The sequence below is a fragment of the Typopeltis vanoorti genome, chromosome 26 (genome assembly GCF_054136105.1).
Source record: "Typopeltis vanoorti isolate ZY-2024b chromosome 26, IOZ_Tvanoo_1.0, whole genome shotgun sequence".
Lineage (NCBI taxonomy): Eukaryota > Metazoa > Arthropoda > Arachnida > Uropygi > Thelyphonidae > Typopeltis > Typopeltis vanoorti.
The window spans coordinates 27806757-27950935 of NC_143574.1; the positions used below are offsets into that span (position 1 = coordinate 27806757).

The 144179-nt window shown below is 35.4% G+C and overlaps 2 protein-coding genes and 1 non-coding gene across 3 annotated transcripts; 1 reads left to right on the plus strand and 2 right to left on the minus strand.

Annotated features, from left to right (window-relative positions):
* Positions 1–27661: 27661 nt before the first annotated feature.
* On the minus strand, positions 27662–27734 carry TRNAK-UUU (transfer RNA lysine (anticodon UUU)). Its single transcript has one exon. It is a non-coding gene; the product is annotated as a tRNA-Lys (tRNA).
* Positions 27735–36091: 8357 nt separating this feature from the next.
* On the plus strand, positions 36092–59801 carry LOC150092436 (uncharacterized). The gene is made up of 3 exons (XM_090415097.1): positions 36092–36163; positions 56551–56773; positions 57662–59801. Exons 1-3 carry the CDS (start codon positions 36109–36111, stop codon positions 59214–59216), a joined length of 1833 nt encoding a protein of 610 aa, XP_090271223.1. The 5' UTR covers positions 36092–36108; the 3' UTR covers positions 59217–59801.
* A 5784-nt stretch (positions 59802–65585) lies between these two features.
* LOC150092437 (homeobox protein Nkx-6.2-like) lies at positions 65586–94448 on the minus strand. The gene is made up of 5 exons (XM_090414864.1): positions 93977–94448; positions 82458–82627; positions 73520–73715; positions 73158–73317; positions 65586–65712 (listed from the first exon to the last, which is right to left on the minus strand). The coding sequence occupies exons 1-5, from the start codon at positions 94446–94448 to the stop codon at positions 65586–65588; spliced, it is 1125 nt and encodes a 374-aa protein (XP_090270990.1).
* Positions 94449–144179: the final 49731 nt, after the last annotated feature.

Genomic DNA, 144179 nt, shown 5'->3' on the forward strand with positions numbered 1-144179 from the left:
AACAGCACAAAGTCTGAACCTTTCATAGTCTCCGTTGGCCTCCGCCAAGGGTGAATTCTGTCACCTCTCCTTTTCATAATATTTATGGACTGGATTGATAGGCACAGCCGAGGCAGTGAGTGTGTCAGAATTGGAAGATGTAGGATTGAATGTCTGCTTTTTGCAGATGATCCAGTCCTGCTTAGCTCTTCCACAGATAACCTCCAGTGGACCCTGGATAGGTTTGTAGCTGTTTGTGCAGAAGCCTGTATGAAGATCAGTGTGGCCAAAACCGAAACATTTGTGGTCTCAAGACAACCATTCCAGTGCACTCTACATGTGAGTGGAGCCCCATTGAGGCATGTGGAGAAGTTTCAATACCATAGGTCCATATTCACGAGTGATGGAAAGTGGGACGTGGAGTTAGATACTCGAATTGGCTTAGCTAGCTCAATATTGCGGGAGCTTGGACGTTCGGTAGTATTGAAGTGGGAGTTAAGCCAGAAGGCAAAGCTGGCTGTCTTCAATACAGTCTATGTCCCCATCCTCACTTCTGGTCATCAGCGTTGGGTAATGACCGAAAAAAATGCGGACACGAATCCAAGCGGCTGAAATGAGGTTCTTTCGAGGGTTTGCGGGGGCTGACAAGACTTGACAGAGTCAGAAACTTTGCAATTCGGGAAACCTTCGATACCCAACCACTGCTTCTCCGTGTTGAGAGATCACAGTTACGATGGTACGAGCACCTGGTCAGAATGCCACAAGAGAGGCTCCCTCAGCAGGCCCTCTTCGCCAAGCCAGAGGGTTGGAGGCCACGTGGAAGGCCAAGGACTCACTGGATAGATTATATCCAAAACTTGGGGGGACACGTTTGGGAGTCCCATTAGAACACCTGCGTTTGGTGGCGGAGGATCGTGACTATTGGAAGTTCCTCTTGAGCTGCTGTCCCCACAACCCAATTAGGAAATGTGGGCCTTGAAGATAAATGAATGATATAAATAAATTAATAAATATATTTATATATCGAGAAAAAGTGGGGGTGCTGCAGTGCCCATGCACGCGCCGTTCCTGGCTACGGAGACACTAATATGTTGCATACAATTAAATATGAATTAAGTTGCATAAACTGGAGCTAAGAAAGGATACTGAGCATTTCTTTTGTAGCCATTTCACTAAAATTAACCAAATACACACTTGCTATAATGATAAAAATTTGTAACTGTAAACGCTAATTTACAGATGATGAAATAGAAACGGCTGAATAGTAGATTGTGAAAGACACCCTACCTCACGTTGTGCACGCCATCAGCGCTCAATAATAACTGCTGATTGTTATAATAATTGAGGTTCGAGGTGTCAAGGATCTAATTAATGATTTTCAAACCTCATGCAATATCAATGCCCAGTTCCTGTTAGCGAATGACTTCACCGAATTCCTGGAAACTACGTACGAACTTTTTATCAGAAAGGGTATAGAAAACACATACTGGTCATCATTATCTTGAGGTTAAATCTTTTTACCACTTAACCAAATATATTTTACTGTCAAGACTTCAAAAACACGACACTATGTATTCCACGAGAAGAGAGCAAAGGAACTTGAATTTCTAATTAATGAATTTATTCATAATGACCACCCTAAAAAGTTTTCCAATTTATTATATAAAGATAATATATACAATATATTATATAATATAGAAAATATATATAATATTATATATAATAAAGAAAAAAAATTTTTTTTTCAATTTTATTCACCAAAAAATTGATTAAATTCAAAATAAGAGGGGGGGGGGGGAACGAGGAAATGCTAAAATAGAAATCTATAATATTCATGCTAAAAGTTTAAATACGATATTAACAGGGGCGGCTCATGCATAGGTACTTCGGAACTGCAGCGCCCCCAATTTTTCTCGATAAATAAATATATTTATTAATTTATTTATATTTGCTTGTAATATTTAATTTTATCACCAACAATCGTATACAATTCTCTTATTTTGTATAAAAAATAATAAAAATCCATCTTGTAGCACTTTGCTAGTATTTGCTATACGCGCAAGCATGTGCACGTCATAGTGAGATGCGAGCTATTAGCGTAATGCGACACTGTCCGTCGCGCAGGTCCACTGTTGTTTATATGCAGTTTGCGCCAGTAGTAGAGAGTTGGTAGTGCTTATCGTGTTTACTCCGTCTCTTTAAATATTTGGACATTACAATTAAAGACATAACATTTATTATAGTTTGTATTTTAGAACATTATTGGGGTTATGATAATGGATTTTATTTTTAAGTAATTTTGAATTATACTAAACTGTATAATTTTATCGATAATAAACAATATTTTTCATGAAACAAAACAAGAAGAATATATTTTATTGTTAAGTAATTTTGAATTATACCAAACTGTATAATTTTATCGAGTATATAATCGAGTATTCCCAGGAGTATACCCAATTATTTGTAGTTGTGGTAAACCTTACTACGGACAAATTGATAAATCAATCTTTCTCTGTGTTGAAGAGCACAAAAGAGACATCTTTTATAATAGAATCCGAGTCAGTGCCCTCCCCAGCCACGTCTTGTTCTCTATAAACTCTGATGAAGGCCGCCAACACCAAATTGACTGGAATCAAACATCTAATATTCACAAATGTTACGATGAATTTGAAAGACGTATCCTGGAGTCAAAAGAAATCACCTTCGATTTTACCCACGTGAATAACAACCTTAGCTACAATTTGCCAGATTCGTATAGCTCTGTTGTTCAGGGCTGGCGTTCTCGCGCGGATCACACGCACGCGTATAAATGTAGCTAGAACTGAAGCGCGGACTCCAATTTGAACTGTGTGTGTGTGTGTGTGTGTGTGTGTGTGTGTGTGTGTGTGTGTGTGTTCCATCGAGTCAGTGCCGGATTTACGTATAAGCTAAAAAGCTGCGGCTTGGGGCCTCGCAATCTGCCTCAAATAAAAAAATATAAAAATTGATAAAAAAAAATATTCGTAGAAAAATCACTCAAATAAAGTCAGACACGATGATAATTTCTAAATAATTTTAAATATACAAAATATAACAAAAGGAGTTTTTTCCCCTCTCAAAAAGGTATTAATTAAAATTTTTATATTTAATACCTAAATAATTTTTAATTAATTTTTAAAATATACATCGGGAATGGCTTGTGTACAACCAATAACAGGTTGTATTTATTGCTTTGTCTGCAAACTGTTTTCAACATCAACTGTAGCACTAGCTCCTGATGGATTTTTCTGACTGGCGAAATCCCATTGCAATTCAAAGTCAATATATATATATATATATATATATATATATATATATATATATATATATATATATATATATATATATATATATATATATATGTATTATTTGGAATTTTGGGTACCCAATTTTACGTGATGTCTACTGTCAAATTTTCACCTGAATAAAATATTAATTTTTTATATACTACTAATTATGTTGTTATATTAATTTAATTTTTACTTTTTATTTTCCTATTTTAATTTAAAACTTTCTGTTCTATGAGCCTTATTTGTCGTTTTTAAAACCCTTTAATTATATAATTATTTCTGTGATTTTGTAAACGCATACTTTATTATTTTTTTAATAAAAATTAAAAGACAATATATTTTCATATATTAAAAAGGCGTATATATTTTAAATTATTCTGAGACCAGCTGATGTAATTTAAAACAGTAGGGGGGGCCTCTGGGTTTTGTATAGCTTAGGGCCTCAGCAAGTCTAAATCCGGCCCTGCATCGAGTCGTTTTCGACTCCTGATGATTCTCCATACATTCTCCATTCAGATCTGTCCATGGTCATATCTTTCAGAATTTCCAAGCACATTCCAGTTGCTTCTTTAACTCCATCCACCCATCTAATTGTTGGTCTTCCTCTTCTCCTGCTTCCATCAACTTTAGCAAGCATCATCATCATCTTCTCCAGACTGTCATTGGCTCGCATATGTCCGAAGTATGAACATTTTTGCTTGATGATCATAGCTCCGAGGGAGCAATCTGGCTTTATTCTTTCTCTCACTGATTTATTGGTTTGCTTTGCAGTCCATGGTATTCTTAGTAAACGTCTCCAAACCCATAATTCAAATGCATCTATCTTCCTTCTTTCACTCTTTCTCAGGTTCCAACTTTCACATCCATACAGCACTACAGGGAAAGTATTGCTTTCACGATTCTGATTTTTATTGCGAGGCTAATATCTTTATCTTTAAAGATCTTGCTTAAATTTGTCATTACTTTCTTTCTGAGTAATAATCTTCTTCTAACTTCTTCAGTACAATAACCATATTTATCAATTCGGGTTCCTAGGATCACAAAATTATTAACTGCTTCCATTTTCTCCCATCTACTTCAAACTCATTAAGTTGCCATGTTGCCATAACTTTTGTCTTTTTGAGGTTAAGTTAAAGACCATATTTATCACTTTCTTCTTTAACTTTCATAATAAGTTCCTTCAAATCTTCTTTGCATTCTGCCAGCAGGGGGGTATCATCTGCATACCTCAAATTATTAATATTTTTTCCACCAATTTTAATTCCAACTGGAGACTCCTCCAGCCCTGCCATTCTTAAAATGTATTCGCTGTACAAGTTAAACAGGTACCGAGATGATAACATCCTTGTCTCGCCCCTTTACCTATTGTGAAATACTCAGTTTCTCCAAGATCTGTTCGGACTTATTATTCATAATAAAGATTCCTCAGAAGGATAATGAAATGCTCTGGGACTCCCATTGTACTTAACACATTCTACAGTTTCACATGATCTACAGAGTCAAAAGCCTTGCTATAGTCAAGGAAACAAAGGTAGACATTCTTTTGATATTCCTGTGCTCTTTCTATTATCTATCTCACATTGGTGATTTGATCTCTTGTTCCTCTGCCTTTTCGAAATCCTGCCTGTTCATCTGTCATTTCTCTCTTCATGAACGATTCCAGTCTTTTCTGAATGATCTTAAGTAAGACTTTACCTGCATGAGAAATCAGTGGTATAGTTCTGTGATTTTCGCCCTCTCTTGCATCGCCTTTCTTCAATAAAGGTATATAAACTGATTTTTTTCTATTCCCTAGGCCATGTAGTTGTGATCCAAATTCGCTGACATAGAGCTGTTAAAATGTTAACTACATCTTATCCCCAGGGCTTCGAGCAGCTCAGTGGGTATTCCATCTCCTCCTGGTGCTTTCTTACTGGATAGCTGTTGCAGTGCCCACCTCACTTCACTCTCCAGTGATACTGGCTCCTGTGTATAATCCTGCTCTTCAAATTTCTTAGTAATTTTGGAGTCCTTTCTATAAAGGGCTTCTGTATACTCTTTCCATCTTTCTTTGATCTCTGCATCCACCTTTTAAATATTTTTTGTTTTTAATTTTCAATATTGTCACCTTGGCACTAAACTTTCCTGTTAGTTCTCTGATCTTTTTGAAAAGATCGTTTTTCCTTTCTTGTTCTATTTGTTGGCATTCCTGGTTAAAGTATTTTCCCTTGTCCTTTTTGCTTGTTTGAAACTCTGCATTTAAATGCCCTACTTCCTGCAGATTTCCTGTGGAAATTTGGACTTAACTGTAGTTTTTTTGATAGCTCTATTGTTGTTAGTGTGTAATGTTTCTGTCGATCTTTTTTGTGTATAACTTTGTACTTTGATACCTGACGAAGTTGGCTTACTAACGAAACTACAATAGTTGTGTCCGTATTAAACTTTTATTCTTAATTATCTCGGTGGTTTAATTAAAATTATTGAGCATATATATACTGTATATATACAGGTTTGTAATGTAAATAGAATCTGAGGTAAAGTTCTCTAGATCTAGATCTAGATGACTAATAACTTGTTGTGAGATCCAAAATATTCTAGTTACGCACACTGAGCAAGATGTCCTTATTTCCCAGTGAGAGATGAGGAAAAATATCCAGTAAAAGACCCTCGTCACAAGTGTAATTCTAAAACAAGTTACTCCACCTATCACCGTCGACCTTGATACAGAAATTGGCACACTTTTATGTCATTCTTTTTGTTATTTATGATCCTTCTATAAATATTAAATATTTATCGAATTATCGTAAATTTATCCTGAGCGTTCATACTACCCCCATTGTATATCAAGAATTTTTTTTGCGTTAGTAACTCTCCTAAATCATGTTATGCCGGTGATTGATTTTAACCTGGTTTAAAATTATTTAAGTTAAATGAAATTTGTGATATCGGAAACATTAAAAACAAAAGAAAAATGATGGCAGTGTAACACAGAGGTGTCACGCGCTTTACGTGTAAAATAGAGATTGACTGTTCAGCAACTTAAAACATGTTTCTTCATGGCATGAAGAAATGAACAGTGTAGAAACATTCCCACATTCATTTTCAACCCACCTCCAAATTTATAACCAACTTCTCCACTGTTTCAATCCATCTACCTCGGTTTTTTGGAACAGCCCTCTTCATTTAAATATAAAGAGCCAACAGGCTTCATTTCGGTGATATAAACATTATTTAAATTAAGGAGATATTAAATCCCACATTGTTTTAAAACCGAACAAGAAACTCAAAGATTGGAATCAGAGAGTTTCATGCCGAATATAGTATAAAAAACTATAAAAGTATCGGCGAATACTAGCGTGAGCCAATGCAAGTAGTCCTAGTACGTAGTACAATCTCGGGCAACTCGCAGCAAAGGTGGTAAAGTTCTGATCGCTATTCTTGGTATTTTCCATAATGTAAAACCACATTTCCTAGGAAATGTATGCTGTTATTACATTAAGGTGGGAGGTGACTATCCAGACCGGTTTCATTTAAATAATGTTTATATCTCCGAAATATTTAATGAAATATTTTATCATATGTAGAGACAACTATGTAATAGAAAAATCGAAAATGGTTAGATTTCGGTTCTAATTCTGCGATGATGAATACGTGTTATATAAAAATGCTGTTGAGAAACGCACCTCTTTTGTGTTGTCTGTAGTCGGTTATTTCCACACTTGCTTATGTTGAGAAAAGCCCTCGTCTTTGCTATTCTACGTATGCAATGTAATGTAGAACACGTTTTCTGGGAAGTCGTGAGGTTTTTATTTTATTTTATTTTTATTTTTATTTTATTTTTTAATGCTAGAGCAAAATATGAGTGAAAGCAAGAATTCTTGCCAAGAAGTACCGATTTAGAAAAAAAAAAAAAAAAAAACGTATTAAATGAATAAATAAAACTATTGCAAATACCGTAAACAATAAAAAAATAATATCAATAAAAAAAAAATGTTGAAGAGTTGAAGTTTTCTTTCTCAAAATTAATTCACGTGGTTTCATGCATGGCGCTATTATAGCCATTATCAGAAGAAAAGCCTGAACTGAACAATGTATCGCTTTATTTGTCAAAGGGCTTTATTCTAAAATGGCAGCTGCATCTACAAGTTCCGACATTCTGCGCATGCGCGTAAAGAAGCCGTATAGATGGGTTACCTAGGTAACTATCTTGTCGCTGCAGCTTACTTACACATGTCATGTGTCTTTCGAAATGTCTGTATGCGTATTTTTTGTAAACTCTTAATTGCTCTATATGTTATTTAATAGTTTTTATTCAAATTCAATGCAAAAAATTTATTGAAGCTGGATAGCATTCAGAACTTAGAACAATGGAAGCGGCTTTTAGGCTAATATGCTTTTATGCTTCGTTTTTATTTTTTAAATAAGTCAGAAAAAAATTTGAAATGGAGGGCGCCACGATCTGCATTCTTGCAACCAACCGATATTTGTAGTTAACTCAGTAATTTATGTATAGCTAAAGTATTATTTTCGTTGTGAAGTTTGCAGGAACTCATATTCTGATATTAAATATGAATCTTAAAAAGTCGATCGCATGTTTGCATATTGTACATTGAACACAAATATCGAGTACGAATTTGATTCCGGATTTGGTGCGTGAATCAGAGTACCAGAAGAATATCGACGCCATCGATACAGTCCCAGTAGTAGCAATGCGAGGCCTAATTTTGATCCTTTTGTTTGTCCCCCTTATTTAGGATAATTAAGTATTGAGAATATATACTATAAACAATATTAAAAATTAAATAATATATTGATTGATTATACTTCTACAATAATAATAATATTAATTAATTAATTAATTTTTTCTTGCCTTCTGTTCAGCAAAATCTTCCGAAATTTTTATCAAGTTTTAAATTTCTTGTTGCGGGCTTGACAGAGAAAAAGCATATCCATTCTGTTACAAACAAACTAAGATATATAAATTATATATAGATTTCACACCAGTAAACTTTTACAGATACTATTATGTAATGATGTATTCAAGAATTCAATATAGATTCTGCAGTTGGGGAGGTATAAAAAAATATCCTGGGCAAATTACAATTTACATAACAAAATCGTAACGAAATTTTTAATATTATAATCATAATAGAGTTTGTAACTCTACTTGAATTTATTTTCATTCCTATATTTTGTATATTTCGCATCTGAGTTCTGCAAAGAAAACAAATGTAGATTTAGAAGTATAATACAAGTACATAGATATTTTCAAAACATAAAAAAATAAAGAAAAAAGATCTTTGTTAAATTAATTAACCAAAAAGAAAAGATCTTTCTCGCCCATACGTCCATAATTGAAACAGCACGTTTTTCCGCTAAACTAACTGAATGATTTCTTTTTTAAAACAAAAAAGTGAAGTGGAAGATTAATTGACTGGTTCAGAAGGCTCTTTTTAGCGTTCGTTTGTAGTGTTTTCTTGTTAGACGATGTCAAAGGACATAAAATCGTCTTTTCTTTGCTTGTACCACGAAGATGTCATAAATGGCTTCAACGATGCTATGATATCAACTAAATAAATGAAATAGTGTGAGAAGTACTAGTAATTGCTTAATGCTACGGCTGGCAATTTACGAGACTCAATTTTTCTAATAAACTGCTTTTGGAATTGTGTTTTGCAACAGTGTAGCCATTCTTTATCACTACAATTAAATCAAGAACTCTTCACGAACATATAGAACATTATTAGTCTATATGTTCGTAAAGTGTGCTGGTTTTCAGACACTTCCTTCTCCAAATAATTAATCGAGATAATGTTCCCTCTCATCGTAACCTCTAACTTAATGATTCTAAGAACTGGCTGGGAATGTAAGCCAATTCATTTTTAAGAAACGAACCTCTACATGTTTTCCATCATTTATTTGTAATGTTTACCAGCTGCACTACTCAACGGGGTCTATTTTTGCCAAGGTCTTGAGCGATCATAAGATGTGTGACGTACGTAATATTAGGGAAAGACGTGTGCAAGAAATGAGACGAAAAAGTGAAAGAATGAGACAAGCTAAAGTGGTTTAAACGGGCGGAGGAGTTCATCGCCTCCGCACAATTCTTGAGATAAACATCCGCCCACGTGTAAAAGAGGGAGAAACTAGAATAAACGGACCTCTTTACATGTACGAATGCCGACGAACTGTCTGTGTGTACTCAAACAAGTTAGTCATAACACGTATGAGTGGAAATTCTAGTGACTACAAATGCGAATGAGTAAAACCAGGTTTTCAGACACCTCATTCAAGACTGACTGAAGAGGGCGCTACGTGCTAGCAAAGAAAGAGAAGAAATAGCTGGAAGACACTTGAAAAAAAAAAAAGAAATTGTAGCGCACTTGCTATTATATGTTACTTTGAAGCTTTTAGTCTTGCCATTGATAGATAAAAAATACTTAAAATTACTAACCAACAGACACCATTACGATATCATCTGTTTATTAGTAAGGCTGATTGTATAATCAATTTGAATTTTAAGATGACAGCACATGCATGTGGATGCAGATAATTCCAAATCATTAATAGTATGTTTGTTTAATGTACAGCTAGCAAGAGGGGTGAAAAGTAACCATGTCTCCAAATGTTTGAAAAACACATACACGTCACTCCTCATAATGACGTCAGTCATGACGTGTGACCAATGGCGCTCGTGGCTTGCAATCGTGGACTGCTGCAACTTTCGAAAAATACATACACATTGTAAGTACAGGGTATACGTGTTTGGATAAAATATTAAAAATTATGGTAAAAATTAAAAAAAATTAAACGTGAAAAAATATTGTTTATTATCGATAAAATTATACAGTTTAGTATAATTCAAAATCCATTCCTTTAATTGTAATTAAAGGAATGGATGTACTATTTTTGGACATTACAATTATAATTGATATATTTATATTGATATTGATATTGATACCAGTTTTGAAATTGGTATCAATTTCAAAACTGCAAATGAATTATTTGCAGTTCTTCGAATGGAGATTCCATCTTCAGCGGACAATCTAGATGCACTTTTACTTAATTTTATTCTTTCATAAAAAAGTTTAAAATTGACTGATGTGCATTTTATTCTCTCTGAGGTACTGGAAAGCTTCGCATTTCTGTCAGTACTTCTTTTAAAATGTGATTGGTGCATACGTTCGAATACTTCATCAGTGTACTAGTGTCAGATCCCATATATGAAATTTGCTTTGGACAATAATTGCACTCAGTATCTTCTTCAATTTTGTATTTCTCAAAGTCTTTTTAAACTTTGGATTGATATTTTTATATTATTCCCCACACGAAAGGTAGAACGGTCTAGAGCAAACAAATGTCGTGTGTGGGCAGGGGTCAGGAGTAGAGTAATCTGTTGATAATCCTCTTGAAGTGTTTGAGAGTAGCTCGATGAATTTGCATTTCGACTGTAAACGGACGTCGAGCAGCTGCTGCTTGAGTTCCTGTAGATCTGGCAGAAATGGGAGACATAATGGATCCTAGTTCTGCTGAACATTAGCCATGGAAATATCTGTAGAAGAGACACAATACAGAAACTGATCTTTTATGGGAAAGTGGTAGAAGAGAGTTTGTAAGAGAAGTCAATCAACTGAACTGTCCATTTCTGAACAGCATCGAGAATTTTTAGGGAGAGAGAGAGAGAGCGATCTTAGGTACATCACCCCAAACATGAAAGCAGTACTCCAAGGTTGATTGCATTTGGGAATTATATAGAGTAAGTAACTGTTAGAAGAGAAAAGTCTTCAGTGGAAAAAGATGCCAAGTTTTTGGAAGTTGACGACGCTATAGAAGCGATATGATTATAGGAGATAAGGTTTGGAGTAAGAGTCCATCCGAGAAGACTGTTGAGTTGAGCATTATCAAAAGTAAGTGGAGATGATCGATCTGAGGTCTGTTTTGCGAGCAAGACTGTGTTTTGAAAGCATTGAAGTTGACCAGGTGTTTTCACTCCATCCAGGATACTGTGAAGATCAGTACTCTTGAAGCTTGTTGAGCACTGCAAGGCTTGTCATATGAGTAGAACGATTTGAGGATACTATCATCAGCAAAACTATGAATAGGATTTGCAGTCAATAAGAGGGTCGTTTAATAAATCAGGAAGAGAGTGGGTGAAATGACAGGGCCTCCTGAGGAACACGGACATTAACAAGAAAGTTACGGTATTATATTGATAATTGCACGATTTAAATGATCAGTCTTGTACATTGATATTAAATCCATTGGTATATACAGCATTCCAGTTCAAATGAATAAAGACTGATTCACCAATCCTGAAAACCTTTTAGATGTAGATAAATATGATTGGGGGAGGGAAGAAGAGAAAAACAGAAAGTCAAAGAAAAGAGTGAAAAATGAAGTAAACATATAAAACAAAAAAAAAATAGGGATAAAATATTTCTTATGTCTTTATAACGAAATTTCTAAAGTATGGTTTATTATTATTATTATTGTTGTTGTTAAAAATTAAGATAATTAAAAATCATTTATTTTATAAGTAATAGTCAAATAATGTTTCAAAACTAATCGTGAGAATATAAAAGTGGAAATTTCGGTATGAGTTGCCTTGGTATTAGCATTTCTTAAAATTATAGTGGATACAAGGTTCAACCTTTTAGTGTGTTTTCTTCATTAATTATTATTATTTGGAAATTTAAATAAAAATAGGCACATTTTTTTTAAAAAAATTTATAAAATAACTATTGATTCGCATGTGAAGGAACTATTAGCATTTGTTCGAGTTGACATTCTGTCTTCGGCGGTCATTTGCATCGTCGATACCCACTGAACTAGGATGCTAGGAAGATTTGTAAGGACTTTTCAAGTGAAGGTGAGTTAATCTGTTTCATATAAAAAAAGCAGTGCTTTTTCCTCCCTGAAAAATTAACTTATCACGCTTGCAAAACAAACTTCCTAACAAGAAAACAACAAACCAAAACAAGAAAAACTATTAGCAAACATCATCAACTAGCATACACGGCATATAAGTGGTGTCGCATAATTACAACAAAACCAACACCTTTCCACGATGATGCAACTAGAATATTCGAGAAAAAAAATAAAATAAAATTGAAGTGGAAGAGGAGACAGTCAACATTTGAAGGAAAGATCTATTTGAGGGTTAACGCACACTAATTTTTTTTTTTATGTTTTATTTATAATATATGAGAATTTAAATTGGTGACATAACTGGTAGTATAAGTGAAATATATCAAAGAAATATCACTTCGAAGGTTGAAATAATCCAACTGTTTCATCTTCATGTGCTATCGTCTTCATTTTTCTGCATATAAACTGAGAAACACTAATTTTCATTACAAATATCTAAAATCGTTACCTAAAATATTTTAACTAGTACGTAAAACGAGAAAGTAATTCTAAAAATAAAAAAAAAAGTCTCAAATAACATTACCGCAGTCTCAACCTTTGACCTCCCTTATGTTAACACGGTCATTTATGTCTTCTCACTGAGAATGATAACAGTATATATCGCTACAAATAGTTATTTTTATCGTGCAAACATACAATTTATTTATGAATTGAAGTATTTACTGTATACTCTTTATGCCTGCCTGGGAAGACAGAATCAAGAGAAGTGGCAGCTAAACTGGATAGTTGGAGGAAAGTACTGGAAAAGAGAGGTATGAGACCGAGCAGAAGTAAGATAGAGTATATATGTTGCAAAGTGGATGGCAGCCATGAGACAGATCTGGAGCTGGAAGGAAGTGTCACCAGGAAGGTCATTGACTTTAGATACTTAGGTTCAACAATGAAAGAGGATGGTGAGGCTGAGAAGGAAGTGGGATGCAGGATACAAGCGGGTTGGAGGAACTGGAGAGAAAGATAGGTGGAGTGCTATGCGATAAAGGGTGCCGATCAATCTACAGGACAGTAGCGAGACCAGCTATGGCGTATGCTATGGAAACTGTGGCCCTGAGGAAAAATAACATCAGCAGGATGGAGGTAGCGGGGATGAGAATGCTTAGGTGGATGTGCAGTGTGACCAGAAAGGATCGTCTAAGAAATGACTACGTAAGGGGAACGGTGAAAGTTACGAACTTAGGAGCGAAGATACAGGAGGCAAGGTTGAGATGGTTTGGTCATGTGATGAGGAGGGAGGACCAATATGTGAGAAGAAAGGTCATGCAGATGGATGTGCAGGGGAGGAGGAAGCGCGGGCTGCCAAAGAGAGATGGAGGGAGCTGGTGGAGGAGGACTTGAGGATGAAGAACTTGGATGTGGCTACAGTCTAAGACAGGAGGTTGAGGAGTAGACTCACTACAGACAGCGACCCTACTTAAGTGGGAAGCTGCAGAAGAAGACTCTGTTTTCATGCGTTTTATTTATAAATTGTTTAATATAAAACTGTATTTATGTGCATAATTCAAAATAAAATCTCAGTATAATCAGTAATATCCTAGATTTAAAAGTGACCTTTATTGACCATTAAACTGGAACAATGCTTGATTTAATGATATTTTATTTCATTTTTTTTCCAAGCGTATAGCTAGCCCGTTGTCTTGAAAAAATTTATTCTACGTTCTATATTAGAAAGAGGTTTGTGATATTTTTGCGTATATTGCTATATAAATCAAATAAACCTTTTTTTTTTTTTTTTTTAAAGAATTATTTAGGGTTAATTTGAGGGGAATGTAACTTAATGGTTGCAATATTTTGGTCATAAATATTATAAATGCAGCTAATGCAAGAAGTTTCTCCAATTAAAAATGCGAGCAAAAAATTAAAAAAAAAAAAAAAAAAATCAGTCTGTTGCCGGTTTATTGCTCGACTGCCTCAAGCAGACAGCCAGACGCCCACGTTATACACTTCAGAAGAAAGAATTCTTTTGTACAGTTATATTAAAAATAAAGAAATGTGTGTTCACTCAGACCGCATCTGTCTTATGTTTCCAACAGGCTTGTGTACTATATTTCACAGAGACAGGAAAGACCAGTTGCTGTTACCATAGCAATGTATGGTATGCATAATTTACTAGGGAATAAATATTTAATAACTCAGCAGCATAAATAAAAGTCACATAAAATTATGAAAGCTTGAAAACCTATATAATTCATGTCGATAAACGTGATGTAATTACTGCATGATTCATTTAGGAATTGCCGAGGAAAGTATGCTGATAAAATTATAAATGGTTGCATACTAATATGCACGCTCTAAATGCCTGGAATTTTTTTTTTTAAGAGGAAAAGTTAGGTGGCGTTGTTTTGATTGTTTGGAATTATTCCCTAAAGTAACCGAGGCAATTTTATTTTCGCGTAATCTAAACAAGCAGCTCTTCAATATTTAGTGTTTTTTCTATATCCATAAAGGGTTGTAAGCATACTGCCGAGTTCTGGTCTTCTCCTAGCCCCACGCTTCCTTTTTAACTGTTGAATAATATGTTATGGCTTTTCATTTCTTTTAGATTTACCATAATATACACTGGTACTCGTTAGGGTTAACTTTAATGTTGGTAATGGCGAAATCGTGAACAGCACAAGAACATGTTTGCCAATCATGCTTTCACTGTTTTCCCATTGTGATCAATATCCACCCACAAAAGGTTGTAAACTTATGCTACATTAGTACAATAAGGATTATTTTTCTATTTTTTATTAATTGAATGCATATTTTTGTATTTTTTTTTATTATTTTAAATTTTACTTTGTAATTTTTTATTTTTAATTATTTTTATAAATTAATTAATTTTATTAATAATATTTTATTAATATGTTTATAATATAATATTTTGTAATTATAATTTTTATATTTTATTAATAATTATTTTATAATTTAGCTTCGAGACGTATTCAACTGCATTCTTTTACATGTCTTTTCAACATTATTCTTTTTAATTTCTTTAACTAATTCAATTTCTTTTTCGTTCATAATTCTGTATTTCATGTGTCCAAATTCGTTTTCCGCTCCAGTTCGTTGAGCAAAATCTCTCGTCCGTTGATCTTTGTTGGTATTAATAGGTCTTTTCTTGTTCTTCTCTTTTTCATGTTTTATTTTCTGTTAAAAAAACGTTGTAAAAAACTAAGAAAGAGCAAATATAAATTTTGATAAACAAAAATGTGTATTAAAATGCAGAAAAATCAAATCAAAAATATCAAAAGCTGCTCTGAGATTAACTGTGAGTCAGAAAATCTTTGAATAAATATATCGTATACAGTCCAAATATTCCTGCCTAACAAGAATTTATTTTATGTGTACAGAGATGGAATCTCATTTATTTAGAAAATAATAAATAAAAAAAATGACTGACGTTCTGGAAAACTTGGCTTTTGCAATCCCGATAGAAAGTCTCAAGGTCGAATATTCGATTAAGTCAGTATATCACGTACAGTTGGTTGTGTGCGTGTTTATCCATTGCCAAACTCATACTGACATTTAGCAGAACGTGATCCTCCAACGCTGATCGCTTAGAGATTAAAGTAATGCATTGCCCGTGAAATTTTTAAATTTCAACTATCTATTATACAGAAATATTTGTTTACGAAGTTTTGTATATAAACAGCTCAGGAGAAGTTCAAATATTTCATTAGCAGGGACGATTCGTGCATAGGCACTGCGGAACTGCAGCACCCCTAATTTTTCTCGATATATAAATATATTTATTAATTTATTTATATTTGCTTATAATATTTAATTTTATCATCAACAATCCTATACAATTCTCTTATTTCGAAAAAAAAAACAATAAAAATCCACCTTGTAGCACTTAGGAGGGCGTTAGCAGCACTGTGTTTACCACAGTGTCATATTGCTACACGCGCAAACATATGCACGTCATAGTGAGATGCGGGCTATTAGCGTAATGCGGCACTGTCTGTCACGCAGTTCCACTGTTGTTTATATGCAGTTTGCGCCAGTAGTAGAGTGTTCGTAGTGCTTATCGTGTTTATTCCGTCTCTTTAAATATTTGGACATTACAATTAAAGACATAACATTTGTTATTGTTTTTATTTTAGAACATTATTGGGGTTATGATAATAGATTTTATTTTTAAGTAAATTTTGAATTATACTGAACTGTATAATTTTATCGATAATAAACAATATTTTTTCATGAAACAAAACAAGAAGAATATATTTTATTTTTAAGTAATTTTGAATTATACCAAACTGTATAATTTTATCGATAATAAACAATATTGTTTCATGTTTAATTTTTTTTTAATTTTTACCATAATTTTGATATTTTATCCAATCACGTATACACTGTGCTTACAGTGTGTATGTATATTTCGAAAGTTGCAGTACCTCCCCCCCCCCACGATTTCAAGCCACGAGCCACCACTGATTATACCTATCATTTTAATATTTGTTTTATTTATTATTTTTTGTAGTAATTACTGAAACTGGCTACTACTGCCTCTGATTAAGTATATTAGTCTACGTTGTATGTTTTTCAGTACCGCAAACGCTGATATAATTACAATTTCCCTTAGCCCTCCTTTGCAACAAGCTTTCAAGGATCCCTCGAGAACTTTCGTTAGTTCCCTTAGAGTCTTTGTTGGACCCACCCAAACTCTTGGAGTTCTGCCACATTGCAGGTTTCTTAGTATGGTAGTTACGCCTTTGAATACAATCGTTAACATAAAAAAAAGTTGCTTAAAGAATTTTTTTTTTCTTAATCTTTATATCTGGCAACGGACGTGCAAATGCAAACTGTGGTCCGTTGGCTCAATACTGAAGCTATCGGCTCCGTGTGATTAGTTCGATATTTAATATTCATATGTATTTTTATATGCGGGACAATGAAGAAGAAAGGCATGTATATTCATTCACTAGGATGGATAGGACTACAAAATAGGATATTTAAAAAGAATCGAACCTTAACAATAATCAGTTTTTTTTTTTCGATTCTGTCCATCGCTAATTTTTAGTATTATATTTGTCAGTATCATTACGATAGTTGTGCATGCTCATTATTTGTTGTGAAGTAGTTTAGGAGTTTGGGGCAGAGTCGTTCTATTTGTGGGTTGTTTGTTGCTGCACATGGGTGTAGGCGCCGTATAGATTAGTCAGAAAGGGGCAGAGAACCACAAAACATCCTACGCAGAGCTGAAAGAACCTGGGTGTAACTGTGATGTTCAGATTTCTTTTGTTAGCCTTGTATTATAAGAGAACCTCTTAGCTCCACACATGAACTTGTTGAAATAATGCATTTTCTCTTATTGTTTTATTATTTCCGTACACTGTTTCCTTCATCTGTTTTACAGCTTTCCAAACCACGGGCAGACGCAAATTTAACGAAGATAAAATTTGATTTTTATGTTTGATATATTTTTTTTATAATTATTTAAATTCATTTCATGAATACATTTTATGTTAGGTTTTAAAAAATAAAAGAAATTTCCATTTGATAAATATTTTACAGGTGGTGAAGAGTTTGAAAATGATCAGTGCATAATTCAATTAATATTAATTATATATGCATACCAAAAAGTGCCTTTTTGGATTCAGTCACGATTATTCATCATTGCCTTAAACTATCAATGTAGATTAAATCTCGATTTAAGAAAAAAATCTTATTTCTGCTGAGAAATAGCAAAATGATATTCAAGATCGCTTTTATTCATTGTCTTATCTCAGCAGTCATCTTTTAACGATGCCCTATATAATAAGTATTGTCACCAACAGTTAACTTCGATCGTTCGCGGAGCACTAACTTCCAAAAGAATTTGATCCAGAGCCGGTCTCTAATTCTGCATCATATTTTGTATTATTATACGTTTTCGAAATGTTTCTAATTACATGAATTCTGAATTATATATAGCTTTTGCTAAGATTTTCAGGCTAAAATGTGCCGTCCTTTGGTTTCGCTAAGAATCTTTTACCAAAAAAAAAAAAAAATGCATAAAAAACAAACAAAAGATAGGATTGATATGATGTTAGTTTCATAACAATTTAGATAAACTCTTTCAACGCAGTGTCAAAATTATAAATGATTATTATGAATTTTTTTCAAAGGTGTAGGAAGTATTTTTAGAGTTTTAAAGTAATTTTAAAAGTCTTCATTTCTTCCTTAATATATTAGAAGTAAAATATATTATACTATTATTTTTTACATAAAAAAATCTTACAAACCGTCTAAAAGTCTTGTCACTTTTTAAATGTCTTTTCGCCAAAGCAATTCAAGACATGAAGAGAGCGTTTTGCCTGTGAATTTTGTATGCTGTGATTGGAAACAGCTAATTCATATTCACTCTAGCACCGCGAGGAATTATAGGATTTTCAGTTAAAAGTGAATTACTGCGTACAGTCCCATCCAGGGAACTCAACCTTTTCATTCCCCACTAAAAAACTGATGTTGGGTTCTTTTCGTCAAAGCAACTATGAGGCTAATGTATCGTTAACTGATGTGTTCTCTGGTCTGCTGTTTTCTGCGAAAAAAATCGAGTTTCCAGTCAGAGAACAAATTAGAGCTAAGTGTATTGGCTTCTGAATTAGTTGCTTCAGCCGTAATTCCAATATAAATCCCTTTCTGGTTTTTGAGAAATATAGAAATCAGTAATATACTGATTTTTATATGAACTGCTTTGGAGTAATCTAAGCAGTGATGCCACTTTTCACAGTTTATTAGAAATTTTTCTATTATTTTTCTACGAATAATAATGTAATTTATATTTTAATTTAAAAATGAATAGAAGAATTTAAATATTTTAAACTGTTTCTTAATCAAAAATAAAAAAAGATCCCTCCCCCCTATAATCTCAAACCAGGGCCTAGTCCACACAGATGCAGATAAGGCAGAAGCCATACTTAAAAATCTTGAGGATCAGTGCAAACCTTCTTATAACAACATTGATTTCAATCATCTGTACAAAATCCACAGACAGGTTAGGCATGCACTAAACCTCCCGGATACCAGTGCTGATCATATTGCACCCGCATCACCTGTTGAATTATATGATATTATTAAAAAACTTAAGAACAATAAAGCTCCTGGACCAGACAGCATCTCAAACAGGGTGATCAAGCTGCTGCCTCGAAAAGCTATAGTGCATCTGACCAGTATAATAAATGCATTCTTAAGACTTCACTATTTTCCTTCCACCTGGAAAATGGCTGATGTGATTCCTATACATAAGCCAGGCAAAGACCCACACTTACCGCAGAATTATCGTCCAATCAGTCTCATCTCCAATCTGGGTAAGGTTGCAGAGAAGGTCATCCTCTCACGACTCCAAACCTCAGTAAATGACCTAAACATCCTCCCTAAAGAACAGTTTGGTTTTCGACAACACCATAGTACTACCCAGCAAATCCACAGAATTGTGGAATATATCACCACCAGCTACAACTGGCGCCAGTGCACAGGAGCTGTATTCCTAGACCTATCTAAAGCATTTGACAAAATCTGGCATTTTGGACTCCTGCACAAACTTATCTCAGCCGGTATCTCACTAAAAATGGTTCATCTAATCCGTTCATATCTTCAGAATAGACCAATGCAAGTTAAAATTAACGGTTCTACATCGTCCCAGCGCCATATCTTTGCTGGAGTGCCGCAGGGATCTCTACTGGCTCCATTGCTGTTTTCTGTATACATGTCAGACATCCCACACAATCCGATGACTTCCATTTTAGCACTATATGCGGATGATACGGCAATACTAACCAGATCTCTCAGACCCCACTTCGTTACCAGAAAGCTTCAAGAAAATCTTCTAAAGCTGGAGGGTTGGTTCTCCTAGTGGAGATTGAAAGTCAACCCCCTGAAAAGCTCAGCGGTTCTTTTCTCAAAAAGGCCAATGTCTCCTGCAGGAGATGTGTTACTATTCAATACTAAAATTCCCTGGCAGAAAGAAACAAATTACCTGGGTGTGATTCTCGACAAAAAGCTATCTTTCAACCAACATATCAAGTCTGCATGTGCAAAAGCATCTAAAGCCATAGCTCAGATCTATCCGCTAATTAATAGAAATAGCCAACTCAGCAACAGAATCAAATTGCACATTATTAAGATACAGCGAGTGCAGAACAAGTGCTTGAGAATGATTTTGAACGCCCCGTGGTATGTTAGAAACAGCCAACTCCACAGAGACACAAATATTCCCTATATTCTCTCTTATCTACAATCCTTAGCTTCCAAATTTTTTCTAAAGACGTCCACACATCCCAACTATTTGGTTCAACAAGCTGCAGCATACGAGCCAACGGACATATTCAAATTTAGAAGACCAAAAACTATATTAGCCTCCTATAGCGATACATAATCTCCATGCCCATTCAGGGCGAGCAAACTGCTCGTAAATTTTACCCTCACTGTAACCACGACAGATAGCGGGGAATATGAAAAGCATTTTGCTTCACCCTTAAAGAATAAATGTCAATTGTCCATTGTCAACCAAATGAAAACTGATACTAACTCTTTTTTTTGTATGGCAATTATTTATATATATATATATATATATATATATCATCCTGAGATTTTATTTATAAGGTTAAAACACCTTGTGGCAACTTGTTTTGTTAAAATTCATAATGAGCTCTGCATTACTTCAACCTTAGCATTGTCTGGTCTGGCTCCCACTGACGAGACCTCAACAAAGGTCGAAACCGGTATGGGTAGTGACCATTGCCTTTAATGTTTAGCATCATACATGTCCGCAAAGGGATGTGCTTTACATTAGAGGAAAAATACTAAGAATAGTGATCAGACCTTTATCCACCTTTACCACGAGTTGCCTCGACTGGCACTACCTTAGGGATCAGTTGCCTTAGACTTGCAGTACTTACAGGCGCAAACTTGACTTTCTTGTCTGTTTGCTTTCTTGGGAAATAGGATTAAAAACCAAGTTCATATAAAATTACTTGGTATCTTGAATATATATTACTAAGTACCAACTTTGTATTGCCAAACTTAGCAAAACAATTTATTTTCACGAGATCAATATAGGTTAACTGTTGCAATTTTTGTAGTTTCAGAAGCCGTTAAATGCATTGAATGCTATTTTAATTTAAACAAAAGCCATAGTGGTTTCTTTCAGTTAAATTATCGTGCTGGACAATAATGTAGTCGACTTTTCCCACTTTTTCTAAATAATAAAAATCCTGTTCATAACAATAGTAATAACACGTATGTAAAATATTAATAATAAAGTATCTGTTGTTAACCTGCGTTATTGGCGGTGTACACCGATTATTTGTATTACTGATATATAAATGCGCAGTATCAACTGTGTAGGTGGCGTTGCTGGGTAATCAAAAATCCCGATGTCGCTTTCATCGTTGATAAACTGTTTCAATTAGAGAAGCGGAAATATCTTAAATACTGCTGACGTAGTTATAGCAAAAATACGGGAGCATGGAATGACAAGATAAATATTCTATCTCGCTATGGCAGACGCCTACTTTCCACATCCGCTTGCTTTAAATAATATGTGACAGCTAAAGACATTTTTCAAAACGGCTTCCACTACTCCGGCAAACAGGATATGGTTTATTTTTTCTATTTGTAATAATAGCATTTTTTTCTCCTCTTAAAAACGCAATTTGAAAAATGAATATAGAACAGGTACTTTTTCGGGGAGAGAGATAAATATTACTATATTATTGTTTGAAAAATATTCTTCGCAGTATAATCAATCAAATACGTTATTGAAAACGATTCTAACTAAGTCTGTGTCTTTATACAGCCAAACAGAAGTTATAATGCCAAGAGTGACAGTGTGTTTTTGACGAAAGGTCGGAAAATGAGTTTCAAACAGAGCTGCGATTGACTTTTGTGTTAAACTTCGTAAAGGTTTTACCGAAACGCATCAAATGCCTCAAAAAGCATACGGTGATGAATGATTATCCCGTACTCAAGTTTACGAGTGGTTTAAGCGATTTCAATGGGGTCGTGAGACGCTTGAGGACGACGAAAAGCCAGGCCGTCCAAAAACAGGACTGAGCGAAGTTAATATCCAAAAAGTGCGTGATTTCATCAAAGAAAACCCGAAATCGTCCGTGAGATTGATTGAAGATGAATTGGGGATTCAAAATCAACTGTGCATAACATTTTGACCGAGAATTTTGGCCTTCTTAAATTGAATTCGCGATTTGTTCCCCATAACTTGACCGACGACCAAAAAATGTATCGAATTGAACACTGCAAGCCTCATTAAAATCGCTCTTAAGGACTCAAACTTCCTTGAAACGATCGTTACTGGTGACGAAACGTGGTGTTTTGAGTATGAGTCCGAAACAAAGCGCCAGAGTGCTGAGTGGAGACCACCAGAAGAGGGGCATCCGAAAAAAAGTCGCTTGGAGAAGTCAAAAGTAAAGTCAATGCTGATTTGTTTCTACGATTCCAAGGGCATTATTCACAATGAATTCGTTCCGCCTGCCCAAACGGTCAATGGTGAGTTTTATCTCGAAGTTTTGAAGCGATTGATAGCGCGACTTCGTCGCGTACGGCATGAATATCGTGACGACCGACCGTTCGTCAAAACACTGTCACCCTTGGCACTATAACTCGGCTTCTAATGAAACAAATGTCATAAACAGTTGACACGACACTAATGAAGGTTGCAGGCTTTCGACAACAAAAAGATACAACAGGTGGCGCCACTAGTCTTTTCTATTTTGAAAAGTTCGGTTTCTTTTTGGACAGGGGATGTATACATGGTCAGCTTTTTTTTTTTTTTTTTTTTTTAAGTGATAGCAATAACAACATTCTGTTTGTAATCTTTGAAAATTATTCCTACATTTCAGTTGATGCATCAAAATTTTCCTAATTTTACCTGTGTGGCTGTCTTTAGCCACAGGTTTGCCGTTGGTGTGTTTCTCTCAATTAGCATTACTGGTGTATTAGATACGGTTGTGCTTGAACACCTCCACGAAGGCATTAGTTTAGTTATATTTGCTTCATTTGATATACTAGTCACTAAATTCATATGACACATTATCGCGTGGACTTTTTTTCCCAAAAAATCTGTACACTATAGCTTGATTATCGGCTTTATGTATAACCAAGGAATATGATATTTTATTTAGAAGAAGCGGTAGATTTATTCTTATGGTTTATCGGGATGTATCTAATAAGCTATAAACTCGTGTACGTATTACTTTGACTTTATTATTTTTCCACAAATAATAATGTAATTTATATTTTAATTTAAAAATAATTAGAAAAATTTAAAAATTTTAAACTAATTTTTAAGAATTTTAAAAATATTTATACACCTTAAAATGTTTCATATCTTGATATATATAATTTAAATCTGAAAACAAACTAGCAGTTGTGCAGTTTCTTATTCACGTAAATTCTCGCAGAACAGCTGCGCAATTTAACTGTTTAGAAAACTTTTTATCCTTAATTCGAATACTCTTTTACATCGAAAAGGAATGGGTTAAAATTTTTGACTGACGTGTGCCTTTGATGCAAAAAAAAAAAAATTCTGGCGCCAAAGAAGTACGCAGTATATTAAAAGTTTTTCAAGGGAAATGCAAAACAAAAACACTATTTATTCACTTATTTTCACTTACCATATTTATTTTTTTCGGTATTAATATTATTAGTATTAAATTTGATGCTTTATAAGTATTCAAATGTGTGTAAGATGATGCTCAGTCGATGTTACTGATTCTTCAAGAGTAAAACGTCCTTGATGGTCTCATAAGATCATCAAGGACGTAATAATTACATTAAGTACAATCACAAAGGACGCTAGTTGCATTAAAATAATGTAACTGATATACAGCAATCCCTCGATTAGTGCGCCTAATGCGTTCTTAAAAACAGGCGCACTAATCGAATATAACAACCTATGGAAAAAAAGCATAATTCGTTCCTCAGATTTCTTTTTTGGTCCTTACTTTTTTTTTTTTTTATATAAAAGAATTAGGGTATGTCTCAGGGCCTAGTTAAAGGATATTTGTTAATCACAATAGTCTCCTTCTTACACAAATTCTTTTACTCATGATTAAAGGTTAGGTTAGATGCAATATCACTTGCACGTGATATGATCAGCAAAAAGCAGACGATATAAATTTTGGCGGTAAATTTGGAACATAGCGTACATGGAAGTAGTGTAGTATGCCATTAAAAAATAACTTCGTAAAATGTTTCAAATCGGTAACTAAATTATTTCATCCTGGTAATAATTGCTTGAATGCAATCATTTCTTAAAAAATAAACTCTGTTCCTTATTCGCACCATCTAATACAACCGGATGCGAATATTGTGAGTCAGATTTGTGTGACAATAAAAAGGAAACCGTATTGCTAACTACATAAAAAGCGATGTATTATTCAGCATCCATTGCGTCATCGTAGAGGGGAAAAAAAAACAGCTTGTTGTTTAAGTATTCTCTACGTATCTTTCAACGTGCCGTTGGAAAAATAAATAAATAAATACTTCACAATTATATGAGTTTACACAACCACTGCAGTCATGAATTTTAATATAACTTTCCATGCTCATATAATTAAAATGAATAATGTTTTGAAATGGTTCATTAGTGCATGTAGATCCTAAATACGAGAAGTCACACACTCTTTGCTTTTGTAACAGCCATTAGCATATAAAGTGCGTGTTTTATTACTGGGGGGGGGGGGGTATTGTTCATGTAAACTTTTTATACACGAACATACGAAGGATTTTTCTTAGTATACTACTTAACAAAAGTGCGTAACGAATTTGAACACAGCTATGACAAAATTACCAACTGCAAACTCGGGTTTCCCATCCCACTGGTCTCGTCAGTGGGAGTTAGACCCAGAAGTGGCGATACTAAGGTCCTAAAAAGGACTGGCTAGATGAGCGAAGCAAGAATGCTTTTCATCTGCCCCGTTATCTGTAGAGGATAGTGTAGGGATAAGGTGTTATTGAGCTATTAATAACTCAATAGCATGATCAGGGCTATTAAAGCTCTGATCATGGCAGGAGGGTAACAGCAATAGCCGAGCCTCAGTTAGAACTTCATTGGCTTACAGCATTGCCATCCATTATTACCCTCCAAGGGTATTGGATTGAATGAATCAATCACCGCATGTTTAAGTAAAGGTGATATCTCAAAAATATCGGACGATCTCTAGGCCACTCCATAGTGGGCGAAAGACCGTCCCTATCTCAGCGTTGGTTCCCCTCAGTGACGGGCTCCCCGACCACTGAGCAGAACCGCTCAAATTCCGAGGAAAATAATTCACCGGCAAGTACCCCTCAGCGGGCCGTGCCGGAGAACACTTTCCCCGGAGACTCAAAGTGCTCCCTTAGGGCAAAACCTAAGAGAGCGAACTCATTTACCCAGGATAACAGCAACAGCCGAACCTCAGTTAAACTTCATTGGTTCAGCATTGCCATCCGTTACCCTACATGGGCATCTCATATAAAATCAATCACCGCATCTCACGGTCGATTGATTCTATGCAATCATCCTACTAATACTAATAATAATACATAACATCATTAGCCAGAAGGGTGAAGCAAGATGCTTTTATTCCCCGTTGTCTGATAAGGAGGATGAATTGAAGGAAAGATTTATGAGCTGAGAGCTCGCCCTGGGGGAACGGAGATTAGTCATTGTTGCAAGTATTTAGGATGGCTTTTGGCCTCTTGTATTTGAAGAGGTCAGTCTCTTCATAGTTTGCTGCTTGTTTAACTAGATCGTTGGGGTGTGTAGAGATCTTTGAGAAAAAATTTTCTGCTGTAGTTAATAGGAAGGAGTAGATGTAAGGGATGTTCGTATCTCTATGCAGTTGCACGTTCCTTACGAACCACGGTGCGTCCAATATCATGCGTAAACACCTATTTTGCACTCTCTGCAGTCTGAGGATGTTGGAGTTGGATGTGTGGCTCCAGGCTGGAGAGGCATATGTCAACATTGGGCGGATCGTCAACAGGTAGAGGAGCACTTTGATTCTGGTATTCAGTCTACTTTTTCTATTTATTAGAGGGTAAAGTTGTGCAATAGTTTTAGATGCTTTCGTACATAAGGCTTTGGTGTGTGGGTTGAACGTTAATCTTTTGTCCAGAATTACTCCAAGATATTTTGTTTCTGTTTGCCAGGGGATTTTGGTGTTGAAAAGATAAAGGTCCCCCATGGGAGTTGCCATTCTTCTGGTGAAAAGTATTGCTACACTCTTCTGGGGGTTGGTTCACTTGTAATCTCCATTTGGAGAACCAATGTTCTAGTTGTAGCAGGTTTTCTTGCAACTTTTTAGTGACAAGATGAGGTCGTAGAGATCTGGCAAGAACTGCTGTGTCGTCCGCATAAAGTGCTAAGATGGATGACATTGGGTTGTGCGGGATGTCTGCCATATATATTGAGAATAAGATTGGAGCCAATAGGGAACCTTGAGGAACTCCCGCAGAGATCCGTCGCTGACTTGAAACTGTACCATTTATTTTGACTTGTATGTGTCTGTCCTGGAGGTAAGATTTAATTAGGTGGACGATACTTAATGGTATACCTGCTGAAATGAGTTTGTGTAGTAATCCCAAGTGCCATATTTTGTCAAATAATAATAATAGCGTTATATTATGCTTTATTTATAACGTTAAGATTAGAAATATTTAAAAAGGTATATGAAATATTTTTAATTTTTTAAAAAACTTTTATCTTATAAATTTCTTAATTTTAAATTTTAAGTGAAATATAAGTTACACTACTATTTCTAAAGTAATTGTAAGAAATAATGCAGGCAGACTATGTAAAAATAGTTTCGCTTGATCTTAAACGAAGCATGAAACAAAACAGCATTTTTTCTTTAATTTGTAAGAAAACTAGAACGAACTTTCCTTTACAGTTCCACCAGCAGAGGGCAGCAATGTACAGATAAAAGAAATGGAAACCACCAATCGACCTGTTACCAGAACACATACTTAAAACTCCATTTATTCGCTTATCTACTTCGTTTTACTTAATGTAGTTGGAAGTATAACTATGACATAATACGAATGTAATACCGTTAAAAGCGACCTTGTTTGATAAGGCAATCTTAACTAAATATATTTGTGGAAACACCACTAGTTTATATCAGGGTCAACCAAAATCGATTACGCTCAACCGTAGAATGAATTTTGGTAATTCTGTAGAATTCGTTAGTTTGAAGTAGCTGATAGTAATTATTATTTTTAAGTTTTTCCTTTGAAGATGAGTCAACTAGTCTTATACGAGGTGGGATTAACCATCAAGAAAGCGAGTATTTAAGGAATGTTGTAACATTCTAAAATGTGCTTATTACCTTTAAGCTTATGACCTGAATGTTTCCCAATTATATTAAAAATCACCTTTTCAGAAAACTTTTTTTAAATAAGGCAAAATTAATTAAGGTTTAAAAAAAAAAATAAAAAATAAACGTTCGTTTTCGTTTATGGAATGTTAAATAATAATCAAGAGAAGAGAAAAAAAATTGTGCCGCCCGAACAGGGACTCGAACCCTGGACCGTTAGGTTAAAAGCCTAACGCTCTACCGACTGAGCTATCCGGGCGTATGCTAAATTTTCACTAAATCGCCTTTTAATAATACAAAATATTCACTTTTACTGTTTTAAAAATGTTTTTCTATATTATTAATAGTTATGCTAACTACAGAAACGCACCATGAAAAATAGACTTTAGGAACTTGACTAACACAGGAAAAGCATACTTCATAAATCCAAACCAGTGTTTACTAACCTGGTTAATACAATTCCCATCTTAATGAATTAATACGTAAATCGTGTCTTACTAAAATTCTCAACCTTCTCTTATCTCCATGAAAAGGTAAGAATGATTGAAATGAATCAAATTTAAGAAAGTTTTATATATAAATAAACATTAATATTGATTAATAATATGAATAATGCATGGTTTGTTTTGTTTTACTTTGAGCATACGCAAGAAAATAGTAGCCGTGCTTACGAACCATTGTTTTCGTAAATAAATAAAAAAAATAAACACAAGCTATAAATATCTATATTTAGAAATTTATGTTATCTATAATAAATTAAATATAAACATGAAATAAATAACTAATTAATTACAAATATGAGTCTTGCTGATATGTCATTCCCAACTTAGTAATACTTTTGAATATAACTCAATCTTTAAAATAATAGAAAATCTATGTTTTATTTGATTTAAACATCAAATTTCATTTCGTTTTTTTTTTTTTTTAAATTTATTCCTTGGATGCAAAAACAGAGCACTTAAGGTCTCCAGTATTCCAAAACTGAGTGACCGATAGATTGAAAGTAGAATGTAAATAACTGCCCTTCAAAGAAGCTAAAAGTATTATTCTTGCATTCTGTCTTACATTATATATTAATACTGCGTGTGCATATTATACACTGGCTGTTGCAAGAGTCAAGTATCAACATGACCTCAACAGATGTTACCAATTTACATTTAAGGAAGCGACTCCAGTTGTTTTTTTCGTGAACAATAACGCAATGGACAGACCTAGTATTACTGGAAATGAACTACGACTTAAATAAAAATAAAATAAATAATTATTTTATTTTTATACAGACCGTTCTCAACAGTATTCTGTCTACTATTGAGAACGCCCCCCCCCCCCAGCTACGCCTCTGCGTTCAAGAGCAAACAACCCAATTAAATCAAAAAATAATACGCTGCTTTTTTTTTTTAATGTGTTACATGTCATACTCGTCAGAAAGCAAAAATAAAGTACGAGTATCTTTTTATGCGTTGAATAAATAATATGAAGATATAGAAAGATATAGTTCATGAAAGCTGGTAGAGATGGCAGCACTAAACGTAGATATCAATAAATAAAGTGAGAATAGTTTGTGGTTTTCTCAATGTCACGTTCATCTTGTTATAGAAGGTTTTATATAAATATGGTTTAGGTTTAGGATTAAATTATTATTATTATTATTATTATTATTATTATTATTATTATTATAATTACAGTTCAGGTAGTTTTTTCAAAGTGATGATACAAATACTGTTGGCCGCCTTGCACTTGGCAGTGTTTAGAATCTTTTTTTTTTTATTATTATAACGTCAAAGTAAATAAATATCTTTTAATAAAAACCTGACTAGCATATAAATTAGATACTGTGTGTACAAAAGTTAGAAAAATGATAAATAAACAATGGAGTTCCTCTTTTATAGTAAAATCTTAAGTAACTGCTAAGTAAAAATCTTAACTACATATAAATTAATTAAATTCACAAATGTAATATTTAAATTGTACATAACATTAAACCAATCATTGCAATTTTTTCAAGAGTTTATGAATGACCATAGCAATACAATTAGAGTATAATACATTTGCAATCAAACAACTTACAAGTTTGGAGCAATATATAAACTTTTGAAATCAATAGTGGAATCTGCATAACTCGATTCTTTCCAACAGCATTTAGCGAACTTCAATGACCACGATTGTATGCCTCTGTATGATATCGTTGTTTGCTTGCTATCATTTTCATTTTTATTAAACACGCTTCCTAAAATCCGTAAGCCAATCTTACATTTCTGGATAGGCAAAATTGTCCTGTAACTCGTGAGGGATGACACTCTGAACAAGATCAAGATCAAGATAAGATAAGGATTCGTGTCTTGATGGGTCGAACGCTCTGAACAAGTTCAATATCAAGATAAGATAAAGGTTCGTGACGTCATTGTATGTTAACATCAGTGCCGTCATGAGCATGGAATGTTTAGACTTTCGTTGGGGGAAAACATCTGTCAATGACGTCACGTTTTGTGTTTTAGTTTACGAATGGAATTCTGGGTAACTGTTTGCGTATGGAATCCTTGGAATTTCCCTCGAGGACACACGCGTCAATGACATAACTTTGTGTCTTTGGTTCGAGTGTGGACTTATGGGTAATGGTCAGAGCATGGAATTCTGGGATGTGGCTGTATTTGTCATTGACATGTGATGAGTTTTATGTTTGCATGGGTAATGATTAGAAATTGGAATTCTGGGAGGATATTTGGTGAAGTGATAGGGTCTTTGGCTCGATTCTAGAACTGTGGGAAAATACAACAGTAGATATTTTCAAAAATAATTAGTTACTAGATATCACTGGTGTCCTCCTCATCCCCCTCAAACACACAAACTTTATTATACAATATACAAAGGTAATTTGCACTCGTAAATTTTTTTGCATTCAAATGTCTGAAAGTAGGGGTACCATATTTCTTGAAAATAATATGCAACATCGATGTCGACCATCAAAAAAAATTGTAAAAAAAAATAAAATATTTACCTTCAAATAAATATTTATGATCATGGCAAACAAGAAATTCATCAGCTTTCCAAAGTTTTAACATTCACACCATACTGTTTTCATCATTTGGAATACTGGAACCTGAAAGTTCGCATCACTCGATGCGGGCTTCTGACATTCTTCAATATATATATATATATATATATATATATATATATATATGTATAACTGAGTAAAACTTTCACTGTGGAAAAACACCAGCAACACAAATCTTTATTCACTTAAGTTTAGAAATGCATAGTTTATTTTGCTGAATTCACAGAGAAAAATTCTAACACGTAATTACCTAGAAATATTTCTCAAGATTTAGTTTACACTCAACATTTTCCTATGAGTTCAATAAAGAAAATGTTCGTTACTCACTGTTTCATGATTACATTGGATCAAAATAGCTGGTCACACAAACGAGTCTTAAGATAATTAAACAGAATTGCATTAAGGTATAAAGTTATGGACGCCATAGGAAGTACAGCCGCGAACATCTCATAAGGTGTTAGCCTGGATATGACACCATGCCTCCCTAAACGTTCCATGTATTCTTTTGTCACCAGATATACGCAAGCAGTCTTCATATAATGTTCATAAATGTCCCAAAATAAAGAATCTTAATCGAATTGATGAAAGTCTTGAAGGTCTGATTTAATCATCGATGAATTTAAATGGGTTGTGATAATTCTTCCTATGATACAAATAGCTGGTAACTCAGTTTACAAAAATAATAAATGATTATCATTGTCGTACATTTTTGGTGAAAGTTTCTCAGCTTCTTCAGAACTAATAGAGAAACTTTACTGCCACCATTTCCTGTATCATCGACCATTAGTTCCCATCTTGGTATTTGAAAATATAACAGTCTCTGTGGTCCAATTCATAGTCAACTCTTCTTTGAAAGTAGGCGAGGATGTCAGACCACTTCCTGCATAACTTTGCCCAAGTGGTCCTGGATAAATACATCACAATGCATGTATCATGCATCTTCTGAAATAATAATCAGTTTCCACTCTTTTAGAGCTATGTGAAGAGTTTTGTCTCATGCTATTTTCCCGAAGAAAGAAAATTTCAAAGACTTTTGTGGCTCACCCATTATTTTACTTTACCTGACACAAAACACCACAACACAACACAATACAATAGCAGCACTGAATGAATGATTGCAGTAACTGAAAAGGCACTCGACTCGATTGTTATTCTTTATAGTACTGTTTACTCTGACGTTTCTTGAAAAATGTAACATCGTGCAGATAACTCATGGACATGTTTTCGCATGCTGGTGGATATGACGTTGATGTGATTTTATCTTACTTTGTGACATCATAGGGCACAGTTATCTCTGTAGGTATATTGGTTTTCTATATTATTTATCCTTATTATGTTAAGTATTTCTTCCAACACAAATAAAGTAATTATTTATTATTGTTTCAACTGAATTAGGTCTGGTACTATACTTTTCATGTTAAATCTTCTCCACCAAAAATTCTGGCTATTAATTAAATCCGATTACTTGTGCTTCCATACTACTTCTGTAGCTGATTTTTCCCCCCAAAAAATTGATGCAGTTTCTTGAAATATTTGAAGGTTGGTATGAACAAATAAGACTAATAATTCACTGAATGGATTTTCAAAAAAAGTCTGATTAGTTTGTGACAAGAAATTTCACAAGATTTGTCTGCAAACTCGCAAATTTCTTTTGTTTTTTTCTATTCTAATCTGTTGTATACATCTAATATAGTAACAAAATTGTCACTCTTTTATTCATTTTGTACTTTATTCATTAAAGAACCCATAATTACGTTATTTGCCAGCTCTGTCGTTTTTGTTCTGCCTGTAGAATAGTAGGGTCTTAAAGTTTTGAAATAAGTTTTGGCTGTCAACCACATGATTTTAAACTTTTATCATGTACAACTGTGTGAAAAGAAAAGAAAACGTACCTTCTCTTTATTTTTGAAAACGCCATCGATAGTTACTAATATTACTTGCTCAAACAGCATGTTTGATGTAAGAGCATGTGACTTGTTCTATCACTCATATGTCCAAAATTGTTGGGAGGGGAAAACTGATAACCAAGGAAGTTATCAGTTTGAGATAAGTGGCATCACTAACAGATATCTGCAAATGGAGAGGACACTCATCTCCCTGGACTGAGCAGATATCTTCTGGAGGAGAGGGTGGTGAGGGGGGTCATTGTAGGGAAACCTGCCATCACCCTCTTGACTACCCTGTCACCCTCCACCACCCAATGCTATATTTTTTCCCACAAAAAATATGTGTGTGTGTGTGTGTTTGAGGTGGGGTGAGGGGGGGACACTACTGATATCCAGTAATTAATTATTAGAAAATGTAAAGAAGAAAGAAAAAAGTGTTTGTGTGTTTGAGGGGGGTGAGGAGGACACCAGTGATATCCAGTAACTAATTATTTTAGAACATGTTTACTGGTATATTGACAAATATTTTCCCATAGTTCCACAATCGAGCCAAAGACCCCAAAACTTGACCAAATATCCTCCTAGAATTCCAATCTCTAATCATTACCCATAATGACAAACACAACCACATCCCAGAATTCAATGCTCTGACCATTACCCACAAGTCCACACTCAGACTAAACACACAATGTGATGACGTCACTTATCTAATTCTTATCTTATCTACATTTCAATCTTGTCAGAATTCCATACTCGAACCTTTACCCACAATTCCCCACTCGAACCAAAGACACAAAGTTACGTCATTGACGGAAGTGTCACCCAGGAAAATTCCAAGGATTCCATGCACGATCTTATCTCTAACCATCACCCACAATTCTGGGATGTGGCTGTCACTGACAGATGGGTCTCTCAGCAAAATTCCAAACATTCCATACTCACGACGTCGCTGATTTTAGCAAACAATGACGTCATGAAGCCTTATCTTGATCCTGTTCAGAGTGCCACCCATAATACTCTTGTGCTTGCCTGTCAAATCAACAACAGCAGTAGGGTCTAATTTAGTCGATCACTGTAAACACTTTCCTGTGTGAAGATTTCAGAGGACTTCTTACTTCAATACTATGTAGTAGCTGCTCAAGAGTTAAGTCGTGTATGAAAGGTCTATAACAGCAACATAACTTTTCTGATCTAGTTAGCATCTCCATGCAATAGTAATATGGACTCACAGCTCTTTCAGCCTGAAGCAGTCAATGACAAACAAGAGTGCAATTTTCTTCTCACTCATTCCCATTTTAAGAGCAAACAAATATTAACGAAAGGCACTACAACCCTAATTGCAATCATGCATGACGAAAACACTGTGATTACCAACATTATTCTCATTGAAAACCGCTTCAAGCCTTCCTGTGTTTGATTTGTGTAATGCATGTGTTGTACACAACTGTCAAATGTAGTGATTTGTTTTTTGATGAAAAAAATAATAGCAGACACTTATAACAGTCGAATATTCCTGTTTTTTTAGTGGTCACAGTACGGTTATAATTCCTTTTCTATTCTATATTCATATATCTTAATGAGTCAGTTACCTCGAAAATTTTTTGCTATAACTACTATTAACAACAAAACCAAACCAAAATGATTAATTTAAGCTCACTCATCTCTGGAGAATAAACGATCTTTTTTCGCTGAATATTATAATTGCATTGTTAATTCGTACTTGTTAATTAACTCTATTTTCCCCCTCGAGTTGTGCTGCATTGATTGTAATAACTACACTATTATTATTACTAATAAATAAATAAAAATATAACGTCTAGAATAGTAATCATAATTTATATTCTATTGTATTGAGTCCCCCTGATGACTACTGAAATGTTAGAAAAAATTAATCATATAAATTATTGCTAAATATAATGTGAAATTCTGTACATTTCACATACTGAGTTTTTTATTTTTTATTTATTTATTCTTTTTTTTATGTAATGAACATTATTTCTGCAGATGGCGCACAAAAAATAAATAGCGCACAGCATGTCACGAGAACGCCTACGTCTGATAATTATTATTTAACATAAAATAAATCAGACAACGACTGTTTATTCATTAGGTTAAGTTATATAAAGAACGTGGCATTCAGTTAATTGTCATGGACTCATAATTTTAATTTACAGTATCGCGGAAAGCAGCTAAATATTTTATTTGACAGTACTGAGGTGACGCCATCTATGGAGTAACTTCTCAACTAAAATATTATACAAAATAGTAATTAATTATTTGAATAAGTAAATAATCAAACATCGCTTAACATTATTATTATGAATATTAAAAAAAATGAAATGAAAAGAAAAAGATGTGCAAATATGATTAATCGCTCTATTATAGTTTTGAGAAAAATTCAACCACTTGGGTTTTTCAAAATCCAATTGAGGCAAGTTTTTATGGGATTCTTGACTACACCAGTTATTTTGAAATTCAATATTTCGAATCGTTATAATATTTCTTTTCAATTTATTTTTATTGATTTATTTTTGTATTTATTTATTTACTTTTTATCATGATTTGTCGACTAAATATTGCGAATAATGAATAATTCGAAATGCTTGAATAATTTCGAATTTTTTTTTTTGTTCAAAATTTGCCAAATTTTAAATAGTCTATTGAAAGCTAAATTCAGATTACAAGCCAGTTGTAATTACACACACACAAAATTGAATTAAATAAATTAAATTTAAAAAAAATGAAAGAAAGAAGAAATTTTTCTGTAGTTTTTTAGATCAATTTTTCTTCTTTTTTTACAGCAAAATATTAAATACATTCAAGCTATTTGCCTAAATGCTTATCCTGTCCTATCCTTCTTATCCGTCCCTCAGGATGGGTTGAGGGATGAGGGACAGCCGGCTCGTCACTCCCCTGCTGCATCCCCTAAGGGCAAGTATTCATGACTGTAGATCCGCGTGTGTGTTTGTCTGTTTTGAGGGACGAAAAAACCGAGTTTTCGGGTGAAAAAAATCTTCTACCACCATGTGGGACCGGCTAACTCATCGTTAGTCAAAAGATACAAGATAAAGCAGCGTAACTGACGAGCATCGAACCTAGGTCTTTCCACCCAAAGGGCTTTGTCCATACCGACCGAGCTACGCAGTCTCCTGAATATTAGACACTTATAGTGAAATTCTACTTTTTGAGTCGAAATAAATTTTAAATATTACTTGGACACTAACTTTTTTGCATGCATATATATATATATATATATATATATATATTTTTTTTTTTTTTTATTTATTTTTTTTTTTATTTATTTATTTTTTTTTTTTGTTGCCTTGCAAAGTATATATATATACTTTGTTGCCTTGACTTTCTTCATCAGTACTCCTTTTGCGTGGTATGATCAACATTTGAAATATTGTCTTCACAAAAGATACGAACTTAAAGAAAGAATTATATCGAGTGTAATAGGTTTTATAATTATCTCTGGGTTGTTTGTCGCTCAAGGGAGTGGTGGTAGCTTCAGGAGAAAAGCAGGGGGGGTGGAGAGTGCGCGAAAGAGAGAGGCAGTACAGACGGCCAGTTACCTCTGGTCCGACAGGTTCTTACGCAGGACCTACTTAAGTAAGCGAGTGCCTGAAAGCTAGACCTATTTATGTGGAGACGGCAGCCCTAACTGGGGCACACAACTTTGTCCTCCGTCTATTATGGATTTTGTGGTGATTTTTACTCTCTGTCTTCTACTCTTAGTTCTGCTAGTAGGTAAGTAAAAGTTTCTTTACCGGATTCATATTAAAGTTACGTCAAGCGTTAACATTTGTCTACCGAGAAAAATACTTTCCTTTGTCCGTTTATGCAAGGTGGAATATCGATGACCTACTTAAGTGGTTTAAAACCTTCCAGGAAGTCTTACAAACTCCGTTTTCCAAGTGTCAGTGAATTGCACATCCTATGTACATCTACTTTCGATAATACAAAAAAACGAACAAAAAGAAAAACATCCCGGAGTTAGGGTTAACTCATTTTCTACTTGGAAAAATTAACTGGAATTCTTTATCAGTAATGCTTGAGAGAGAGAGATGTTTGATTTTAGCGAAAATTCTTCATCTTACTGTACTAAAAAACATAACATAATAATATATATTGTATTTGTAATAATTTGTAAAGTTATTGAAATTTGTACATTCCCGTTATCTGTAGAAGATGTATGGATGAGGTTTATTGAGCTATAAGCTCTGGTCGTGTCGGGGAAACGACAATAGCCGAGCCTCAGTTAAAACTTCATTGGCCACAGAATAAGTAAAGCCATCTCTAAAAATTAGGCGATCCCCCGGACCACTCCCTACGAGTGGCCGAAGGACCGTGCAATTCAGCGTTGGTTCCACTCAATGACGGGCACCCCGCCACTGAGCAGAACTGCTCATATTCCAGGAAAAAAGCATCCACCGACAGGGCCCCGCCGGAGAACTTCCTCACTAGAGACTCAAAATGCTCTCTCAGGGAAAACCCCCCGAAATCTACCTGAGCACCCCCCTCACCGGGAGCAAAATTTCGGACGATCCCTGGGCCACTCAATCGTGGGCGAAAGACCGTCCATCTTAGCAGTGTCCTTCCACCTACCACGCCCCCCCCCCAGCAGAACCGCTCAAATTCCGAAGAAAAGCATTCACCATTCACCGACAAAGCCCCTCAGCGGGCCGCGCCGGAGAACACATTTTCCCGGAGACTCAAATTATTCCCTTAAGGCAAAAACCTTAAGAGGAATTTGGAATACTGCATTATTTATAATAATCAATTAAGTATATGTAAAAGGTGTAAGAATGTTACGTTTAATTTATTATTTAAATTTTAAAATAATTCAGTAACCTTTCAAGAATATTTTGTAATATATCAATTAAATTATAATATTATATATATTTTCTAAATATTTACATAATTATGCTAAACTTTGTAATAAGACACTATCATAATAAAATAATAACGATGATGACATTATACAACGCAGCTGATGCTAAAATTTAATTGGCCAGCATATATGCTGGCCAATTAAATTCGTTCTCTTAAATAAGCAACCTTTTAGATGTTTTTGAATTATACCATTACGTAAGCAGGCTTTGAGCAATATCTCTTCACGTCTGCTTATGTCAAATATATTTAAGGTTACGTTTTATTCAGGTTACAAATAAGCCAGATTAATATCAAGATAATATTTATGTGAATATCGTGATCTGAATAAAAGGTTACATTAATATATTTTATAGATGTAATGTTACATTATAGGTGTCACTAGAAAAATATTTTGTTGTAAATTCTGAATTAAATATTAACGTTATGTTATCCAATGGATGTGCAGCTCAGGTAAGCCTAAAATCAATTTTTAGAAGAATACTGACACAGGATATTTCGAGGATAAATAAATATTACGTAAATGCATAACATATTTCGTTATATATATTATTATTATTTAAAATCTTTTTTAATTGTTTAAATTCTAGAAGCAGCAATGAAAATAATGCAATTTTGTTACATTCAATAAAGTTAGCGTAAAATTGGGTGCTAACTTAGCTGATTCTGGTAACAAGCCGATAAAAAAAATAATAATAATAAAAATAAATAAATGTTGGTCGGGGTAATTACTCGACTTCTCCGGTTACTCCCTTTATTTTTCAAGATTCGAAATGAGAATTATTGATGATTCAGTATCCAGGCATTTGTGTTCGTGCAAATCCAGAATCCTTTTGCTTGTACTGAAATTCCCAGATCTGATCGAAGCGTATTAGCTTGTCAGAAGTGAAGTTTAAATTCAGCAGTTCGTAAAACAGGATTTTTTTTTTTTTCGTTTATTTCCGTATGACCTGTCTAACACTGAAGATTGAATATGAGGGTTGGAACAAGGAAAAACTGCTTAAACGTTTCAAGGAAGGTGGCACGTAACATTAGTTATATCACCAGTTTATTGTTTTCAACAGTCGATGGACTTACTTCGTTTTAGCATTATTTCATTGATTTTATTCATTGATTTTGTCAATTTGGAATAGAGAAACTGGCGTAACTTGCTGGTAACTTAAACAAATATGGGTCAGTAGCTCCCATAATAAAATCAGTTCACGAAAACCTTATATGACATAAATATCAGATATTTACTGAAACCCCATAATTATTCCAGTAATATCATAACATTAAAAATCCATTTTCGACAGTCTACAAGTAAAAAAAATTCCTGAGATAAATTGTCACTATTTAAAAAATAATTTTTTGAATTTTGATAAATGGCCCGTCTTGAAAAATATTTAACTTAAAAATATTAAGGGACATGCTATACCTTTACAAGGTTTAAACTCATTACTTAGGAGTTTAGATTAATTAAATGGAAAATCATTAACTTTAAAAGTTTCCATTAACGAAAATTTTTTTTTAATTTTTCAGGAAATGGATGGTAAGACGCCATATGTGACTTTTTCTTTTACTATCTGTACATTTCACGTTGATTCTTCGTTTATTTACATGTAAATGTGAGTTCACTTGATCAAGTTATGTGTGTATGTTACTTTTATGAAATGGGTATATAATGTGCTAAAAATTGCGATAAAAGACAACTTTTGGGTTAATGTAACACTCGTCAAAATATTACACCACACGCCTAGCCAACTACACTGCATGGTTGGCGGTGGAGGTGTCTTGGTATAGTTTAGTCTCAATTTTAGTCTCAAAAGGCAAAAACTATTTACTGATTTAGCCATAAAATAATAAATATTAACACAATATGAATCATTGGTTACAATTAATTTATCAGGAAGTTGAATTGGATATTGTACGTATATTATCCACAGAAATAAGAAAATTGAGGGTGAAATCCTTTACTCTATCCTTATATATATATAACATATATATAGAATATGTTAGAAAATAAATAACATTAAAAATATGATAGTATTTTTATTTTGGACTTTATTTTCTATCCAAAGTATTTTATTCACTGATACGACAGCCACCTTGAAGCGGCCTCTCCTTGCCTGCAGCACATTCATTGGGATCGTAATATATATATTTACAGGTATTCCAATTGCCGATGCGAGTGCTACCTATCAAGCAGTAAATTGGGCTATAGTACGTCTTATGAAACAACTTACGTTTAGAGTTTATTCGTTTACCTGCCTTTACATTCTTGACCTATATTTTTTGACTCGGAGGTTAGTGCCCGGATACCTGGAGCAATAAAAAAAAAAATATAAAAAAAATAAGAAAACGTTGTTTGTGTTCATGATAGCGTTACACTCTACCAGGATTTCTCCAACTTAAAAGGTCAAGATAAAATACACTCCGCTAAAAATCCAAATACATTTTTAAAAAGAGTTTACTGATTCTTCTTTCCAATAATTATTTTTTTATTTTATATTTTTTTGTTATTTTTTTACACTAATCAGAAAGTATTTTGGATATTTTAAGTTTCTGTTGGCAAAAATAAATAGCGTTTGGCAAAGAAGAAAGTGTAGGTTGCAGAAAATAACAGGAAATTTGCAAGAAAATTATTTACGAACTGTATTTAGTAAAATGAAAGGGAAAAAAATATTAAAATTTACATAATACATTAATTAAAAAATAATTATATTTAAATTAATTCTACCAGCATTAATTTAACTTAGTAATTTATATTAATTTGATAAATTTATTATTATTCAATAAAAATTAAATCATAATACCAGTTAAATTTAACTTAAAACGATCGAAGTAAAATAATTTTATTATTTGTTGAATAGCCTAACTTAACAATGATATAAAAAAGTGAATTTCACGAGCGCCCTCTAGAATTATGTTGCTCTGATGGTTATTCGCCAAAATTTGTTAAAAATAACAAGAAATTAATAACAAAAAATAACCTGTTAATTTAATTATAAGCAAATCTTGATTAAAAGCATTTTAAAATTAACAGAGTGTTCATTGAATATACTATAACGCTTTATATAATTTTTTATCATAAAAAAAAAATTAATTAATTAAGGATCTAAAATTTCATATTCATATTTTATTTGTAATATGGATTACATACCGAAGAATTTTAAAAAAAATATTGTTTGAGGGTAATACTTACTTTGAACTCATTTTCTCACAGGATTAGCTCTTTTTTCTAACAGAAAAATATTCGTAATCAATATATTCTTTTATTTTAGTCAGCTCTTTCAAAACAATAATGTGCTCATTATCGGCTTCTTTCAATCTCCAGTCCCTTAGCCATATTTTATCCACTCTATGTTTGTTTAAAACACATCTTTCACTTTGTCGGATGCAAAGCCATACGGAACCAGTCGACAACTTACAAAGCGTATTACTGAGTGACCTACTGGGTTTAATTACTTTCCATTTCAATTGCTTATTAACTTAAGAAAATTGATTAAATTTATTTTATCATATTAGAGTGTGAGACTGACCGGAAAGTTAAACTGTAATCAACTCTATTCTTCCAGTAAATCAGTACACTTGTTAGAGTGTCTTGTCCTATTGTGTCTAACTAGATTATTAAAATAGGTGAATACATGAATTTCCGCATAGAGTGAAAATCGGCCTTCCTCATTCTCCTGTCTTATCTTCGTTGTTTGAGTTCCTCATTATGTCACATGTTTGTTTTCTATGCTGTTTTTTTTTTCCCCTACAAACAAAGCCTTGCGGAAAGAACTGGGGAGGGGAAGAAGAAGATATAGAAAAGATTAAGAAACATTCTTTATATACTCCGACTACCCTCACTAGAGAGAGCTTATAACGTTAGGGTTAGAGATTGTATTGGTGACAATCCGACTTTTGTATTTCGTACTATTTATTTCATAGCTTCTTGTAATTCATCATCTTTAATCCATCATAATGGAAAGCAAATAGGGTATATCGATATCAGATGAATTATTTGCAGATAAACTTTTTTGTGTGTGTTTACAGTAACAATTACTAAATGTCACTCATGATCAAAATTTGCATCACAAGATAAAGTGAACGCATGCTCATTATAAACTGGTTTATGACATTTGTTTCATTAGAAGTCGAGTTATAGTGCCAAGAGTGACAGTGTGTTTTGACGAACGGTCGGTCGTCACGATATTCATGCCGTACGCGACGAATTCTCGCTATCAGTCGTTTCAAAACTTCGAGATAAAACTCACCATTGACCGTTTGGCCAGGCGGAACGAATTCTTTGTGGATAATACCCTTGGAATTGTGGAAACAAATCAGCATTGTCTTTACTTTTGACTTCTCCAAGCGACTTTTTTTTCGGATGCCCCTCTTCTGGTGGTCTCCACTCAGCACTCTGGCGCTTTGTTGAGGGCTCGTACTCAAAACACCACGTTTCGTCACCAGTAACGATCGTTTCAAGGAAGTTTGAGTCCTTACGAGCGATTTTAATGATATCCTTGCAATGTTCAATTCGATACATTTTTTGGTCGTCGGTCAACCTGTGGGGGACAAATTGATTCGATTTACGAAAGCCCAAACCCTCGGTCAAAATGTTGTGCACAGTTGATTTTGAATCCCCAATTCATCTTCAATCAATCTCACGGACGATTTCGGGTTTTCTTTGATGAAATCACGCACTTTTTGGATATTAACTTCGCTCAATCTAGTTTTTGGACAGCCCGGCATTTCGTCGTCCTCAAACGTCTCACGACCACTTTGAAATCGCTTAAACCACTCGTAAACTTGAGTACGGGATAAGCATTCATCACTGTATGCTTTTGGAAGCATTTGATGCGTTTCGGTAAACCTTTTACCAAGTTTAACACAAAAGTCAATCGCAGCTGTGTTTGAAACTCATTTTCCGACCGTTCGTCAAAGCACACTGTCACTCTTGGCACTATAACTCGGCTTCTAATGAAACAAATGTCGTAAACAGTTGACACAACACTAATGAAAGTTTCTGCTTTCGACAACAGGTGGCGCCACTAGTTTCTTCTATTTTCGAAAAGTTCGGTTTCTTTTTTGGACAGAGGATGTATAAAAATAAAAGCTTTTATTCACATTTTCCCCTGTATCATCTGTGTTATCAAGTGTTGAAGACTACGCTTTACTTTTTTTTTTTTTGTAATAATAGATGATAGATGGTTTCATCATCATATGTGAGACGAACTCAACAACCAGGCTTATTGGAAGTCCGAAGTGGTGTGAAAAAATTCCACGTTTAGTCTCAGAGTGGATTTCTAGATTAACTAACCCTTGCCTGCCTACCTACGCCCATATTGTGCTACAAGGATCCAATCTTCGATTGGTTGGAATGTCATAAAGACATTTTCATGGACACCAGTTCTTCAGCTGATGCTAATTGATATTTAGTTATACTAAGTATATAATACAATAATACTATTAATTAGTTTTTGAACTGGAGAGGGGGTCTGGAAAGTTCTGATAAACTCTTAGAACAACGTATTATAACTAATTCTTCCAGTCTATGGAAAATCACGATTTTATCTGGAAGCTGTACTCTTAAAAACTAAATGGTAAAGTAATTCTAATGTGTTAAAGATATGGCTTATTAATGGTTCATTATGATGTAATAAGTATAAAGAATGAAACCGATCACTAACGTTTATGGTTCTATAAAATCCGAATGTTTCACAACCCACTGAGTATTACAGTATTTTGTTTATCTGCGATCTATATAGACTTATTTGCTTTCTAGGCCAATTGTCAGTACTTTGGAATTCACTCTAATTTTTGAAGCGAAGTAAATGACATATTTGTATGTCACTTTCCATACGATGACTATGACGTTTTATTTTCCTCAGGGATGCGGTTGCTTTGTGCATACGTGTTTATCCATTTTACAGATATGGTGTAAAATATGTTGTTCGCTACAGACTCATGTATCACCAGATATTATGACTGGGACGTAGTTAAATAACCGTCTGCTAACATGATAAACAAAAAGAGAGAAAGTCTTAAAACTATAATTATTGTAACTAATCATCAGAGAGAGAGAGAAAGCATTGATTCAAAATAGTTGCAGCCGATTCGGAATTTGATCAATCAACAGTAGCCTTGGAGACTTGCAGATCTATGTGGGATTGTACCAATACCAAACAGTTAATATCCTTCCTACAACGAAACTCCCAAATCAATATATCAGAGTTCAAACTACCATCTATTGTTTAAACCTATCGAGAAAATGAAGCCATTTCGAAGCTTCTGTTAGGGGATTCAACAGTCGTGTGTATTATCCGGAAAGTACGATGGGAACAACTGTTAATAAATCCCAGCACTGGTAGAATTGCAGAAACACCATTGGCATATAATCACCTTTCATCTGAATGTTACCCTTGATTCTTCTTCGCTTTTCTTTCTTTTATTTATTTATTTATTTTTTGTCGATTCTATGTCAATATTGTTTTGACTTTCTTGCATTGTCCTCAAACACTTTTATCATGATATAAACAGGTTTTTCCATAGATAATATCACCTTTGGTGTGGGCATTTTTAAGTATTTACTTATACATACCGTTCCAGTGCTTTGAAGAGCATTTGGGTACATCTACGCATATAAATACATAAAATCAGAATCTGGGGGAGAGCGCTAGTTTTCTTAATAATAATTTCTTAGTGGAACTAAATATCAGACGATGACCTGAAGAAAACGGGGAGAAAGAGAAAGAACTATTGTTCTTTATGTTTTCATGCGGTGAGTGAATGAGTGGTTACTGGAAGTGGTACTTTATCTGTGCGCACGTGCGAGAAAGGACAGTTGCTATTTGGTGAGAACAGTGCCATGGAAGCGTCCTTGCTTAACTTGTAAACGCATAAAGGTAAATGGAGACAGGCTTCGTTGACTCTCATTCTTCGGGCATTTTCGAGAACACCACCGAAAATAATTTTGTATTTAGTCTGGTGAGTAGGATATAACACGACGCACAGTTGCATAATAATATGATCGAAGTCTATTTATTAATATTTGGAATGTCTTAATATTAATTCAAATAAAATATATAATGTTCGGTTTTCGATCTCGTATTTTTTCCAGTACACTCAGCCTCAGTTATATGGAATTGATCAGTGACTGATTTTCCTTTTTCAATCGTATCCGACCGTAGGTGACTTTGTGGGCATTGCTCACAAAATATTCCAGGTGAGATTTTGACAGGGTGGTTCACCATTGCTTTCCCCAACCCCCCAATTTTCTCAGGGCTCGGAACAGTCATAATGGCTTGGACGTATTCATGTAGTCCATGAGCTGGTTTGCCTCTTTAGCGAGGAAAAACCCTGGATAAACCCAGGAGAAAAACCCTGCTGTCCACTCCCAAGACCGGCTAACTTGGCTATGTCTGAGAAAGATCCTTAAGCTCCTCACGTCGGCAATGAGAATTGAACTCAGGATATGCTTTCCCAGACATATGGTTGCGAAGTGCATAGCCACTAGGCTAACCGCGCCAACAATCGATCCGTAGCAAGTAATAGAAGCGATTACTATGTCGTTATCTTTATAGACAATATTAAAATTGAAGATGAATCTATGATTACATTTTTACGACTCCCACTCGGACAGAATTCCAAGAGCTGTCAGTTCAGGCATTGAAATATAACTGAATATCACTTTGTTTTTGACGAAGAATTAAAAACAAATGTTACCAATCACTTCGGGGTGATTGGTAACAACGATTAGTGGGAAGGAAAAACGATTAAGGAAAAACGATTAGTGGGAAGAAGTTCCTTATTATCGAAGTTCCTTATTACCGTGGACGATATCTGCATTTCCAGAAGCATCCCGACATCACTGTTTTAATAGAAATCTGTCAAGAAATCAACCATGCAAAAGGGAAAATTGTTAATTGGATTAAAACAATTAATCGGATATTGGATTAAAATGAATTGTTTTCGGTTAATTTGATAGCAATTAATTTAACTACTTAACCCCAGTTTGTATCAGGTTGGTCGATTGGTAGAGCCTCTGCTACTAATTGCTCAGTTAAGTAAGTTTGAGCGCGGTTAGTAGTTGGAAGGGGACCAATCGTTCGATGCTGTTGGCACACTCTTTCTCGACGAGTCTTTGGACTCCCTGGAGGTGTCAAATAATAATAATAATAATGCCAATTTAATCAAGTTTAAAAAAGAATTGACTGATGTCAGTTCTTTTTTAAACTTTCAGTACTTGAACTGCAAGGTTGAGCACGCTGTGCAATGTTCCAGAAGTATTATAATAAACAGCGAAGCCCACGATGAGTTTGTTTGTTGTTTTTCATTAAATCAAAGTAGTTGTTTTGACACCTTTTTAACATAATATATCACGTGACTTGAGAATCATTTACGTTAGAATTGCAATATTTGTATGCATTAGCCAAAGCGTTCTTTTCTCATAAAACACTGTTCGTGACTCAACCAATTTTTATAATGTAAGGAGGGACATCCTGTACAAGGAGCTCAGCTAACATCCTGTACTGGTTGACCTACAAAAGTTTAAATACTTTGCTACTACTTAAACAAGTTTCTTTTACTTTCTTAACTGGAATACTAAAAACAAAGAAACGAGTATGAGTACAATAACAGGACATCCCAATTCACAGAAATATACTGATGGTATTTTATTTGTAATTTTTTAAGTCCAGCAAATGAATGCAGAAATTGTGAGCGTAGAATAAAACAGACAACCAGAACAAAAGTTTATTTATTACGGTCAAGTACGAATCATGGTGATAATTAGAAATAGGTCAATGTAGGCATTAGCCACGTATACATGAGTATTGGTCCCATGAAAATGAGTGTTGGTCCTACTGACTTATTGAGGCCTTTGACATCTAATTATTTGGCATGGCTTACCCACTTTCTAAGTAAAACGAACTGTCCCTCTCTCCCTTTCATCTATGAGTGTTCTCTCCCATTACACGTTAATTTAAAAAGAAAATGGCTTTTACAATACTCGCGGTTAACTGATTTTGAGAGGTTCACTAGCAAGGCAATTTATTGTAACCTTTTGGTCGCTTAGAAAAATAGATTTAATTAGCGATTTGTTTTAAAGAAATACAGAATTAAAATGAACATCATTAAATCCAATTTCATGATTAAGATGGATCATCCTTTATAATAATAATAATAATAATAATAATAATAATACATTTATAATTCTTTGTTCACTTGTCCAGAACTTAAACTCACATTATAACTTGTTAATTATTTTAAAAAATGTAAATCATCCCAGCCACTAAATAATAATGAGTTTCTTTTTGAGGCAGAACACACTCGTTCCAGTATTAATGCGAAGCAATGGTGAGTTTAAGAAACAAATTCCAGGAGACCGCTCTAAAAGCATATACGTCCAAACTGTTAGTCGTTGTAAGTTTGTATATTTAATGTCTATTTAGCGAGGACTGCAGAGGGCGCACCTAAATCTCTCTCGTTAAATATGGCGTACGTTTTACACGAATACATAGGAGTGATTTATTCTTGACGACGCAAACAATCGAGTGAGCTCAAAACGTACTGAATTCTTTCCAATAATAGTATTCATGGTAAGAAGCATATTTTCTTGTTCTTTTTAGTCATGTTGTACACAATATAAACACAAACACGTCCATCCCAGCTCGTTAATGAAGCATTGCCATGACATAGTCACTGTATGTTATTACTCAGGCATATTCTGTTCTTTGCTACTGCAATTTTCATATCCCATGTCCTAATACGGGGAAGTTATTTTTATTCCTTGTTCATCAACCTTTGATCCCAAACGGATTAAACTGGATTGATCTCCACCTGTAGCGGAGATCATTCTACATCCTTTTCTTGACATCATCATCAGAAAACTATGCAAAAAATTATCAAAAAAACATGGCAAAATATGGTTAACTGCATAGATCTGTTTCATCTTGAAGTCAGCAATATCGTGAGACTCATGCTTTTGATGAAATATTATTTGTAGTTTTAATGTAACAGTTTTTGAGATATTGTCACCAAATACAAGTCTTTCTACAGGAATTTACAATCCTTCAGATGATGGTACGAAAATAATAATACGATAAAAATGCGCAACATATATTTAGTGTTTGCATGAAGCCTTATACGTGAGGAAAAGATCCACGAGACTGGTATTACTTGTCTAAAAACACTTTGCCCTGAAAAAAAGATCCTCACTTTAAACAGTTTCCTGTGCCCTAATTTAAACGATCAACACAAATTCTTTCTACAGTTAAGAAAAGCCAAAGAATCCAGCAAAATATTTCAGCCTAGTATTTTGCTATTATATCATGTTCTTACATGACAAGCTGCTTGTGGAGTGCAGGGATGGTGGTGGGTAGCCATAGTGAAACAAAACCCATGAAAATAACAATTATAAAAGACATAACAGAAACAGAATGTGTATGAGAAGCTAATTAATAGGAACCTGTGAGAAAGGAGGTCATCTCAATACCAATAAATCTGTGAGAAGATTTATTGGTATCTAGATTGCTGGGGAGTTTTCTGATGTGTTACTAGCAAAGAATCAGAAGCGGTATGCTGTGAGCTGTTTATGGTATAGTAGGAGATTTGCTTTGGTCGTCTAAACAAAGGTTGGAGGAGAAGACTGACTAATGCTTAGAGATCAGCCTTATCTTTGATTGAATGATATTAGGTGAAGAATCTGGTGATGAACAATTATTAAACAAAAACTTTTTTCGTTTGTATTTTTGCCTGAGATTTAATTTAACTCATCATATAATAGCTTCGAAGCGGAATTTCGTGATTTTTTTTATCAATTCAGAATGTTTATTATTATAGGATCAAATTAACTTTAGTGGCATTGACGAAAATTGACAAAAAATTCAGTATTTATTTATTAATTTTTGTTAAGTTAGAAATAAATAACATTAAGAAATGTAAGGTAAAAAAAATGTAAATCATCCCCACCCCTAAATAAAAATGAAAGATTAAAAATTATTTTTATTTACATAGATTTCATTGTTGGTTGTTAATACGTGTGGTAGTGCTTATTTTAATGTCTGGAGGGATAATGTGGGCGGTAGATGGCGCTGATGTAGATGATTGTTAGTAGCGGCTCGGTAGTGGTGGAGACGGAGTGTTGTACAGTGAGTGTCCTCCCGCGATGAGTCTTTGGACTCCTTGGAGGTGTCACGAATAGTAATAGTAATAATAATAATATTAAAAAAAATTTTTTTTTAAAAATATATATATATATAATTCTAGATTCAGAGAGTATTGATTAGATAATACGAAATGAGGGGGGGGGTCTGACATATCCAGGAATTTCGGAGGTTTTTTTTTTAATATTTGTTTTTATTTAATGCATTCTGTCTGGAAGTCCCTTAACATTTATTGTGTCTGGAGAGAGTTTAATCTGCAGGGGCTTCAGTGTGTGCCATCATTTCTGCTGCCGATGCACGTGTCCAAGGTCAGCCAGTATGTAAGCAGGATAACCTGAAGCCGACACTGACTTCTAACCCTCGCTTTACAAGCTGAGAAATACTGAAATCCGGTTTATTATTAGTTTTTTTTTGTTTTTTTTTTCGCCCACGCTCTTATGACACAATGCTAATACCCTAGGGATGGTAAAATAAAAAAAAACTCACTTTTACACGTTTTTAACTGCTTACAGTGCTTGTTTCATTAAAGAATATGTTTTTAACATTTGCAGCAGAGATTGCAGGATAAGAAAAAAAAAATGCGGTTGGAAAAATGAGGAAACTTATTGGATGCCTTGGGCAATACTTCGGCTTGCTAGTCTTCTTGTCGGACAAGTGAGCCACTCATATTACTAAGGAAAGTATCTGGCTGGTTTATGTTATGGGAAATGGGGATAAAACTCTGAGAGTCCGAAATATGCTACCACCAATGAGGCATACAACTCATGTTCATTTGGAATGATATTCACCTACCATGCTTACTGCACGAGTCAGACCCACAGCCTGTTGGTTGAAGAACAGATACGCTAACCAGTCGGCCAATCAGACCTGTATTGACAGAATGAATCCTTACTATTGATAAATTTAATAATAAATATCTAATAGAATGATTAAGAACGTGTTCCTTAAACATACTTTGCATTACTGTCGTTCTCTGGCACCACAAATCACAAGATGAGTTTTTCTGGTAGTCTGTCTTAAGGCTTGCCACGTTCATCAGACAGTTTTGGATCTTTAGTTCTTGTGGAGCCCAAACGTTAAGAAATCTGGCTTCAATCCAATCCCTCACGCCCTCCCTGACCCACATCAGTGACGTCAACTTGATGGCACGCCCACCACGCCTTAGGACAGAAGCAAAAACTAACAAGAATGCAGACCTTCAAAGTACGGAGGTCATAACACCGTAAAATACAAATAAGTTTTCGCTCACTCCGTCATTTACCACTGGGTTAAGATGTTTAAATGCTCATTTATTTCGTTTATCACTTTCACAAATATTCACGGCACAGTGAAATTCGAATCCAAACCTGTTAGTTCGAGAGCAGAGTCATTATCCACTCGGCCTACCAGAATGGCATATTAAGCTATACAACAATAGATTTAATTGATTTAATATAGGATAATATATAAAATGGTTTTGCTTGCTTGTTTAAGAAGGGGATGTTATGTTTTTATGTTAATACTAAGTTCTATTTGTATGCCACATGAAAAAGAATCAGTGTATATTGATATCAGCAGATTAAAATAGACGTGAGGTACGCTAATAAGTTCCAGTTGCATATATCAAGTGGTAGAATGTGGATGGACAAGTTGACGTTGTTACTGGCTTGTTTGTGTGTGTGTGTGTGTGTGTGTGTGTAAACCCATTTCGTTTAGAACACCCAGTTTGAAATCGCGTCAAAGACATAAGTTTTTTCCTTTGTAGGCGAGATGAGTTAGCCAGTCTTAGATTGAGTTAACAGTTCCAATTTTACTTTGGGGCCGCTTCGATCGCTTTAATTCCTATCCAAGTGAATGATCTCATTAACTGCAATAAGATGGCTATTGATTCGAAATAAGTGTATTCTAATAATACATTTGCATTCGCGCGGGTGCGTTTGTATGTTTTGTAGAATCGTGGGCTTACTACACATCACCGACCTCATTCTCGTGACTCAGTTACGTACTTTTGCGAAGTGTTGATGAAGTTGAATAACTGGAAATAGAAGTCGGAGAGAAACGTGGAGGATATCTACATTGAATTGCAAGCAGCATTCATTGTGACTTATATCGTTGACCTTATTTCTTGACTGGACTGACTGTAATTAATATTCGCACTGTGTGAACCACGGATTCAGTTAATGAAAACACACACTCACACGCTTTCCTCTACGTGAAGTATTTATGTGCCTAGAAACATAGAAGTTAGGCATGATAGATGCTTAAATCTCTTTCCTTATGAAGCACTCTCCTAGGACCCCGAAATAAGATGATTATGCAGAAATTGACTTGGAAACAACCATCCTAAGCAACGTTTTTATTAATTTCAAGATTATTTTTTTTTATGTTGACTCATTCATGACAGGTTGGTAGATCAACCTGTAGTACATTAGTACAGTGTATGGGTAATAAAATCATATAAACACTCTCTGTCCAAAACGATACTGAACTTTTTGAAAATATAAGAAACTAGTGGCGCCACCTATAGTATCTTTTTGTTTTCGAAAGCGGCAACCTTCATTAGTGTTGCGTCAACTGTTTATGACATTTGTTTCATTAGAAGCCGAGTTATGGTGCCAAGAGTGACAGTGTGTTTTGACGAACGGTCGGAAAATGAGTTTCAAACAGAGCTGCGATTGACTTTTGTGTTAAACTCGGTAAACGTTTTACCAAAACGAATCAAATGCTTCAAAAAGCATACGGTGATGAATCCTTATCCCGTACTCAAGTTTACGAGTGGTTTAAGCGATTTCAATGGGGTCGTGAGACGCTTGAGGACGACGAAAAGCCGAGCCGTCCAAAAACTGTACTGAGCGAAGTTAACATCCAAAAAAGTGCGTGATTTCATCCAAGAAAACCCGAAATCGTCCGTGAGATTGATTGAAGATGAATTGAGGATTCCAAAATCAACTGTGCACAATATTTTGATCGAGAGTTTGGGCCTTAGTAAATTGAATTCACGATTTGTTCCCCACAAGTTGACCGACGACCAAAAAATCGAATTGAACACTACAAGGACCTCATTAAAACCGCTCGTAAGGACTCAAACTTCCTTGAAACGATCTCTACTGGTGACGAAACGTGTTTTGATGTTTTGAGTATGAGCCCGAAACAGAGTGCTGAGTGGAGACCACCAGAAGAGGGACATCCGAAAAAAAAGTCGCTTGGAGAAGTCAAAAGCAAAGACAATGCTGATTTGTTTCTAGATTCCAAGGGCATTATTCACAATGAATTCGTTCCGCCTGGCCAAAAACGGTTAATGGTGAGTTTTATCTCCAAGTTTTGAAGCAATTAATAGCGAAAATTCGTCGAGGACGGCATGAATATCGTGATCCCCGATCGTTCGCCAAAACACACTGTCACTCTTGGCAATATAACTCGGCTTCTAATGATACAAATGTCATAAACAGTTGATCCAACACTAACGAAGGTTGCCGCTTTCGACAAGAAAAAGATACAACAGGTGGCGCCACTAGTTTCTTCTATTTTCGAAAAGTTCGGTTTCTTTTTGGACATGGGGTGTATTTAGTGAATAATATAGTTTGCTCAAGGTACAGACAAATCATAGTATGCACTGAAGCCAATGAATAGCATCGATAATCATTGTTACTCTTTGTAGAAATTTCTGGTGGTAAAACTCGTTGATTTTTTACTATCGAAAAAATTTCTTTTCTTTACAATTTTCTCTACTTCGAGCACTGTAGCTGTCTTCTTCCTACTTTCAGGCAGTGTGCAAAAAATTCTCTCTCTACCACATAGGACAGTTCATATGTGTGCATCCACCTTGACTGAACTTTTGCTGATGTTGTAGCATGAGAACTTGTGCCATGAGCCAGTTTCTCAATCTATGCACTTGGTTAAATTACGAAACATGCGCTTCATGCCACTCATCAACATGCTGAGAAACTAAAGTCTGTCTCCTCTCTTACGAGTAATTACACAAAAGTTTTCTTATGAAGATCTTGATTTTGGTATGTGGGGATGGCTTTTATTTGAACAAATCTGACTTCCAATAGTTATTTTAAAAGTAATTTATATAATGATTAATGAAGATTTTATAATTACCTTAATCAGAATTGTGTTTTGACAAACAAACCAGTTTAGGTCTAAGAAGGTTCTCGTTCAACATAGAACTATGTAAAATATTTTTTATGGAATCGATTTTAAAAATATTTTCACGTATAAATATGTAAGAAAAGTCATCATCGTGTTTCTCATGTAATAAAAGTTGAAAATGATGTATTTTTTTAATTATTATAACAAAAATCAAGTGATTTATAATGTGAGTCATTTTGTTGCGATGACACTATCCAATCCGCGGCCTTCATGGAAAATGTGGGAATGCTTAAAAAATCGAACAGCGTCTAAACCTAAAAATGACTAAATTTTAAACTCAGTCAAGTTTAACAGTTTTTCTTTCAAAAAATTAATTTTTACAGTGCACTTTACGCATATTTGTTTATCTTCAAATTAATCGATATTCGTGTTATGTGTATCTACTGGTACCCACACATTCAAACATTTACTTGATCGTGTGCCAACATTTTAAAAAAAAAGCACCGGTTTTTTCCAAGCAGAAATAACAACCTTAGGATGCTAATTATTATTTTAACACCATCTGCAGTAGGTTAACCATAAAGTTCAGAATATTAAATATCCTTTGCCCACACGGTTTACACAGATTTTTCATCACTACCTTGGGCATTCGTTTGTGGTGCGTGTAAATCCTAATAGGATAACCTCTGATTCAAAATTAGGAGGGAAAAAAAAGAATAGATTTTACAATCGAGCTGAACCTCTTTCAACTCTTAACGGACCTACACCATATCCCTTCCCCTTTGTCTTACATGTAGCGGAGTGGTTTTGGCATCCATACATGGAAGCTATTTTATGTGTGTATAACTCAAAGTTGGTCAAGGTCTTCAATAACCGCCTCCTCGTTTCCTAGTAAAAAACAAGGAAATCCCTCGGCCAATATAGCAGTAATCGAGCTGCCCATGTTGTAACATGAACTGTCACCACTGTGTATTGTTCAGTTCTTTTTTTGTGCCCTTAAAACAAAACAATGTTACGATCAGTAATCTGCAATAGAATCTCAAACCGTTTTCCTCCCTTGTTTTTTTTTAGCGGATAACTACTTTACGAAATGGTTACTGGAGACTTTGGTCACTCCTTGATCAGCATTCATTGTAAGAACACCCCTTGCCGAGGTCACAGCACAGTCTTTATTTTGATGTCTAGTTTCTCGAGACAAATACGTAAAAAAAAAAAAAAAGTTATTGTAGTAAATCTCAATAAAGTTAGCAATCTGAAGTTGTTATGTTTTTTTTTGGAAAATAATATGAATAAATTATAACTATCGAAATTAAACAGTTCTATACATCCTCTGTCCAAAAAGAAACCGAACTTTTAGAAAATAAAAGAAACTAGTGGCGCCACCTGCTGTATCTTTTTATTGTCGAAAGCGGCAACCTTCATTAGTGTTGTGTCAACTGTTTATGACATTTGTTTCATTAGAAGTCGAGTTATAGTGCCCAAGAGTGACTGTGTTTTGACGAACGGTCGGAAAATGAGTTTCAAACAGAGCTGCGATTGACTTTTCTGTTAAACTTGGAAAACGTTTTACCTAAACGCATCAAATGCTTCAAAAAGCATACGATGATGAATGCTTATCCCGTACTCAAGTTTATGAGGGGTTTAAGCGATTTCAAAGTGGTCGTGAGACACTTGAGAACGACGAAAAACCGGACCGTCCAAAAACTGGACTGAGCAAAGTTAACATCCAAAAAGTGAGTGATTTAATCAAAGAAAACCCGAAATCGTCCGTGAGATTGATTGATTATGAATTGGGGATTCCAAAATCGACTGTGCACAACATTTTGAACGAGAGTTTCGGCCTTCGTAAATTGAATTCGCGATTTGTTCCCCACAAGTTGACCGACGACCAAAAAATGTATCGAATTGAACACTGCAAGGACCTCATTAAAACCGCTCGTAAGGACTCAAACTTCCTTGAAATGATCGTTACTGCTGACGAAACGTAGTATTTTGAGTATGAGTCCAAAACAAAGCGTCAGAGTGCTCAGTGGAGACCACCAGAAGAGAGGCATCCGAAAAAAAAGTCGCTTGGAGAAGTCAAAAGCAAAGACAATGCTGATTTGTTTCTATGATTCCAAAGGCATTATCCACAAAGAATTCGTTCCGCCTGGCCAAACGGTCAATGGTGAGTTTTATCTCCAAGTTTTGAAGCGATTGATAGCGAGAATTCGTCGCGTACGGCATGAATATCGTGACGACCGACCGTTCGTCCAAACACACTGTCACTCTTGACACTATAATTCGGCTTCTAATGAAACAAATGTCATAAACAGTTGACACAACACTAATGAAGGTTGCAGCTTTCGACAACGAAACATACAACAGGTGGCGCCACTAGTTTCTTCTATTTTCAAAAAGTTCGGTTTTTTTTGGACAGAGTGTGCACATGATTTCACTGCGGAAGAAGCTACGGACTACGACAGTTTTTCCAAGTAGAGACTTTTGTATTATTATTATTAATTAATTATTTTTAATGTTCTAGAAACACGCAAAAACATCTTATACTAATTACAGTGGTTAAATCCACATAAAGCAGCTACAAAATATACAGACTGATATTTAGTATAAATGTGTACTTCAATCAAGTTACTTAAATTAACTTACGTTAAACTTTACAATATAGGTCAAATTTTATCTCTCTCGGCGCCCTGCTGTTGTGTATGAACATAGTTTCTACCTACTTCAGTCCTGCGGTAATAGCTTACTACTGAAGTGCGCTAATAATATCATAATAGACCAAAAAAATCATTTACGATTTTCGATTAAAATGTCTTTTGGATTAAAAGGCACCTAAAAAATTGATTACTTTTTTTTTTTTACTTTTATATTTTATATCATCGTATTGTCGCATATAAGTACAGGTCTGTAATTAATTTTAATAAGTAAATATTTCGTTCTAAGTACCATAGGACGAATTTTTTTCATTCATATGAATGTTTTTTTTTAGTTATATTTTAATTTAATTCTATAACACGCTACTGCACGCAAGAGGGATTCCATTGTAAGCATGCGCAGTAACTGTATGTAATTCCTAGTATTGTTTGCATTAACACTAAAGAAGTCCGATGATGAAATATTTACTTATTAAAAATCTTCTTACTGTGGTTACGTGTGTATGTTTAGAAAGAGGAGATTGATAATTCTAAAGTGAAGAGTATTCGAATGTTGACCAGAAATTGATCGCGTTTTTATATGTTTTTAGAAGCAAGTCGAGGAATGGAGTTGGTAGCCATTGCAGTAGAACAGCGTGCTACAAATAAAGCAGAAGTATTATCACTCTGGTTGTATTCTTTTAGAACTTTATTTATGTAAAATTACATGTTACATAAACGTAACATGTAATTTACTTGTCAGCATAATACTACATAATTGCGTTAAGCATCAGCTGCTAATGAGTGTGTTTATAGTTCTTCGATTGTTGATTTAATTTTATATATGAAGTTGCAAAGTAATTGAATTTGAAATTATAAAAAATGATATATTATTAAGAAGATATATTAAGGACAAGAAAATATTTTCTTAATCATATTTATAAAATACAAATATAAAACGAGAACAAAGATTTATTCAAAATATGAAAGCAAAATTAAATTGAAAAAAAAAAAGCAAAAAAAAAAAAAAAACTGAGTTTTCAGTTGTCGTCATGACAACGAAGAGAATCTTTGTATGAAATTTTGCTGTAGAATGCGTGTAATGTGGATTATGTAGTATTAATTTGAAGTATGTTGGGTAGGTTTTAGATGGTGGATTAAATCGTGTAGACGAGGGAGTTGTGTGATGTAGAATATCCCCTATTGATTAGTTCGACTTCAATAAAGGTATTACATATAATAATAATAATAAGTGCGCAGATTAAAAAAAATTCTTTTTTTAAGGTGAAGTATTCAAAATTATTATTAAATTAATAAGAATTATTAATTCTTATTATTAAGAAAGTATATATATATATATATATATATATATTATCAGAATAAGTAAGTTCTGTGTGATATATAGGAGGTCAGCAGGTGACAACAAGCAGTGGATTGGTGGCCACGATAAACTCTGGAGGACTGTCGGGTACGGTGGAGTTTGTGCAAGATCCGTCTGGAAAGGGAACAAGTATCAGAGTTTTCTTACGAGGAGGAACATACGGGGAACAATTTCGATGGAAAGTTCACGAATTTCCAGCCATCCCCGGCACAGAGAAACCCTGCAGCGAAGATAAAGTAGGACGTCTGTAAGTATTCACCAAAACAAGCTTAGCTCATTTTTATTTTATGATTGTTATTATTTTTAGACAAGCTTAACACAAGTTTCGAGGGTGAAAGCTGATATATTACACATTGGGATCAATATAACGAGAAAAAACAATCCAAGAGAATAAATTATAATTATTTTTAAATTGCTGGTGCTGTAGGCGAAGAATTCATTTTTATGGATGATAACACCACACCACATTGTACGCATCTCGTTAACAGACAGTTCTTTTATATACGGAAGAAGCTTCCGTAGCTCACTTAGGTTTCCTTGGTTGGTAAGCCCTAGGTTCGAAAATCCCGTCTAGGGCGTAAAGAATGTTTTAAGTGATCAATAATAGTGACCTTTTCAAATTTGAGGGGCATGTTTGACTTGTATCGTATGTAGTGGCGGAATTTTTTTTTTTTTCTGTTGCTACTGTGAATTTGTTTGCGTCTTTTTTTTCTTTTTTTTTAGTGGTGGCATTTAATCTAGATAATGTTCAATAAGGCGTGATTTTATAGAACGAATGGTAGAACTAATATTGCATCATGAAGGACAGTCAAACTTATAAACAACATTATGTCAAAATAACTTGTCGGTCTGGCCTATTGTGGTTCTGCGTTTATGTAATATAGAAATATAGTGAAGATACAAATTTTAGAGAATACTTGCAACCTAAAAATACGCAATAAGTGTATTAGTATGAGACATTACAACCTGCACTTATACTACCGGTAATAATAATAATATGGTTTGATCCTATGAGCCATTTGTTCGCTCATAGCCTGAGAAATAAAATATGTATTCTGATATTTGTATTTTCCTCTCACTGACTGCTATCTCACTACCATAAAAATGCATAAATGTCTGTTGTTACCCTTTACAGGTTTGTGGACTTAACCTCTGCTCACGGCCATCTGACATCAGGACAAGATCTTGTGGTTACTTCCAGTTTGAAGATCACCGGCCCCCATTCGGTACTTGGCCGAACTCTAGTGTTAAGAAGCGCTGAAACTGGAAGATTAGCATGTGGTGTCATCCAACCCATCAGCCGAATCCGGACCTATCAGGCTCGACTCTTCACTCCCTTAGGAGGTGAAGTGGTGATTCGTCAAAGCAATTTCGGGCTTTCCATCTTATCCCAATTGTATTATTTGAATGGCACGCGCCGAGATTCCATCCATAGGTGGGCTATTGTGCAGACAGCTGAACCTGAAGAGTTGGATGTCACCTTCAACAATGTCATCAGTCGGTGCGAAAACCTTCAGTCGACTCCACTGATTCAACTCTCGGAAACGATCGGATACGTGGCCGTAGGCCGAGCTCCTCATGCAATCACCGGTCGCACCTATTACACTCTGTCCAATGCTGCATCGATGGAAAGCATCACGGGTACTCTCTATGTAGTTGTGTTTTCAGACATTGATCCAAGTCAGGTTCTGGCGTGTGGTCGCGTCTTCCCTATTGAACCTAAGCAGGCTGTGGCAAAATTTGAAACTGAAGTGTCGGGTGAGATTTCGTTCCGACAAGAGTCTCCCTATGATCCCACGCTTGTAACCATCAATCTGAGTGATATCAATAAGAAAGCGTACAGTTTTGGCGTGGATGAGCTGCCGTTGATATTCCGCGGAGACAAGTCGGAGGTTTGTCCAAATGTTCGGGGAATCATATACAATCCTCTGAAGATTGTTCCAGATGGAGTGCCTTCACCAGGGAAAGGAAGTGCCGATCAGTACGCTGTCGGAGATCTTAGTGGAAAGTACGGAACGCTTCACGAAAAAGAGAAGCACTTCGCTCAGATTTACGATCCTCAGTTAACCCTTTTTGGAGTTCACAGCGTCATGGGTAAAGCAGTTGTGATCTACTATCCAGATGGTCGGCCACTGTCTTGTGCGAATATCGAAATGAACGGCCACCGAATCATTACGGCTTTTGCAACCTTTGACCTTCCAGTGCAAGGTCAAATAATTCTGCGCCAGGATAGGGATAATGTGAACAGCGACACTTCTGTCTATATAGAACTTTCCTATCCTACCGACCCAGGTAATAAGAAAACTTACAACCATCCTTGGAGAGTACATGAACGAGCTGTGCCAACAGGACAACAGCTTAGTATTTCCAGTTGTGAGCAAGCTGGGGCCCCGTATAATCCATATAACGTAAGCGTTGATTCCGTGTATACGTGTCACTGTGCAGGAAAGGCAGCTACGAGATGTATGTTAGGAGACAACTCGGGCAAGCTAGGTTTCATTGACATTCCTCCATATGGCATCCAGAACAGCAAACAACAGATAGCACGATACTTCTTCACTGATCCTAATCTACCTTTGTTCGGACCCACTAGTGTGGTGGGAAGGTCGTTGATAGTCGACGGGGAAGACTATAGTACTGAACCCATGGTGTGCTCCAACATCGTGGAACATTACTCCTCTGGAAAGTGAAAAGCTCCAGTAATGCGTATTCAGGATGTGGACACACTCGTTTGGCTTATAGAGAATGGAACGAAAGTGCAGATAAACAATCTTAGAGTCCATATTTAGTTACAAAATTTAAACAACTCCTAAGATTCGGTCTAAGTAGTTCCTTTAGTATTCGTTTGTTGTTATATTAAGAAAGCTTCATATATCACGCATGAAATATGTTTTCCGAGTTTGTAAGAACGGTATTTGCTAGTTGGGCATGGACAGAAATGATATTTAACCAAAAGTGGATGACAACGAGAGATACCATACAAAGAAGAACCATTTAGAAGGTGAACGATCCCTGGAGTCGTAGGAGTTTCTTTTATACAGTTCGCTTAAATAAAAAGCCATTGTGTAATACATAGCCTCTATGTAACTGTGTATCCTTTGAAGATGTTTTGTGAATAAGCTGTAATGCTAATTTTAGAAATGTATGCTCTTATGAGATAAACGAAGATTTGTTGAAAGTATTGGGACAAAGATACATATGTTATGGATTGTCAAAAATGTACAGAGGAAAAAACTCTATTGAAATATTGACATTTTTTGTATTGGTTAGGTAATGTGGAACGTTAAACGTTTAAATATTAAAAATGGTTTTTTTAAGAAACGTAAGACAAAATATAAATCATCAAGTAAAAATTATAAAATGAATAATAAAGTAACTGTTTCATTTTAGATTGAAACCGTACTAAAAACAGCCTGAATGCCTTAAAAATAGAAAAGTTGGATTTTTGTTTACTAGCAAACAAATTCGCACAATATTGTTTTGTTCCATTTACATGAGTTAACAGTTCATGTCGTACACTACTATTACTACTACAAATACAACATAAAAGGTACTGAGGATATATGCGTTGGCAGACAGTTACCTAAGTTTGGAGGCCGGTCTTGAGGCGAGCTGTGCCAGATGCAACTGGGCGAGATGCAACTCATACCATGCAGAATTGTACTTTTTTATGTATTCCTTTTGAGTGGTTTTAAAACGATCGAAATCTGTGGTATCACTGGATGTTACAACCATTTTTGTTACTTCATCGGCAGTTTTATTTCCCTTTAAATTAAAGAAGAATATTTCGGAATCCTTGTGTAGTTTGTTTATATGTTTTTTGCTATGTCTCTAAGTATTTCTTGATGGGTGTAGCAGTTCTTAATAGCTTGAAGGGCTGCTAAGGAATCTGCGAAAAATATAAATTCCTTTGGGTTTTGTTTATCCAAATGTTGCAGTGCTGTGTTAATGGCTATTAATTCTTCATGGTATGAGTTGCATCTTATACTGTTAGTTGTTTTTAGTTCTGTATTTTGACGGCCATAGATGAATACGCCACTCCCAGAATTGCCATTTGGATTTTTGGAGCCATCTGTGTAGATCTTTATTGAGTCAGGTCCGTATTCCATTATTTTTGAAAGGGCTAATGATTTCAGGGTTTTCTAGGTTTTTTGTTTCTCATGTTACCCTATTTCCAAGTGTCTTGATTTGGAGGAAATGCTGGGTAGTTGGCTATTTTATTTCGACAATCCAAGGAAATTTTATTTTTCATGATATCATGCATTGTTGATTTTTTCTTTATTCAAAAATATATATATAGTAAAAACTTGAATAAAAAACTTAAACTTTATATTTTAATATATAAAAATATATATTAAAATAGACTATTGACTAAGGTGGTTTCTGGTCTCTGGAATGTTGAGTATGAAGACAGATTGACAAAATAAAATTTGCAGAAATTGGTGGGTAGGAGGAGAGGGGTATGATCGAGACATATAAGCTGTTAACAGATTAACCTCGGGAAGGTTTTGCACAGAATGGATGAAGATAGCAGGAGAACAAGAGGGCATCCCTAGAAGCTGTATAAGGAGGGTATGATCAAGGGAGTGAGAGCAGGTGTTTGCATGGTGAGTAGTAAGTGATTGGAATGCATTGCTCCGAGTGTTGTGAGTGCAGGGACAGTGAATATATTTAAGGCGCGGTATGATAAACGGTGTGTATAACAGTGGACCTTCCACGATGAGTCTTTGACTCCATGGAGGTTTTTATAATAATAATAATAAAAGATGTATTATATACAGTATATATGAAACTAACATGAACTGTTGCAAAATTTATAACCTCGAAGCTGTGTTTAGGCGGCAAAAACCAATGAGTGGTAGGGGTTTTCTACAGTGTATTTGGCACGTCCTTGAAGACTGTTATCAGCATCGAATGTGATAAGGAGGTGGGGGGTGGAAACCGAGGCTCTTACTCTGATGGCTAAACAAGATAACACATTCCTTCAGCCCTGCAACAAGTATGGTGATGTGTTGTTTCACCAGGTGATGAAAATCATCTAAAATCTAGAGATCTAGTTGGTATTTTCTCCGAGTAGGGAAGGGTATGCCTTTGCGAACCAGGTCATTCAGGATTCGTCGCACCCTTGTTTGGACTACTTTGTAAGTCCGTTTGACTGGGAGAGGCTGTATATTGCGCATGCCCACTCTAATACCCAACATATCTGTCATTTACAGTTTGACTTTTTGAGAGTAACAAAAAGAACGAAGTGACTGACTGCCGTAATTCCACATGTTTAATTAATTCAAGCTCCTTTTTAAAATAATATTGTATGTTATATACAATATTATTTTATGATTTTTGAAAATTGCCAAAAATCAAAAATGTTTCCTCGCAAAACACCATGTTTTGATTACGAAAGGATAGCTAATGTGTAATCCTGCAAATTAAGATAAAGTGGGGCAAAGTCTAACGAACCCATCATCTTGTTTTTGTAACCTGTTCTTCATCTAAACAAATTGAAATCGGAATTTTCAAGATTGAAAATCCTGATTCAAAATCCTAAACATTGATGTTGGTATGTATGAGATCAGAACATAAACATTTTGATATGTATATACTACTAAAAAAATAATATATCAGCTTCTCATTCTGCTCTAGGCATTTATGGACTTGCGTTCAGATGTTAGATATAAGTTAGAGGGCGAGCACATCTTTAATTACCGATTTATTTATCTATTTATTTATTTAATTACCGTTGAAGTAATATCAATACCCCATCCGTTAATTACATCTACGATTCAATGTTACTATACTGTCAATTATTAACAATTGTATTTACATAAATATATATACATTATTGGAAAAGAAGTTCAAGGTATTTTCCACGACGTCAAATTATTTTGTTCATGTTTGATGTAACCAATACGATAATCCATTTGCAGGGAAGATAATCAAATTACTATTCTTGGGGCAACATCGCTATTTCAAAGTCGCCATGGCGAATGGTTGCAGACACAAAAGAATCCAAGGACGTCCAGTGGGAAAGATAATAAACATTGATTAAGATAAGATACAGAAGAGGAGTTATGAATGTTTAATGATAATACACCAAAGGAAGGTAAAGCATAACCGGTTAGAAGATAGCATGGAAATTATTGCCAACAGGCATGGATTTGAATTCACGTCTTTTAAATCAGAGGAATTTTGCCTGCACTCGCTGAGCTATAGAGGCTTTCTCTGTTGTGTGTCTTTCTTTTTTTCCCAACTTAGTTGAATAAATATTTCAACCCTGATCTAATAAGATTATATTAAGAACAAAATCAATATTTCTAGATATCTAAAAAAAGAAAAAAGTTCAAGACGTTACTTCAGGTTAGTTTTAAAAAAATAAAGACCTAGAATCGAAATTGAAACCGGTTTAAAGCTTATCCCAGGTAACAAAATCCGGTTTTAATTTGTGTAAGCAAAGTCCCACTATAGTATCCGATAAACCGGAGTTCCTCCATTATTATGACGAAAACACTCGGAGATTAGTAGTCCCCCATACTTTCTTTGGGGTCGTGACAGTGCACAAATAATCCTCGACTGTCTTAATGACACACATCGAAACGGAATAAACGAACCTCGACGGACAAGTTTAGAACGGAAAGCGTTTTTCCCCTTTCATCATCAGTGTTTGTGTTCAGTGACCTTTGACATACATTCCCGTTAACCATCCAGAGGTTCTGGAAGCTGGAATAACCAGTAAAGTTGGAACCGAAGACTGGAATCTCTTGACATCCATTATGGAATACAAACGAAGGATTTTCTTTTATTTTTTTGTTTCAAATACAAGTTTATATGAAATGTAATCGATTATTTCAAATCCGGATTTAAAAAAATTTTTTTTTGAATACGCAGACGACAAAGCGAATACCATTTGAATTATAAAAATGAAGGTTGATTAAGCAAAGGAGTATCAGAGAGAAAGGGTAGTGTTTTATTTATTAAAATAGAGTTAAATGTTCTCATTTGCAATGCAACTATATGAAAAACATTTTCCCCTTTTTATGCACGAGACGAAATTTCAAAACTCCATAAGTGGGTTCCCCACAAAGCACACTTCAAGTGCTACAAAAGATGATTTTTAAATCCTCAAAAAAATCTTAAAATACTCCTGTATTTGTATCATAGAACATTTCAGAAATCTCACTGAAAAACATAAATCAAATATTTGCTGAAATTGACGTTTATGGCATTATAAATACCGGACATAAGAGAAAGATCAACGTGATTCACGTGACATAAAAATACATAAGGAAATTATAACAAAATAAAATATTTTCTATAGTTAATAATAATGTAAAATATTCTATATTAAATATTCTAAGAATAAACTATATAAATAAAAATAACCTTGAAAAAGAAAATAATGCAGAAACACCTTTTTATTCTGCAAATAAAAATATTTATATTGAATTGCAGATAACGAATTCAAGAATTCAACGTTGTGGGTAGGAGTAAGGAGTAGAATACCCTTGGAGGGTAATGGATGGCAATGCTGTGGCCAATGAAGTTCTAACTGAGGCTCGGCTGTAGCTGTTACCCTCCTGCCATGATCAGAGCTTTAATAGCTCAATAACACCTTATCCCTACACTGTCCTCTACAGATAACGGGGAAGATGAAAAGCATTCTTGCTTCGCCCCTTTAAGCCAGTCATTATAAGGAATTCAACGTTGTAGCGGACCCCTCTGAAACGTTGGACACCATTCACTGCATTGACACTGATGGCAAGATCTCTGAGCCAAAAACTGGCAACTAACAGACTCTAAATCAGCATACACATTTTAGAAAAGTTGATGGCAGACTTGTTTACTAGAAAGAAAATCCATACCATGGAGGATATTTATTTATTGGGACCAAAGATTCCATGGCAGACTGAAGTTAAATATCTTGGTATGATTCTTGATACTAAACTCCTATTCAGCAAACATATTAGTTACATTACCTCAAAGACATCGAATGTCTTAGCACAGTTCTACCCTATGATGAACAGACAAAGTAAACTGGACACGGAAACAAAATTAACAATTTACAAGATGGTGATTCGACAGGTCATCACTTACGCATCCCCAGCGTAGAGCCACACCGAGAATTCAAACATTCCAAAACTTCAGAGATTACGGAATAAGTGCCTGAGGATGATTCTTGATGCCCCTTGGTTTATAAGAAACACTCAGATCCATAGAGAAGTTAATATCTCTTCCTTTCTCATAAATCTAGCTGAGAAGTTCTTTACCAAGACAAGTAACCACCCATACCCGTTAATCAAGAACGCAGTTCAAGTCTAAAGTGCAACACCAAGGCAACTCATTGTAAAGGGATGTAAAGCTCTGATCACCATTCTTAGCATTTCCCATAATGCAAAGCACATCTCACTAAAAGATGTATACTGCAATACATTATTATGGGTGGGGTCAAAACCCAGACCGGTTTTAACCTTTTTTGAGGTCTCATCAGTTAGTAGCTAGACCCTAAACACCAATACCAACGTTTTAGAAATACAGAGCCTTATCAACTGTACCTATACAAGTTGCTACAAGGTGTTTTTATTTTTAATAAGAATCTCTGGAGGAATATAATGAAGCAGAAAATTACAAATATAAAAGACCAAAGTCTATCTTAAGTTCAGCTGAACACAGCTAAATTCACTGCCCTCAAAGGGCGAGCATACAGCTCACAAATACTCCATTCAAAGTTCTTTCATTACAAGACAAAGGGGAATATGAAAAGCAATTTTGCTTCACCCATCTAGCCAGAAATGTTAAATGTTGATGAATTTAAAGTACAAATTTTAAATAATATATGTACTAAGGTGTTGCTGATAACGTGCTAATTAATATTTGTATTATATTATATTATTTTTATACAAATCTCTACACAAAACCTTGTTTCTCTTATTAGAATAGAATATATATAGATATTTCGAAGTTTTTTTTTGTGTGTGTTACTCTATTCTTTTCGATTAAGCATTAGCTATTGAAAGCTATGGTTTCATGATCGTACAATTAATTTCCCTGAAGTTAGGAAAAGAAGTTCAACAATGCAGGTGGCGTCCTGTAACCAGCCAAACTTGTTGTACGGTACTAGTCTGACTAGTTAGAGGCATCTGCCGGCCTTCATCTGCAGACACGATGAGGATTTCGAAATTTATACTACGCTTCCTGAAAATAAAGTGAACGGACAACTTTGAAAATGCAAAAAGACTTTAAATAATTTATGCAAACCGGAAATTAAAAGCTTACGCTTCTGTAAGGATATGTACACGCTGGTAGTAAGCATATATTTCACTAGAATACTTTTTTCGTAGGAATAAATGCTAATCTTCATAGATAATAAGCTATTATTGTATATTCGTTTTGTGGAAAAAAGGAATATATCGGTGGGATTATAATAGGAGGATATATACCAACGTTTTTTTAGGGATAAGGTGTTATTGAGCTATTAAAGCTCTGATCACGGCAGGGGGGTAACAGCAATAGCCGAGCCTCAGTTAGAACTTCATTAGCTACAGTATTGCCATCCATTACCCTCCAAGGGTTATTGGATTCACAATCTATACCAACGTTTCAGTAATACAGAGCCTTATCAACTTTACCTATAAAAGTTGCTACAAGGTGTTTTTATTTTTAATAAGAATCTCTGGAGGAGATACAGATATAATTAATTTTTTAACTTGGGGATACTGTATATTAGGGTTACCAAGTAATTTTATAAGATTGGATATTTAACTCCTAATCCCAAGTAAGCAAACAGCCAAGTTTGCGCCTGAAAGCAGTTCAAGTCTAAAGGTGGTGGAACACCAGGGCAACTCATTGTAAAGAGGGGGTAAAACTCTGATCACCATTCTTAGCATTTCCCATAATGCAAAGCACATTTCACTAAAAGATGTATACTGCAATACATTATGAGTGGGGTCACTACCCAGACCGGTTTCAACCTTTTTTGAGGTCTCCTCAGTGAGTAGCTAGACCCTAAATACCAAGGTTTTAGTAATACAGAGCCTTAACAACTTTACCTATACAAGTATATATATATAATGATGCTAAGCAATTTTAAATAAAACTTGGTTTTAATCCTATTTCCCAAGTAAGCAAACAGACAAGTAAGTCAAGTTTGCACCTGCATAGTGCAAGTCCAGGCGACTCGTGGTAAAGGTGGAATAAGCTTTGATCACTATCCTTGGTATTTACCGTTAATGCAAATCACATCCTCTAGCAGAGATGTACGATGCTATACATTAAAGTCAAGGGCCACTACCCAGACCGGTTTCGACCTCTGTATAGGTGAAGCGGGCTCTTAAAATACAGACGATCCCCAAAGATCGCCCAACTCAGCGTTGTTCCACTCAGTGACAGGCTCACCCCATCACCGAGAACTTCTCAGCATTGGCTCTACCCAGTGGCAGGATCACCCCCACCACCAAGCAGAGCCATAATCTCAGAGACAGACACAAACCTACCCCCCAAGCAGAGCCTCTTAAATCAGAGCCAGAGTAGCACCGGTTTCGAGTTTTTGAGGTCCCATCAGTCCCAACTACAGCTAGCCAGTAATCACATTACGCGTTTACAACAAACACGCATGCGTGATAATAAATAGTCTATCAAGCGAACGTGTAACCTTTGCTAGATTGTTTACAACGTTTTTTATGTTCCTTTCAATTTGCATTTACTAGTATTTTTTATACTTTTCCGTCAACGCCTTGAAAAAGCTAGACAGTTTGCTAGCGAAACTGGTAGGCAAAGAATGTAAAATGTTTGTACGCATTACGTATGGTCAGGATTAAAACAATAAATTTGTATGTTTAATTTTCAATCGAACAAATATGTTTAATTTATTTTAATGCCGAGCTTATAAATTTTACCAAAACAAAAGTGATTCTTAAAAATGTAACCAATACAAAATATTACGTTTTGATCATGGATTTTCAAACAGTTTTTTTAAGTAACTAAGTAAAGCTGGATTATAATAGAACAAACAGCTATACATATCTGTCCATAAATAGCTTTGAATTATGGGAATTATTGTTGAACAGTTCTGAACTCTGGGAAAAAAAAATTAACAGATTGTGTGTGTTATCTTCTGCAAGTTTAAACCATGTTTACTGTTCTAATTTACAAATAATATTTACTGATAGTATAATATGACGTCCAATGACAGAAAAAAAAAAGTTATTTTAGTGTTATTTTAATGTTAATTAAAATAATTAATATTAAGTCTGAAATATTCGAACTGTAATGTCGATAGATCAAGAAAAAGTACAGCTCTTGTCAAAGCGTATGAAATGTCTGAATTTCTAGATCTGTTTATTAACGCTTTCTTATGTGGAGCTCCTTACAAGTTTATTTCAACAAGATCTAGAACGTAAACACATTTAATTAATCTGAATATGTGAACACAAGTAAAGTTTTGTTCATGCTATTCGCGATGTTTTGAATAATGCTTAAAACTGAGTATTTAAATGATTCTGCAAGTATTTAATAAACCATGATCTCAATGAAAAGCCATAGTTTATTCTTTAAGAACTTTAGCACTTGCACTATTTAGAAATTGTAAATAATACTCTTTAAATTCTAAAAATCATGATTCTCCTATATTTGCTATAAAAAAAGCTACTTTTGGTAATGGAGCGCCCCCTAATTTATTTATCCAACTAAAACAGAGATGCTAAATAAATGGGATTATATTAAATAAGGATTATTAATTTAACTTGGTGATTTTCAGAATTTAATTTCAAATAATGCTCACAGTTATGTCATATTAATAATCATTATTTAATATAATCCTATTCATTGAGTATCTCTGTAACCTTTTATAAATAAAAAAGGTGCTCTCCATTACCAAAAATAGCTTTACATTTTTTAAAATGCAAATTGGAGTTTTATAGTGAACTATATGTGGCGCCATCTAGGAGTCTATAGGAGAACTAACATCATGAAGCATAAGTCAACTAAAATATCCTTTAGGACTATTTTATTTAATTTTATTAATACTATATATTAAATGATATACAGTATTAATAAAGAATTAATTTATTGTATTTTAAATGACAAATCTATCCTAATAGTATAATTATAGTAATATTTGTAAAAATTTTGGACATAATACTTCTTTTGCATTCTTATGAATGCAGGTAAATTGATTATAGATATATAATAGTTGTAATTTAATAAATAAATGAATTTTAAGATATAAAGTAACGTATTATATATTTTAACAATATAAAATAATATTTAATTACTAAAATAATAAATATATTATTTTATTAATTTTTATTTCATATATTTATAAAAATATATCAAATAAAAAATGTGTTGAATGATAGCCCTAGTGGTTAGCGTACCCGCTCTCCAGTCAAAAGGTTGCTGGTTCGAATCTTGAAATGGATGTTTGTTATCGTCTGTCTGTGATTGATAGTGGACAAGAGATGGCGTTAGTGTAGAATGTAGGTTGGTGGATAATATTTTTGTAAAAATACAAAATTAAAAATAACCAAACCATAAAAATAAAGATGTACTGATACGTGTTTTCGATAAGCAGCGGTTCTTAGCAAGATTATTACCTGCTACAGTCTTGCATACGAGGTTTGTCCATGAACAAATGAGGCAAATGTAATTGAATGAATTAATATGCTGTGAGAGGGACAATGTCGAGACATGTTCAGACTTGCATTTAGTAACAGTCGTTTATTATTTAATTTTTAATTTTTCTGATTTTTAATTTTATGAATAGTCAGACGGCTACAACTGTATAGTATGAACTATTACTAATAATTTCTATTTTCTTTGTGTTTTCAACTTTAAGTTACCTTTTTACCCCTGAAGACGTAAGTCAAACGACTTACGAAACTTATCAGGTCTTTTATTAATTCATTGTGTTTTATATAGCGTATTAAAAAAATATGGTGCAATTTAAGGAATATGCCATGTGAGTCGTTTATTAATTGAGTCATCTGCTAGTCGAATAAAAAGCGAGTCTTAGAACATTATAAAGAAGTAAACGATAATAATTATTTAGCACAGGGATTGAAATACATTTTGGATGGTCATGTTGTTGTGGAATCAAGGCTTTGAGCCGGTATACTAGGTTTGTTAAATACGTGTGTTCTTTTGACGATTTGCGTGATAAATAACTCATCTTCAGCTGATGAAAAAACCTTTATAAGGATTCCTCATATCCATGAAGGAATTCGCACCATTAAAAAAAGTCCACGGAGTTAGATGAACAAGAGTTCGTGTAGCTACTTGATTGTTCACTGCATAGCTGCAATGCGAATGACTACAGGGTTAATAGTCGAAGTTATATTTAGGTAAAGAAGCAAGAGGTCATCATTTTTGACATCTGAACATCTTTGGGCAGCAATGAAAAAAAAAATGGTTTCATTGGAGAGAATATTTTGAAGGGAGAAAGTAATTTTATTAACAACAACAAAAAAAAGTTTAAAATAGAAATTCAACTGATTAAACACACGTTTAACTCGATTTTCAAGTAGTATTACTTATAATTACCGATTAAAAATTAACAAAAAACGCTTTTGTTAATTTTTAATCGGGCATATGGTCTCCATTAACAGCCAAAACAGCGGTACATCTTGATTGCGTGGACCGGATAAGCTGATCAAACACTTCTTGTGGGATATTCCCCTACTCTTCTGTGAGAACAATTTCGAGCTCTTGAAACGATCGTGGTGCCACCTGTCGAGCAGAAACGCGCCTACCTGAAGCATCCCAGACATGTTTGATTGGATTCAATCCGGTGAACATGCAGGCCAGTCCATTCGTTCAATATCTTCTTCCTCAAACCACTCTTGTACAAAATTTGCACGGTGTGAACGAGCATTGGCATCCATAAAAATGAATTCTTGGCCAATTGCAGCAGCATATGGACGAACTATAGGTTCCAAAATCTCATAGCGATACCTTTATGTTGTTAAGGAACCGTTTGTGATAAAATAGAGATCAATATCCCCACCTATACTTATTCAAGCCCATACCATCAAACTTCCACCTTGATGTCGGGGTCTTTCACGAACAAACTGTGGATTATTTCTTGTTCCACTTTCACGCCACATCAAGATACGTCGGTTATCTGGTTGCAGACTGAATCTTGTTGTTTGTCCAGCTTCTAATCGACCAATGGCCCTACAAGCCCTGGATTCCGGGACATCATGTTGCTCTGCCATTTTAAACAAAATAATGGTGATAGGTGACACAAGTTTAAGGCTTTTAAACCCAACACATGCTAATACTGCTAAGACACGCTTCGACAAATCTTAACATGATTTTGGACGCAGTTATTTTAATATGCGGCATTTCCTCGAAAATTTGTTATTGGATTTTGCACATTGAGTCATATAAAACAACATCAGCATTTCTATATATACATTCTTTTAGTCAATTCTATTGCTAAAAGAATGTATATTTTGCTCACAATTAAACAGATGATTTTGAAATACTTCACATTACAATCTGATAACATTTAACCCATAAATTCCATTAGCGCTACTAAGGAATGCAGTCAGTGCCAACAAACGAGTTTCCAGTGGTCCCCACTGGAAACTCAAAATGCATTTATCATAACTTCCTCACTGCTTTACAACGATATGCTTAGAACGTTAAATTTGCCCTTGGATAACTTATTTTTTAAATATTATACATATCGTACACATTTAAAATAACTCATTAAGAGTAATGAGCTGTTTTTGAGTTAACTGAATGTGTTCTGTGGTCTGTTTGTCTGCATTGTGAATTAAAAACTGTCACCACCATATCCGACTGGCTAACTCACCTTCATTTGAAAAGTCCAACAGTAAATTCCTCTCGTCCTAAACGATCGCACCCAGGGAAAACAAATATGTGCACCTTGTTGTTTACTGGTTCAAGTCCCCCCCTTCTCTCTCTCTCTCTCTCTCTCTCTCTCTCTCTCTTTCTCTCTCTCCTGTTCTCTACAATTTCATCGCAAAAATATTCAATACTTAAAATAATATATTAACAGATTTTTAACAAACATTTTAACGATAATTATTTATTAAAAAAATACACCGGCACAGTAACTTAGCATATCGGTACTAATCAGATATATTAACTAACTGTGCAGCTGTTGATCTGTAGCGGTAGGATTTGATAAGCACTATATAGTTATCTAATAGTAAATTGCTGGTTTCTTTCTTTTAAAAACTCAGCGAAGAAAGTAATGTATTTTGCTATTTTATGAATAAATTTGTTATAAATATGTAATGAATGTTGACTTGTAGAAGTAAAGATGTTATAAAGCTTTGATCAGGCCACCTATGGATTACTGTGCACAGATCTAGTCACCTGGTTTTCAAAAAGATGAAAATGGGTGGAAGAACTTCAAAGGCGATTGCCTAAGGTGGTTTCTGGTCTCTGGAATGTAGAGTATGAAGACAGATTGACAAAATGCAATTTGCAAAAATTGGTGGATAAAAGGAGGAGGGGGATATGATTGAGACAGATAAGCTGTTAATAGGTTATTACCAGATTAATGCCGGGGAGGTTTTGCACAGAATTGGTGAGGATAGTAGGAGAACAAGAGTTCATCCCTGGAAACTGTAAAAGGAGGGTTTGATCAAGGAAGTGAGAAGCAGGTTTTTTGCATGGAGAGTGGTGAGTGATTGGAATGCTTTGCCCGAGAGTGTGGTGAGTGCAGAGACACTGAATATATTTAAGGCGCGGTATGATAAACTGTGTGTATAACAGTGGACCTCCCACGATGAGTCTTGGACTCCATGGAGGTTTTATAATAATAATAATAATAATAATAATAATAATAATAATAATAATAATAATAATAATAATAATAATAAACTTGACCCAATCTCTTATTGAAATAATGCATTATATTTGTAATTAACAAAAAAGCTTATTTATTTTTCTTAATTTAATATTGATGAACTTGGGGTCCAAGCCAAGTATATACTCGTATGTGTGTGTGTGGGTCGAAGTACAGGGTGTCTATAAAATAACTTTCCCTCTTTGGAGGCATCTGTGGCTAAAACAATAAATGGAATGAGACTAAATTTTATGTTGAGATTTTGAAGGCATGGGGAAATGATTTCCGCAAAAAAAAAAAAAAAAAAAAAAAGATTTAGTACCAAAAGTCGCCGATAGGGGAAATTTTGCCGCTGGCGAAGCCGAAAACAAGCGGATAATTAACGGATTTCCAATACCCTTGACTGCTTTCGGCTCTGCCAGAGCCAAAATTTCCCCTATCGACAACTTTTGGTACTAAATCTTTTTTTCTCGGAATTCATCTCCCCACGCCTTCAAAAGTCTCAATATAAAATGTGGTCTCACTCCGTGTACTAGTTTTAGCTACAGATACCTCCAAAGAGGGAAAGTTATTTTATGGCCATTCTGTATATACTCGCGTGTGTGTGTGTGTGTAATGATGGATCATGGTACCAATGATAATTGTAGGATTTTGTAGAACAAGTGAAAAATGAATCCATGCAACTAACACAGAAATATTTAATAAACTACTGATGAAGTGTTGATGGTTTTCTTCTTTCTTCAATTTTTCTAGCAGATTTTCAACAAACGGTAAAAACACAACTTAAACACGTCACTTTTTTTTCTCTGTCACTCACCGTAGTCCTGGAACATTATTGTACAGGAACTTGTCCTGGACGTGGTGATGACGATCTAAGCTATCAGTAGGAGGAAGTCCTTGGTCTAGTAGATTGTGACGATCCACGTTTAAATGCTGGAAATGGCCACACTCTTCAGGAACCGGGGATTTGGCATCAGCTGTATAGAAGTCAATAATAGTTGTAAGAGACCTCAACCTACATCAACACCTTTTGGAAGGTGTGTTACGGTAAAACCTATTCGGAAAGGTCTCCGCCACGAGGTTGTCTTATTACCATTGTTTTGTTTTATTTTTTGAAACTTTTTTTTTTTTTTTTTTTTTTAGGAGTTAACTGTGCAACACTTTAGGTCGATGTCATACTTTGGGTACATTCATCTTGCCGACAAGAAGCCCCAGTGTTCATTTTAAAGTGTTTTTCCAAGCAGTCTATATCTTCGGGATCAGAAAGATCAACTTGCCTTAACTGTTCAGCCTCTGAGTCCTGTTTCTTCTTAGCTGAAGCCATTTCAGCGGCATGTTTTTTTCTCCATTTTGTTCTGCGATTTTGGAACCATACCTGGAAGATATAAGATCCTTTAAAATAAATAAATGAGAAATTTTTAAATATTAAATATTTTAAAATAATTCCTTTAAAAATTAAGTATATTAATAAAATATTTATGTAACTTATATTTTAGTTTAAAATTTATTAACCTGACTTAATAACTGACTTATTTAATAAAATTAATTATGTTCAGTAAACACACTTTTTTGTTTTTTCTATATTTTATGACCAAAAGATGTTCACACACATACATGTCAGATTTTATGAAATTAGTTGTTAGCACCGTCTAATTCTGGTCCACATCTGAAAGATTTTTTTTAAATTAAGGTGTTTCTTTAATTTTTTTTAAATAAATATTAAATATAAGATATTTCAAATAAATAAATAAGAAAAATCTCTTTATACTAATAATTTCTTATTTATTTATAAAGAGATTCACGCCATAGAGAGCTAGGGATTCAACGTGGAAGGCTACACAACACTTAAGCAAGATTTTTCAATATTAAATATTTTAAAATAATTCCATTGAAAATTAAGTATATTAATAAAATATTTATTAAATATATTGTGAATTTTAAATAATATTTTAAATTTATTAATTTGAAAATATATTATGTAACTTATAAAATATAAGTTACATAATATATTTATTATGTAACTTATATTTTAGTTTAATATTTATTAATCTGACTTAATAACTTACTTATTTAATAAAATTAATTATGTTCAGTAAACACACTTTTTTGTTTTTTCTATATTTTACGATCAAAAGATGTTCATACAAATTCATGCGAAATTTTGGATTTATTCATTCAATCCAAATCCCTTGGAGGGTAATGGATGGCAATGCTGTAGCCAATGAAGTTCTGAGGCTCGGCTATTGCTGTTACCCTCCTGCCATGATCAGAGCTTTAATTGCTCAATAACACCTTATCCGTACACTGCCCTCTACAGATAACGGGGAAGATGAAAAGCATTCTTGCTTCACCCCTTTAAGCCAGTCCTTATAAGGTATAAGGACATGCGAAATTTTATGAAAATAGTTGGTAGTACCGTCTAATTCTGTTCCTTATCTCGGAAAGATTTTATTTTAAAAAAAATTAAGGTATTTCTTTAATTTTTTTTTTTTAAAATATAAGATATTTCAAATAAATAAATAAGAAATTATTAGTATAAAGAGATTCACGCCATAGAGAATCAAGGACTCAACATGGAAGGCTATACAACACTCAAGCAAGATATTTCAATATTAAAAAATATTAAATATTTTAAAATAATATTTTCAAAATTAAGTATATTAATAAAATATTTATGCCACTTATATTTTAGTTTAAAAGTTATCAATTTGACTTAATAATTTACTTATTTAAGAAACTGTATTATGTTAAGTAAACACACTTTTTTGTTTTTTCTATATTTTAAATTCAAAAGATGTTCACACAAATGTTTGCGAGATTTTAAAACTTGAACAATCGACCGTGAGATGCGGTGATTGATTTTATCTGAGATGCCCATATAGGGTAACGGATGGCAATGCTGAACCAATGAAGTTTAACTGAGGTTCGGCTGTTGCTGTTATCCTGGGTTAATGAGTTCGCTCTCTTAGGTTTTGCCCTGAGGGAGCAATTGAGTTACCGGGGAAAGTGTTCTCCGGCACGGCCCGCTGAGGGGTACTTGCCGGTGAATTATTTTCTTCGGAATGAGCGGTTCTGCTCGGTACTCGAGTTTCACTGAGTAGAACCAACGCTGAGATTTGGACGGTCTTTCGCCTACGAATGAGTGGCCTAGAGATCGTCCGATATTTTTGAGATATCACCTTTACTTACACATTACGGTGATTGATTTTATCTGAGATGCCCATATATAGGGTAACGGATGGCAATGCAGAACCAATGAAGTTTAACTGAGGTTCGGCTGTTGCTGTTATCCTGGGTTAATGAGTTCGCTCTCTTAGGTTTTGCCCTAAGGGAGCACTTTGAGTCTCCGGGGAAGGTGTTCTCCGGCACGGCCCGCTGAGGGGCTTTGTCGGTGAATTATTTTCCTCGGAATTTGAGCGGTTCTGCTCAGTGGTCGGGGAGCCCGTCACTGAGTGGAACCAACGCTGAGATTAGGACGGTCTTTCGCCCACTATGGAGTGGCCTAGGGATCGTCCGTATTTTTGAGATTTCACCTTTACTTACATAGTCGGTGATTGATTCATTCAATCCAATACCCTTGGAGGGTAATGGATGGCAATGCTGTAGCTAATGAAGTTCTAACTGAGGCTCGGCTATTGCTGTTACCCTCCTGCCATGATCAGAGCTTTAATTGCTCAATAACACCTTATCCCTACACTGTCCTCTACAGATAACGGGGAATATGAAAAGCATTCTTGCTTCGCCCCTTTAAGCCAGTCCTTATAAGGACTATGCGATATTTTATGAAATTAGTTGGTAGCACTGTCTAATTCTGGTCCATATCTGGAAGATTTTTTTTTTTAAACTAAGGTGTTTCCTTAATTTTTTTTTTAAATATAAGATATTTCAAATAAAAAAATAAGAAAAATCTCTTTATACTAATAATTTTTTATTTATTTATAAAGAGATTCACGCCATAGAGAGTCAGGGACTCAACGTGGAAGGCTACACAACACTCAAGCAAGATTTTTCAATATTAAAAATATTAAATAATTTAAAATAATACCGTCAAAATTAAGTATATTAATAAAATATTTATGTAACTTATATTTTAGTTTAATAGTTATTAATTTGACTTAATAATTTAATTATTTAAGAAAATTTATTATGTTAAGTAAACACACTTTTTTGTTTTTTCTATATTTTATAATCAAAAGATGTTCACCCAAAACAATGCGAGATTTTATGTAATTAGTTGGTAGCACCATCTAGCGTCAGTCAGCTGCTACAATATAATATAATACGCTCCCCTCCCCCCCCCATCTCTCAATTTTTTTTTTTTTTTTAATCCTGCATTGTCAGCAATCGGTGTTATTAGCCAACGCAACGAATGCAGTCAGTTCCACCTTCTGGTATTAATAAACGTCGCATTGTCTAACAGCGCATGCAACTGTAGTTAATCCTCAGAAAACAGCTGTCGCCTACACGTGTGGCAGAGCTTGCATTTATTAGTCACTGGAGCCGAACTGTGAGTGCGGACGCATTTCTCTATAAATGACATTAAGCAGGGTGTAGATAGGTGGCGCAGCGTGCTGACAAGAGACTGTTAATTCCAACGTTATAAAGTGATAGCTTTATAGAAGAAAAATCTTGTAGAATACTTCTAATCAGAGAAAATTGAATAATTTCAAATGATCTCGCTAAATTTTATACTTTAAATCGACATTACTTTTGGGTGTTCGCCTACTAACGAAGGAGAATGTAAACTGGTTTTATTTTTCATGTTTTTACACGACATCTGCATGGAGGTAGTGGCGTAGCTACGGGGGGGGGGGGGCGGTCCTCCCCTGGTGGCACTTTTTTGGGGGGGTTTCAAGTGAGGTACAATTTTATTTGTCGACGATTCTTTAATTTATGTTCAATTATTAATTGTTATTACTTAATAATTAGTTTTTAACAATTATAGTTACAACTAAAATAAATAAAATATAAATATAACACAATTACATTTCCCTGTCAAACTATAATTCAAATTGTTAAAAATAAAACAATAAAACGCATGGTAAGGCCATTGCTTATAGCTGTAGCAGGCACGCCACAGTCAGCACATATTTGCGAAAACATATATTATATTTTCTTTCTAATTCTGCGTATAACTAAGGCCATCGACAGGGTTTTAAGGTCCCAGTAATAATATTTCTGCAGTTTCCTATTATATTAGGGTTTCTGCTTAACACTTTTGATGAGTGTATAAAAATTAATAAACAAGATTCCATTTTTACCCTAAAAATGCTAAAATTCCTAATACACCATTATTATTTTTTAATCTGTTACATATTTATATCATTTGGTTCGTTATCGAGACGATTGAACACATACATACATATATTTATTGTATTGTTTATTCTTTATCTATGGGATAAAGAATAAAGACACCACTACCATCAACACACAACACCATGTAGTATCCACTGATAATAGTAGTTTTTGTCTGTAAATTCCATGGGTTCTTGTGGCCGATTTGCTGTTGGGTGAAGAAGTTGAGTATATTGCATTTGGAATATACAGGGTGTCCCAAAATTCACGCAAGAAGTAATTTTGATAGAAAACACAGGTTTTTAATTAAAAATTGTAATTTCTTATTGATTCATAAAGTATACAGTATAGGGTTATGCATGGAATAGCATATCGGGTAAATGGCCTCCACGGCTTTGCTGGCACATACGCACTCTTTTGTCGAAATTTTCCATGACCGTTTTGCATAAATGTGGCTGAATTTCGTTGATACAGAAACTTCAAAAAACCCCAAAGAAAAAAGTCCAACGGCGTTAAGTCACATGATCTGGGCGGCCAATTCTGATCACCAAAATAACGGAAAATTACACGACCAGGAAATGGCTCATGCAGTAATTGAATTGTTACTCGGGCTGTATGGCATGTGGCACCGTCTTATTGAAACCACATGTCGTCCACATCCATATCTTGCAATTTAGGCACAAAAAACTGGATTATCATGTCGCGATAGCGAGCACCATTAACTGTTATTGACTTACCAGCCGCATTTTCGAAGAAGAATGGACCGATGATGCCTCCAGCCCAAAATCCGCACCAAACAGTGACACGTTGTGGATGCATTTGTTTCTCAACAATCACTCGTGGATTTTCTGAACCCCAAATGCGACAATTTTGTCGATTAACGAAGCCATCAAGATGAAAATGAGCCTCATCGCTGAAGATGATTTTGTTCGAAAAATAAGCCTCCACTTGTTGTTGTTCCATAATCCATTCAACGAACTCTCTTCGCTGTGTGTGGTCAGTAGGCTTCAGTTCTTGAGTCAAACTTTGTAAGCATAAAGATGCAAATCTTACGTGAGAATACGCTGTAGAGAACTTCTCGAAATGTCCAGTTCAAGACTAGTGCCGAATTGATGTTCCTGGACTCTCAGCAACACTCTCACGAGCTGCTTTGATGTTTTCTGTTGAAGGACGGCCAGAGTGTATAAGATCACTAATTGATCCAGTTTCCTTGAATTTTTTAATTAATCTTTTCACAGTTGATGAAGTTAAATCACTATTCCGACAATATTTTGTACGAAAATTGCGAACTGTAGCTACCAAACCATCATTATTTTTAAAATATTGAAATATTGACCACCTCAACAATGAAAATGCGTTGTTCTTTCGTGTAGCGCTCCATTTTTAATAACCCTGAACTGTCTGCTGTCACGCTGTCTTTTTTTTCTCGTTGGCAACACTTTACCGCACAAATGGCGCTAAATTTAAATCTTGGGTGAATTTTGGGACACCCTGTATAAAGGCATATTCCAAATGCAATGCCATATGTAAGACAGGTTGAGGTAAACACGAGCAATCAGAAGTAAATAAAAGATGATGATTTGAATTGGCGGCAACTATCTGCTAGCATCATCATTAGTTTGGTTGTTCCGATAGTACTTTTGTAGAAGTTTATCAAATGGATCCTACCCATATATATATATATATATATAAAGTAGTTATGAAAACAACAAAAAGACATGGACGCCTGCATATAGATGGCTTTTAAAGTTCCATTTAAATATCAGATATTAATCATTCAAACACGTGATACGGTTTTCTGTATCTATGGGTAAGTAGTATTATCACTATTTTTCCTCAGTCAATGTTAGATTACTTCATACTAAATGAAAAGACATCAAAATTTTCACTAGATGTTAGAGTTCACAGAGGATGAAATAAGCAGTGACCGCTTCCTTGTTAAAATAAAATTAAGATTACCACCTAAATGGCTACAAGTAACAAGTACAGAAAAAAAAATTGAAACATTTGTTTATAAAACTAGACTATTGAATGACACAAATGTACAATGGCTACATGAACAAAGAATTAACCAATATCTAGATAAAATAAAACAAAATGAAGAAATAGAATGGCTTAATATAAAAACGATACTAAATGCAGCAGCAAATGAAAGCTTAGGAAAGACCAAAAAATTCAATAAAAGGAAAAAACTGAAGATCTGGGATGATACAATCAAAGAAATAATCAAAAAGAAAAAAGAAGCCTATCACAAATGGTTAAGCAGTAAAAGATTAGAAGATGAAATAGAATATAAAAGAATAAGAGCCATAGCTAAAAGAGAAGTCAGAAAAAGACAGAGAATCATGGAACAAATTTGTTTCTAATTTAGAACATGATTTATATAAATTAAGACGAAATGTATATAAGATTTTGAAACACTTAAATGCAGATACCAAAGAAAACATAAAATTAAACACTGAATTGAGATTAGAAGAATTTCTAAATTACTACACAGAACTGTGGACAGACAAATATTTTAAAAAAGACAACTGGCAAACAATTAACGAAAATGAAAAGGAAATAACTAAAGAAGAATTAGAAATCAGCCTGAAAGAAACAAGAAACGGAAAATCACCTGGAGAAGTAAGCTAGGTTCAGAACTATATAAATATGCAGGAATAAGATTCAAAAAAAGACTCCAATTACTTAAAAATAAAATTAATACAACTGGTAACCCCCCCTCCCCAACAGAATGGACAAAAGCAATTGTGATTCCTATCTTTAAAAACGGTAATAGAGATGACCGTAAAAACTATAGAGGTATCAGTATACTAAATTCCTGTTACAAAATATATAGCAGAATCTTAAATAGCAAACTAATGAAATATTCCGAAAACTTTATTTTAGAAGTGCAGAATGGATTTAGAAAAGGACGATCATGTATAGACCTAGCCTTTTGCCTAAAATTAATAATAGAGAAAAGAAGAGAATACAATTTAGAAACACATATTGCATTTATTGACTTTGAAAAAGCATTTGACAAAGTTAAAAGAAACATATTATTTAACATATTAAGAGAAAGACAAATACCAAATAATATCCTAAAAGCTATCACAAGTATATATGAAAATAATCAAATACAAATAAGATTAAATCACGAGCTATCATATACGAGAGAGAGAGATAAACCAAGGGGTTCGACAGGGATGTCCCCTCTCAGCAACTCTTTTTAATATCTACTTAAATGAAATAATAATAAAATGGAATAAAAATTTACATCAAGGAATTAAACTTTCTCCTACAGTTAACTTAAACACTCTCCTCTTTGCCAATGACACCAACTAATAATTACAAATTCTGAAGATAACTTACAGAAAGCTATTTTAAATCTAAATGAGATATCCAAAGATTATGGTATGATAATATCAACGGAAAAATCAAAAACTATGGCCTTTAAAGGACAAGATCCAGCAAGAACTAAAATAGTAATAGATAACAAGATCTTAGAACAGGTGAATTCATTTAACTACCTAGGATGTATGATCACATATGAAAATGAAAAAGATATAAACGTAAAAATTGCAAACTATTTAAAAATAACAGGAGTAATTAACTCTATATTTAAACCAAACCTAATTCCAAAACAAACCAGACTAAAAGTATACAATACATTAGCCCTACCGGTCTTAATGTATGGAAGCGAAATCTGGACAATAAAACAAAAAGACAAACAAAGATTAACAGCAGAAATGAAGTTTATGAGAAAAACTGCAAAGTATACCCTATTTGATCACAAAAGAAACGAAGATATTATGAAAGAATTAAACCAAGAACCAGTAATAGAAAAAAAATAAAAATATAAACATAAATGGATGGAACACGTTCAAAGAATGAAAACAGAAAGATTACCAAACCAAGTCTTAAAATACAAGCCATTAAGAAAATGAAAACCAGGACGTCCTCTTAAAAAGATTCAACGATGACTTCTAAGGCCGGAACAGGCCACGCTAGGCCTAAATCCTTGATACGCATGATGATGATGATGATGATGATATTTGGACCAAAACTTTCAGAAAGAAAGTGAAAAAAATCAAAACCTAAAAATTTGAAAAAAGCGTTTCTAATAATAATAATAATAAATGGAATTAAAACAGCGAGAAATTCCGGATAATGTTGCCTAAGGCTTCTGAAGTTTGGATTCATGTCAAAGGATTGCCATTATTAACTACATGAAAACAATAACATATATTTAAAAAAAAAACGAAGTTTATTAACACCCTTATAGCACTCTTTCAGGATAAAGATAAAATTAAGGCTATCAAAAATCAGTGGAAAATTATAATTTCCACAAAATATGGAGTATTCCAAGATGTAAACCATCAATTAGTCCCAACATTATATACCCTTAATAATATCGCACGCGTGAGGTATTGTCGTGGAGAAATATAAATGTCTATCAAATCCTAGGTACAAATCTGACTAATGACGTCTTTTTGACTTATTTGATCTATCTTGCATCCAACACGTAAATGGATAAAACATAAATAAGGCAGCATTAAAATAAATGCAACTTCCACGCACTATACGCAAAGTCTCCATTCTTCGCGTTCTCCTAAACCACCACATCCCTTAAAAAACCTAATGTCCACAAAATATAACAAATAGAAACAATCTGTACTGTAGAACGTTTACAGTACTGACTGTAGACGTTAGTATCAAATGTACATTATGTACATTATACATCGCACAGCACATCCATACAATAGCATACTATATACCAATTATAGAATTCTCTCTCTATAAATAAATGAGCTAATGGGCAATTATAATATAATCTTACCTTGACTTGGCTTTCTGACATCCCCAAAGCATACGCCAACTTTGCTCTTTCGGGTCCTGCCAAATACTTGGTCTGTTCGAAAGTCTTCTCCAAAACGTAAATCTGGTGGCCTGAAAAGGTTGGCCTCGTGTGCTTTTTCTTACCGTCTTTGTCCAGACAGTTTTGTACTACTGAGAAATTAATAAATGTTTAAGATTAATTTCTCTTTCAATTTTTATTAATTCCTAAATTATTATTAGATTATTATACCCCCTCTGTCCAAAAAGAAACCGAACTTTTCGAAAATAGAAGAAACTAGTGGCGCCACCTGTTGTATCTTTTTGTTGTCGAAAGTGGCAACCTTCATTAGTGTTGTGTCAACTGTTTATGACATTTGTTTCATTAGAAGCCGAGTTCTAGTGCCAAGAGGGACAGTGTTTTGACGAACGGTCGGAAAATGAGTTTCAAACACAGAGCTGCGATTGACCTATGTATTAAACTTGGTACAAGTTTTACCGAAACGCATCAAATGCTTCAAAAAGCATACGGTGATGAATATTAACCCGTACTCAAGTTTACGAGTGGTTTAAGCGATTTCAAAGTGGTTGTGAGACACTTGAGGATGACGAAAAGCCGGGCCGTCCAAAAACTAAACTGAACGAAGTTAACATCCCAAAAGTGCGTGATTTCATCAAAGAAAACCCGAAATCGTTCGTGAGATTGACTGGGGATTCAAAATCAACTGTGCACAATATTTTGACCCCGAGTTTGGGCCTTCGTAAATTGAATTCGCGATTTGTTCCCCACAAGTTGACCGACGACCAAAAAATGTATCGAATGAACATTTCAAGGAGCTCATTAAAACCACTCGTAAGGACTCAAACTTCCTTGAAACGATCGTCACTGGTGACGAAACGTGGTGTTTTGAGTATGAGCCCGAAACAAAGCGCCAGAGTGCTGAGTGGACACCACCAGAAGAGGGGCATCCAAAAAAAAAAAAAAGTCGCTTGGGAAAGTCAAAAGTAAAGAAAATGCTGATGTTTCTACCATTCCAAGGGCATTATTCACGAAGAATTCGTTCCGCCTGGCCAAACGGTCAATGGTGAGTTTTATCTCGAAGTTTTGAAGCGATTGATAGCGCGACTTCGTCGCGTACGGCATGAATATCGTGACGACCGACCGTTCGTCCAAACACACTGTCACTCTTGGTACTATAACTCGGCTTCTAATGAAACAAATGTCATAAACAGTTGACACAACACTAATGAAGGTTGCCGCTTTCGACAACAAAAAGATACAACCGGAGGCGCCACTAGTTTCTTCTATTTCAGAAAAGTTCGGTTTCTTTTTGGACAGAGGGTGTATAATTATATAAATTATTACATAAGTTTTGATTTATTCGTGATAATGCATTTTGAGATTGAATTGAAAGAATTTATGACAGTTTGAAGGTTTTGTTTAGATCAGGAAAATCCTAGGCAACTAAGGCTATAAAGGTAACCTTAGTCGCTAAGCTCATAATATGTTATTCTGGACGATCTCTTTATTTTGAGGTATCAAAAACTGGATTTTACAGGAAGGAAAAACCCATCCCTACCTCCGTAAGAGTATCTAATTTGCCTTCATCAAACGAAAGCAAATTAGCCTTCATTCGATGAAGGCTAATTTGCCTTCATCAACAAAGGCCGTAAGTAGTATATAACATACTTCATTACTGAAGATGGTGTTTTATTACAATGTGCTGAAGATTTTTATGAAGATGTAGTTCTTCAGTTTCCATAAGATCGTGGGCTTCAAATATCCTTTTTTAGCTGTCAAGTGTGAAGACCCGGATGTCAGCGAAAGATCTGTAGCTGTAAAAATCATCAGTTGGAACACAATCGCCTGACACAAGCCACCAATTCCTTACACTATAACAGGTTGAATCGTTTGTTGCTTACCCCATTTGACAAGAATGTGGTAACCACGACTATAACAGCACCTCTGGTGGCTGAATTTAGAATGATGCGAAAACAACATGTTACTCTTGAACTAACAGTTTATGCTGCTTCTAAATTTGTGTCTTGAGCAGCGATGTTTTATTATATTTTACAGTTGACTTTCAAAATGTGTTGAAAGAATAAAAATGGAATTTCTTTTTAAAATTATATTTATACTATATTTTTACTGTGATAACTGAATAAAATATAACAAAGTACACGAATCAAAGTCCTCAACACCACTGGTGTGATATGGATGTCTGCTACGATCCAAAATTTTATAATTAAACTATTTTAGTTCGTTCTTTACTTTGCAATTGATAATTTATCTTTATTTGGATATTTATTACTGTTATTGGTTTGGTTGGATTAGTTGAAGTTATGGGCGAAGTAATTAAAGCCTACAAGATCACTAAATTGTCTGTTAACTGTGTGTTCTTTGGATAGTAAAGTCTGTGAAGAGACAGCCTTGCCACCTCTGTGTAAGATCGGCTAACTCAACTTCAGTGGAAAGAATAACTTCAGACAGTTTCTACGAGTCCTAAATAGGTTTCCCTAAGTTTTTCCAACCTAAATCAATTCTTAATATCGACCAAACTCCATAAGTCTATTGATTCAGTATTTTATACATCAGGAATTCGCTCGATGGACATTTGACTGCGCAATTTATATCTACGAGCCACAAATGCCTCCTTAGACATTTACCACTTCTCGAAACACAGCTTATTTCTGATGTAGTATTTTGTGGAACATTCACAGTATTTGCGAACTTCTCCTTAGTCCATAATCAGTAGTAGAGATATATTTAATATAGACATGATATTCTGTCCGTAACTCAGACACAAGAGCATTTATGGTGTGTTTTATTATTATTATTATACACACCTGCGCCATAGGTTGGCTATCCCTGCTCTAGAGAAAGGCTTCCAGGATTATATAGAAAATAAATAAAAAATACAAAAAAAATGTATCAAATTAATGGAAAAAAAAGAAATTAAAATCCTTACTTGACGGTACTAATATACTATTTGTTCCCAACCTTTCGTGTGTACGAGTTACGTAAAAAATATCCATGAATATAGTTGACGTCGAGGCAGTGATGATCTAAAGCATTTCCAAACAAGTCCATCACCGCTTGCCTAAGATTAATGTTATTAGCCACTGTGGAATATTTTTTTTTTAATTTTTTGCATAGCATCATTACGCTATTCGACAACTAATTGGCTTGAGTTGTGTAAAAACCTTTATAAATTTTCGTTGCGTCCTAGACGACATTTTTTATTTTAGCCTTAATGTTTTGATTTGTAACTATTCAAATTTCTTAAATTTATGCGTTCTGATAGGTTTGGTAAAATGAGGTCCTGGACTGTTGTTGAGAAGGCGTCTCTTGACCTCACCTGACGCTCCCGTTCATCCCATAGATGTTCAATAGAGTTGAGATCAGAAATCTGTGGTGGCCAGTCAAGTGTGATGACTTTCATGTCCACAAACCACGCAGTTACAGCAGCCGCATGACACTGTGCATTGTCTTACTGAAAAAGACAATGGTCAGTTCCGTAGAAAAGCACCACAAAGTAGAAAGCATTGCATCCAGAATGTTGGCAGGAGTTCAAGTTCGTGGTACCACAAACAAGAGTCCGAGGCCAAACCACCTTCGAATTTCATAGTTGGGGTTACGTACTCTGATAATAGACGTTCATCGGACATCTGTCAAACTCACATTTGTCCATCTGCTCGGTAGAGGGTAGCGTGATTCGATGCTCTATAAGACTTTCAAGCTTCCACGTCCTACTGTACACGCTCTTTGTACCACTGAAGACGACGCATGTTGTTCGGGAAATGTGGAGCTTGCATATTGTGGTCCTACCATGCAAAACAACGTTGAAAACTTAGGTTCTGAATATTTTGGTGCAGACTCATGTTTCAGTCGAAACCCGGAATTTCGCATTCAACGTTTCAGCCGAGGTATGGTGATTTTTACTTCGGTGACTCTGGTGGGTCGTCCACTGTGGATAGCACTTGCAGTTGATTCCCTGCGCTTTCATCTCAGTATGGCATCATTAACTGTTTACTTGAGATGGCCAATTTGTCAACAAATTGTCGAAAAGATATCCCAGCAACATGGCACCTATCACAAGGCCTCTTTCAAATTCCATCACCCCTCCTAGCACCATTTCATCTGGACACAATTGCACAGATTTAGCATCGTATTCCTCCAATATATACAGGGTACAAACAGGTGACTCATTACATGGTACGATGCACCTTGCCCGTGTGGGTGTCCGCTTACTTTTTTCCAAGCAGTATATTCTTCTAAGAATGTAAGCTCAGCTGCGGTTAGCATCCATATGAGTTCGTCTTTAAATTTATGGAACGAACAACTCATCTTTTGTATTCATTCCATCTACCTCTGTTCTTCGGAAAAGCTTTTCCCATATCGTTTTCTCCAATGAATACTATAGCTCTTTAAGAAACACATTAACATGCACTCATAATAATAAGTATTAGGCATCGTCAAACATATTTTTAAAATTGTTTCAAAATACAATAAACAAAAAAACTGATGAACCCGATAAATGTTTCTCAAATGTCTGAATCTGCTAACGTACCTAAATATCATAGCTAATTAGTCTTTATGGGCAATGTCTAGCGTTGAATCGAGTATTATTGCAAAATAAGCAGCTTCCTTAATTTCTGATATTAATATTTCTCTCGTTTTATTAGCTATTAACGCTATGAATTCATCACAAGTATGTTAAGAAAGATAACTTGATCTGCTAGAGCCACAGTTGGCGTATATTTTAACGTAATGTTTTAAAAATTCAGCAAATTCACTTACATAATGTGTATTATACTATCAAAAGCGAAATATTTATTAAATCCAAAATAAACATATAAATAAATACGTTAAAAGGTAAAAAAAAAAAAGTAGAAACAGTAGTATCTTGGTTTCGTTAAAATAAACGAGTAACAGTAAAATAAAAATAATAAATTCATTGAAAAAAATATTCTTACAGATTGCGATGATGGTTTAGTGTGTTATGCGTGTTGTCACCTTATTCTGTGGTGGTTACAGGTCGCGTGTGACGAGCTATTACTCTGTAATACGCTACTCGATCCGCCATACTAGAGAAACATTGCTTGACCTCGATGTTTTGGCACGCGCCATTAATAACTGTGGTCGGCTAGATGGCCTTCTGGTAAGTTGAACACGTAAAAGCCAAGAATACAAGAGGGAAGGAGAGAGGGGGTTTACACATTGATTTCTTAGAGTGGATACGTCTTAGGGTCACGAGTCCACTGAATTTCGGATCATTTATTTGTACTCTCTCCAACGAATCCTTATTACTTTCATGGTCTTTCATCTACTAGTATTTCACACCTTTCATATGCTACAAGAATAAATCTAGAATACAACAATCGTAGCTGCACACCTAACTTTTTTTACTAAAGACAAGAAGTATATTTTGAGGGCATTCATTTTATAAAAGAATATTAAACCATCATAAGATACTACCTATAAGCTATTATGGTTATTTATTAGTTGGTATTTGAGCAACCTTTTCAGACTCGCAGGCCTCGTTCAACTTTTATTTTTAATATAATTAAGTTATCAATTTTTATTAGGTCAATCTTGAAAAAACACTGAAATATTTAAAGTACGAGATATGAAACAATGAAAATGAAACTCGATGAAAAATTATCACATAAAAACAAAGTAATATAGTTTAGGCATCAAAATATGTGTGTCTCCTTGCTTATTGGGCCTTAGCCAAATTATCTAGATTCACTTTAGAGGTGCAAATTCGAATCGAAGCATGCAAAGTTCATCAGTCGGGGTTGAGAAGAAGATTGATGCTTTCTTCATGTGTGAAGTTCGCAAAATATTTTTATGCAGAGAATTGGGGGTATTAATAAAAAAGGCTTCTGTTTTCTGAATAATAATAATAATACACAAAATCCAAGAATGGATTTTGTGTATTATTATTATTATATGTGACCAGAATGGTAACGAAAAGATTACCATCTAAAGCCCTGACAACGATGGAAGGAAAAAGATCAAGAGGACCTGAGAACCAAATCACAATGAGAGACACTAAACTGGACAGAATTGTTCGCACTCTCCAGGGATGGACAGAAGTGGAAAGAGTTCATTCGTCCTCATCATCATCCACATAGACGATGGAAGAGAGAAGAAGAACCTTCTGTTTTCAATGGATCTTCAGCCTCTATTTTATGTGAATTCTACCCACGAAAAGCTATGAACCTTCTTTGATGTCTGAAGGTATTTTAGGATTTCAATTTTATGCATCGCGTAAGTGGGATGCATAAAATAGCAAATGAAATTGTTCCAACTGACCAAAATGGAAACTAGTGAAACATAAGAATCCTTTGAAATAAAAGTTCATCAAAAATCAGAAAAAAAATACGACGTACACTTGTGCAACATAGGAACGTGCTACTGTAAGGAGATGCTGCTGTTAGCTGCTCGTTCTAGAAAAAGCATGATGGCAGCGCTTTTCGAAAACACTTTTATTTCGCGAATGAAATCCAAACGCTAATTACCCGTATATGTCGGCGTATAAGACGACTCTCAAATACTACAGAAAACCCCTGGAAATCATGGGCCATCTTATACGGCGAGTAGGGAAGCTTAATTTCTTGGATGAACATTTAGGTAGTTACAATACGTTACATAAGATTAATTAAAACAGTAAAACTATGCATTGTTGAACAGAGCTATATCCATATCTCTGTTCAACATAGTTGGATTCATCCATAATTGGGCATCCACTCTCTGTTCGTGGAAGATGCTGTTACTCTCTCTCTCTCTCTCTCTGTCTCTCTCTTCAAATTTTTTAAATAAATTTTTTTAAGTAATTTGTCGAAGTTAATATAATATAGCTACCCCATTATAAATACCGAGTTAAGCGTGTATAAATTGGGTGTGTGTGTGGGGAGGGGGCTTTTATTAAAAGTACTCCCTTGAGAAGCAGAGAAAATCATTACAGTGCAATTTTTAATTCATTTCTTTTTTTCACTCATTCACAAACATCAAAATCTTCGTTTATTTATCAACATTTTATTGTTTTCGTTTATGTTTTCGGACAAGTGCTCCACGTAAACTTGAGAACACTTGGTGAGACTCAGAAATTTGTCTTATTCTTCCCCTTTCAAGTTTTTTTTATTACAAGTCTCATGTACTTTTAACTCATATACTTTTCCTTGTCAAAGTAGCACGCACATCACGAGCCAATTGAACGTATCAAAACCTAAACTAGAATACCTTTGTAAGATATTTTTAAATCGGCTACGTTAATTAAAAATCAACTTGTCATTAACAAAATTCCAGTGTTATTTCGGTCTTCAGAGTCAAACTGATATCTTTTGTACATCAAGAAAACAAGAACGAAACCTTGAAGTCCCAATGGCAAACTCTGAAGAAAAAAAAAACATTAATAATTCAGCTAGGGGGGCATGGTGAAGTTGCTTGTAAGGGTGAAACTTTCAAAACTTCATAGTGGACTCAAGAAGCTAAAAAACGCAAACATACTAAAGAAGAAGAAATTATATCGAAAATTCTTAGCGAATAAGTCAGCATTTGCTCTAAGAGAATACTAAGAAAAATGTAAGAAAGATATGCTGCGTATAAAAGTTGTTCAACCATGGGAAGACGTTTGTAAGAATATAGAAGATAAACATCACAAAGGGACAGAATGTTTGCTATTGAAAAAAAAAAGGCTATTGATATTATTAACATGCGTCTTTAACTCCATCTACCCATATAATTCTTGGTCTTCCTCTTCGCCTGCTTCCATCAACTTTAGCAAGCATCATCATCTTCTCCAGACTATCATTGCTCGCATATGTCCGAAGGATCTCAATTTTTGCTCGATGATCACTTCGAGGGAACAATCTGGCCCTATTCTCTCTATCACTGATTTATTGGTTTGCTTTGCAGTCCATGATATTCTTAGTAATCTTCTTCTAACTTCTTCAGTACAATAACCATCTTGATCAATTCGGGGAGATCCTAGGAGCACAAAATTGTAAATGCTTCCATTTTTCTCCCCATCTACTTCTAAATCATTAACGATGAATGTGAGAAGTTACAAAGAGATTTCTTGACTAAAATATTTTAAGTAAGATTAATGTTAAGCATACTTGAGAGGACGCTAAAAAAAGGGGAGAGAACAAACTGGGTTGAGGCCAAATAGGGATTTAGGATCACATTTGCAACTTTAAGAAATATATATGAGAATGAAGTTTTAAAAATTATTGATCTAAATCGAACAAGAATAACAAATACGTGAATATCAACAATGAAAGCCCTTAACTATGAAAATAGGTAGGAACAGAGAAAACATCACACGTATCCTCAATCGGCTACCTATACAAGTGAAGCCATTAGGACACGAAGACTCCAGTTAGCAAGATAAAACTCTCTCTAGTTACTGATAATACAAATCACAGTCTCCCCCAACTATGTTATGCTGATGTTACAACAGAAACATCATCTTAGCATAGTTAGGAGAGATGACGTGCTTTGGTTTGAACGACACGAGTTCAGATCCCGTGTTGAAAGTTCGATACATTTCTGAGGATTCTTCAACTGATGGTGAGGAGTTAACGACTTCCTATACAAGTATGGATACATCACCCAGAGAACTATCCATCCATCCATGCAATTCTCATCTTTTCTCAGACAGATTGAGTCACTAATTAGGGGTTTAGGCAATTTAATTCAGCCAAATTCCCACTGCATCCCTCTAAGGGAAGGTATTTTATGTCTGTAGATAGGTGCATATGCTCACGAGTCTGTTTGCCTATCTTGAAGGATGAAAAAAAAAAACAAGTTTCAGGGAGAAAACCCTTTGCTTTCGACTAACCCGCCTTTAATCGAAAAGTCCTGAATAAAGGATTTGAACCCAGATCTCTTTCCAACTAAAGGGCTTCATCGAAACCAGGGACAGCTCGTGCATAGGCACTGCATTACTGCAGCACCCCCAATTTTTCTCGATATATAAATATATTTATTAATTTATTTATATTTGCTTAATATTTAATTTTATCATCAACAATCCCATACAATTCTTTTATTTTGTATAAAAAATATTAAAAATCCATCTTGTAGCACTTAGGAGGGCGCTAGCAGCACTGTGTTTACCACTGTGTCATATTGCTACGCGCGCAAGCCTATGCACATCATATGCGAGCTATTAGCGTAATGGGGCACTGTCTGTCGCACAGTTCCACTGTTGTTTATATGCAGTTTGCGCCAGTAGTAGAGTGTTCGTAGTGCTTATCGTGTTTACTTCGTCTCTTTAAATATTTGGACATTACAATTAAAGGATCTAATTGTAATGTCCAAAAATTGTAAATCCATTCCTTTAATTACAATTAAAGGAACGGATTTTATTTTAAAGTAATTTTGAATTATACCAAACTGTATAATTTTATCGATAATAAAGAATATTTTTTCATGTTTAATTTTTTTTTTTTAATTTTACCATAATTTTGATATTTTATCCAAACACGTATACACTGTACTTACAGTGTGTATGTATATTTCGAAAGTTGCAGCACCCCTACGATTTCAAGCCCCGAGCCGTCACAGGTCGACAACTAATCTACGAAGATCATCCAGAGAACTAAGTGACAGTCGAATCAGACAATGGATAGGATCAGTTAAAGAAGGAAGATGAAATGGTTGACGTCCATCCGATATGTTTGAAATGTGGTCAAATTCTCGCAATGAAAGTCAACTAGGTGACCAGTGAAATTATTTGTAACAGCGCACACACACACGCACACACACACAATGACGATCCATTTATCTGAGAGTAATCTCAAGCACACATTCAACACAATAAGTTTTCTCTAAACCTTCAAAAATAAACATGATGTTAAAACTCCTCAAACATTCTTTATTGAGCGCTGTTCATAATTTAAAAGTACAAATAAGGTTGTTGGTCGTACTTTATTATACATATTCTTTGTAGTTAAGAAAGAGAGAGAAGAAATAAGTATTAAAATAAAATTTTTGTTCAGTAAGAAGTGTTTTTAGTGATTGTCGAATCTATAGAATAAATACAGCTGATGAGTTTAACGCGAAGAGTTGTTGATGGATTTATAAGATAATTTATGTTATTAATTGCCAATTTTGTGACGGGATGAACAACATAAGCATCATTTGTACTTTCTCTTTCTAAAAGAAAAAAAGAAATAAAGACGTTCAGGCACTTGACTACTTCTAATTAAAATTTCAGCTAAGATCGTATCTCAAGACAACTGCTGGTGGTGCACGCTTATCCCCCATCTTTACAACTTTCTTATTTATCATACAGCGATACAAAATCAAAAAAACGCAATCAATCATATTTATTGCTCGATCTTACAAGTATAGGGATTGGTAATGGAGAGAAGCTATAGTTTATGATATGTCTTGGCAGATAAAAATCTCACAGAGCGGACCTAACGAACTGCAACTTCTCCTTCATACCAAACAGTTGGAACTTAGAAGATGAATCAATGGCATCAGTTTATTCCAGATAAAACACAAAGTTTTATCAAAGTCCAGATAAAATATTTTGAAAATATTATAACCAAAAAAAAAAAGAAAAAAAATTTGAATTTCATCAGCATTTTTATATATCTGCATCATATGGTTGGACATCACTAGCCGTAAATCAAATTGATATTGTGGTATACTCGCATATCCTTCCTGAACTGGAGTACGGGATGTCCTATGATCATGGATTCGAAAGCCAATCTGAGTAGGTCGTCGGTCTTAAAGGCCTGTAAATATAGCGAATTATTATTGTTATTATAACTGTTATGTGAAGCCTCCATTTTGTCATTTGAAGTACGCTGTGTAAGGGAGTTGATGATTTTGAGGACAGTAAAGAACCAGTACCAAACATTTTTAGGAAGATAATATATGGGATATCGTCAATAGTCGTTTTGAACATGTCACATGACACCACCTGTTGCAATAATTAAATATTCATATACAATTAATTACCCAACATACAATGCGTCATTCCTAAATGAATTTTGAAACAGTAGTAGCCTAATCATTAATACTTCCCTCGTTTTAAGAAATTTTAATAAGCATTAATGCAATAATAATGATTTTAAAAATATTCTTTTTTTAAAAGGGAACCCCAAAACGCCAAATATTGTACACTTGTCCGTGAATGACAGCACATTTTTATGACTAATCGAATCCACAAATGTTCCCGATTTAAAACTCCAAGTGGTTCTTAAAATTTTCAACATTTGCTCAGAACCTCTTCGCAATTTTTTGCTCAGAACAATTTGTTCAGAACCTCTTTGCAATTTTTTGCTCAGAACATTTTGTTCAGAACCTCTTTGTAATAAAACATTAACAATACTTGAGGTGTATTGGAAACGTTGTTAAAACCAGTTGTTCTGTAGAATACAAATTTTAATGGCATATACTTCCTTTTTTGTCATGATTTAGGAAATTGTAATTATAGAGATCATGCTAATTAGGGTTTTCCCCTCAAGTAACTGAGGTGACCGGACCCAACTCACCTGTAGCCGATGCCAGACGGTTAGTCCAGAGGGCAGGATTTTGCACCATCCCGGGCCAGTACAAGTGGGGCCTTCCGGGAAGGTCCCCCAGTCCAAGTTTGTGAAGACCACCGTTAGCAGGATTGAAATACATGCCGGCGCTCACACCCAAACTGAAACGGGGCAGAGTTCCTAGTGACGAGAGGGCGGACGTCGAGGTGACAGTCGGTCGACCGAGGATGTCGTTGATACCGTGCGGAGTGGCTGCTGAAGCGTTTGAGGAGGTTAGTCCTATGGAAGACGGCTTGAGCGCCTGCGTGCCCGGATACGGGAGCATAGGAGTGGACTTTATGTCCGCCACTGAGTGGAGGGCAGCCAATGGAGGGTTGCCTAGCAGGAAGTTTTGTCGCGACGCTTCCATGTTCAAGTTCAACATGGAAAGCATCGAGCTGGCGCTCGTGGCCGTAGTGGCGGGAGTGTTGAACTCTAGCATCCTACTTCCGAGTGCGTCTCGTCCGCCCCGAATTACGACAGCAGTCCCATATCGGCACGCATCTATTTCCCGAAGTGCCCAGGGCACATGTTTGGACACGGGCCAAGCACTGCTAATGTAGTGAGTGAGGCCAGGGCTGACAAAGTGGGTGTGAAATACCAAATGATCCCGTATCACGGGAGGCGTGTAAGTATGTTGACGAGGCGGAGTTCGCTTGGCTTTCTGATTGGCTGATGGTGTTCGGAGCTGTTGGGCACGTGTGGCGCGAGGAAATTATGGGACCAATGCATGGTCCCCTGGTAGCACGCAGTGTGAGAACTACGTATTGAAATGTGGGAAGTTGCACGAGTGTGTTCACCGACCCCCCTGTAGACACCTTTGTGGTTGAGCAGGCGCAAACACAGAGAGTTCAATAAAACATGGCCCTTATCAACAGGGGGGTCACACGACTTGTGGCAGCTAATGATGCACTTATAGCAGAACAACATAGTGAAAGATAGAAAGGGGGGGAGATCCTAAAAGGGACGTCTGAGAGTGAGTGAGTGAGTAAGAGAGATAACACGTTTTGTGTAGCAATTGGCTTCAGGAACTCAAAAGCCGTGAGTTGCAGTAAAAGTTCTATCATTAGGTACGTAACATTTTTCATGTGCTACTAACAATTAATAGGATTAAATATTTTAAAAAGAATACCTCAAAGAGTTTAAATATTCCAGAAATTATGTTTTTTTGGTTTCAGAGATCGATGACAATTAAAGTGTCTTTTGATTGGACAATATGTTTAATTGGCGTTGAATCCGTTACCCACTTAGTTCCACTGAGAAGTATTTTTTTAATCTTTGACTTTCCAGTAATATTTTATTGTAGAAATCAATGCAGAGAAGTATAAAATGCCCACAACAGGAAGAACTGATGTCATAATAATGGTAATAATAAACCACTATTGTTATTGAGGTAGTTCGTTACAAGGAGAATCTTAGAAATGTGAATCCAACCATATCTGAATGAAAACAGTTGTTTGAATTCCCAGAATTCTTTTCTTTATGAATATTTAAAAGCGAAATTTATTAGCTGCATATGTTTATTGATTATTGTAAACCTTTTTGGAAGTTCTTTTCTGAATTCGCATCCTTGTTGGATGCGAATTCAGAAGGGAAGTCAGAATCAGTTCTTAACTGTTCCAAGAAGTTCAAACACAATAACTATTTATAAGTGTGGACAGACCCACAGCTCATGAGTGGATCGATCAGTTGAGGTACTGAACTATATAACCCTGGCTTGGGCTGATCTCAGTTCCGAAGAGATCACAAATGACGAAAGAAAATATTTACGGTGGAAAAAAGCTGTCTTCCTTTAAATATAACCTTCCATATTCTGTTACATTTTTGATTGATTTGTTTTGTTAATATTTGTTAGGATAACATTTGTAATGATACACGTAAGTTGATGGTGTTATATCTGTAGAATGCGACTACTCAAATCAAGTCTTAAAATTAAAACTTTGAGGAAATTTATTTGACAAAAACACACTGTTATTGATTAATATCAATTTTGTCCAAAAGATTCTTCAAATCTTCTCTCCTTTATATAAATTGTATTTACTTGGTTATCAATTCCAGTATAGACATCCAGTTTTTCATCATGTGAAAAACTGGATGTCTATGCAATGTTCTACTCATTTTTAAGATAATTTTAATCTTCCCTGATGCAATTATGATCTCTTCTAAAAATCCAGACAGGGAGGTCCCCACGATAACTAGTTTGGTAAACAATTAATCTTGTGGATTCTCAATCCCGTCTATGTGTACAGCGTGTATTAGTCCATTGGGTATAATCACGCGTTTATTGAGGTTCACTGGTTGAACAATTATCAGCGATGGTAATTAGTCGGAAGATTTTACTATTTTTTTTGTTTGAATCTTCTAATTTGTGCATGTTTTGGTGATGTATCAACAAATGAAAGCCGCTAAGTTGAACGCTTGTCATCATCAGTGTTATTATTGGTATGATCATCCCTATCATCCCGGCTGTTATCATCATTCTTGTGTTATTATCTTCACCACTATAAAAAGTTTTATCAGAATTATTATCTCGATTACTATTTAGTCAGGAGTGTTAAAAAAGAAACAAGGATGAACGATCTGGATCTTTCATCTTTAGATTTTGATCTCAATTAATAATAAATTACTATCGATACATGCCCAGACAAATTACTATGGCTGCTCAATGACTTCAATCATAACTACAACCATAATTATCATCATTACCATCGTCATCCAAGACGAGATGAATCCTTCTTTTCCACTGGAAATATGCGATGACTCTAAAAATCCTTTGTCTAGCATTGTTACAAATATATTTCTGAAGTAAATTAAAGAGAACCCCTCGATAATTGTTCATTTTTATGATTTTATGTTCATTCTAATAGAAATATTTTTCCCAAAACTCATATGTGCAACACATTCAGTAATATTCTCCCCTCGGAGAATCCTGTGCTGGGCAATGTTCGCTCCAAGCAACAAAATACACGTACACACTAACGTTTGCTAGTAAAAACAAAGAATGGAATAACACATTCAAATAAATTAAAATTAAAACTGACACGTAACATTATAAGCATGGAGCGTGGAGTCAGTCATTGTTTATTGAGCGCGTTGTATAGTTTTTAGCGAAATGATATTCTAGTACACTGAGTTAATTTATTAGGCTTTTTCAGATGTCTTTCAGTATCATACCTTGATTTTTGTTTAGATTTTCTCCGGAAAGGAGTACAACCCCGGCTTCTTTGAAGTTTCTACATCGAACATCTTCTATATAAGGCACGGAAGTGCTATCTCCATTGATGGTGTGGTTAGAGATCGAGAAGTGATGGGCTAATCCCGAAGTCTCTGTTCTGTTGTTCTTCACGTCCCCTGTATGTTCTTTTCTTCGAATTTCCAGGCTTCTTGATGTTTGGCCTATGTAATTTAATCCACAAGAACATGATCTCCTGCACGCCCAAAAAATAAAAGCTTTCCAAGCTATGCTTAAGTTTGTCATGATTTGTAACTCGTTGTAAATCCATAAGAATTTTAACAGGCTTCACCACAAGCAAACTGAAAATCTCATTCGCTATCCTTCACTACTACGTAAAACAGATAGCCCCCTAGCGGTCACTTCCCTACCTTTTCAATAACGGTAAGTGAACCACACTGTGATATCCACGAAGTGGGGAAGTTAATGGTTTATCCTTATTACAGTATTGACGTCTACAACAGTGTCAGAAAAACAGCAAACAAATAAATTTATCAAAATATTATTTATAATAAGGCCGTGATCCAAGTTCTGACATTAGACTTAAATAGAAACTTTAAAGACATGTAGATAGGGTTATGATGGTTGGAAAATGAAAATTTTCTAACTATTCAAATAGAGGGCAAACGACGTTAATATCCAAACGTCCATATGGGCATTTGGGTTGCTAAGATTAGTAGAGTTAAGTAATTTAACTAGTCAAAAGTAGAAGAAACGAATTACTTGGATCTTTGGTAGTCGCATCTTAAAAGCAATTAAAATAAATGCACTAGAATCCCAAATTCTGTCACTTCTCTGTCAGAAGGATCTTTTTCTCATAATGTATGACAAGAATGAGAGTAATCATTTGTAGAATACTCAAAAGTATTTAAAAAGCATTAAATTTGCTTATAAAATACTCCTAGCAAGAGGAAGATATAGGTAAATTGATATAGTAAGTACATTAGCGTAGTATTTCGGAAAGTATGGTCCACGGACCCTAATACGAAACGTAGTTTTCCTAGTGGCATACGATATACGCCCTGTGTCCATAAAGAAACCAAACTTTTCGAAAATAGAAGAAACTAGTAGCGCCACCTGTTGTATCTTTTTGTTGTTGAAAGCGGCAACCTTCACTAGTGTTGTGTCAACTGTTTCTGACCTTTGTTTCATTAGAAGCCGAGTTATAGTGCCAAGAGTGACAGTGTGTTTTGACGAACGGTCGGTCGTCACGATATTCATGCCGTACGGGACGAATTCTCGCTATCAATCGCTTCAAAACTTCGAGATAAAACTCGCCATCGACCGTTTGGCCAGACGGAGCGAATTCTTTGTGGATAATGCCCTTGGAATCGTAGAAACAAATCAGCATTGTCTTCACTTTTGACTTCTCAAAGCGACCCTTTTTCGGATGCCCCTCTTCTGGTGGTCTCCACTCAGCATTCTGGCGCTTTGTTTTGGGTTCATACTCAAAACACCACGTTTCATCACCAGTAACGATCGTTTCAAGGATGTTTGAGTTCTTACGAATCGCATCTTAAAAGTTTAATGAGGTCCTTGCAGTGTTCAATTCGATACTGTTTTTGGTCGTCGGTCAACTTGTGGGGAACAAATCGCGAATTCGATTTACGAAGGTCCAAATTCTCGGTCAAAATGTTGTGCACAGTTGATTTTTGAATCCCCAATTCATCTTCAATCAATCTCAGGGACGATTTCGGGTTTTCTTTGATGAAATCACGCATTTTTTGGTGTTAAGTTCGCTGAGTCGAGTTTTTGGACGACCCGGCTTTCCGTCGTCCTCAAGCGTCTCACGACTACTTTGAAATCGCTTAAACCACTCGTGAACTTGAGTACGGGATAAGCATTCATCGTCATATGCTTTTTGAAGCATTTGATGCGTTTCGGTAAAACGTTTACCAAGTTTAAGACAAAAGTCAATCGCAGCTCTGTTTGAAACTCATTTTCCAACCGTTCGTCAAAACACAGTCATTCTTGACACTATAACTCGGCTTCTAACGAAACAAATGTCATAAACAGTTGACACAACACTAATGAAGGTTGCAGCTTTCGACAACAAAAAGATAAAACAGGTGTCGCCACTAGTTTCTTCTATTTTCCAAAAGTTCGGTTTCTTTTTGGACAGAGGGTGTATTAAAAGTGCAATCAATTAAAATACAACATGTATTCAACTTCTAAATCAGAATCACAAAGCATAAAAGTGCATCGTGGCAATGTTGCAATGAACGTGCTCGTAAAAGTAGAGCTTACATTAAAGAAAATCCGTTCTCAGTTCTGTAAGCTGGTCTGAATCTCGATCTTCAAACTATTTTTAAGCGTGATTTTCATTGAGATATTCTAACATCGTATGAACCTGTATTTAGACAGCATTGATGGATCCCAGACGAACTAATGCTGTGGATTCCTGTTTTGAAGTTTGCTGACGTATTATTTACTTTTCTCCTGTTAATTTCCAGGATTAAAAGATGCGCATCGTAACATATTTTTAAAATATAGTAGCAACTTTTGTTATATTCTGTGCAGCTGTCTGGAAATTGCTACAATTTTTATTCCTGCGAACATCAAAAGTGGCTAAGCAGTTTAGTATAGTTATTCCAGTTTTGTGATCACATGTTTATTAAAGAAAACTGTTTTTAAAACTAAACAAGTACTAAAAATAACCCGACGTTTCGTTAGTCGTCAGACTAACATCTTCAACGGTAAAGAGAACTAAACGTTTAAGGCATAAACTACTAGAAATTATGAAAATTTGTTCATTTGTTGGTATTGTGAACACCTAAACAGTTCGTTAAAAAACTGAATAACAGATCTATACAATCATCAATGCGTGTTAGCTGGAGACAATGCGACCTGTTGTCGCATTCTATGGTTCACGCTCACTCTGTCCAAGGTCCGAAATTGGTAAATGTTTAATAAACACTGACCAAACTTGATTTAAAATCAAACCTTAGTTTTTGTTGCATTGCGTAGGAATTTTAATTTGCTGCCTCTTTAAATTTTCTTGTGAAACAATTTTTATCTTAGGACATGTTTGTTCTATCCCAGAGTACATGACCAGTAGAAGCTGTGTGAAATGTCAATCCTGATTTATGTTCTCTCTTCTTTTGTACATCCTTTTGATGTTCGCTCATGCGGATTTCCCCCGATCTCCCAGTCTGGCCTACGTAGAAGATGCCACAGGAACAGTGAATATTATAAACCTCTGGTTTTTTTCATTGGATTGGGTGATGTGGGGGTTTCAGAGGATGAAGAGATCTTGATATTTTTTCAAGTGGCAGAAAAGTCACTTTTATGTTGTATTTGTAGAGAACTTTGGCTAATTTATCTGTTACATTCTTGATATAAGGAAGGGTAACTGCATTCTTGAAATCTTGTTTATTTAAGTTTCTTTAGATGCTGTATTGAGAATTTTCTTAATTAACTTACTTTTGAAACCACTCAGTTGTTGGATCTGTGTTAAGTATTGTATTTCTTTCAGATTTTCTTCTGTAATGGGGATGCTGTATGCTTTATCCCTTAAAGTTTTTATGAAGCCTATTTTTTGCTTGGAATGGTGGTGTGAGGTAGTATGAAGGAATCTTCCTGTGTTTGTTGGTTTTCTATAGATGGAGAACGAAAATCTGTTTTTTTTTCTTTCATTTATTTCTACAGGGTGTCGCAAAATTCACGCAAGATTTAAATTTAGCGCCATTTGTGCGGTAAAGTGTTGCCAACGAGAAAAAAAAAGACAGCGTGACAGCTGACAGTTCAGGGTTATTAAAAATGACCACACACAGCGAAGAGAGTTCGTTGAATGGATTATGGAACAACAACAAGTGGATGCTTATTTTTCGAACAAAATCATCTTCAGCGATGAGGCTCATTTTCATCTTGATGGCTTCGTTAATCGACAAAATTGTCGCATTTGGGGTTCAGAAAATCCACGAGTGATTGTTGAGAAACAAATGCATCCACAACGTGTCACTGTTTGGTGCGGATTTTGGGCTGGAGGCATCATCGGTCCATTCTTCTTCGAAAATGTGGCTGGTAAGGCAATAACAGTTAACGGTGTTCGCTATCGCGACATGATCATCCAGTTTTTTGTGCCTAAATTGCAAGATATGGAGGTGGACGACATGTGGTTTCAACAAGACGGTGCCACATGCCATACAGCCCGAGAAACAATTCAATTACTGCATGAGTCATTTCCTGGTGGTGTAATTTCCCGTTTTGATGATCAGAATTGGCCGCCCAGATCATGTGACTTAACGCCGTTGGACTTTTTTCTTTGGGGTTTTTTGAAGTCTAAGGTTTATGCCAACAAGCCCACGACCACCCACGCCTTAAAGGAGGAAATCGAGCGCTGTATCAACGAAATTCAGCCACATTTATGCAAAACGGTCATGGAAAATTTCGACAAAAGAGTGCGTATGTGCCAGCAAAGCCGTGGAGGCCATTTACCCGATATGCTATTCCATGCATAACCCTATACTGTATACTTTATGAATCAATAAGAAATTACAATTTTTAATTAAAAACCTGTGTTTTCTATCAAAATTACTTCTTGCGTGAATTTTGGGACACCTTGTATAAGGATGTCTAGGAAAGGGAGTGTTTTATTTTCTTCTAGTTCCAGAGTGAATTTTATGTTAGGATCGAAGTTATTAAGATTAATCTTGAAATGTAGTCAGTTCTGGCTGTTCCTGGACAAATGATGAAGATATCGTCAACATAGCAGAGCCATATTTTTGTTTTTTTGTGTCCGTTTTGTAAAGTGTTATTTTCAAAATTTTTCATGTAGAGGTTTGCTGGAGCTGGTGAGAGGGGTGAACCATTAGTGCTACAATTTATTATCTAAGTAATTCATCGTCTATGACTTGAGTCACATGATTTATTTTGTTCTTTTTCTTAAAGTAAGATTTCTTTAAATCCATCTGAGAGTGCCACTGGCGCATTACGCATTGGTTTTCTAGTGATTTTCTTAAATATTAAGACACAACGCCCTCCATTACATTTCAAATGAACACCTAAACCGTCTTTGTTCTTCCGCAAGAAAACATAAAACGAGTTTTACATGTAGAGGAAAACAAAAAACACTTTTTAAACATTTAGAAACGAACATAAGACCTATGCCGCTTAGTGTATCAATGACCTACTAAATAGGAGTTAGTTATTTAAGAACAAGTCGCTTTGAATACATTCCATTAAATCTCTTGAAGTGATAAACAAAACCATTTATCCCTCCAATTTGTATTGGAGTAATTTAAACCCAAGTAGAAGGTTGCTAATGCCATTTGCTAACTCGGAGTAACGGAAGCGTCAATTTGAACCTGCTACTAGTGTAGTATTGCCACAAATGTTATCAAGCATGCATAAAAATATACATTCTTAATGGAAGGTGATGCATTTTAGAAATATCAGCCACCGGGATTTAAAAAATTTTATTGTGGCTTTTGGTACAAAGTGTTCGAATCTAAGTACCATCATAGATCCCTTTTATTTCTATTATCTTCACCCCTTTCGAGCCTCTGGAGTTCAGTCAATATAGACGAACCCATGGGGGGGGGGAAAGACCTGGGTTCGATTTTCGTCGATGACACGAGGAACCTTTATTATTATTATAATTATTATTATGTGACACTTGCGACTAAAGAAATTAGCCTGTCTCGTAGGGATTTTTTACGCCCGGAAACTCAGGTTTTCCCCCACCCCCAGAACACGTAAACCGGCTCCATGAACACACATGGATTACAGTCAGGAATACCCAGCCATAAGCCGGTCCCAAACCCGGATGGCTCTTCGCATCATTGAATGATCATAAATATATAATATCACTTAGATTTTACACAAATAAAATGTACCATGTTGGTAAGAAGCAACTGTCTCCATCCGTTCATATTTTTCATACACAATTTTTAACGATTTTGAAGAAAGAACAAACTTATTAATAAAATAATTAAATAAATAAATCCTCTATCTTTTAATACCTAAAGGGCATTTTGAGGAACACACTAGTTCTAACTTTGTGGAAATCAAAGGGCAGCTTCTACCCTTAGCTATCATTTGTAGAGGCTAATGGTTTAGTAGTATGGTTTAGTAGAGAATGGTTTAGTAGTCTATAGAGTGATTTTACAGTTAAGCTTAATGATGTAAAATGGTTTCAGTATTCTGGGAATATTTATTTCACTGACATCTTTCAAGCCCTACAAATGTAGGCTGCCGTGGCCAAAGCGAATGCGTTGATTTTCATAGTAACATAAAATTCCTTACAAGGACGTTTTTTGACGCTGAATGATGATCAATGACCAATGTATTTCATGTAAACATGGATGTTATCATGTTTCTATCTGTATCTGCTGTAGAAATGGGTAAATGATAATAATAATAATAATAAACCCTTAGCCCATCCAAGGTACTAAAAACATAGTATAGGTTTTAAACCTTTCCTTTCCAGTTACAGTTGGCTTGCATCAAGGGTCAGCATTAAGTCCGTTCCTGTTTAATATTGTGATGGAGGTGGTGACGGAGGAGGTAAGAGAAGACGCGCCTTGGACTATGTTGTATGTAGGTAACATCCTGCTGTGTGCAGAATCAAGAGAAGAAGTGGCAGCTAAACTGGAAAGTTGGAGGAAAGTACGAAGAGAGAGGTATGAGACTGAGCAGAAGTAAGACTGAGTATATGTGTTGCAAAGTGGATGGCAGCCATGAGACAGATCTGGAGCTGGAAGGAAATGTCATCAGGAAGGTGAGGGACTTTAGATACTTAGGTTCAACAATGAAAGAGGATGGTGAGGCTGAGAAGGAAGTGGGATGGAGGAACTGGAGAGAGATGACTGGAGTACTGTGCAATAAGAGGGTGCCGATCAATCTAAAAGGCATAATCTACAGGACAGTAGTGAGACCAACTATGACGTATGCTATGGAAACTGTGGCCCTGAGGAAAAATAACATCAGCAGGATGGAGGTAGCGGAGATGAGAATGCTTAGGTGGATGTGCAGTGTGACCAGAAAGGATTGTCTGAGAAATGACTATGGAAGGGGAATGGTTAAAGTTACGAACTTAGGAGCGAAGATACAGGAGGCAAGGTTGAGATGGTTTGGTCATGTGATGAGTAGAGAGGAAGAGTATGTGGGAAAAAAGGTCATGCAGATGGATGTGTAGGAGAGGAGGAAACACGGACAGCCAAAGAAGAGATGGAGGGAGATGGTGAAGGAGGACTGGAGGATGAAGAACTTGGATGTGGCTACAGCCCAAGACAGGAGGTTGTGGAGGAGACTCACCACAAACAGCGACCCTACTTAAGTGGGAAAAACTGCAGAAGAAGAGAAGCAGAAGCCATAAAAATTAAATAAACAGGAAATTTGTATAAAGTGCGTTTCAAAAGTACATAATTTGCATTTTTATTCATAATCCTGTGAATCTTATAATTCATAAAAGGTTCCAATATATTTTGATAAGCTAGTGGAGAGATACGTGGAAAAAGGTTCATTTATTTTGCTAATAAAACAAAGAAAACAGTCTTTGCACTTTATATAGATTAGCACAATTAATGCAGCTGTGATCTGGATCGAATTTGATTGGCGAAGAAATTGAAAGCCGAAGTTAATTGGTTTGTAAATTTTGCCAACTGGAAGAGTTCTCTTACTAGTCTTTCGGACTACAGAAAGGTAAAAAGAAAGAATAATTCAATCATATCCATCTGAAGACAAAATGAGTCAATCACGGTTTGAACAAACCAAGAAACTTTATAGATTCTTAAGAAGAGGTATACAAGTTCATCACCCACAGACTTATTTCCTTCTGACTATGCAACAGAAGCATTTACTGGTATAAATCTATTCACATAACCACTATTAAATCTCTTTTATGGACATTATTTCTCCGCTGCATAACTGGTTTAATGCTAGCACGATATTTGCGACAGAAGATAAATTAATAATTTCTAAAATCACCTCTTGCTAATCATAAATTAGTTTCTTGAACTATCTCGTCTAACTCCATCATCTGCTATGAAGTATTGTGTACGTTACTATATAGAAGTGTGTCTGTATCCTTTCACGTTACTGAGCATCCTCCAGATATATATCTATAAAAGAGCTCAGTGTAAACATCCAATTTGCAGAGTTTGACGAGAGCCTCTTATCTCTATAGCAGACGACAGATTGAGGCATCAGTATCTCTCCCCCTCTTGTGGTCCTGGCTAGAGACATTGCCCGTACTACCGTTCGATACAGATTCCATTCATCATCTGCTTGGAGCCGTCACACTACCACCCCGTTGGCCCCGTGCGGCCGAGGGGCAAGGCTTCGGCAGACCACAGCTGTGCCCAGTCGATCGAAGGCTTCCGAGCACCACAGACCCAGCTCTCTTGCTCATCACCAGGAGTTAGCTACCGAGGCTGAGAGAGGACAGTTTTTTTTTTTTTCCCTGCCAAGCCGCTGTTTTATGACAGATAAAGGTAAAATGGAGTAGTGGCAAATGTAAATAATCCAAAGGCAAAAAGTTGAAGAGTAAATAAACGCTTTATCTGCAACGAAACTAAACGAAGAAAGAGAGTTTGTGGATGTGGGACTTTGAAATTTATAATTGTGATACGACTTTCAATCAGTTGCTAATTGCTCGTATTGTTAAAATTCCTACTAGTGCCTTTTGTAAATAATACATTGAAGTCTTTGGGTAGTAAACATCTATGAGCATTTAATAATCTGTTGATCGGGGAATACGCATACAGAGATACAAATTCATAAACATGGCATAGTTCTGTAATGATAAAAGTCTATGTTGATACAACTTGGTATCCTTAGACGCAAAATAATACGGTGATAAATTAGAACAATGAGCGTCAGTTCAAAACGATGGAGTGCATCTTTATTTATTTATTTATATTTATGAGAAAGACGTTCTCAGATGGTTTGATGTCTGGTGACCAGGGGGCGCTCGTGCATAATCACTTATTTTTAAGTAATTTTGAATTATTCTAAACTGTATAATTTTATCGATAATAAACAATATTTTTTCATTGAATTTTTTTTTTAATTTTTACCATAATTTTAAAAATTTTATCCAAACACGTATACACCGTACTTACAGTGTGTTAGTATAGTGTGTTCTGTCTCAATTTACAGTGTATGGAGGCCTTAAACAGATTCCTGATTTTTCTTCCTTTACAGATGAATTTCGATATTTATCTCTTAATTTTTATCATGCTTAGGGAACCCTCGCACAGATCTATATCCTCTGTCGCGTAGAGTACTCCTTATCAGCATATGATATTCAAATCACCTAGTGTAATACAAATGTATTATACGTCCGCTATATATTGCCTGAATTTTACGTGTTCATATGCAAGTTTTTCTGTTTGTAGAATTATTAATCTGAATCTCCGGGTAGGAAAAATTTCCGCTGACTTCAGATTCCTCACTTCAGACACATGAATGAAATCCAGATCTTTAGAACACCCTCTGCCCCAAAAGAAACCGAACTTTTCGAAAATACAAGAAACTAGTGGCGCCACCTGTTTTATATTTTTGTTGTCGAAAGCGGCAACTTTCATTAGTGTTGTGTCAACTGTGTATGACATTTGTTTCATTAGAAGCCGAGTTATAGTGCCAAGAGTGACAGTGTGTTTTGACGAACTGTCGGTCGTCACGATATTCATACCGTACGCGACGAATTCTCGCTATCAATCGTTTCAAAACTTGGAGATAAAACTCACCATAGATCGTTTGGCCAGGCGGAACAAATTCTTTGTGGATAATTCCCTTGGAATTGAAGAAACAAATCAACGTTGTCTTTACTTTTGACTTCTCCAAGCGACTTTTTTTCTGATGCCCCTCTTCTGGTGGTCTCCACTCAGAACCCTGGAGCTTTGTTTCGGGCTCATACTCAAAACATCACGTTTCATCACCAGTAACGATCGTTTCAAGGAAGTTTGAGTCCTTACGAGCGGTTTTAATGAGGTCTTTGTAGTGTTCAATTCGATACAATTTTTGGTGGTCGGTCAACTGGTGGGGGAACAAATCGCGAATTCAATTGACGAAGGCCCAAATTCTCGGTCAAAATGTTGTGCACAGTTGATTGTGGAATCCCCAATTCATCTTCAATCAATCTCACGGACGATTTCGGGTTTCCTTTGATGAAATCACGCACTTTTTGGATGTTAACTTCGCTCAGTCCAGTTTTTGGACGGCACGACCTTAAGTCGTCCTCAAACGTCTCACGACCACTTTGAAATCGCTTAAACCACTCGTAAACTTGAGTACGGGATAACCGTTCATCACCGTATGCTTCTTGAAGCATTTGATCCGTTTCGGTAAACCCTTTATCAAGTTTAACACAAAAGTCAATCGCAGCTCTGTTTGAAACTCATTTTCCGACCGTTCGTCAAAACACACTGTCACTCTTGGCACTATAACTCGGCTTCTAATGAAACAAATGTCATAAACAGTTGAAACAACACTAATGAAGGTTGCCGCATTCGACAACAAACAGATACAAGTGGCCCCATTAGTTTCTTCTATTTTGGAAAAGTTCGCTTTAGTTTGAATGACTATAATCCTAGAATGAAAAAGAAAAGATTTAATGTTAAGACACTACTAGTTTCTTTGAATAAATCGACTTCTTCAGTATGACATGCAAAGAATTATATAAAATAACAGAGACATGATAAAATTACATCAACAGATGTGGTATAAAACACAATACTACGTTTTAAAACAGGAATGCGTGCTGGAGTTCCAATTGAAGTTGAATTTTTGCCAGTTTTGGGGAGAGAGAGAGTTGATGTATGGCAACGGTATAAAAGCTCTTGGGGGAGAAGAATCTTCAATAGCAGTTGAGCGATGGAAAGAAAAATATTTATCAATCTTTTTAAGAGAGAAACGATTGTTAACAAAAGCCCTTTTTAGTAAATGGAGTTCATTTTTGATTTCTGTTTCATCTGTTAGTAAAGATCTGGCTCGATGTGCCAGGGTTGAAATAATACCAAATTTTTGTAGAGGGTAGTGATGCCAGATCACATCGAGCCAGATCTTTAGTAACAGATGAAACAGAGATTGAAAATGAACTCAATTTACTAAAAAGGACTTTTATGAACAATGATTTCTCTCTTAAGCAGATGGATAAATTTATCTCTTACCATCGTTCACCTATTGTTGATGATTCTTCCTCCAAGAGCATTTATATCTTTGCCATACATCAGCTCTCACTCCCCAAAACTGGCAAAAATTCTTAAGAAATTCAACATTAGAACTTGCTTCATTACGTTTCCAAAACTTCGCTCCATACTAAGTAGACCTAAAGTAAAACATCTTCCTATTCAATATCCAGGAGTCTACAACATTGTGTGATTCTGACAAACCATACTACGGCCAGACAGCTAAATCCATCCTTTTACGTATGGAAGGGCACCAAAGAGACATCTCCTACAATAGGACCAGGGCCAGCGCTCTCTCTAACCACGTTCTCTTCTCTATCAACTCGGATGAAGGCCACCAACACCTCGTAGACTGGCCGCAAACTTCTAATATTCATGTGTGTTATAATGAACTCAAAAGAAAGATTATAAAATCTAGAGAAATATCCTTCGATTCATCCCATATTAACAACAGCCTTAGCTACAATCTTCTGATGCACACGTTGCCACTGTCCAGCATTGGAGCACTCGTGACAGCTCACGCACGTAATCAACTTCAATTGGAACTCCAGCACGCATTCCTGTTCTAAAATGTACTGTTGTGTTTTATACTAGATCTGTTGATGTAATTTTATCATGTCTCTGAATTTTTGCGTATGGATGTGAGGGATGCATCATATGCGTACAGGCAGCTGTGACGGTATTGTTGGTGGATTAGATCGAGTACGAAATGTTGAATAAGCATGATGATGAACATCCCTTGTAGAATTCCACACTCAATCTCAGTTTTATGGATATAAATGCTACTTATTTTTGAAATACTGGTCTAATTTTTCTTAGATTCTTCCAGTTGTGGAGGAATTTATTCAGAGCTGATTTTACTGCTACACGATCTTTATAAGCATGTGGAACTAAACTAAGCAAAAGCTGAAAATACATTGTTTTTTTAATTAAAAAATTACAAATTAATTTTAAATTATAAAACTATTGAAAGCATAGAATATGGAACATGAAATAGAAAACAGGAAAAAAAAAACAAAAAAAAAACATTTGACTCCACTTTGAACAGTTTATTCGATCAACTATGTTCAGCAATAAGAATGGGAACCAATCAGAGAGGCATTCGTTTTTTTTGTTTTTTTTTAAATCTGTGATGCACGTTAATGTGTAACAAATAGATCCACTCAGAAACAAATCACTAAAGTATCAGCGTATACATCGCAAACGATTTAAGATAATCAGGAAGATACACCAGTGGAATGTTCTAGATATTTTCTGGCTATCCCGATTTATTTATACGTTGTTTATAATGGAGAAGATGCAGAACTCGGCCATCTTTTTCTAGAATATTTAAACTGGTTTTATTCAAATCATTCAAGTTGTTCCGCAAGATTTGAACATTTCTAACAAGCAGTTCAAGTAACTGTTTAGGTGACTATAAACTGTCCGGGAGAAAAAGATAAAGAACACTTGCACTTTAGTACCACGGCGGAGGTGGGCCATTCCTCTGTCGTAAACCACAGAGCAATATCGTCTTGGAGACAGAAAAATACCACCAGAGCTGTCTATTGATTTTATTCCATGTGCTCCACATATGTCTTTTCGGATATTTCTTTACTCTTTGTTAAAAATCGGAAGTCGTAGTAAGAGGTAGAATCAGCTACGACAGACATTAGACAGACCCCAATACGTCGTCGCCCAGATACATTGGAATGTGACAGATTTCTCGGTTCCCCCCTGTCGGTGTAAATGAAGGCACATTAGCTCCTCTTTAAATCAGCTCCGTTGCATGGGACAAAATTGTCGTCGGCTTTGCTGGACGCCGTGGTTCGACTGTCATCGGCCTTGCCGGGGAGTTGCTGATGCTGCCTGTGCGTGCGTGTGTGGATTCATTACTGCCGATACCTCGGCGCGAGATTGGAAGCCACATACAGCTGCGTCATCCCCCCCACTCCCAGTATCTAACATTAGGAAGCAAGGAGGGAGATTTTGCTCATTTCCATGATGGATATACGTCATTCAATATCGTCCGGAGCACGCAGTCACACTTTGCATACGCAAGCTGATCCCCAGCTGTTACCGGGCGCACGTGGGCCCAGCCCTCCCTGCCATCGGCCAGCTGCGTATCGTACACTAACGGCGCCAGATCTCATCACCAGGAATTGTTATTCTTAATGTTCTCATCCAATGTCTTCTTTTTTCCTTCTCCCCCTTATCGTCCCCCCTCCTCTTTTTCTTAGCCAGTCAGCAGCAAAGTCGCCTGGAAAAGAAATACCGCCGAACGCTGTCAGCTGGCGTCCTACCTGACAGTCCTCCAAGTCTCCTACACCCTCGTGCACATCATTTTCATTTGTGCAGTCTTTTAATGGAGTATACGAAGACCTCGTTGGAAGAAAACGACGTTTATGGAGAGACATTAACCCAACAATTGATGAGTCAGCGACGGTCATATCAAACATTCACTTATCGTAACTTCTAATTGTTTACAGGCCAGCATAGTTCAAGAAATCATCATCGTAAATTGCCGTGATCTGGATGGACACCCGTTCTTTAGCATTGTCCAGATATGATGGATGACTTCTGGCCGTGCAGTGTTTGATGTCCATTCGGTACAATTAGTATTATAGAAGGATCTCGGTGACTTTATTTGCACTTACCATCAAGGGAAGAAGGCGATGAGGCCGACTATGACGTCACTACATAAAGACAAGGAACACTGGAAGGCAGATTATCATGAGGATCTTCAAAGATGCATACGATAGGAATAAGCGTAAACTATGGCCGCCAATTCCACACATGCACACACACCATTTTAGAGTAGTTGGTCCCTAGTTGATAAATGAGGCCTATCTTTGTATGCAAGGGTAGTTATAGCACGTCTACTATTCCAAACGAATTATGAACCATCTTGTGATTTGCTTCTGGCGATAGAGTTATTTGAATTTTTGTAATAAAAATAATTACAGAAATGTACTCTTTAATCGCATAAAATTTAAAATAAATACTCAAAATGTATTGAGTCATTTCGTTTTCTTTTTATGATGCGCACGTGGGACATTAGCACCAGTGGATTAATGGTTACGTCTAGGAACCCTGTTCTACAACCATTATGAAACTATTTTCAATTTACTTTCGGCTTCAAGTAGGATAATAATAAGCTGATATGAAAATGATTCACAAACATCCACAACACAGTGGGATTCTAACCTACAACCTGTTGAGGTTGAGGTGAACGAATGAACCATCACCTCATTCAACGATGCCAACGAATTCATCAAGCACTTTGCAAAACATCTTATATCTCTTCCTGTAATCTGCCTCAAAAATATAATAAATAAAAAATAGAAATAACTGCCTCCATTGAAGTTAATTATTTCTATCTGTAGTATATTGCTATGTAGGAAGATTAATAAAGCTTATCACTCAAAATAGTTTTCCCCCCCCTCCATGACTTAATATCATCAATATGTACTTATTAGTACATATGACTTACGTACTAATTACAAATAATTATTTGTACAATGACTGATGTATTTAAAAACATCACGAATATTTTGCTAGTAATTAATTTAGGCTATAAAATTATCACTCAAATATAAATCGGATATAAATAAGCGACAGTATTATACATAAATCTAGAAACAGATTATACACCCTCTGTCCAAAACAACCCGAACTTTTCGAAAATAGAAGAAACTAGTGGCGCCACCTGTTGTATCTTTTTGTTGGCGAAAGCGGCAACCTTCCTTAGTGTTGTGTCAACTGTTTATGACATTTGTTTCATTAGAAGCCGAGTTATAGTGCCAATGACAGTGTGTTTTGACGAACGGTCGGTCGTCACGATATTCATGCCGGACGCGACGAATTCTTGCTATCAGTTGCTTCAAAACTTCGAGATAAAACTCACCATCGACCGTTTGGCCAAGCGGAACGAATTCTTTGTGGATAATGCCCTTGGAATCGAAGAAACAAATCAGCATTGTCTTTACTTTTGACTTCTCCAAGCGATTGTTTTTTTCGGATGCCCCTCTTCTGGTGGTCTCCACTCAGCACTCTGTTTCGGGCTCATATTCAAAACACCACGTTTCGTCACCAGTAATGATCGCTTCAAGGAAGTTTAAGTCCTTGCGAGCGGTTTTAATGAGGTCCTTGCAGTGTTCAATTCGATACATTTTTTGGTCGTCGGTCAACTTGTGGGGAGCAAATCGCGAATTCAATTTACGAAGGCCGAAACTCTCGGTCAAAATGTTGTGCACAGTTGATTTCGGAATCCTCAATTCATCTTCAATCAATCTCACGGACGATTTCGGGTTTTCTTTGATGAAATCATGCATTTTTGGGATGTTAACTTCGCTCAGTCCAGTTTTTGGACAGCCTGGATTTTCGTCGTACTTAAGTGCTCACGACCACTTTGAAATCGCTTAAACCACTCGTAAACTTGAGTACGGGATAAGTATTCATCACCGTATGCTTTTTCAAGCATTTGATATGTTTCGGTAAAACTTTTAGCAAGTTTAACACAAGTCAATCGCAGTCCTCCGATTGAAACTCATTTTCTGACCGTTTGTCAAAACACACTGTCACTCTTGGCACTATAACTCGGCTTCTAATGAAACAAATGTCATAAGCAGTTGACACAACACTAATGAAGGTTGCTGCTTTCGACAACAAAAAAGATACAACAGGTGGCCCCACTAGTTTCTTCTATTTTCGAAAGGTTCGGTTTCCTTTTGGACAGAGGGTGCGTATAAAAGTCATTAAGAATGTCTACATGCAAACAGAGGATCGAACATTATATCTCGGGAAAGTGGAAAAGATATTTATTTTAAAAAATTGTAACAGTTTAAAAAATTAATTGACCTTGTTGTAGGATTAATAAAAATGAAATGTTTATGAAACTAAATCTGATGAAGAATTGGACTTGATTCAAAGTATTTTTCTGAGTAATATAACGAAGGAAAAATTGTCCTCATAACAAAGAGAATATTAAGGCAAAGTATTTGATTCAGAAGAGTCAATGTTTCAGATTAGCGTAAAGATATTTAAATTGATGAATCTGTATTATGTCTGTAATACAGACAAGAATTCTTCAGCTGGGCTAACGGCACCCAGTAAAACACATTGAGTTGATACTGGAGAACAAATGAATTGACATATGCGTATGCCAAGTCTGTCATCTTCAATTTCTGATACATAGATATATCTATGTATCAGGTTCGCTCATATGGTGCAGGCTAAAATTAACTAATTACAGCCATATAAAAAAAAAAAAAAGGTAATATTACGAATTTATGAAAGCTCCTTGGTTTGGGTTTAATTATTACAGCCATGCCACGAATAATAAATATAGCTCAGTTTAAATTTCTACTCAGCTTACATTTATATGAGCAGTAGCATGGAGAATGTATTTTGTTTTGCGTATATCTGTTACAAAATCAGCTATAACGACATCTAAACATCTTCATGTATGCTAACCATTATTATTAGTAGTAATAATAGTAGTAATAACAATGACAGACTAAGAGATCACACGTGGATAACAAAAACAGATATGGTAAACGTACCAAAAGTTTTTTGTTTGTTTCTGGCGAAAGTAGCCTATTTAATAAATAAAAAAATAAATAAATAAAAGAATAATTAAAACTATTCTTACCATCTACAATTTATATGAACGGTATTCTTACGTATTGACGTCATAAATCTAGAAACAGATTATACACCCTCTGTCCAAATCTCATCCGGTATTTAAATGCCGAAATCAGGGCCACGCTTCATTCATCATCATCATTATCATCATCAAATTCCTGCCATGTACCCTCAAGGGGTGTACAGGATATGACAGTACTACATGAAAAATTTACATCATTACTAACTTCCTATCTACAATTTTCCTCCAAATCAGTCTGTTACTTGTCAAGACTACAACATTATCAGATCTTATATTTCTATCATCTAAGGCACTTTGTACCATATCAATCCACCTATATCTCGGTCTTCCTCTGGGTCGTTTTGCTGCCAACCTGGCAGAGAACACTTGTTTTGCTAATCTTTCCTCTCCCATTCTATTTAAGTGACCATACCATCTGAGATTAGCTCTGCGAACGCATTCCTGGATGCTGACAATGTCAAGTTCTTTCCTAATATCCTCGTTTTTAATATGATATTGCCATTGATGCCATCTGTTCACGCCTCTAATCTTTCTCAGGACTCTCATATCTGCGGTCTCTAGTATTTGGTCAAGTGTTTACTTCTGGCCCAGCTCTCAGATTCATAAGTTAAGACTGGTTTGAACACTGTTGCATACAGCTAATTTAGTGTTCCGACTAATTTCTCTCTTATTCCATATGAATTTATTCAGTTGACTAAATTGAAGGACTTTTCCTCAAAATATAATTGATAAAACAAGTAAGACAGATACAGCCGACTGTGTAGATAGAAACCACCCTGTTATTACCTAAATTAAGTTTATAAAAAAGTCAGGATGCCATAATAGGCATATTAAATAAGATTTAGATTTAGAATGTTTTTTTTTTATATATTTTGTTTTATGGTTGAGTCATAGTATACACGGAATTTAAATTCGTTTTCTTCATTCCATAAAAACGACAGTTTCCAGTTGAATTTTAGTGTAGTTTACTTCTAACTTAACTCTGTTCGATTGTCTTGTATTTGGAAAATTTTATAATTCTCCACAACTGGCAACTAAAAGAAATTAAAACAATGAAAAATAGACTAACAGAATTCCATTAATACAAGTCACTAGCATTGCGTTGTTCATCCATCTTTCTCCAGAGCTTCGCTCAGAACTAAAATCCTCTTTCTGCTTGTGGGAGGACTTAGTGGGCGTCAACGCAATTTTTTTTTTCTTATTTTATCAATTAATGTTCAAAGATTTCGTCTCTTTTACACTGCAAACAGTATATAGTTTTGACGTAGATAAAAAAAAATCTGTCCTGCTTGTACCATTTGGAGAATCCTGTTCATTGGTCACACATGTTACCTCACTCCCCTACGGCTTCCCTCTACAGAAAATCCTGGGATATCAAAAACTCATTACTGTGTAGCAAGTAGGTCTGTAATCTGGGGAATGTGGCTATGTGCTTTTATGACAAATGCATATGTCCGTGTCTGTGATTGGAACTTGATTTAATGTACATTCTACTATTTTAAGTAAATTTGGTCGAATTTTAGTAGCCCTGTTGAATTACAATAATATGAAACAGAATTTAAAAGCGAATTCCATTTAGTTACATACGTTCAGCTATCTAGCACGTGACAGTGGTTTTTTTTTTACAAATATTAAATTGCTAAAACGTCTTAAAAAAACGTTAAGGAACAGTATTAAGTTTTCCTGCCTAGATATTGTAAATAGAAGTCACGTGCATGCAGTTTAAATACAAAGTGGGCTATTATAACATTAGATCGTTCATAGCTGTATTTTAATAACTCTTGCTAAACGTATTTTGAATGATTTTGTTATAAATTACATTTCTATTTGAAAATAATTAATTAATGCGCTATTAATCAGGATAAGAATAATAAAAACAGACATCGCATGTAAATTACGTGTATAAAAGTTCAATTGAAAGCCAAAATTACAAACGTTAGCATCGAAAACATGCACAAAATTAATATTTTGTTGTTTGTGTACTAAAATCTTTTAGGTCGGATTTTATTATATTTTATTTATTTATTCTTCGAGATGGCGCTATGTTCGCGCTCTTGTTTGGAATTACATGAATGTCAGGCGGGATAATCTTTCTTCGAAACTTGTATTCAAATTTTTTTAACACTTCATCATTATTAATTAAAGTCATACAATATGAAATATTAAAAGGTGTATTATATTTTTTAGAATTTTTTTAAAAATAATTTTTATTTCTTAATAATTTTTTAATATGCTAAACAAATATGAATTGCATTATTATTTCTAAGAAAAATAAAATTATTGATGTAAGTAAAATATTCTTAAACATTATTCATAATATTTCTTAAGAACAACATTACGAAGCAAACTGAAGAAATTGCCCGGGATGGATTTATTGTTTTATCAGTGAATGAATTTAAGGGGAAGTATATAGGGCACTATGTAAATAAAGGTTGGTGGGATTTCCAGAGATCAGTCATTGAAATCCATGGGAAAGTCTATTTTATAATAATAATAATAATAAACGCTGATCTGATATAGAGTTAGATGTTTACTCTTGATTATTATTATTATTATTTTATTCGCATAATTGAGATACAATCAAAACAAGATTTAAACAACAATTTGACTGGTAATACAGAATTTACCCAAGAATTCTACACAAGAATCTAAGAATAGTCAGTCAGGTAGCGTCGTAAAATATGGACTGTTCCAAGTAATGCTGATTTTTGTAGGCCACATGGGGTCACTTCGTTGATGTTTAATTGCTGTAAATAGTTGGACAGCTTCTTTGAAGTTGCACAGTGGGATAATGCAAACGATGCAGCAATGAACAGTTTTAAGCAGACGATACAGAAATGAAGAATTTTACGCAGACGATACAGCAATAAACTATACTAAGCAGACAATACAGAAATGAAGAATTTTAAGCAGACGATACAGCAATAAACAATATTAAGCAGACGATACAGAAATGAAGAATTTTACGCAGACGATACAGCAATAAACTATACTAAGCAGACGATACAGAAATGAAGAATTTTAAGCGGACGATATAGCAATAAACAACATTAAGCAGACGATACAGAATGAAGAATTTTACGCAGACGATACAGCAATAAACAATATTAAGCAGACGATACAGAAATGAAGAATTTTAAGCGGACGATACAGCAATAAACCATACTAAGCAGACGATACAGAATTGAAGAATTTTACGCAGACGATACACCAATAAACAGTTTTAAGCAGACGATACAACATAGAATTTTAAGCGGACAAAGTGAAAATATTTCAAGGATTCCATACTCCATGAATTCTGTTCTAAACGAGCAACACAACATCTACTGAATGAAATCGAGTGCGATTTAAAATGGTCAGTTAGGCTTAGGGCGCCATAGTGTTCTACCAGCAGGAGGGAGACAGAGAGGACGATATTTTGATCTAAATGCTTTCGTATAAGTTGAGTACTGTAAACACCCCCCTTTTAATCAGTGTGATTCATGAATGGCCAGCCATTTAACGAGAGTCAAACTAATAAAACGCTCACACCGAGATTGTTGGTTGTCGCCTGGAGTGTGTGTGTGTGTGTGAGTCACACATTTCGGACTTAAGTGAGAGCGCTAATCTAGGCTTCGTTTCCCAATCAGGCTGTGAATAGTGGTGCTGACCACAGCTGAATGGCACGACTTGTAGCACTTTAATTAGGTTAACATGAGTATGATATGATTAATCCGTCTCTAGCTGGGTCCGGAGACACCATTAAAGACCTTCATATCCGCCGGGAATCATGTAATTAATTTGCGCCACAAAGAGCAACTAGGATACAAAGGGCTCTGACTGAGTGATGTAGCGACCATCGATCGAACCAGCACCATGTCGCGTCATTGCTCATTTCCGTCCTGCTGCCACATTCTTCTTCGCGACAAAGGCGTTGAGTGTGCGTGTGTGCGATGCCTCTCGCGCGCTGCGGGAAGGTGGACCTTTGAGGAATAGCGATGTATATGTTAACTGCAATTAAGCGATGCTAAAACTTTCTCTGTCCCGGTGGACCCACATTTATTAGGTATCTCAAGGAGATGTTCTTTTGGCTGCCGACGAAGACATTTAGAATTGTATCTGGCTGATAGTTCTAGCGGCGTGTAAGGGGGTAACGCGAAGGACGCTTATTGGCTGAACACTGTTTGACTCAAGTAAGATGCAGGCTAATTTAATGAAATTTAGAAACTTTGCCCTCCAGCACCACGCGCAAGGTAGCGGGGAATTAATTCTTGTGGTCGTGGGGCGATTTTTCATTTGCCTTTCTTTTTAGGCTCCGCTCGATAGTTGGAATTTTTAAAGATCCTTAAAGATATTCGGATACTTCAGAGAGATTTTCTTTAACAAACTAATCCAGTTTTTGACCCGGGGGGGTCTCATCTTAAGTGGTTTCCACAACACACTTCAGAGTTTGTTGCCTAGGCGTTTATTGTTGTTTATAACTGCATCTGAGTGATTATAATTATGTTGAACAAAATCCGAGTTTTTTGGTATAATGTACAATTGAAACTTACTCGTTCAATAGAGTAAGTCATATTCGGGTTTTCTGTATGACTTCGAAGTTTAAACACGTACACTTGTGCGTTTTATTAATTATGTATACGCTGAGCCTGTGGGAGTATATTTTGAATCTTCTGCTTCAGCTGGGGACTTTCAAGTTGCATGGCAATAAATGAGCAGCGAAAAGAACATCTAAAGCTTGCATATGCAAAGGGGATTTTCTCCCTGTTTCGATAACGCTTACTCACTCAGAAAACACTACAGGGAGGAACTGTTAGCAACTTGTTTATTCTTAGATTATTATAACCATATTAATCCATTGTTAAGATTTTTTATTTACGAAAATCATAAAGCGATCTTGATTAATGCTTTTAAATTAAAAAAGTATAAATTCGCCTAATTATTTAAAAAAAAAATCATTTTATGCAAACGATGCAGCAATGAACAGTTTTTAGCAGACGATACAGAAATGAAGAATTTTACGCAGACGATACAGCCAAAAACAATATTAAACAGACGATACAGAAATGAAGAATTTTACGCAGACGATCCAGCAATAAACAATATTAAACAGACGATACAGAAATGAAGAATTTTACGCAGACGATACAGCAATAAACAATATTAAACAGACGATACAGAAATGAAGAATTTTACGCAGACGATCCAGCAATAAACAATATTAAACAGACGATACAGAAATGAAGAATTTTACGCAGACGATACAGCAATTAACAATATTAAACAGACGATACAGAAATGAAGAATTTTACGCAGACGATACAGCAATAAACAATATTAAACAGACGATACAGAAACGAAGACTTTTACGCAGACGATACATCAATAAACACTTTTAAGCAGACGATACAGCAATAAACAATATTAAACAGACGATACAGAAATGAAGACTTTTACGCAGACGATACATCAATAAACACTTTTAAGCAGACGATACATAAAGAATTTTACGAGGACAATAGTATCGTTTGCTTACACACATTTCGTACATTGAATTTAAATTAATACAAAAATGAGTTGTAAGCAGACGAAAAAGTATCATCTGTTTACACTCCATATTTTGTATACTGAATTTAAATTATTATAATTACGTTCCTCTAATGAGGTGCGTTACCAGGATAACAGGTATTAGTGCTGTCCAAGTACCTGTTAAATTTCTATAATCATAGCAAAAAGTAATTTGATAATAAAATACGATGTTGTAACACTTATGGAGAAGCCATGATTAACTGAGGTAATATACTTGTTATGCCATTTTTATGATCTATCGCACACTGCAATAAAACCGATGAGGTTGTATGGGATGAGAGTTCCTATAAATGCTGATTAAATGTCCGTAGGGGTGTTTGAGTTATGTAGTATGGTGAGTCAACAAGTCTTTAAAGACGTCACAGCCTATGCACGTTTTATAGCGTTTGCTCATTGGAGGTCTGGTTTGCTTGAATTAATTGTATGTTGTTTACACAAGTAATCATTTTACCAGATTAATATTCTTATAATTGTACATAATACGAACTGTTCGTATTTGGTGGAGATGTATGTATGTGTGTGCCTTGCAACTTCCCTTTCGTTTTATTAGTTTAATATATTTAATATTCGTAAAGTAATCTGTTTTAAATGAACAGGTGGCTAGGGACTCAACATATCTACAGGTAACATAAAATGATGGTACCTGTGCAGTTCTGAACATATTTCTACTCATGTTTTGTGTGGGTAGTCAAATCTGCATACTGCATGCATTAAGTGGTGTTTTATTAACGTAAGATCCTAATTTCACACAAAATTGTATTTTATGTGAAACCGTCAATATTAAGTTAATAATACGTAGCAACTTATTATTAACTTAATATTGCCGGTATTAAGCACACTGCAATGAAGAATTTTACGCAGACGATACAGCAATAAACAGTTTTAAGCAGACGATACAGAAATTAAGAATTTTAAACAGACGATACAGCAATAAACAGTTTTAAGCAGACGATACAGAAATGAAGAATTTTAAACAGACATACAGCAATAAACAGTTTTAAGCAGACGATACAGAAATGAAGAATTTTAAACAGACGATACAGCAATAAACAGTTTTAAGCAGACGACACAGAAATGAAGAATTTTAAACAGACGATACAGCAATAAACAGTTTTAAGCAGACGATACAGCAATAAACAATATTAGACGATACAGAAATGAAGAATTTTAAACAGACGATACAGCAATAAACAGTTTTAAGTAGACGATACAGAAATGAAGAATTTTAAGCAGACGATACAGTAACAAACAATATTAAGCAGACGATACAGAAATGAAGATTTTTAAACAGACGATACAGCAATAAACAGTTTTAAGCAGACGATACAGCAAAGAATTTCAAGATTTAAAGAACTTTACGATTTCGTTGAGGATTTGGTTTCCAACACACTTAATTAAAACTGAATGTCTTTTAAGAACAACTTTATATTATCGTTGAACATATAACCTACACCCAGCTCTCTCTTCTCTCCGACACCCGCCTTCCAGCTAACTGGCTGCTTGCGTTAAAAGCATGCACTGCATGGATTATTGTTTCTTAGCCCTAATTATACAGAGGAAAGATCTCTACTGAATCTCTATTGCGCGCTTCGTTAAAATATGAGGAGCTTGTCCAAGGCTTCTCGAATGGACGTAAGAGATGAAGGCGTATGGCTAACAGCGCGATTTTTTCCACCGGATATTTATTATACATTACTTCATTATGAATGGGTCGTTTTAGGCTTGTATGTGAACATGATCTCTAAGAAACTACTACCACTGGTTAATTAAATTGTATTATTTCTCAAAAAGGGCGAAAAATCTTAAAATATTTTAGTAAAGCGAATTAATTATATTTTTAGTTAAGCAAAAAAAAAAAATAAGTAAGTGAATTATAATCCTGAGTTTGTTTTTTTATTCAATAGAATATCATATATAAAATCGTAAAGTAACTTTTATGATAATTAAACTGATGTAATAATTTTTATATAGTTTAAAAAAAATTAAATTAAAAACTGAGATTTCAAATATACCTTTTATTTATTAATATAATATTTATATTTCATTAATTTTTATTTACATTAGTTCAATTTAATATAAATTATATTTATATTGAATCAAATTTATTAATAAGGGGAGATTAGGAGAAGTAATCTACGTGAGATGCGGTGATGATTAATACCCATTTGAGGGTAACGGATGGCAATGCTGTAGCCAATGAAGTTCTGATGTTCGGCTATTGCTGTTATCCTCCTGCCATGATCAGAGCTTTAATTTAATAGCTCAATAACACCTTATCCATACACTGTCCTCTACAGATAACGGGGGAGATGAAAAGCATTCTTGCTTCGCCCTTTTAAGCCAGTCCTTATAAGGACTCTTTATTGATTTCATTACTTTGTTGATCTCCTTTGGCTATGCTACTTAAAATGTTTTGCTGTCAATGAATACTTTCTTGTTTTAGTTTTTATTTGGTGAAGTGCGTATTGGTTTGTGATACCGAAATTATATTTTAATTTCCGATTTAAGAAATAGAAGTATGGAAGACTCTTGTTTAATAATATTACATAGATCGAAAAGTGAAAACTGGTAATTGATTATAGCAAGTTACGATTAAGTGTGAGCATATACTGTAATGCACTAATCATATAATTATAAAACCTTAAAATACTTTACTAAAACGAATTAATCTCTTTTTAGTTAAACAAAGAAAACAAGTGAAATATAATCCTACGTTTGCTTGTTTATTCAATAAAATATCATATTTTATATAGAATCAAAAAGCAAGTTTTATAATAAATTAAGCTGTAAAATAATTTTTAAATAATTTAAAAAGAATTAAATTACAACTGAGATTTAAAATACACCTTTTATTAATTAATATAACATTTATATTTCAAGCAAACATGAATTTTTTTTGATCTCCTTTTCCAACTCTTGTTTTTATTAAAATGTTTTTCTGTCGATTAATACTATTTTCTTTATTAATGTATAGTTTTTATTTGTTGAAGTGCGTATTTTCTAGTTATTTATGTGACTGTCGTGGTTTGTATCGAAATTAATTCCCGATTTAAAAAAGTAGAAGTTGTTTAACGATGTTACATAGATCGAAAAGTGAAAACTCTTAATTGATTATAGCAAGTTATGATCAAGTGTGAGCATATAGCGCACTAATCATATAGTTAGTACGACACAGAAGGATAGTTGATAGCAGATGTGAGATTTTTAGACTCCCTCGATCATTTAATGCTTTCCTAGTTAAGAGTTTATGAAACTGTTAAGATAATGGGAGCTGCAGCATGTCTTGGCGTCTTTTAAACAAGATTTAAAATTACTGGCAGAGTGCTCATTATTCTCGTTATGCGTCACCGGTTAGAGATTAGGGACATGTCGGACGATAGTAGTCACAGTCCCACTAATGTTGTTTCCCTTTTCTGGAAGCCAGCGGAATCTGTCTGCCAATAATGAGTTGGTTCCCGTAAACTCTTGTGGAGTTGCGAGCAAAACTGCGAAAACGTGACACACCAAGTAAAGGCGACGAGTGTGCATCTGGCCAGGAACAAATGACACAGCGATTCCCCCCTTAATGCACGTGTCAATAGAAGATCCGATGCAAATTGTTTTCGAATGACGTTTTAATTCAAGACAAAGCGAGGCCGTCTGAGCCCAGCTTTATTTCTGCAGCGCTGTAAATGGGGAAAGAACAGATGTTAGCTGTGTGTTACATCGCGTTAGAGTGTCCTCTTGTACACTGTCTACGGGCGTCGATCATTTGCCAGTGACGGCAAACGGCACTACGCTCGGTGCATGTAAAGATGAAGAAGTGCACAGCTTAGTGTGATGTCAGTATTCGCGACACATCCCCCCCACACCTCAACCCCCCCAAAACAGGTCTTTTCCCTACATATGTGATTGGGTAGTGACTGGGAAAAGGAAGAGGGTGGAAGTGGGGGTGGGGGGAGGGATGTCGGACTACTTTATATGCCGAAATCCACGGACGAAAACTTTGAACTGAATATTTTATTTGGTGCATTAGCGATACACGCCCGACTCGCCACAGCGAACACGGCTACTACGGGTTCGATAGAGACAATCCTCTGCCTAGAAGATGTTAAGAGATAATCGCACAGGTTTGGAGTGGGAACTTTTTGTTTCTGTCCGTTGACGACGTTTGAAGGATGGGATGGGATTTCTTTGTAAAAAAAGGGGGGGGGGGGTGAGTTCATTCCATTAGCCAAACAGAAATTCTTTAGGAAAAATCCAATACAAAGGCAAACCTTGTACCTTAAATTATTAATTAAATTCCTTAGACATTTAATTTGTCGAAAACGCTAATTTCATTTTTTTTACGTGTTTACTCAATTCTTGACTCATTCTTTTCTTGTTCTTCTCCTATCATTATCTTATCTTGATCTGCTCTTATTTTTTTTATTATCATTATTAAGAGAGAAGACCTCCAGGTAGTCAGCGACTCATCGAGGGAGGCCACATACTACACTCACCAGCTATCATACTTATTCTTGAATTAATTGACATTGCTTACACTCACAACATCCATAGGCAATCCATTCCAATCACGCACCACCCTCTGAGAGAAAAAATCTAGCCCTCACCCCTTCTTAGCGACCTTCATTCTCAGCTTCCAAGGATGCCCTCGTGTCTTTTCCCCACTGTCCATAAATGGAAAAATTCCATCAATTGAAATCCTGTATATGATCCTTTCAGAAGTTTATAAGTCTCAATCACTCCTGTTTGCTAGTGTCTGCAGTCTACAAATTCTCAATCTGTCTTCATAATCAGTATTCCACAATTCTGATGTCACTTTTAACACTCATTTGTACTCTCTCCAATATATCGGAAACCAGGAGACCAGACCTGCGCACAGTAGTCCAAGTGAGGTCTTATCGATGCTTTTTAAAAAAGGCAAACATCTTTATCTTTATTATTTTATATTATCTTTATTCTTATCTTGTTCTTGGTTAACATAAAATTGTCTAGATTATTCTTATATGTACAAAACACAAATTAAGACAATTTATATAGAAAATGAATTGATTCCAAGAACCCCTTGAACAAGCTAAGCAGGGAAAATATCAAAAGCAATTTTAGAATTGCTGCATAGTCCTATTTAGTGTGTGTGTGTGTGTTCTTTTCAACACCTTTATCTCCTTCTTGATGTGAAGTAAGTTACGTTTGGACCACCTGTTCCCCAAGGATATCCACTCCCCGTTACTTTAGATTTTATTCATTTATTTTCTGCCTGCTGTAAAAACCTCAGTTCATCGCGTGGTTTATGCAGTTGATTATTCACGCTCGTCTCCACACAAGGCCAAACAGCAACGAGCTTGTGACATCCTATGAAGGATGCAGACAGCGGCACACAAATTTGCGTAGAAGAAATGAAGTCCCACGGTAATTACTTAATTAAAGGTCCCTGTGAGGTGGCCCCGCTGTTTATCTTTTACATATCCCGTCAACGCCATCAAGACGTGAAATCTCGGTGGAAGGATTAAACTTGCCGCTGATGTTGGAAAAAAAAAAAAAATGATGTTTCGCTTCTCTGTATGTTTAGTTATGCGTAAACAGACATTCTGGACTCTGAAAGAGAGCATTTATCTGTAGGTTTATAAAGGAAATAATTAATTGACAGTAATAATCTGAGCAGAAGCTTATGCTGCAGCAAATGCATAGATCTACAGTGATTTTCGACAACGATCTATAAATATATTCGCTGGAAGCTAGACATTTGTAAATTACCCAACTTGCAACTAGTCACAAAAACATACAAGATTTTTCTCCATATCAGACTAACAGATAGTCATTTGCCATGTTAAGCACGATACTAATGTAGTCCGTGAAAAACTTCACCTATCCACCCCAATAAGTTCAGCACTTTTTATTTCTTGTAATCTTAGAAAGGCCGATATAGATTCTCGGTACTCACACACACCTAGAAACTGATCCCTTGCTTGCTGCCCTCTGCTTGAACGTACCGCTTACACGTTTGCCCCCAAACTACGCGTGTCGCACACGCACACACACACCGTTGGCACCCATTCCATTCCAGACAAACTATGATAAATGATCGTTCGCTGACACCCCGATCAACTTCTCGCAGCGTACCATTAGGACATAGTTGGTCAGTGTTCAACGTAATTTGCTTAGTTCCACTAGCCAAATATGATTACAAAATGGAGCCAGCGTTGCGTCCTAGTAGAAACGAGCGACAGAAGGAGAGAATTAATCTACCAGTCGCATGGGTAATGGTCACCCCGGGACTCTGTAGCAGTCTGCGGTTAAAATGACACGAGCTTGTTGAGAACAGAATAACTAGGTGCCAGTAGAACTTTGAGTTGCGTGGAAATTTGTTAGAATCCTTTGTTAATCAAGTGTGGGAGAAGTTTGACAACATAAAAGACTTAGTGCGTTGTTGGTTCGTAAGCAATAACAGCTTTTTGACTTTCTTTATTCATAAAATTTGACAAACCTGGATGTAAGCGAACTGTTGCCTCACAGATCAAACCATAATACAGCAAATTTTCATCAAACATTGCTCTCAACCCATCTACACATCAGCTGGAAGGAGACTTGTCTAAAATCTAGCGACATCCTTAGACATGTCCCCCTTTTGTGCATCCCTGATGAGTAAACTGATACATCATTTACAAGAAACTATTCTTTGTTTTCTTCAATGATTAGTTCTAATTAATGTTACATGCGATCGCTGGTATTTCTAAATTTGATATTTTGAAGTGCGTTTTAGAGGCACATAATTGCTGAGTTAGCCAAGCAGTCATGATAATGTTGTGTGATTTCTTTTTGATCTCCACGATGAACCAGATTCTTTTAAAAAGAAAAAAAAACCTTAAAATATGACAGAATAAATGATCCCATTTCTTTACATCAAGTCCTATTTTCCTGAACGTTACTACGAGAAGCGTATAAAGTATCTTATCAACTGTCCATGGGAGTTCTAAGCTCCTGATCATGCAGACATCAGATTGATCTGAAAAGAACTTTAAGTGCGAGTTACTGTGTCTAATGCTGCTGTCAATACCGCCATGGTTCAAGAACAAGACTCTGGATAAGTTTCCGATGACCCACTTGGGAGACAACTGCTAAATCTTGCATGGACTAGCACATCACAAAAAGAAGAGAACCTGGGGGGAAAGGAGAACAGGTCTTCGATTGTATGAAGGCATTAAATCACTCCCTGGGGACCATTACGTCTGATCCACATGTAAAGGAACTGTTCGGATACGATGTAAAGGGTTGCAACTGCCCTAACAATGGCTGTTAAGGGATTAAAAATGCCATTTATGAAACCAAATATACGAGATGAAATATAGATGGTTTAGAAATGTTTATAGTGGCAATCAATGATGTAACTTAACAAATGAACATTTGACGGCAACTCTTACAAAAATGCAGCAGAAAAAATAGTTTTCTTTTTCTATAAAAGAACAGACTTTTTTACATCACATTTTGAAGTCACTTTTGTCGGTAAAAAGCAGGGTTTCTGGACTTGTCCACTCACGGTATCCATTGCAAAATCTCCAGTGGGATTATCCTTAAAAAGACGCTTTAATTTCACTAGATACACTCATATCCAGTGGCGCACCCAGAGGGGGCTCTGCCCTCAAAAGAAAAAGAAAAAAAAACACACTAGAAAATTTTCCAAAAATTTTTTCCCAATTAAAAATCATTTTTTTAATTTATGTTTTGTCGTGTCTTCTATTTGTATACTACTTATGAATAAGTGGTCACATAAAGGTGGGAATACCCTGTAGGCTATCGGAAATCACGGCCGCTGTGAATGCAAGGCGAACGCTGTGAATTAAGCAAAAAATGAAAGGCCAATTTCATCAATTTCAGGCTTAATAGATCTCCCATGATCGATGAAAAGTAGTAGCAATACCTCACAATCACGTGACTATTTGGATCCAAGCTCAACTAAGCAGTTCCATGGCAACTAAAAAACATCAACTGTTAGTTCAATTGTTAAACACAGTGACACCTGACGGTAAATTTTAAAATAACCGAATACCATTGGACGGGGTATTGATCACGTACCAAAAGGTGGTTTATATGTAACCTTCAGCACATGCGGGGGGGTAGAAATGAAAGGGGGAAAGAAGGGGGGTCTCCCGTTTTCTGTAGTGAGTTATTTGACTCAGTCACCTGAATAAATTTTAAGTCAACACTAGCAGGATTTGCTGGTTCTTGTGTGAGCGATTGAGAAAAAGTAATCTAACGAGTTATTAATTACTGTGGGTACGTACTGTTTGCTTGATTAATGAGGGGATGACGATGTGGCAGGGTCACTAGTGGAGAGAGCATTAAGCTATAGAGACTGCCAATTAAGAGCGGGCTTATAGCAACTGAATTAAACTATCAAAAGCGTATTAAACTGAAGTAAGATATGAATTAATATACAACAGAAAATGTCCGGTATCAACCTTAGTTAGACCTCTTCTTTTTTATGATGATTTTGTTCGCGTAAGTAACTTAGAATTAGCTTTAAATTTCTTGGGGAAATAAAGTAGATCTTTAACTCGTTAATTTAACAGAATGATTGAGCATCCGCTCATCGCTTGGACATGAATTTAGGAAGATAAAAATGATCTTCATCTTCTTAATATCATCCTGCTTGTTTTTTTTCGAAGATTTTTTTTTGTTCTATTATTCTGTTCTTCTTCTTCACATGTTTTGCTTCCAAATCTTCCTCATCATCATCATCATCACATCACAGCTATTTTTTCACCTTGATCACTTTTGTTGCTTCCAGTGCTTCATTATCATCCTCTTCATAGCATCATCATGTTCCTTTTTTTCCTGAGCTTCGATATGTTTCTCCTCTTCATCATCATCATCTTTACTCCTGAGTTACATCATCTTCTGTTTCTGAGATTTCAGAGAAATGGCTATCGCTTCAATTTTAATCTGTCTCTCCTCCTGTTGTGTGTCCGTGTATCTCTCCTTAATTTTCCAAATTATGCCTGTACACCCCATGCAAGTTTCGGATCTAACTTGTTAAGCCCAATTAGACATCCCCCCCCCCCTTTTTTTTTGTGCACCATATAAAATCAAACCCAACGCTGTTCGGTTTGTACCAACGTCCATTTCTATACTTCCAATCTTAAAAGGTTTTAAAGGACGTTAATGATTTCAAGGTAATCCAGCGTAAACTCTACCCACCAGCTAAGTAATAAAAGATATATCGCAAAAGCATTTGATAGGTACTTGATTAATGCACGAGATTTTTACGTCACCTTAATTGCTTATGAAGTTTTTTTTTTTTTTTCGATGTGGACCGGGTAGAAAGCTAATATTAGCCTCAGGTGAGCCTATAACTTATTAACGCAAAAAAAAATCGCTTTACTTCCCAGCTGTGCTCATTAACACAATCTAAATACCGAAAAAATAGAACTTCTTACAAGAATAAAAAAAAAAAAAGTTCGGGTTCTTTATATTTTATACTAAAAAGGATACTTTAATAAAAGCTGCCAAGAAAATCAATTGAAATTATCGACAAATCTATATTGTGCTGCATATGTATAAAATTGTCTAAAAGTTTCGCCAGTTTAAGTCTATCAGGCTTATTCAGGACAAGAAATGGTGTCGCTAACATTAAATGCTAAAAAAGAATCGAGTAACAACAGCTAAATTAATTAAAAATGAAATGACACTTGACATTAAGAGCATGGAGCGTGGAGACTTAGTCATTGTTTGTAGATCGTGCTTTATAGCCTTATTAAATATATGTATTTATAAAAATAAATACATATATTTATAAAGAACCATGGTCCAATAAAATCCATACTAAGGTTTCCTTTATGTGACTTTGTGCGCATGTGTACACACACACGTATGTAGCAAATAACTTTGCTGCTGCCCAAGTATGGCATTTTTATGTATGTTTGCTTTCTCTGTCCCAATCGCTTGCTCATTTTCCTGTCTTTCTCATTTTATTCTTTACACTGTATATCCTCCTTTTTGTTGCTGTATTTCTTGCTTTTTTATTCGTGTTTTGATGTCCTTTATTTTCGGTCGATCTTTCTATTTATGTATTTATCTCTGTGTATGTCTTTCTTGCAGATCTATCCCTCTCTTACACGTACGCGCACACACACACACACACTAAAATTTATACGTAGTTTCGAATGTCTTTACCAGATTCCTCATTTCTATGAACTTTGCAGGAATCCCTGGAAAAGTAAGAAGAAAAAAAAAAAAAAAAAATCCAACGACCAGCAAAAGAGATCAATTAACCCAAAAGACCATGATGGATCGCTTCCGTGTTACGCATATGTGTGTGGGCACGTGCCGAATGCTTACCACTTTCTTCTTTGATCCTTTTCTTGCATAAGCTGTCTTTAATCCGATTACATGTCTGCAGATACCAGGCAGGACCCATTAAACTTGCCCACCGCATGATTAAGAAGACGGACATGAATATGCGCAATCTGTGTTAGTGGCTGTTAATGGGATGAGCACGGTCAGACGGGGGGAGCTGGGGGGGGAGGTAGCGCCGAGAAACGTACGGTGTGGGTCAATCGATCGCTTAGCGGCCACTACGTTTTCATCCCGTCAACAGCAGATAATTACTCGATTTTCCTCCTTTGAGGATCGGCCCATTTTTCATGTGGATGAGAACATGTGACACTATAATCAAGATCTTCATTACCAGCACGCCCGCCTTGCTCTTCTTTCCTACAGGCCGATTGGTGGATTTTTCAGGCTACCTTCCTGCCCGTGTGCGTGTGTGTGCGTGCAGCGAAAGTCTGGGAAAGAAGCTTTCATTTGTTAAAACTAGGCTCAATGTGATATTCTTCATCCGGGAAACATCGATAAGGAAACTGTTTGTTAGCATTTAGTGACTTTGAAAATTGCTTGGTCCACGGCTCTACAGTAGACATTTTTTTTTTTTAAAGGCTCGATTGCCTAAGTCAAAAAATCATAATTTTGTAACCCAATTATTATCTAGGCAGAACAATTGTTACATTTTTTTTTTTTTTTTAAATCAATCAAAAGTTCTAGAAGGAAGGTCAAAGGTTAAAGATACTCTCCCTTCGTGGTTAACGTACTTTTTTTTATTATATGGGCAACTACGTCTTCGATTAGCAATCAAAATTTAAAGCAATCCATTTTATAACGTAAGATGGAAAAAAATGCAAGCATCATATTAGCGTAACATTCATTATTTAGAAATTAATATTAAAATTGCTATTAGTAAAATTAAAAGTTAATTCAGATAACAGAAATAGTAAATGATTATAAAGCGAAAATATGAAATTCATAGCCATTGGTTTATCACTTTTATTTTGACAGATTGTATCACTGTACCAATTTTGTTGTCATTAGTGGGTGGCCTATCGATAAATAAACAAAACATGTAAAAAACCTTGTTATATTCTCCTCTGCTGAGGAAAATACTACGTTACATTTGCTTCAATAAATAGACGTGAATTGCTGACTCTAATTTCCATTTAAACTAATCTAGACTGAATCAATGCTGGATTTAATATTCAGTTGATTTATATAGTTTCAAAATATTTTGATGATTCCCAATTTTAATAAAATCCATCTAGCCAAAACGAAGTGTGGATGTCATAGAGACAGACAATGAACAAAGCACATCCAAAAGGTGCATATGCATTTTGCGAATTGCATCTAAAAACTAAGAATTGCCGTTTGACTAGGTACTGCTGTGCTAAAGATTGTCAAGGCTTTCTTTGGATGGAATTATCATTAAAACGAGGATATTAGGGTTCAAGTCACAATTGACAGGAGTATGACTATAAGACTAAAACAGAGGAACAAAGAGATGCATTATTTTTTATTTTCATTATATGCTACCATACCAGGGAAGTGACTATGAGCAAGGTGCTTTCCCGTTGCCTTCCTCTGACTGTAACCCCAGATAAACATGGAGAAAGAAAACCTTGCTGTCCACGCCTAAGACCTGCTAATTTGTCTATGACTGTTTATTTAGTTGAATGCGGCTTTAGTGCCTGTAAATGACTTGCTACTGAAAAAAAAAAAACAGTCATCTGGATATCACAACCCATGGGGATTTGAGATTGAAAATGACTAAATGAGTACCTCAAATAAAAACTCTTTGCAGTAGACATCAAGCTCAAGGATCGCATTAACTTGGATTTTATTTTCCCGAGTTCAGTTCGATTTATGTTTTATAATATACAAAGTGTAATATAAAATTTATATTCATTGAAGAAAGTTAAATTAAAAACAGTTTTACCATTTTTATTTAAAGTACATATTTATATTATACTTTGTCAGAACTTGGTTGACTATTATGCTAGAGGAGGACATCAAAATCTTTGAGGCGTTGAAGTGGGCATGATCCAAAAAAGGTTGGGAAACGCTGCTAGGCTATCCACGCGGACTCATCTCCAATAGAGGAGTTCAATTTGAAATATAATTAGGTATGAAAGAAAACAACTCGGATCAAGGGCATGTCTAGGGATATCAAGGCACACAATTTTTCAGTCCAAGGTTGATCTGGCTTTTGAATGCTTATAAATGGCTAGGAAAAATTTTTTACAGCATTTTCCAGGACGCAGTTTAATTACTTAAAGATAATTCCATTTTGGCCTATTAATATAGAATAGCCCCATTGCTTCTTTGAACATTATACGACGACGGAGCTGGTTCTTCGTGTTGCCCACTACCAGCAATATGTGGAGGATACGCTTGACTCTCTCTAGCGATACACCAACTGTGATTCATAGGCTTCCCAAACGTCACGGGAGGCTACTATAAACGCTAATTGGCCATACAGTTATGTGATAGCTCGCGTCTTTGACAAATGTGCTCACTTATCTAACCTGGGTGTTCGCCTGCCTGCCTCCATCAAATCAATAAGTGCAACAGTCATAACGGAGATTTATACCCCAACGAGGCTCTCTCTCTCTCGCTCTCCAACTACGGCAGCGTCGACACTTCCCGGCGCTCGGCAATCACGACCGAAGAACCAACTTAATCAACCGTAAACGTAATGGGAACTGAATAATCCGCCTATGGGATGCCGACCCGGTTTAGAATGGGCGCCAACGAAAGAACGAGAAGTTAAATGATTCCCGGATTGAACACCTGGCATGATTGTTGGATCACCGTTATGATGACCAATGGTCATTAGTGCCTGCATTTACACCGTGTGATAACAACCCGGCGATGATCGCATACACTGATCACCGCCTGCTTCAGATGCCAGCAATAACATCCTATAAATCACAATGCTTAGCACGAAACAGTTTATAACCTTGTCGGAGCGAACGCAGTTACCTATATGGGGTAGAAGGAGGATATTAATACACTCTTTGGAGTGCTTGTGGAATCCATTCAGGACTTTAACATCGCTCCAATAATATCGCAACATTTCCTGTTGATCAATCACAAGACAACAGTCAACATACTACAGAACATATAAGTACAACAATCACCACGGCAAAGTCAATATTATTAAAACTCATCTAATTGGTTATTTTTAGGTTGCACCATGGATGCGAACTAACGCTGTGACATCAGCAAGTTACAGAGACATATTTGATTACAGTGATTTTTATGCACACAGTAAAACCACTCGAATTTGGGCACATAATAGATTTTTGTAGCTACACGTGTTTAAGCAAATTAATTTAAAGTTTGTGGCTTGCGATACATAAACGTTTTACAAGCTACGCTATTGTACACACAGGCTACTGCATGCATTGAATACGAGTCTCGAAATTTATGCACAAAATGTTTTAGTGCTCGCATGTGGTAGTGAAATTTAGAGGAAATAGAAACTTGATGTTAAAAGGCAAATTAAGAAACAGTCAGACAAACTGCACACACACACACACACACCGCGTACACGAATGCACGCCTCCATGGACTTCAAAATGTCCCTCCCTCCTTTGATGAACATAAACTAACTTTAGCAGTATTTCTAGATATACACAAAGCTTTTGACTCTGTATCACATGATTTTTAATACAAAAATTAGAAGTCATAGGAATACGAGGTACTGCCCTAAACTGGTTCAAAAATTACTTAAATGCCAGATCACAAATTGTAAAAATAAACAACAGCTATAGCAGCTCCAAAACAGTAGACTGCGGTGTACCACAAGGATCTGTCTTGGGACCAATTTTATTTAATATTTATATCAATGACTTCTGCAATCTTAAACTAAACAGTAAAATAAATACTTTTGCAGATGATACAGTACTCATTTTCAAAATGAAAACCATCGTGAATGCTGATCTTTTGAAAGTAACCAATTGGTTCCAGTCAAACAAACTCAGTCTGAATGTCTCAAAAACTAAAGACGTAAATTTTAACTTGCGAAATACAACTGGCAAAATGAACTTCACTGCACAATTAATTTTGCAATTAATGTTGATAAGCTGGAAACCTCATATCACCGATGTCGTAAATAAAGTAAGGATTATGTTAAACAGACTTTACTACCTAAACAGATTCTTAAATTTAAATATGCTAAAAATATTATATTCTGCCTGGATTCAAAGCACACTACAATATGGTATATTAAGTGGGGGAGGAATCTATCGCACTACTCTGAAACCTTTAGTCTCGACTCAGAATAAAGTAATTAAAATCTTAACTAGAAACAAATATAAGGATACTGCAATGTGTAATAAATACACCATACTAAACATACTACCTCTTAGACATTTATACGTCTATAGGGTACTATTATTCATAAAGGCGAGGATTAATATCCTTGGAGGGCAATGGATGGCAATGCTGTAGCCAATGAAGTTCTAACTGAGGCTCGGCCATTGCTGTTACCCTTCTACCATGATCAGAGCTTTAATAGCTCAATAACACCTTATTATTATCCCTACACTGTCCTCTACAGATAACGGGGAAGATGAAAAGCATTCTTGTTTCGCCGCTTTAAGCCATTCCTTATAAGGACTATTATTCATAAAAAACGACAACGAATACGTAAATATCAAACCAGATACTTTCCTTAGTAGACGTAAGGGCCTAAAATATTTAGTTCCAAAAGCAAATAAAGAATCAATACATAAACATTATACTTATTTAGCGCCAAAAGTATTCAACACACCCAAACAACAAAACTCTAATCAAAGATGGCAACCTGTAGTATAACAATAAATCACAGTAAACATAATAATAGTAGGTCCTGCTACAAGGTGGAATATGGCAGAGTAGTTGGTTCATTGAAATGAGATCTACTGTTTGTTAAAACAAGGTGCCGACCATTTTACCAGTAGCAAAATTGATGTTTGTTTATTCCAGTTCATACTATTATTTCAAAGAAAATTTGTTTCAAAGAATTCTTTTCAATATTATTATTTTTTTTTTTCTTGGCATGGCAACCTACACGAAACGAGAGTTTATCCGTCACCCCCTCAAGTAATTTTCTGAACCTTGTCAATGCAAGGTCTTAGGTTATTACCACACAATTTAATTTGTGTTTCGTTATGAAATTTAGATAAACGGAATTCATCCTACATGAATATGTTTACATGTATGACAAAGCAAATTATATTTTATAGAGCATGCACTGCATACAGAAATAAAGGACACTGATTATAAAGATTTTTATTAGAAATATTTTCCACAGAAGTACCTTAAATTTTTAATTTTTACCGACAAGTAAAAAACAACAACAGTATCTTGGAACACATGATTTTCAGTGCTTTATTGCTCAGAATTCATCATGATTTTCAGTGCTTTTGCTCAGATTTGATCACTCCATATATGGTTATTTCGACAAAAGAAATGTATTCTTCCCATTACCTTTGTTTGCTCAGTAACAGCGTTTTTTTTTTTCCATTAGAAGTATTATTTAATCAGCTTCAACAAACAAAGCACAAACGGCTTCAGCATTAAAACACAGTCCTAAAAACCAAAACGCATTTGGGCTATTTTCTATAAAGTAAATCTACTTCCCCCTTTCTAGGGGGGAAGTAGATTAATCAAAAAAGAAAAGAAAAGAGCAACAGTACGAAGATGTTACATTTGAACAGTTAATTCGCAATGCCTCACTCATTTATTAGATTTCATTGCATTCCGTTTGAGATTTACAATTCAACCGCTAGAGGTCTCTTTCATATTAGTAAAAATAGTGTACATAAGATAATGTTAGGGCAGCTGAAAGTGTCCAAAATTCAAGTTTCCTTTCAAAAGAAGATAAAGCAACTGATTTTGGGACTTTTTTTTAATTATACGTAAAAAAAGGCAGTGCACTGCCTTTTTTACGTATTGAAAGCATTTTACTATTTTATCTTAAAGCCTCCTAAATAAGAATTGAAATATTTGGAACACCTTACACTAATGCATCAAACTAACACGAAATTTTATTTACTATTTCTATAAAAATAACAGAAATAGAATAGTAAATATATAATGTATAGGATTATAGATTTACTATAAGCGATATTGTTAGATTTCTGTTCAAATAAGATTAAAAGTTGAAAATATAACTATAAAAGATGAACAATTATAGTATAAAATAGATAATTTGCATTTTTTTAAAAATTATTAAACAAAAAATTAATAATATTGAAAAGAATTCTAACACCAAACAAAAGATTGAATGTTTTTCAATAAGTTCCCATGGAGGGTAACGGATGGCACTGCTGTAGCTAATGAAGTTTTAACTGAGGCTCGGCTATTGCTGTTACCCTCCTGCCATGATCAGAGCTTTAATAGATCAGGATTCAGCTGATCAATCGACCGTGAGATGCGGTGATTGATTCATTAATGCCCTTGGGGGTGATGGATAGCAACGCAAAGCTGTACCAATGAAGTTTAACTGAGGTTCGGCTGTTGCTGCTACCCCTTTGGGCGAGGAGTTTTTGAGTTCGCTCTCTTAAGTTTTTGCCTTAAGGGAGCAATTTGAGTCTCCGGGGAAGGTGTTCTCCGGCACGGCTCGCTGAGGGGCTTTGTCGGTGAATTATTTTCCTCGGAATTTGAGCGGTTCTGCTCGGTAATCGAGTTTCACTGAGTAGAACCAACGCTGAGATTTGGACGGTCTTTCGCCCACGAATGAGTGGCCTAGAGATCGTCCATATTTTTGAGATTGAACCTTTACTTACATAGTCGATTGATTCATTCAATCCGATACCCTTTGAGGGTAAGGGATGGCAATTCTGTAGCCAATGAAGTTCTAACTGAGGCTCGGCTATTGCTGTTACCCTCCTGCCATGATCAGAGCTTTAATTGCTCAATAACACCTTATCCCTACACAGTCCTCTACAGATAACAGGGAATATGAAAAGCATTCTTGCTTCGCCCCTTTAAGCCAGTCCTTATAAGGACTATAAGGATAAGATCAGGATTCGATTGGGAGGTGGTCAATCGACCGTGAGATGCGGTGATTGATTTTATATGAGATGCCCATATAGGGTAACGATGCTGAACCAATGAAGTTTAACTGAGGTTCGGCTGTTGCTGTTATCCTGGGTTAATGAGTTCGCTCTCTTAGGTTTTGCCCTAAGGGAGCAATTGAGTCTCCGGGGAAGGTGTTCTCCGGCACGGCCCGCTGAGGGGCTTTGTCGGTGAATTATTTTCCTCGGAATTTGAGCGGTTCTGCTCAGTGGTCGGGGAGCCCGTCACTGAGTGGAACCAACGCTGAGATTAGGACGGTCTTTCGCCCACTATGGAGTGGCCTAGAGATCGTCCGTATTTTTGAGATTTCACCTTTACTTACATAGTCGGTGATTGATTCATTCAATCCAATACCCTTGGAGGGTAATGGATGGCAATGCTGTAGCTAATGAAGTTCTAACTGAGGCTCGGCTATTGCTGTTACCCTCCAGCCATGATCAGAGCTTTAATAGCTCATTAACACCTTATCCCTACACTGTCCTCTACAGATAACGGGGAATATGAAAAGCATTCTTGCTTCGTCCCTTTAAGCCAGTCCTTATAAGGACTATAAGGAATTTGATTATCTTTTTAGAAGTTGAAAATATAATTATAAAAGATGAACAATTATATTATAAAATAGATAACTTGAATTTTTTTTTAAAAATTATCAAACAAAAAATTAATAATATTGAAAAGCATTCTAACACCAAACAAAAGATTGAATGTTTTTCAATAAGTTTCCCATCAGGTTTTTAATTGATCACAGATGCGGAAGATTCTGGTTTTTCGTGATCCTTGGAGGGTAATGTATAGCAATGCTGTAGCCAATGAAGTTCTAACTGAGGCTCGGCTATTGCTGTTACCCTCCTGCCATGATCAGAGCTTTAATAGCTCAATAACGCCTTATCCCTACACTGTCCTCTACAGATAACGGGGAAGATGAAAAGCATTCTTGCTTCGCCCCTTTAAGCCAGTCCTTATAAGGACTAATTGATCACAAGGTTGTTATATATTATATATATGGGAGGGTGAATCGATCAACCGTGAGATGCGGTGATTGATTCATTCAATCCAACACCCTTGGAGGGTAATGGATGGCAATGCTGTAGCCAATGAAGTTCTAACTGAGGCTCGGCTATTGCTGTTACCCTCCTGCCATGATCAGAGCTTTAATAGCTCAATAACGCCTTATCCCTACACTGCCTTCTGCAGATAACGGGGAAGATGAAAAGCATTCTTGCTTCGCCCCTTTAAGCCAGTCCTTATAAGGACTATTTGATTATCTTGACATTCCATTGAATCTGATCCATCTCATAAAGTCCTTTCTTTCTGGTAGACGCATTCAAGTTAAACTAAATGGGGCGGTGTCTATCTACCCAGCGGCGGATCTTGGCTGGAGTGTCTGAAGGATCTCTCCTGGAGCCGATACTTTTCTCGATTTACATGGTGGATATCCCGCATAATCCGATGTCATCTAACATTGCTCTTTATTCCGACGAAACAGCAATACTGGCCAGATCTCTTAAACCGCATCTTGTTATTAAGAAAGCTCATAAATTTTTCCCCACCACACAGTAGTAACCTTATCAGATAGCTGGTTCACCCTTATAGACAGTAGCGTTATGCGATTTGATTATCTTGGAAATACCAGAGGACCACAGAGGGTAATGGATGGCAATGTTGTAGCCAATGAAGTTTTAACTGAGGTTCGGCTAATGCTGTTACCCTGCCAAGGCCAGAGCTTATAGCTCAATAACACCCCATCCATACATTTTCTTCTACAGCTAAATGGGAATATGAAAAGCAATTCTTGCTTCACCCATTTAGCAAAAAAAAAAAAAAAATTGATTATCTTGTGTACACTTAGAACGAAAAAATTATGTAGACGTTTGTCCAATTTATGAAAATTATGTCCTACCTATCATTTGTGGGATAATATATATATATTTTTCCACAAATGATCGGTAGGACAATTCAACCACATTAGTGCTGTGTGTATACGCAAGGTATGGTTAGCACAGAAATAAAACTCAGGACAATCTTCCTATAAAGCTGGAAGTACTAGTTGTTGGGCTCTACTGTTTGCGGATCAATTATTTGAAGCCTATTAATAATTTAACCATATTAATAAAATGGTACTGTAATTAATAGTTCAGTATAACACAAAAGTGTAACATTATAAGGATTTTTAGTTAAAACCCTATAGATGTTCTATGCCAAACAGAATTCTGGCTAAGATCTTTGTGTTGTCTTCCAACTATGCTAGAGAAGGGCTCAATAGTAACGAATCGCATTTTACATTTCTTTCTTTCTTTTTATTCATTTTTTTTCATTATTTTATTTTTTCTTTTATTTATTTATTTTTTCTTGGAAAAAAACTGGTTCTCTAAAATCTTATAGAATTTATTAGATCAGGGATTTTTCAATCCTCAGCAAACCGAAAATCCCAATAAATCTAGAAGCACATATCTGCGGTTAAATGTGTGTGTGTGTGTGTGTGTGTGTGTGTGTGTGTGTGTGTGTGTGTGTGTGTGTGTGTGTGTGCAGGTGGAATGGAAGAGTTTAGTATATATATATATATATATATATATATATATATATATATATATATATATACCATATGTCCAAAAAGAAACCGAACTTTTCGAAAATAGAAGAAACTAGTGGCGCCACCTTGTATCTTTTTGGCTTTTTGTTGTCCTCAAGCGTCTCACGACCACATTGAAATCGCTTAAACCACTCGTAAACTTGAGTACGGGATAAGCATCCATCACCGTATGCTTTTTGAAGCATTATTGCGTTTCGGTCAACCTTTTATCAAATTTAACACAAAAGTCAATCGCAGCTCTGTTTGAAACTCATTTTCCGACCGTTCGTCAAACCACCCTGTTCCCTCTTGGCACTATAACTCGGCTTCTAATGAAACAAATGTCATAAACAGTTGACACAACACCAATGAAGGTTGCCGCTTCCGACATCAAAAAGATACAATAGGTGGCGCCACTAGTTTCTTCTATTTTCGAAAAGTTCGGTTTCTTTTTGGACAGAGGTTGTGTATAGATATATATATATTTTTAAATAGAATATCTCGAGTTTTCAGCAAATAATAGTTACATATACTGGATTAGCGTAAATAAAGTAAGAAATTCAATCTATAAGTTTACATTAATACCAAATAATAACCAAATATTTGTTATTAATTGCATGCAATGATTTGAAAGCAACTAACCAGTGAGTGGATTTAGTTTGTTGCCATGTTTAGTTATGAAGTTGTTCTCAGGAGAGAGAGAATGATGAGGACGCAATCACTTGCTGATGTGCGCATGTGCGGGGAAGGGAGAGGAGCAGAAGAAATAAGTGTGAAAACGACAGAAGATAATTCGAATTTATTTGTCCTTTCTCATTGATTCAGTGTGGAATACGTGCAAGAAATATCGAAGTCCATTATGTTGGGTTTTCCCTAATCCAAGGGAAATTATCATTTGCTCTTCGTTCGTTTAAAATAATTAGTTAAATTTACGAGATTTGTGAATGCTGTAAAATGTTTAAAGTATCATCAAGCAGTACAGAGCCCAGTCTAACATCGCTTCTGCTTCATGACTCAGCAAGCCTTTAATGATTGTGCAGGTCGTCTACCAAGATGGTTTGCTGAGTGGATAAGAAACGACGTTTGCTCCCTTCACGGTTGATTGGTCATTCAAACGGCCAGGTGAGCATCAAAGTCGACCAAGTGTGAAAACTGGAATCATTAAGACTACTTTCAGATAAATATATTGACGGGTGGGGAAGCCAGGGAGGATGGAAGCATCATTAATTGGTGGCTGGCACGAATTTTAAAGGAGTAGAATACCAAGATCTTATAAAGCTGCGTTGACAGGTCTTGGGAAATTTCTTGTGTGTGAAAATGCTGACATTGATGAATCTAAGAGCTGAAGATGTTTAAGGGTCCAATTGCCATGTGCTTTTAGCTTTAAACACCTTGTGTTTCTGTTTAAAAAGTCTTAATACGGTCAAAATTGTTTTCGTTATTTGCATTTAAATGTTTTATATACAATTCATACTTTATCTGTCCTTAAACATTTTTATGCGTTTCCTGAAGTACATCACCAGAAATAGTTTGCTATAAAAATACACATTTTTCTTTCTATGTTTCTCCCATTACGTTTTTTAGTTTCTTATTATTTTGTTTTTTAAACAACACACGATAATAATCAGAAGAAAAAAAATTAATGCAATTTTTATGCTATTTCATGTTTAGTTTTTGTTGTTGTTGCTGTTGTGGTTTGTTTCGCAGGGTATGCAAACAAGCCATAGAACACACAGTTCACAAACGGTAAACTAATGAAAAATAAGTGGATGAAAGTCATAACCGTGTGGTATTCTGTGAGCAACAGCTGTGAAGAGAACAACAAATAGGCTCGAAGGTACCCTAATATGTTATTTAAGTGCTTAAAAATATTAGTAGAGTTGGATCTTTGTTTATAACTGAAGTTTATTGTTTTTCAAATCTAGATCTGTTGCCATTATCATGATTACTTCCATAGGAAGCCTCATAGTCAAGAAAATTTCATCAAGGGCGGATTGTATAAAGTCTCAGCCACAAATATGTAGAATTTCACTTTATTATTATTATTATTATTATTATTGAGGGAAGGGGTTGAACTTAAGAATTTCTTTTTCGTAGTATGGTGTGTGTTTCTGTTAGACTAACATTATAATTTTTGATCTTTTAAAGAAGGAGTTGCAGTCCGCATGATAAGCTTTTACGTGCTCAATGTTTGTTAACATTCTTGTATCAGCAATAATTAAAAAATTAATTAATATTTTAATTATTTTCCTTCTTGGGTATTATTAATATCTCCATTGCCCCTTGCGTTTTAGGCTCAACAGTCTATCAGGGCCAAGTAAACTTAGCTTCTTAGACAACTAATTATGTTCTGATAGGTCGGTTAAACCTACATGCACAGTGAGTTATGTTAATAATTACTTGTATTCTTCTTCCCGGGTTTGTAGGATGAAAACCCCTTATACACCCTCTCTCCACAAAGAAACCGAACTTTTCGAAAATGGAAGAAACTAGTGGCGCCACCTGTTGTATCTTTTTGTTGTCGAAAGCGGCAACCTTCATTAGTGTTGTGTCAACTGTTTATGACATTTGTTTCATTAGAAGCCGAGTTATAGTGCTAAGAGTGACAGTGTGTTTGGACGAACGGTCGGTCGTTACGATATTCATGCCGTACGAGACGAATTCTCGCTATCAATCGCTTCAAAACTTCGACATAAAACTCACCATTGACCATTTGGCCAGGAGAACGAATTCTTTGTGGATAATGCCCTCGGAATCGTAGAAACAAATCAGCATTGTCTTTACTTTTGACTTCTCCAAGCGACTTTTTTTCGGATGGTCCTCTTCTGGTGGTGTCCACTCAGCACTCTGGCGCTTTGTTTCGAGCTCATACTCAAAATACCACGTTTCGTCACAAGTAACGATCGTTTCAAAGAAGTTTGAGTCCTTACGAGCGGTTTTAATGAGGTTCTTGCAGTGTTCAGTTCGATACATTTTTTGGCCAACTTGTGGGGAACAAATCGCGAATTCGATTTACGAAGGCCCAAACTCTCGTTCAAAATGCTGTGCACAGTTGATTTTGGTACCCCCAATTCATCTTCAATCAATCTGACGGACGATTTCGGGTTTGCTTTGATGAAATCGCGCATTTTTTTGGATGTTAACTTCGCTCAGTCCAGTTTTTGGACGGCCCGGCTTTTCGTCATCCTCAAGCGTCTCACGACCACTTTGAAATCGCTTAAACCACTCGTAAACTTGAGTACGGGATACGCATTCATCACCAAATGCTTTTTGAAGCATTATTGCGTTTCGGTAAACCTTTTACTAAGTTTAACACAAAAGTCAATCGCAGCTCTGTTTGAAACTCATTTTTCGACCATTCATCAAAACACAGTGTCACTCTTGGCACTATAACTCGGCTTCTAATGAAACAAAGGTCATAAACAGTTGACACAACACTAATGAAGGTTGTCGCTTTCGACAACAAAAAGATACAACAGGTGGCCCCACGAAAAGTGGAAGCAAACAAAGGTACCTGTGAAGTGCCCATCTGAGCTCTACAACAACCAGGTAAGAAGTTCGTCTATATTAACTTAAATTCAAAGGAAAATTATCCATTAGTTACTTTCAAACGAACTAAAAAATTTGCTGAGAGAAAAAACAACAACATTAGTACTATATTGTACTAGATACTCGAAAGTATGAATCAAAAAGTACTTCTCTATCACCAATGAATGCCTACACATTTTAAGCATCAAATTCATGTTTATTTTTTGGCAGTGCATATTTCTGGAGGACACTGCCCGTATGTGTGTGTGTATGTGTGTGTGTGCGCGCGCTATTATACGGATGGGACATGATCGTACTGGACAGACTCTTACGGGCGAAGAGTTACCATAGCATGAAGCAGGCACACGATGGTAGTATGAATTCTCATATTTATGTACATCTTGATTTGTTTACACAATAATATATTAATAAATGTATAATTTTTTTATATCTTTTCGTTTATTGAAGAAAAAACAGATGCAAAACTTGAAACGCGTAGTCAAAATAAGTTTTTAAATTAACATCCGACTTCAACATAGCAAACTTGCGTAATATTGAAATCAAAACGTCAACTGAAAATAGAAGATTGTAGGCTAAATATTTGCTTTGCAATAGAAGGATGTGCATTGTTACAATATTCATTTACATAATATGGGAAAATACAACAGATACTGTACATTGTACTGTATTAATGTTACAGTTAACGTATTAATGTAATATTAATGTTATTAATGTTAATCAAACAAACTGAACACCTATGAGAAAAAACTGATTACATTTCTAGGAAACATAATATCGTATTTTATTATTATATGACACTTCCATGGAGTCCAAAGACTCATCGAGGGAGGGCATCTCTGCAACTCTGTGTCCACACACAATCGTATCTGACTTACAAGTTTTGTGTTCATTGTATAATAAATGCACAAACAAAATAAAAGTATTGGCCTTGGATTTCATACCTTTAATATTTAATACATGACTTTTTCTTTTTAAAGAGGGCATTTTTTCGGTGACATCTTGATAATTAATGCTCTGTGGAGGTTATCTGCAAGATGCAATGAAAATTATCTTGGCAGCCACTTCATGGACGTTACAATGCTAAAATGTCCGCGATATTCCAT

Excerpts from the sequence above, each read along its gene's own strand:
- LOC150092436 (XM_090415097.1), top strand. The coding sequence starts at position 36,109 with ATGGATTTTGTGGTGATTTTTACTCTCTGTCTTCTACTCTTAGTTCTG. Across the intron at positions 36,164-56,550 it reads ACTCTTAGTTCTGCTAGTAG|GAGGTCAGCAGGTGACAACA; the intron begins GTAAGTAAAAGT and ends TGTGATATATAG. Across the intron at positions 56,774-57,661 it reads GAAGATAAAGTAGGACGTCT|GTTTGTGGACTTAACCTCTG; the intron begins GTAAGTATTCAC and ends TACCCTTTACAG.
- LOC150092437 (XM_090414864.1), bottom strand. The coding sequence starts at position 94,448 with ATGCTAGAGTTCAACACTCCCGCCACTACGGCCACGAGCGCCAGCTCG. Across the intron at positions 82,628-93,976 it reads CCGTCTGGCATCGGCTACAG|TAGTACAAAACTGTCTGGAC; the intron begins GTGAGTTGGGTC and ends TTAATTTCTCAG. Across the intron at positions 73,716-82,457 it reads TGTCAGAAAGCCAAGTCAAG|GTATGGTTCCAAAATCGCAG; the intron begins GTAAGATTATAT and ends TATATCTTCCAG.